Raw genomic sequence first — 144,179 nt, forward strand, 5'->3', positions numbered from 1 at the left:
AGACCTGAGCTGAGATCGAAAGTCAGATGCTTGACCAACTGAGCTACCCAGGTGTCCCTTTGCTTCTCAATCTTTAAGGTGCATACAAATCAGAAAGATCTTGTTAAAATGCAGATTTGGATTCAGAAGATCTGAAATGGGACCTGATATCCTGCATTTCTTTCTTTTTTTTTTTTTTTTTAGATTTTATTATTTATTTGACAGAGAGAGACATAGCTAGAGAGGGAACACAAGCTGGGGGGAGTGGGAGAGGGAGAAGCAGGCTTCCCTCTGAGCAGGAAGCCCGATGCGGGGCTGGATCCCAGGACCCTGAGACCATGACCTGAGCCGAAGGCAGACACTTAACAACTGAGCCACCCAGGCGCCCCTATCCTGCATTTCTAACAAGCTCTCAGGTGATGTTGATGCAGGACTCCCTTCAAGAACAGTCTTTCACCTCTTCATAACCTCTATCCCGTTGGCTTCTACCACTGACTCATTCTTCATCATTTCTTCCTGGTCCCATTTCCATTCTGGCCCAGCTTAGATCCTGTGGCTCACCTTGACAATCACTCTGTTTTAACCTGCTTCAACATCCTTGCCCTTTTCTCTTCTGTGGAATTTGTCCAGCAAAACTTCAGTGTAATGGCACTCTACCATCTCCAGGTGCTTGGACCCAACCACTTAAATGACATTGGAGAAAACGCCCCGATACATGCTCTTAATAGGCACTCTGCTTTATCTAGCAACCCTGCTCTGTTCTTTACAATGTTTATTTCTCCCTCTCCAAGAAGACTATGTCCTCCTCTTTCCTCTTCTCATCTCCTTTTCTCTCTGCTAATGACCTTGCCTTCTACTTCGCTGTGAAAATAAAAGCTGACAGACAGCAAGTGCTTCATCTTCCCAACACCACATCTACAAGCTTCCCTGTATCTGCTCCATCTTTTCTCATTATCCACTCCTATAAAAAATAAAAATCTGTCATCACCTATTCATTCATACACTTTGGATCCCATTCCCTCTCTCTCTTCCAGCTGGACTGCTCTGATAGTTTACATAATCTAGAGGCTTCTATTTTTTTTTTAAAGCAAATGTAAAATCAAGACAGTTCCCCTGACCCGTGTCTAAATACTGCCTGATTTCTGTTATCCCTTTCACAGTTTATCTTCATTCACTCCTTAACCCACTCCAATTTGGTCTCCATCCTCACCACTCCACCAAAATTGCTCTTGTCCAAGTCTGCAGCTACCTCCACATTTCCAAGTCAAACAGACTCTTTTCTGCTCCTTAATTTACTCAGTGTCTCAGAAAGATTTGACCCAGCTGATACCATGTTTGACTTTTTTCTGCCCTTCCTATTCCGGTTCTCCCTGCAAACATCCTGATCTAAACCTAGTCTTTCCACTTTAGGAAATAGTATCACCAACCTGGGAAGCTTCTTTAATATGTCCCTTTTCTTCAACTCCTATCAGATCCATAAGTAAGGCTTTTTTTTTTTTTTCCTACCTCTTAAGCATCTTTCTTATCTGTCCACTCCTGTTCCATTTCCACTGCAATTACATTAAACTAAATTGTCTCCTGTTTCCCAAACAAGCCACCTACTTCCTTGCCTCAGGGCCTTTGTACATGCTGTTGCCTTGCCTGGAACACTTAAACACATTCTGAGTTCCATATGGCCCAAATTTCATTCTAGGGTAACAATCTTAAAAGTCTTCCTAGACTCCAAGCTATTCCCAGATAATCCTGTGAGAAAAGGAGGCGACATTTCTATACCACATTCTAGATATGCTCCTGATCTGTGGCCAAAACAGATGCTTAGACTCCTACTTGTTCTAATCAGAACACAAAGTTTGATACACGACCAAGTTTAAGTTCATTTCCAACCATAGCGAAATTGGCTCCAAATTTCCTCCTGGCTTTCAATTCCTCCCATAGTAGAGGAAGACAGTATCCAGCTTATCATTTTGAATTCACGTTGTACACTGGAAACAAATGGAACCCAATATTTTATAGCTCCTCTGGTTAAGAGATCTATTTCTCTCCATCCATTGAATCTGGCCTTGACCATGTAATTTGTCTAGGCCCAATGGAACACTAGCAAACGTGAAACAAGTGGGTGTTTGTAAAGTGCTTGTGCATTGGGGGTTCCCCTTCTCTTGTTGTCATATGAAGAAGACTGGGCTAGCTCACTAGATATGGAGACACATGGCCCAGCCAATTTCTGTTGCCCCTGCCAATCAGCAGACGCGTGCATGAGATCATCTAGAATCAGCCACCAGCAGCCAGTGTGCCAGCTGATTAGCTACACGAGTGAACCCAGGCAAGAAGTACTATCCAGATGATCCCACCTGCAATTGCCAACTCATGGCATAAGGAGCTATAAATGAGTGTTGTTTTAAGCCACTGTATTTCAGTGTGGTTTGTAATGCAGCAAAAACTAACTGATACACCTCTTGAAGAAGGCTTTTCGTACTGCAGATCCAATTATGCTACTTCCCTACTTTAAATGCTTTAATGGTTTTTCATTGATCCTGGAATACAACCCAAGTCACTTTAGCAAGGCCTACAAGAGATCCACATAGTCTGGAGGGCCTCATCTCCTATCACGGTCCCACTCACACCGGGCTCAGCCTATCGGCGTCCTGTTGCTCCTCGGGTGGTCCCAGCTCTTCCCCACCTCAAGGCTCTCACACATGCTATTCCCTCGGTCTGGAATGTTCTTCCTGGCTCTTCACCTGCTTGACTTTCTGCTCCTCTCTCTCTCAGGTTACATCTTAAGTATTACATTGGCAGAGGGGACTCCTCTGACCAACTCTTCTTCTTTGTCCACCAACTGAAGTATGTCTCCAGTTACACATTCTCATGGCACCTACTATTCTTTTTAGCAAATGGTCCGATTTGAAATTATATATTGTCTTATGTGATGATGTTTAGTAGCTACCTTCTCCAATGAACTGTCAACTCCATGAGAACAGGATGTCTCTGTTTTATTCACAAATATAGCCCTGAACCTTGCATACTCCCTGTCACATAGTAATGTGGATGGATTTTTTTTTTTTTAAGATTCTACTTATTCATTTGAGAGAGAGAGACAGAGAAAGCATAAGCAGGGGGAGAGGCAGAGGAAGAGAGAGAAGCAAACTCCCCACTGAGCTGAGAGCTCGATGCAGGGCTTGATCCCAGGACCTGGAGATCATGATCTGAGCTGAAGGCAGACGCCCAACTGACTGAGCCACCCAGGTGCCCCTGGATTTTTTTTTTTTTTGAGGCAGTTTATCATAGTAGTTAACTGTGCAGGCTCTGGAGAAAAGCGGTCTGGGCTTGAATCCTAGCTCTATCACTTCCTAGTTGAGTGACCTAACTAACTGCTTTGTGCCTCAGTTTGCCCATCTCTAAATTGGGGATAAAAATAGCACCTGCTCATTGAGTCCTTGGGTGGATTGTGCACAATAATTGTTAATTATTTCTTGCTGAACAGGTATCAGCACACCTGGATAACAGTGAACCAGAAGCTTCTGACATACCCAACATCTCCTTCCTATGTAGTAAGTATGGACACTGCCATGATTAAATTTACATGTGTCTTCCCCATGGCTAGTTTCTCAGCCAGCTATCTGTCTCATTCTGCAAAGGTGCGGCCTCAAACTCTGAGCCAGCTCTCTGAGATGCGTAGAGCCCCTAATCCTTGAGTACTGACTGGATCTTGGCTCCTGCTTTAAGACCTGATTTCTCCCACAGAGCCAGACATTTGGGGTCAGAGAGCAATGTCTCCTGATTGCTATAAGTGCCCCTCCTATCACTTGATGATCCCCTAGCTGAGCGGGGATCAGGAGCCAACAAACGTCCACCCAAGAAACAGTTCTGATGGCCCCAATAAAAAGATCAGCCACCCTTTAAAACAGACGCGCGCACACACACACATATATATGGCAGGAACTGGGCCATATACATTGTATTGGTGAGAAAAACATTTTAGAAGGACAGTTAGTACATTTCCAATCACCAAGTCCTCAGAGGCTTGTCTTTCAGGTTCTGGACAGAAAGAATATAAGATCTAGGTGTCCAAAAAAAATTTTTTTTAAAGGCGAGGGGAGCAGACCCCCTAAGAAAAGCAGTGGGAGAGAGAAAGTGGGGGCAAATAAGAGGGGAAAATAGGAGTTGGAGAGGGAGAGGGCAGGTGAGAGAGAGACTCAGAGGAGCAAGACTGAGGGAGGAGATGGGAAAGAGGCAGGCTGGAGGGGGGAAGAGGGGGAAAAGGATGGAGGAGCTCTTTCCACCCCAGCACAACGTAACCAGCACAGCTCGGCTTCCCAGGAAGGCTGGGGAGGTTTGGCTGACAGACAGACGGACCACCAACTGGTGAGCTGCAGCTCCCCAGAGCCGGCAGGCACTTTCCTCCCAACGTGTCCAGTGCCCAGTGAGGGTACCCTGTGCATGCTAATGAGGCAGTCTAGGACAGCTTCGCAAATAATTGCTCAAAGTGTTCAGTAACTTACCAGGCTGGGAGTCAGTGGGCTCCAGAATGATGGGGCACAGCTCCTGGGGGACCACCAGCAGAGGGGGCCTGGTTCTCCAGGTACCCGGTGCTCACAGGTTAGCGCCTGCAAGATGACGGATTTTCCATTCAGTCAGGCACCAACCCAAAGGTAGGGAGAGCCAGACCAAAAGGCAAAAGAAAGGAGGGGAACCTGCTTGTGTTTTTGTATTTAAATTGTTTTTGAGCCCACGTAGCCCTGGGAGTCACATGCTGCCTCCAACATCACCGGAGTCATCACATGATACAGGTCCCCCATCATGTGATAAGACAATTCTGCCTAACTTCGGCCCCCCACCCCCACCCCCCAGACTGACGGATAAAGTGCTTCTGGGGGAGCACCCCCCTCCATGCAAAAATCCGTGGTTGAGGGAGGGATGCAGATGGAGAACGCTCAGAGCCCACGCAACGCTAAGATCTTGATGAATACTTAATACGCCTTTCTCTCTCCTCCTAAGCTACTGCGACTTGGAGCCGTGCCAGCCTCATTTGAATTCCAGCCTTTGTGAATAACTCAAGTGTCGCCACCGTTGCTCCAGCAATTGCAGGGCGTTTGAGCTCACACCATCCTGCCTCGTTCTGGAAAGCCCAGCTCGGCTGCCTCCCCGCCCCGCAGCTTCCATGCTGCCTCTCCGAGCAGTGGGAGTGGGGCGGAGGTGGGGAGACTGCGCCCGCTGAATCTTCTAGGCTTTTTTTTTTTTTCTCCCAGCTGCAGTAAGAGTCAGGTGGGGCCTGTCTGGCTCTCTGATTAGGCTGTCTCCTCTTTACTTGGTGATCGTAGCTCTGCTCTGTCTGCAGGAGCTCTCTCTCTCAATCGGCCTGTGTGCATGCATTTCTATGTTTCTCTCCTTAATCAGGATACAATTGAACACATTTGTCTTCAGGATCTATTGGGTTCGTTTCCTCCCATTGCAGTAACCTCCTTTTCTCATTTATTCATTCACTCTAACAACCTTTTATTAAACAAGCATTTTTGTAGAGCGTCTACTTTGTTTCAGGTCCTGTGCTGGGCGGGGCAGTGGAAAAGGGGAGGGGAGACAGGTTGAGGAGATACATAAAGTGAGGGGTCTCTGTTCTTGAGGTGATGCTGTGAGAGGGCAGCAGAAACACACACTGAGGTAGCAGATGCACATTTCAGAGTCACCCAAACTCGGGCATGGGTCTGTCTACACCTGAACCTCGCCTCTACCTCCAGCCTCCCTGCCCTCCATGCTGCCCAACAGAGGAAATTGACTCCATAGTCACTACCAAATAAACACCTCTGAGCCATTTTTCTCTGTTTCAGATTTAAAGCAAATGAAATTAAAGATTTTTCTCTTGTTGTCCACCCTGGGGTTGGTACTGAGCTCTGATACTCACTGTCCAATGAACTAGCAAACTGTGCGGACCACTTTCCTTAGAAGGAGATAGTGCTTCACTGTCACTTTGCAATTTGGGGGCGAGGTCCAGCAAAGGATCATGTTTTAAGGCCAGATGGGCAGCAGGTGTAAAATGCGTCTGAGAGGAAAGAGCCTGCTCCAAATAATGAAAGTTTTGTTCTATACTGTCCTATACAGTAAGGCAGAGAAGGTGTCTGTGGCACAAACAGATGACTGCCTACCCCTGATGGAGTTTACACGATGTGATACTTTGTTTCCTGCATGTGGCAGAATGGGGAGGTTTAGGCTGGAAATTAGATTTGGGGGTAGACTAATAGAGAATTTACATTTCTGTACACCTAAGTTTGTGTGACCATGAATTTTGCATTTGCTCTATCTGTGTTTCTGTTGTCTCCCCCAGGCAACACGGACCTCAAGGGCAGAGATCTTGCCTTGCACATTTCTACAACTCCTATTCCTTGTCAACAAAATCCCTTTATTGTTCCAACAGCAATGTTGCCAATCCCAGGAATGAGTTGAATGATTGTTCCAGGGGTGGGTATGTGACAGTTCTTCCCAGAGGGGTGCAAGGGTCAACTGCTCGGACCTTCTGGAAAGATTTTTCCTACTCCATAAGAGAGAGGCTCATGAGGAAAAAAGTCCTTTTCTTGCTTGCTACGTTTTGCTACTTGGATGTGGTCACGGGAGGCAGCCACCATGTGACAATGAGATAAAAAACATCACTGACATGCTAAAGATGACAAAGGAGGACAGAAAAAACATAGGTCCTTAATGGAATTGAGCTGCCCAACCAGCTGTTTTAGGAAAATTAAGCATCTTTATGGTTTAAGCTCCTTTTGGCCAGATATTTTATCACTTGTGGTTGGAATACATCCTAACTGAAACGGCATCCAGGGAATTTGGCAGCTGCTTCCTGGTCATCAATGGCCTTTGAAGAATAGCACCAGTGAAGTCGTGGAGGTGGAAGCCTGGTGATAGTGGGTTAAGAAGTAAATTGGAACAGTCTGTTCCTGACAATACAGAGGACCCAACAGTCATAGAGGAAGTTCTGAATAAAATATAGCAGACATTCCTTTAAGTCATAGCTGAGCTCTCTAAGAGGGAATAAGAAACAGAAAACCAGAGAGCTAAGCACATACGTTAATACTATGTCAATCCTGAAGGACTGGAGCTTGGTGGGGACATGGTAGCCTTAGAAGATTGCGTTGTAGCTCCAGGGTGCCTGGGTGGCTCAGTCGGTTGAGTGACTGCCTTCGGCTCGGGTCATGATCCCAGGGTCCTGGGATCGAGTCCTACGTCGGGCTCCCTGCTCTGCGGGGAGCCTGCTTCTCCCTCTCCCACTCCCCCTGCTTGTGTTCCCTCTCTTGCTGTGTCTCTCTCTGTCAAATAAATAAATAAAATCTTTAAAAAAAAAAAAGAAGAAGAAGATTGCGTTGTAGCTCCAAGCAGCTGTTGGTGAGAGTCTTGTGCCTGAGAGCTGGAACTGAAATTTCCACATCAACTTAGGGACCTTAAAAGCACTGTATTCTCAGTGAAAATGTGGAACAGAACAAAGTTTACCTTTATGTCTAACCAAACATGGAATCTTGTGGGATTTGACCTGAATTCTAGGTCATGGGAAAAAAATCGACTCCCCTGATAATTAAAAACCATGGCCTGTCCTCATGTGTCTTTAATGTTTGAATATACAGTTGACTCTTGAACAACACAGGGGTGAGTGGCACCGACCCCTGATGCATCAAAAATCCACACACAAGGGGCGCCTGGGTGGCTCAGTCAGTTAAGCATCTACCTTCCCCTCAGGTCATGATCCCAGCGTCCTGGGATCGAGCCCCACATCAAGCTCTCTGCTCAGCGGGAGCCTGCTTCTCCCTCTCTCTGCCTCTCCCCCTGCTTGTACACTCTGTCTAATAAATAAATAAAATCTTAAAAAAAAATCCACACACAACCTTCGACTCTTCAAAAACTTAACTACTAATATCTTACTGTTGACCAGAAGCCTTACTGATAACATAAATAGTCGATTAATATATATTTTGTATATGTAATATATATTGTATTCTTATAATATAAAATAAGCTAGAGAAAAGAAAATGTTTTTAAGAAAATTGTAACAAAGAGGGCGCCTGGGTGGCTCAGTTGGTTGGGCGACTGCCTTCGGCTCAGGTCATGATCCTGGAGTCCCAGGATCGAGTCCCGCACTGGGCTCCCTGCTCGGCGGGGAGTCTGCTTCTCCCTCTGACCCTCCCCCCTCTCATGTGCTCTCTCTCATTCTCTCTCTTTCAAATAAATAAATAAAAAATCTTAAAAAAAAAAAAAGAAAACTGTAACAAAGAGAAAATACATTTACAATAATGTAAAAAGAAAAAAAGTCCATGTATAAGAGGACCTACACAGGTCAAAACTGTGTTGTTCAAAGGTCAACTGTAAACTACTTTTATGACCCAGGAATATAAAAAATAAAAAATAACACATAAAGAGGGGAGCCCTTGGGGGCGCCTGGGTGGCTCAGTTGGTTAAGCGACTGCCTTCGGCTCAGGTCATGATCCTGGAGTCCCGGGATCGAGTCCTGCATCGGGCTCCCTGCTCAGCAGGGAGTCTGCTTCTCCCTCTGACCCTCACCCCTCTCATGCTCTCTCTCTCATTCTTTCTCTCAAATAAATAAATAAAATCTTTAAAAAAAAAAAAAGAGGGGAGCCTTGGATAGGCAAACATAAAACTGATCTAGAGGCAAATTTCTTAAGCCTAGGCCTCACAGAATTCCCACAGATTAAGTTCCCACTGCAGATGAGTTCATAATCCAAAATTATAAAACAGTTCTTTTTAACACATAAAGCGCTAGTGGACAGAACAAGGAGCAGGACAGACCCTATAAATTTCATAGACTAAAACAGGTGAGGGGTGCCTGGGTAGCTCAGTCAGTTAAGTATCTGACTTTTGATTTCAGCTCAGGTCATGATCTCAGGATCCTGCGATCGAGCCCCATACCCCTGCTCTGGGGGTTCCTTGCTCAGCAGGGCATCTGCTTTTCTCCCTCTCCCTCCGCCCCTCCCCCTGCTCACACTCTCTTTTTTTAAAGATTTTATTTATTTATTTGACAGAGAAAGAGACAGTGAGAGAGGGAACACAAGCAGGGGGAGTGGGAGAGGGAGAAGCAGGCTTCCCGCAGAGCAGGGAGCCTGAACACGGGACTCAATCCCAGGACCCTGGGACCATGATCTGAGCTGAAGGCAGATGCTTAACAACTGAGCCACCCAGGCACCCCACTCTCTCTCTCTCTTAAATAAATCCTTAAAAAAACAAAACAAAACAAAACAAAACAAAAACAGTTGAATGAAGTCTATTAAAAAAAACTTTATGCTTAACTTTTAAAAAAGAGGGAGTGCCTTTTGATTCTAAATAAGATGGAATAACAGAAATAAGATGTACCTGTCTGACTGAAATTGAAAAACAAAAAACAAAAACAACGGTTTTGAAGACATTGAACATCAAATAACAAAGGACCGTGATCTGCGGGACAAAGGAAACCTATGAGATCAGCCCTATTGTTGCCCCATTATACTGCCTAGAGAGAGGCTGCAGCCTCAGATTGAGGCTGGCAGTCTCCCCAAAGCAAAGAGAGAGAGCTGGGAGTCCAGGGAGGCCAAGCAGATGGCGTCTGCAGGGCAGGGTGCTGAATAGAGCTGCACAGAAAATGAACTCCAGAGACCTGCAAGGGTGTCTCCCAATCTTCAACTGAGGACATATCATCCTATGCCTGTGAGAAAATGACCTAGAACAATGGAAAAAACTACCCAAAAGGGTGTGAGAGACCAAGTTTTGGGGCAGACATATGGCCAGGAATCACTCCTGCTCACTACCCTAGGATGGAAAACTTCCTAATTCACAGGGTATCAGGTACAACTATCAGAAATGTTTTGCCTTAGTGGTGGCACTGAATTATCCCTAGACTAAACACAACTCTGGTTTAGACAAACTTTAAAAGCAAGCCTTGAAAGGATCAACAAGTAACTTAGATGTATCCCATATTAAAGTTCAACAATATTTAAAGAAACACAGAAATAGCAAGCACATGTCAAAGTAAACTTCATTGTCTACCATTCAATCTCAAATATTATCAGACATGTAAGGAAACAGAAAAACGTAACTCATAGAGAGGAGAAATAATCAATCAAAACTAACCTAGAAATGGCACCAAAAAATAGAATTAGTATATAAGGAAATTCAAGCAATTATGATTATTGTTCCATAGTTATTCCATACAAGAGGCTAGAGGAAAGATATGTTAAGTAGAAACATGGACAATATAACAAAGAACAAAATCAATCTTCTAGATGTGAAAACTATAATGTAACTGAGAAGAAAATTACACTGCATAAAATTAAAAGCAGATTATACTTGTAAGATAAGATAGTGAACCTGAAGACATAGCAATAGAAATAATCCAAGGGGCGCCTGGGTGGCTCAGTTGGTTGAGCGACTGCCTTCGGCTCAGGTCATGATCCCAGGGTCCTGGGATCGAGTCCCACATCGGGCTCCCGGCTCAGCAGGAAGCCTGCTTCTCCCTCTCCCACTCCCCTTGCTTGTGTTTCTGCTCTCGCTGTCTCTGTCTCTGTCAAATAAATAAATAAAGTCTTAAAAAAAAAAAAAAAAAAAGAAAGAATCCAAAATGAAACACACAGAGAAGAAACAATAGAAAGAAATGAACAGAGCATTAGTGAGCTAGGGGACAACTTCAAGTGGCCTAATATACACATAACTGGAGACCCTGAAAGGAGGGGGATTGAAAAAATATTTTAAGAAATCATGACTGAGGGGCACACCTGGGTGGCTCAGTTGGTTGGGTGTCTGCCTTCAGCACAGGTTGTGATCCCAGGACAGGATCAAGCCCCGTGTCAGGCTCCCTGCTTGGCAAGGAGTCTGCTTCTCCCTCTCCCTCTGACCTTCCTCCCCGCTTGTGCTCTCTGTCTCAAATAAATAAATAAATAAATATCTTAAAAAAAAAAAAAAGAAATCATGACTGAAATTTTTCCAAATAGATGAAAACTATAAACATGCAGATCCAACAAGCTAAACAAACACCAACCACAAGAAAGATAAGGAAAACTATACCAAATAATGTCACAATCAAATTGCTTAAAACCAATTATAAAGAGAAAATATTAAAAGTGGTCAGGGATCATTTGCTGGAATTGCTATAATTAAAAAAACATATGCATCGGGCTCCTTGCTCAATGGGGAGCCTGCTTCTCCCTCTGCCTGATGCTCCCCCTGCTTGTGCTTTCTCTCTCTCTAATAAATGAATAAAATCTAAAAAAAAAAGTATGTTTTTGTGTTGGCAAAGCTGTGGAGAAACTGTAATCTTCACGCAGTGCTGATGAGAATGTAACATGGTAAACAGTTTGGCAGTTCCTCAAAAAGTTAAACATACAATTACTATTTGATCCAACAGTTCTGACCCTGGGTATATACCCAAGAAACCTTAAAACATGTTTTCATAAAAACTAATACATAAGTATTCATAGCAACACTAACCACAATAGCCAAAACATGGAAACCCAAATGTCTGTCAACTGATGAAAGAGAAGCAAAATGTGGTATGTACTTACAATGTAATATTACTTGGCCATAAAAATAAATTAAATACTGATACAAGGTGCAACATGAATGAACATTAAAAACATTAATGTTAAGTGAAAGAAGGCATTAACCAAAAAACCCCACATATTATATGATTCCCTTCATATCAAATATCCAATATAGGCACATCTGTAAAGAAAAGTAGATCAGGGGTGCCTGGGTGGCTCAGTTGGTTGAGCGACTGCCTTCGGCTCAGGTCATGATCCTGGAGTCCCTGGATCGAGTCCCGCATCGGGCTCCCTGCTCGGCAGGGAGTCTGCTTCTCCCTCTGACCCTCCCCCCTCTCATGGGCTCTCTCTCATTCTCTCTCTCTCAAATAAATAAATAAAATCTTTAAAAAAAAAAAAGAAAAGAAAAGTAGATCAGGGCTGGGGAGGTAAGGATTTAGGGGAGGGGATGTGATAACAGCTAAAGGGTATGGGTTTCCTTTTGGGGTGATAATATGTTCTAAAGTTGATTGTAGTGATCACTAAACAACTCTGTGAATATACTAAAAACCAGTGAATTGTACACTTTAAATGTACATTACGTGAATTACATTTCAATAAAGTGGTTATAAAAAATAAAAAAGCAGTGAGGGGGGAAAGATATTTTACAGAGAAACAAAGGTAAGGATGACAACAGATTTTTGTTGGAAAAAATGCATATGAGAAGATAGTATAACATCTTTAGAGTACTAAAAGGGAAAAAAAGTCAAACTAGAATTCTATACCTAGCAATAAATCTTTCAAAAGTGAAAGCAGAATAAAAATACTTTTAGTCATATAAAAGCTGAAAGACTTCATCACCAGCAGACCCTCACTATATAGGAAATGTTCAAGGAAGTTCTTCAGGCAGAAGAAAATGATGCCAGATGGAAATCTGGATCTACATAAAGGAATAAAGAGCACAAGGAATGGTAACTATGTGATTAAATAGAAATACTTTGTTTCTTATTATTTAAATCTCTATAAAAATAATAACACTGCATTGTAGGTATACAAAATAAGTAGAAGTAAAGTATATGATAAAAATAGCACAAAAACCAAGGGCAGAAATAGAAGTATAATGTTGTAAGATTCTTATACTAACTACATGTGAAGTGGAATATCACTTGAAAGTGGGCTGCGATAAGTTTAAGATGTCTACTATAAACCCTAGAGCAAGCACTAAATTAACATAATGAAAAGTCATAGCTAGGGGCACCTGGGTGGCTCAGTCGTCAAGTGTCTGTCTTCAGCTCAGGTCATGATCCCAGGGTCCTGGGATCGAGCCCCGCATCGGGCTCCCTGCTCCGTGGGAAGCCTGCTTCTCCCTCTCCCACTCTCCTTGCTTGTGTTCCCTCTCTCGCTGGGTGTCTGTCTGTCAAATAAATAAAATCTTAAAAAAAAAAAAAGGAAAGTCGTAGCTAATAAGCTAACAGAGGAGATGAAATGGAATAACAAAAAAATTTATTTCATCTAAAAGCAGAAAAAAATGAAAAAGGAAACAAAGAACAGATGATCTCAACCCATTCATATCAACAATCGCATTGGGGAACCTGGGTGCTCAGTCAGTTAGGTGGCTGCCTTCGGCTCGGGTCATGATCCTGGGGTCTTGGAATCAAGCCCTGCGTCCGGCTCCCTGCTCAGCAGTGAGCCTGCTTCTCTCTTTCCCTCTGCTTGCCACTCTGCCTACTTGTGTTCTCTCTCTCTCTGTCAAATAAATAAATAAAATCTTTAAAACAAACAAACAAACAAACAAAACAATCACATTAAATGTAAATGATCCAAACACCCATTCAAAAGCAGAGATTGTCAGATTGAATAAAAAAGCAAGAACCACCTATACACTAAAATAAACCCATTTTAAATATAAAATACAAATAGGTTAAAAATACATGGATGGAAAAAGATTATACCATGCTAACTTTAACCAAAAGAAGGTTGGAGTGGTTCTATCAATATCGAACATAGAGAGATGTCTACATCTATTTCTAGATGTCTACAAGAGATAAAGAGGGTAATTTCATAATGACAATGGGGTTAATTCATCAAGAGGATATAACAAACTTAACATTTATTCACCAAGTAGGAGAGCTTCATAATAAATAAGGCACAACAGATAGAACAGTCAGGAAAAACAGGCAAAGCCACAATTATAGGCAGGTATTTCAACATCTGTCTTTCAATAATTAATAGAACTAGACAAAAAACAAGCATAGAAGACTTGAACATTTTTACAGACTCGCTCTAACTGACATTTATAGGACACTCCAAGCAAACAACAGCAGAATACACATTCCTTTCAAGTGCACATAGAATGTTTACCAGGTTAAACCACAGCCTCAGTCATAAGACAAATTTCAATAAACTCAAATAGATAAAAATCATACAAAGTATCTTCTCCTACCAAAATGGAATTAGAAATAATAACATAAATATATTTGAAAAATCTCTAAATATTTGGAAACTAAATAACATACTTCTAAATAACCCATGGGTAAAAGGAGAAATCAAAAAGGAAACTAGAATTTTGAACTGAATAAAAATTAAAATGGAACATATAAAAATGTGTTGGATGCATCTAACATGGTATTTAAATGGAAATCTGTGACACTAAAATGCCTATACTAGAAAAGAAAGACCTCAGCTCAATAACTTCAGCTACTACCTTAAGAAATTAGGAGGGAAAAAAGCAAATAAAACACACAGTAAGCAGAAGAAAGGAAATAAAAAATCAGAATTGATATTAACAAAACAGAAAACTGAAAGATAATACAGAAAAATGCATGAAACCAAACAAAAGCTGATGTTTTCAGATCAATAAAATTAATAAACTTCCAACTACGCTAATCAAGGAGAAAAAAGGAGAAGACACAAATTACCAATATCAAGAATGAGAAAGAAGGCATTGCTCCAGAGTCTATGAATATTAAAAAGGGTAATAATAAGACACTATGAGTAACTCTACGTCGATGAATTTGACAACTCTGATGAAATAGGCAAATGCCTGGAAAGACACAGACTGTCAAAGCTCACTCAAGAATAGATAGATAACTTGGATAAGTATTATATCTATTAGAGAAATTGAAATTGTACTTAAAATCTTTTCAATAAGGAAAACTCCAGAGCCAGATGACTTCATTGAGTAATTCTACCAAATTCTTAAGGAAGAAAAAATTCCAATTCTACACCAGCTTGTCCAGAAAACTGAAGGAGGAGGAATATTTCTCAATGAATTCTGCAAAGCCAGCAGTACTCAGATAGCAAATTCAGACAAACACAGTACAAGGAACACAACTAAAAACTAGTATCCCTCTTGAACATAGATGAAAAAATTCTTAACAAAATTCTATTAAATTGAATTTAATGTCATACGAAAAGGCTACCACATAATGATCCAGTGGGGTTTATTCCAACAATATAAGGTTAATTTAACATTTAATCAATGTAATTCACATAATAACTAGAAAAGAAAACCCATATAATTATTTCAATATATGGCCCCCCAAATATTTGACAAAACACAACACCCGTTTCTAATAACTCTCAGCAAACTAGGACTAGAAGGGAACTCCCCCAACCTGATAAAAGGCATCTATGAAGACAACCTACAGCTAACATCACACATAGTAGCAAAAGATCGAAAGCTTTTCCCTTAAGATCAGGAACAAGACAAGGATGTCTGTCCTCACTACCACTATTTAACACTGTATTACAGGTCTTGGCTAGGGCACTTAGGCAAGAAAATAAATAAATAAATCAAAGGCACCTAGATTGGAAAGAAAGAAGGAAAACTGTCTTTATTTGCAGGCAACAGGATAATTTATATAGAAAATAGTACAAAAAAAAGTTACCAGAATTAATATGTAAGTTTAATGAGATTCCAGGATACAAGACCAATTTCCAAAAATGTTGCTAGACACTAGCAACTATCAGAATGGAAATTTTAAGAAATACCATGAAAATATGAAAGGCTTAGGGATAAATGTGACAAAAAATTGTGTAAGTCCTGTACACTGAAAATTACAAAACCTGAGAGAAATAAAAGAATATCTAAATAAATGTAAAGGTACATAGGCTTATGGATTGGAAGACTCAGTATTTTTAAAATGTCAATTTTCCCCAAATTGATCTATTGCCTCAATGTAATCTTAATCAAAATTCCAGAAGGAGGGGCACCTGGCTGGCTCAACTGGTGGAGTATGCAACTCTTGATCTCGGGGTTGTGAGTTCAAGTCCCATGTTGGGTGTAGAGATTACTTAAAAATAAAATCTTGGGGTGCCTGGGTGGCTCAGTCGTTAGTGTCTGCCTTCAGCTCGGGTCATGATCCCAGGGTCCTGGGATCAAGCCCCGCATTGGGCTCCCTGCTCCGGAGGAAGCCTGCTTCTCCCTCTCCCTCTCCCCCTGCTTGTGTTCCTGCTCTCGCTGTGTCTCTCTCTGTCAAATAAATAAATAAAATCTTTAAAAAATAAATAAATAAAATCTTAAGAAAAAAATCCCAGAAGGCTTTTTAAAAATAAAAATTGATAAGTTGAGGGGCGCCTGGGTGGCTCAGTTGGTTAGGCGACTGCCTTCGGCTCAGGTCATGATCCTGGAGTCCCGGGATTGAGTCCCGCATCGGGCTCCCTGCTCAGTGGGGAGTCTGCTTCTCCCTCTGACCCTCCCCCATCTCGTGTGCTCTCTCTCTTTCTGTCATTCTCTCTCTCAAATAAATAAATAAATAGGATCTTTAAAAAAAAAAATTGATAAGTTGAGCACATACTAATAGTGTTCATAGTAGCACTATTCACAAAGGCCAAGAGGTGAAAATATTCCAAATTTCCGGACAGAAGAATGGATAAACAAAAATGTGGCATATACATACAATAGGATATTATTACACCTTAAAAAGAAGGAAATTCTGATGTGTACTATACCATGGATGAAACCTGAAGGAATTATACTCAGTGAAATAAATCAGACACAAAAGGACAAATGTAATATAATTCTACTTATGTGAGGTTAAATTCATAAAGACAAGGGGCATCTGGGTGGCTCAGATGGTTAAGCATCTGCCTTCGGCTCAGGTCATGATCTCCAGGTCCTGGTATCAAGCCCCATGTCGGGCTCCCAGCTCAATGGGAAGTTTGCTTTACCCTCTCCCTCTGCCCCTCCCCCTTCTTGTGCTCTCTCTGTCTCTCTCCCTCTCAAATAAATAAATAAAATCATAAAAAAAATAAATTCATAAAGACAGAAAATAGAATGGTTGTTTCCAGAGGCTGGGGGGAAGGAGAGATGGGGTGTTATTGTTTAATGGATACAGACTTTCATTTTGGGATGATGAAAAAGATGGATGGTTGCGATGATTGTACAACACTATGAAGGTTCTTAATGCCACTGAACCGTACATCCAAAAATGGCTAAAATGGTGTTAATAGTATATTTTACCACAACAAAAATGTTGTTGATTCCAAAATTCATGGTAATATGGAAGGTGTAGAACAGTGGGGGAAAACTTTGAATCAGACCAAAACTGGAATACAGAGCTACAGTAATCAAGACATTGTAGTATTGGTGTAAAGACAGATGCAAAAAACAATGGAACAGAACAGGAATTATAGAAGTAGACCCACACAAATCTGGCCAATTAATTTTTAACAAACTTGCAAAGGCAACTCAGTTGAGAAAGTTAGTCTTTTCAGCACATGGTGCTAACAAAATTTATATATATGCTAAAAAACAAACAAATACTTCAACCCCTACCTTGTACTATACAAAAATTAACTCAAAATGGATTATATGGACACCTCCCAATTCATTTTATGAGACCAGTGTTACCCTGATCCTAAAACCAAACAGATATCACAAGAAAAAACCATTATACCCAATATCCCTTATAGATGAAATATTCCTAAAAAAAATACTAGCAAACAGAATTCAGTATCATATAAAGGTAATTATACACCATGACCAATTGGGATCTCAGGAGTGCAAAGTTGGTTTAACCTATGAAATTAAATCGATATAATACACTATATTAAAAAAAACCCCAAAAACCACAGGATCATCTCAATAGACACAGAAAAAGCATTTGACCAAGTCCAACATCCTCGGACTCAGTGAACTAGGGACACTCAATAAACTAGCAATAGAAGGAAGCTCCCTTAGGGGGAGAAATAGGAGGGGGAGACAAACCATGAGAGACTATGGACTCTGAGAAACAAACTGAGGGTTCTAGAGGGGAGGGGGGTGGGGGGATGGGTTAGCCTGGTGATGGGTATTAAAGAGAGCACATATTGAATGGAGCACTGGGTGCTATACACAAACAATGAATCATGGAACACCACATCAAAAACTAATGATGTAATGTATAGTGATTAACATAACATAATAAAAAAATAAATAAAAAAAAGAAGGAAGGTCTTTCAACCTGGTACAAATTATTTATGAAAAACTTGGTGCTACTTAATCAGGAAAGCCTGAATGCTTTTCCCCTAACAGCAGAACTTGACAAGAATGTTTCCTCTTGCCACTTCTATTTAACATCACCAGAAAAATTAGGCATAGAAAAAAGAAAAAGGGATCCAAATTGGAAAGGAAGAACCACTATTTCCAGAGGACATGACCTCATATACAGGAAATCCCAAAGAATTCCACAAAAAACTGTTAGAGCTAATTGACAAGTTTAGCAAGGTTGCAGAATACAAGATCGATATATAAAAACCTATACACTATACACTAGTAATGAACAAGAAATCAAATTAAGAAAGCAATTTAATTTACAATAGCATTAAAAAGAATAAAGCACCTAAGAATAAATTTGTCTAAGAATGTACTTGTACGCTGAAAACTACAAAACATTGCTGAAAGAAATTAAGAAGATATAAATAAGGGGAAAGATTTCTTGTGTTTATGGACTAGAACACTTAATATTATTAACACGGCAATACTACCAAAAGAGATCATTGTAATCCCTATCAAAATCCCAAATGCCTTTTTTTGAGAAATGGACAATTTAACCCTAAAATTCATATGGAAATGCAAAGGACCTAGAAGAGCCAAAAAAAAAAAAAAAATTTTTAAAAGAAGCAAAGTTAGAAGACTCATACTTCCCAATTTCAAAACTTATATAAAGATGCAGTGTGGTACTGGCTTAAGGATGGGCATATATATCAATGGAACAGAATTAAAAATCCAGATATAAACCCTTACCATCATGGTCAAATGATTTTGAAGAAGGTGCCAAGATTCAGTGGGGAAACAGCAGTCTTCCAACAAATGGTGCTAGGACAAGTGAGTATCTGCATGCAAAAGAAAAAAGGTGGACCACTACCTCCTACCATATGCAAAAATTTACTCAAAATGTATTAAAGACCTAAATGTAAGAGCTAAAATAAAATGTTGTTCAAGAAAAACATTCTTGAAATGTAGAAAAGTAGATCTTCATGACCTTAAACTAGGCAATGTTTTCTTAGATGTGACATCAATCACAAGTAACAAAAGAAAAAAATAAGGTAAATTTGACATCAACAAGATTAAAACTTGTGCTTCAAAGGACACCAAAGAGGAAATGAAAAGACAATCTACAGAATGGGCGAAGAGGGGCGCCTGGGGTGGCTCAGTCGTTAAGCATCTGCCTTCGGCTCAGGTCATGATCCCAGGATCCTGGGATTGAGCCCCGCATCAGGCTCCCTGCTCCACGGGAAGCCTGCTTCTCCCTCTCCCACTCCCCCTGCTTGTGTTCCCTCTCTCACTGTGTCTCCCTCTGTCAAATAAATAAATAAAATCTTCAAAAAAAAAAAAAAAAGGATGGGAGAAGATACTTGCAAATCTTATATCTGATAAGGGACTTGTATCCAGACTATACAAGAACTCTCGCAACTCAACAATAAAGACAAACAGCCCAAGCAAAAAATGGGCCGAGGATCTGAATGGACATTTCTGGAAAAAAAAAAAAGATATGCAAATGACCATTAAGCACATGAAAAGATGCTTAACATCATCAGTCATTAGAGAAACAAAAATCCAAACCACAATGAAATATCACTTTATATCCTCTAGGATAGCTATAAACAAGATGAATAATAATAAGTGTTGGGGAGAATTGGAGAAACTCTTTGAACACGATTGGTGAGATTATAAAGTGGTAGAGCTGGGGCACCTGGCTGGCTCAGTCAAGAGGCATGTGATTCTTGATCTCGGGGTCTGTAAGTTCAAGCCCCACGTTGGGCATGGAGACTACTTAAAAAAAAAATGGCAGAACTGCTTTGGGAACCATTTGGCGTATGATCCAGCAATTCCACGTATAGGATTGAGAACTGAAAATACACATCCACAGAAAAACTTGTACATGAATATTCATAGCAGCATTATTCATAATAACCAAAAAGGACAAGTCAAATGCCCAATAAATGATGGATCAACAAAATGTGGATTATTCAGTCATAGGAAGAAATGAGGTACTGATACATACTACAATAGGGATTAACCCTGAAAACATTTTGTTGTTGTTGTTGTTGTTTAAAGATTTTATTTATTTATTTGAGAGACAGGGAGGGAGAGAGAGAGAGAAGCAGACTCCCCGCTGAGCAGGGAGCTATGGGGCTCTATCCCAGGACCCTGGGATCTTGACCTGAGCCAAAGGCAGAAGCTTCACCAACTGAGCCACCCAGGCACCCTGAACCCTGAAAACATTTAGGCTCAGTGAAAGAAGCCAGATACAGAAGGCCACATACTGTATGATTCAGTTTATAGGAAATGTCCATAATAGGCAAATCCACAGAGGCAGAAAGTCGATTAGTGGTTGCCAGGAGGTGAGGAGGGTATGGGGAATGACCAATGGATGTGGGGTTCCTCTTTGGGGCAACGAAAGTGTTCTAATTAGATGGTGGTATCAGTTGTACAACTGTGTGAATATACTTAAACCACTGAATCATATACGTGAAAGGGGTGAACTTTATGGTATGTGAAATATATCTCAGTAAAGCTGGTATTAAAAACTGGATCATCAATCTAAGTGTAGAACCAAAGTGATAAAGTTTTTAGAAAAAAACATGGGAGTAAGTGTTTTGAATTTGAGTTAGGCAAAGATTTCTTAGAAATGCCACCAAAAGCATGGCCTTTAAAACTGAACACATAAGCTGGGCTCCAACAAAATAAAAAACTCTGGGCTTCATAAAACAATGTTAAGTCAATGAAAAACTAGCCATAGAGTAGGAAAATATATTTGCATATCACATATTTGATGAAGGACTTTATATATTTGATGAATATATAAAGAACTCTCAAAATACTTAAATTTTAAAATGGGTGAAAGATTAGAACAGACACTTCACTAAAGAAGATATATGAATGGCAAACAGTACATGAAAAGGAACTCAACAGGAAATGTAACTTAAGAGTACAATGAGATCCTTCTTCTCAGAATGGCCAAAATTTTAAAAAGCCTGGCCACACCACATATTGGCAAGGATGTGCAGGAATTTGAACTCCCTTACACTGCTGACAGAAATGAAAAATGGTCAGCCACATTAGAAAACAGTTTGGAAATTTCTTAAAGTATTACATTGACACTTGCCACATGATCCAGAAACTTCATTCCTAGGTAATATCATGAGAAATGAGAGCATATAAGAGCACTAAATGAGAAAACAATGCAGCCAAGAATACTATATCCAGCTAGGCTGTCATTGAAAATAGAGGAGAGATAAAAAGCTTTCAGGACAAACAAAAACTAAAAGAATTTGTGAACACCGAACCAGCCCTACAAGAAATATTGAAAGGGGTCCTCTAAGCAAAGAAAGAGCCTGAAAATAACATAGACCAGAAAGGAACAGAGACAATATACAGTAACAATCACCTTACAGTCAATAAAATGGCACTAAATTCATATCTTTCAATAGTTACCCTGAATGTAAATGGGCTAAATGCCCCAATCAAAAGACACAGGCTATCAGATTAGATAAAAAAAACAAGACCCATCGATATGCCATCTGCAAGAGACTCATCTTAGACGCAAAGACACCTCCAGATTGAAAGTGAGGGAGTGGAAAACAATTTACCATGCTAATGGACATCAAAAGAAAGCTGGGGTGGCAATCCTCATATCAAACAAATTAGATTTTAAACCAAAGACTATAATAAGAGATGAGGAAGGATACTACATCATACTTAAAGGGTCTATCCAACAAGAAGATCTAATTATTTTAAATATCTATGCCCCTAACATGGGATCAGCCAATTATATAAGCCAGTTAATAACAAAACCAAAGAAACACATTGACAACAATACATTAATAGTAGAGGACTTTAACACCCCCCTCACTCAAATGGACAGATCATCTAAGCAAAAGATCAACAAGGAAATAAAGGCTTTAAATGACACACTGGACCAGATGGACTTCACAGATATATTCAGAACATTCCATCCAAAAGCAACAGAATACACATTCTTCTCTAGTGCACATGGAACATTCTCCAGAATAATCACATCCTGGGTCACAAATCAGGTCTCAACTGGTACCAAAAGATTGGGATCATTCCCTGCATATTTTCAGACCACAATGCTTTGAAACTAGAACTCAATCACAAGAGGAAAGTTGGAAAGAAATCAAATACATGGAGGCTAAAAGGCCTCCTTCTAAAGGATGAATGGGTCAACCAGGAAATTAAAGAATAATTAAAAAATTGCATAGAAATGAATGAAAATGAAAACACGACTGTCCTAAGAGGAGAGTATATAGCAGTCCTAAGAGGAAAGTATACAGCAATACAAGCCTTTCTCAAGAAACAAGAAAGGTCTCAAATACACAACCTAACCCTACACCTAAAGGAGCTGGAGAAAGAACAGCAAATAAAGCCTAAACCCAGCAGGAGAAGAGAAATAATAAAGATCAGAGCAGAAATCAATGAAATAGAAACCAAAAGAATGGTAGGACAGATCAACAAAACTAGAAGCTGGTTCTTTGAAAGAATTAATGAGATTGATAAACCCCTGGACAGACTTATCAAAAAGAAAAGAGAAAGGACCCAAATAAATGAAATCATGAATAAAAGAGGAGAGATCACAACCAACACCAAAGAAATACAAACAATTATAAGAACATATTATGAGCAACTATATGCCAGCAAATTAGATAATCTGGAAGAAATGGATGCATTCCTAGAGATGTACAAACTACCAACGCTGAACCAGGAAGAAATAGAAAACCTGAACAGACCCATAACCACTAAGGAAATTGAAGCAGTAATCAAAAACCTCCCAAAATACAAGAGCCCAGGGTCAATGGCTTCCCAGGGGAATTCTACCAAACATTTAAAGAAGAATTAATACCTTTTCTTCTGAAGCTGTATCAAAGAATAGAAATGGAAGGAAAACTTCCAAACTCATTTTATGAGGCCAGCATTACCTTGATCCCCAAACCAGACAAAGATCCCATCAAAAAGGAGAACTACAGACCAATATCCCTGATGAACATGGATACAAAAATTCTCACCAAAATACTAGCCAATAGGATCCAACTGTACATTAAAAGGATTATTCATCACTACCAAGTGGGATTTATTCCTGGGCTGCAAGGTTGGTTCAATATCCGCAAATCAATCAATGTGATATAATACATTAACAAAAGAGAACAAGAACCATATGATCCTCTCAATAGATGCAGAAAAAGCATTTGACAAAGTACAGCATCCTTTCTTGATTAAAACTCTTCACAGTGTAGGGATAGAGCCTATCATAAAAGCCATCTATGAAAAACCCACAGCGAATATCATACTCAATGGGGAAAAACGGAGAGCTTTTTCCCTAACGTCAGGAACATGGCAGGGATGTCCACTATCACCACTGCTGTTCAACATAGTACTAGAAGTCCTCAGCAATCAGACAACAAAAAGAAATAAAAGGCATCCAAATTGGCAAAGAAGAAGTCAAACTCTCACTTTTTGCAGATGATATGATACTTTATGTGGAAAGCCCAAAAGAATCCACCCCAAAATTGCTAGAACTCATACAGGAATTCAGTAAAGTGGCAGGATATAAAATCAATGCACAGAAATCAGTTGCATTTCTATACACCAACAACAAGACAGAAGAAAGAGAAATTAAGGAGTTGATCCCATTTACAACTGCACCCAAAAACCATAAGATACCTAGGAATAAATCTAACCAAAGAGGTAAAGGATCTATAGTCAGAAAATTATAGAACACTCATGAAAGAAATTGAGGAAGACACAAAGAAATGGAAAAACGTTCCATGCTCATGGATTGTAAGAACAAACACTGTGAAAATGTCTATGCTAGACAATCTAGCAATCTACCTAGAGCAATCTACACATTTAATGCAATCCCTATCAAAATAACATCAACTTTTTTCAAAGAAATGGAACAAATAATCCTAAAATTTGTATGGAACCAGAAAAGACTCCAAATAACCAGAGGAATGTTGAAAAAGAAAAGCAAAGCTGGTGCCATCACAATTCTGGACTTCAAGCTCTATTACAAAGCTGTAATCATCAAGACAGTATGGTACTGGCACAAAAACAGACATACGGATCAATGGAACAGAATAGAGAGCCCAAAAAATGAACCCTCAGCTCTATGATCAACTAATCTTCGACAAAGCAGAAAAGAATGTCCAATGGAAAAAAGACAGTCTCTTCAACAAATGGTGTTGGGAAAATTGGATAGCCACATGCAGAAGAATGAAACTGGACCATTTCCTTACACCACACACAAAAATAGACTCAAAATGGATGAAAGACCTAAATGTAAGACAGGAATCCATCAAAATATTTGAGGAGAACACAGGCAGCAACCTCCTTGACCTCAGCCGCAGCAACTTCTTCCTAGAAACATCACCAAAGGCAAGGGAAGCAAGGGCAAAAATGAACTACTGGGACTTAATCAAGATAAAAAGCTTTTGCACAGCAAAGGAAACACTCAACAAAACCAAAAGACAACTGACAGAATGGGAGAAGATATTTGCAAACAACATATCAGACAAAGCGCTAGTATCCAGAATCTATAAAGAACTTATCAAACTCAACACCCAAAGAACAAATAATCCAATCAAGAAATGGGCAAAAGACATGAACAGACATTTCTGCAAAGAAGACATCCAAATGGCCAACAGACACACGAAAAAGTGCTCAACATCACTTGGCATCAGGGAAATACAAATGAAAACCTCAATGAGATACCACCTCACACCAGTCAGAATGGCTAAAATTAACAAGTCAGGAAACAACAGATGTTGGCGAGGAGGCGGAGAAAGGGGAACCCTCTTACACTGTTGGTGGGAATGCAAGCTGGTGCAGCCATTCTGGAAAACAGTATGGAGGTTCCTCAAAAAGTTGAAAATAGAGCTACCCTATGACCCAGCAATTGCACTACTGGGTATTTACCCCGAAGATATAAATGTAGTGACCCGAAGGGGCACATGCACCCCAATGTTTATAGCAGCAATGTCCACAATAGGCAAACTATGGAAAGAGCCTAGATGTCCATCAACAGATGAATGGATAAAGAAGATGTGGTATATATACATACACACACACACACACACACACACAATGGAATATTATGCAGCCATCAAAAAAATGAAATCTTGCCATTTGCACTGACGTGGATAGAACTAGAGTGTATTATCCTAAGTGAAATAAGTCAATCAGAGAAAGACAAGTATCATATGATCTCACTGATATGAGGAATTTGAGGAACAAGACAGAGGATCCTGGGGAAGGGAGGGAAAAATGAAACAAGACGAAACCGGAGAGGGAGACAAACCATAAGAAACTCTTAATCTCAGGAAACAAACTGAGCATTGCTGGAGTGAAGGGGGTGGGAGGGATGGGGTTGCTGAATGATGGACATTGGGGAGGGTATGTGCTATGGTGAGCTCTGTGAATTGTGTAAGACTGATGAATCACAGACCTGTACCCCTGAAACAAATAATACATTATATGTTAATAAAAAAATTGCAAAAGATGCAAAATTAAAAAAAAGAGAGCATATATACATATAAAAGACTTGTACCTGAATGTTCATCACAGCTTTATTTGTAATATTCAAAAATTGGAAACAACCTGAATGTCCATCAGTAGGTGAACAGATAAACAAAGAAAAATAAACTTAAAAAAAAATCCCACTCAGCAAGAAAAGAAATGATACATACCATGGCAGGGATGAATCTCAAAATAATTATGCTGAGTGAAGGAAGCCAGACAAAAAAAAAAAAAAAAAAAAAAGAATACCAATTGTATGATTCTATGTATATGAAGGTTTAGAAAATTCAAATTAATTTACACTGTCAGGAAGCATATCAGTGGTTGCTTGGGGGATGAGGTTGGGGAAGGGTAAGAGGAGGCCTTACAAAAGGCACAGGAAAATATTTAGAGGTGACAGATATGCTCATTATCTTTTTTTAAGATTTTATTTATTTATTTATTTGTTTGTTTGTTTATTTGACAGAGAGAGAGAACACACAAGCAGGGGGAGCAGTGGCAGAGGCAGAAGCAGGCTTCCCGCTGAGCAGGGACCCCCCCGATGTGGGGCTCCACCCCAGGACCCTGGGACCCTGGGACCTGAGCCAAAGGCAGACGCTTAACTGCCTGAGCCACCCAGGTGCCGTTTACTGTGTGATAATTAAATCTCAGTAAAAACGCTTAAAATAAAAAGAAAAATAGCCTGTGATGTCTGAGTATTTGAAACAATAATTGGACTAAGAGAAAAGCACTACTGAATTCAGTATTAGTGTACTTAACACTGTATGTTAATAGCAGTAGCTGACAATATAAATTATCAATAGGTGGCCAGTTAAATGTTAAATTTATACACAATGTAATATTATGCAGCTATAGAAAAGAATAGGGACATTTTCTATGCATTGATAAAGAAAGATGTCCAAGTATACTGGTAAGTGAAAAATGCAAAGGGCAAAATGGCGTGCTCCGTACTATTTTGTTCTAAAGCTATTTGTATAAGTAAAAGTAATAAGACAGTGTGTATGTGTGCACGTATATATATTAAGAAGCTCTGAAAAAAAAAAAAAAAAGAAGCTCTGGAAGGATATACAAGTACCTAATAAGAGTGTTTACCTGGGGTGAGTGGGTAATTACTGAGGGAAGCTATACAAAAAGGTGTTGAAAGTTCTTCATATTCATATATTCACACACATAGACATATGCATACATAACACTAAAGGGCAAGTCACCGGCAGATATTTTAATTCTATTATTGATCACAGAGAGTAGGATTGAGGAATTCCAGTTAAACGTGGTGGACTGCATATATTTACCTCCTAAATATGCTCCTTCCTAAAAGTGCACCTTGATGATAATGAAGAGGGGAAAAGGCATGAAGGAACAAGAACAAGAATAGGAAATCACAAGTTTTAGAAGGTGAAATTCATATGGAAGTGGTAACTAACCTAGAGGACCAGAAAATCAGAGGTCTAAATCAGAAGCCCAAAGACAGATTGTTCATAACACAGAAGCCCAGAAGATCCAGAGTACATTGATAGCCAAGTACTACTGAAAGCAGCAATGCAGAGAGGGCCAAAAGGGGGAGTACAAAGCCGCTCACTCGGGCAGAAGGATGCAGGCTAACTCTCTGGAGGGTTGCAACCCAAGCAGTGGTTCCCAACTTTGGCTGTATGTTGGAATCACCTGGGAGATTCTAAGAAGCCTGATGTTCATTCAGGTCACACCCTGATGATTAAATCAGAAACTCTGGGGGTGGCATCCACCCAGTCTTCAGTATTTGCTAAAGGTCCCCAGGTAATTCCAGTACGCAGCCCTTAGGAGAACCGCTGAATGGGAGAGCCCCTGCATTCGAGGACATCAGGCATAATAGCTGTAAGCAGGGGTGCTGTAATCAAAATAGGGAGATCAAATGTAAGCCTTTATATTTAATGGAGACTACTTATCTCCAAAAAAGTTCCTGGTAGTCTGGATGGTAATTATACTGCTCCTCTAGCGCACACTGAAGAGTGGAGAATTCCTTCCTCGGGAAACTAGCCCAAGAAAAATGCTCGAGAGTACACTTACCATGATGAGCACTGAGTGATGTATGGACCTGCTGAATTACTATATTGTACACCTGAAACTAACTGAACACTGTACGTTAATGTACTGGAATTAAATTTTTAAATTATTTTTCAAAAAAGGAAAATGCTTGGAAGACATTTGCGGCTGGGGATCCCCTAGTGAGATGATCTAATCAGATCAGATCAATAGAACCCACTTGACAAAGCTTGCACACAGTTTCTAATGCAAGCAGCATAGGAAAACCTTAAAAACAACAACAACAACAACCTATCACATCTACCAACCCAGTTATACCCATGAAAAAAGAACAGGGTGTTTATAAGAAGGGAACAATAAGAAAACAAAAAAGAATTCTGAGAGATTATAAATATGCTAGCAGAAATAAAAACTGGAATATGTTGAGGAAACTTCACAAAAAACGGGGATGGAAAATAGGAGAAAAGAAGTAAGAAAATCAGAGAATCAGTCCAGGAAATTGAACATCTAAATAATATGTCCCAGGGGTGCCTGAGTAGCTCAGTGGGTTAAGCATCTGCCTTCGGCTCAGGTCATGATCCCGGGGTCCTGGGATCGAGTCCTGCATCGGGCTCCCTACTCGGCGTGGAACCTGCTTCTCCCTCGCCCTCTGACCCCCTTACCCCAGGGTCATGCACTCTCTCTCGCAAATAAACAAAATCTTTAAAAATAAATAAATAAATATGTCCCAGAAAAACATGGAGAATATTATCTCACAAGTAATAAAAGATGGTTTCTAGAACTGAAAGAGCTGAGTCTCCAGACTGAAAGGGCTCATAGAACACTCAGCAAGATAAATTTTAAAAGGCTCACATCAACACACATCATCAGATTTTTAACGTACTCAGGATAAAAGGAAGTTCCCGAAAGTATCCTGGGAGGGAAAAAAAGTCACAAAAATGGATAAGAGTCACAATGCCTTTGAAGTCCTTATCGGCAATGCTGGAAGCTGTATTATAAGCAATGTCTGCAAGTTTGAGTGAAAATAATTTCCAACTTAGGATTCTGTACCCAAACCATAAATCAAGTGTGGCAGTGGAGTAAAAACATTCTTGATATTGTAAGCTCTCAAAAAAATTTACCTCGGGGCGCCTGGGTGGCTCAGTCGTTAAGCGTCTGCCTTCGGCTCAGGTCATGGTCCCGGGGTGCAGGGATCGAGCCCCGCATCGGGCTCCCTGCTCGGCGGGAGGCCTGCTTCTCCCTCTCCCACTCCCCCTGCTTGTGTTCCTGCTCTCGCTATCTCTCTCTCTGTCAAATAAATAAATAAAAATTAAAAAAAAAAAAAAATTTACCTCTTCACGCAGCCCTTCTCAAGAATCTACATGTGCCCTTCACCCCAAGTGAGGCAGCCAACCTGGAAAGAGAAGGAAACAGGATGGAAGACACAGAGATCCATTGCATAGAGAGGGTGAGGAAAATCCCCAGGGTGGTAGTAAAGAAGCTTGCAGGGTCAGAGCTGTGTGGCTGGCTTAGAGGACAACCAATTTTTATAGAAGAGTTATCACAAGAAAAAAGATAAAACTGAAAGAGCACTTGATTCATTTGAATATACTGAGGAGAGATTTACATTTCTTGGTAATCTATAGGACAGGGAACACTTTAAAAAAATAAGTCAGTTATTAATTCCAGGGAAACCAAAATTTTACAGGAAAAAGAATCCTAATATACCAAATGACTTGATCTTGAACTACAGATGTAAAGACATAATAATGTCTCCCATCATCTTTTTTTTTTTAAGTAAGCTTTACACCAACATGGGACTTGAACTCATGACCCTGAGACCAAGAGTTGCATGCTTTACCTACTGAGCCAGCCAGGAGCCCCAAGACCTAATAATGTTCACACCATTTCAATGTAGTCCAAATGGGAACTTTTTTTGGAGGATGGGAAAAGATACATGTGTGGGGGTGGTGTGGGGAGGGAGATAAGCTAAAGTCAGTAGTAGCTAATACTTGAAACTGAAACATCAAGGTAAGAGTTCACTTTTTATATTCAACAACGTTTTTGTTTTGTTTTTAAAGAAAGAACTAGAAGAGTTGGAATTGATTGCATCTGAAGAGCTGGAGTCAGGGTGCAGTGCGGTTGGCGCAGGAGGCTCAAGTGTTTTATGTTCTGAAGGACTTTATGACTTTTTAATCATTGTAGGGCTTTGTTAGAAATAAAAGCAAAACACATTTTAAAAGCCTGCAAACTGAGGATGCATATTATGATCTGAGCAAACTTAGTGAAAAGCTAACCACCACAGACAAATGCTGATGGAAATGCCAAGGTGGTGGGAGGAGGGAGAATCGGGTTGGTTTTGGACTTGCAGGTAACTCTAAATGCCTGAAGGCGATGGAACTTTGTTTTACTGGCATTTTTATTGCCAGTGACATTTAACCTTTTCAAATGTCAATTGGCCATTTGTATTCTGTATAATAGTTGAGTTTGTAATTTTTAAAAATTGTAGAGGGAAGAAAAGAGTTGCTATTTTAAAGAACTGCCTGCAGCTTCTTCTGCTCTCTAATGGTATAATTCATCACAGGGCAATTGTTTCTTGGCTCAGAAAAATACCTTAAAAGATGGAGAGCCTATGGTGTAGGACAGAAAAGAAGAAGAGACGTTGAACACAGGGTAAGTGAGAGGATGTGATGTATTCTGAGGGAAATGTCATAAAACTTATGAAGACCAAGACTCTACCATAGTGAGATCTGAAGAGAACAATCAGCACCAGGAATAGATGTCAGGGAATCAGAAAGGAGCAGACCAAGATAAACCACATCTCACAAGCACTATCAGAAATACTGGGGAAGATCTTGGGTTTCCAGGTGACTGGCCAGTTTGAAAAAAAGACCTAAGCTATTAAAGAGAAGTTGATCCTAGAAAAAGGAAAACTGACCAACACTTGGGTTATGTAAAATAAAATTGTTGATAAAAAGATTTAATCCATCTAGAATTTTCAGGTGTGAAAAAATTTTTCTCTAAATGGTAATCCAGTTTTCTCAAAGCTACTTACTGTAAAATGGACCTTTTTCATATTTATTTATGCTGAAACTGTCATCAAATACTTTTTTATTTGGGCCAATTTCTGGAGTTTCATTCAATTCCATAATTTGTCTGTTCTAGTAGAGACACTATCATGATTAGAATATTGTGTTATCTCCCCCCCCCCCATAATAGCCAGGGGAACGAAGCCTCTGTGGTCTGACCTCCTTCCTGGCATTGAGACCACATACAGCACATCTATTTTTGGTTGGAACCTTCCCCTATCCCCATCAAAGTCGTAGCCTATGCTTCAGGTTTCCTTTGTGCAATTTCCATCATATTAAAATGACCACAAAGGGAGTATTCCTCATATGCTCCATAACCTACCATTGTCCCTCCAGATTATGAGGCGTTCATATTGCCCAAGATCTTCTATTTGCACTTCCCAAGAGGCCATCTGCTTTTTCAAGGAAGAGAGTTCTGGGCATCTTGTCTTTAGTTCTTAAAAAACAAAAACAAAAACACAACTTTTAAAATGTGGCATTGTGGCAAAATTCCACATCTCTGGCTGTCTGCCCCTCCCATCCTTTCCCTAGACTCTAGCACTGATAGAGTTTCCTCCTATGTTCGTTCACTTTTCATCCAACTTGTTTTTATTAGTTTTAAGTTTTAGGCCATGAAAAGGAATCGGTCTACCAGATCTACTTATAGGTCATTAAGCCAATGTTAAAACATATTTATAAATAATTACCAAAATTTTAAGGTGTCAATGTTTCTACAAAAACTACTTTGAATTCTAAAGGTATGTCCATTCTTTTACTAGTATCTCTTACTACTTTAGACTTTAAAAATGAAGAACTAAATTGAAAAAGATCCACACTGGCCAAGCTAGCTTCATAGCAAATTATTAAGTAGCCACATTTCTGGGTGGAAAAGCAAGATTCATTCCGATGTGGGTTCTAAAATGGGATCACTGTTCACCCATCAATTTTTTTTTTTTAAAGATTTTATTTATTTATTTATTTATGAGAGACAGAGAGAGAGAGGCAGAGGGAGAAGCAGGCTCCCAAGGAACAGAGAGCCCGATGCGGGCCTCGATCCCAGGACCCTGGGATCATGACCTGAGCCGAAGGCAGACGCCTAACCATCTGAGCCACCCAGGCGCCCCCCATCAATTTTTTTTTTAACTGTAAAAATTAGCAAGAGCTGGGCGCCTGGGTGGCTCAGTTGGTTAAGCGACTGCCTTCGGCTCAGGTCATGATCCTGGAGTCCCTGGATCGAGTCCCGCATCGGGCTCCCTGCTCGGCAGGGAGTCTGCTTCTCCCTCTGACCCTCCTGAGCCTCCCCCCTCTCATGTGCTCTCTCTCTCAAATAAATAAATAAAAATCTTAAAAAAAAAAAAAATTAGCAAGAGCTATTCTTTAAAAGTCCTTTTAACATGATCGTAAAAATAATGTCAGAAGCCCGTAACAAAGAGAAGCCTTGATCAAGTGTTTAGACTACATTACTGAAAAGAATTCTCATGAAATCTCTGAACATTCCTGTTAACCCCATTTTTCATATTAGTGTGCTGAACCATTATTCACACACAGCAGAGCCACATTACCCTTTAAGGATTTAAGTGGCTTACTTTATTCAATTCTTTCATGATCATTCGCAACAGAAAATTAATGAAAAATGTTAACGCCAAAAAGACCTGTTTATGATATATATAGAGAGAAAGCAGAGCACACTATATATACATGTATCTACGTATTAGTAAGGCTTTGTTGGCTTGCATAAATTGGCTTACATAAATAGCACTGGTATAAAAGGGCTCAGAGAAGAAAGAGCTTGCTCCAAACCAGGGGTTTTGTTCCATGTAGTTTTGTACAATAGGAATAACATTCATTAAAGGAGTTAAAGACAGGAAAAAGTGGACAAGACAGATGGGGACACTTGAACAAATTGGGATGAATAAACCATTCACTAGCTATCTAACTCTGAAATTCCAGGCTTAAAAATTTTGGAGGGGATTTAGCGCTCATTTGGCATGCTGAGACTAGCAAAGGAGTTATTCTTGGGCCCCTGATCGTAAGTAAGGCTTTGCAATACCCTTGGCACACTGAAGCAGCCGGTTATTGGAAGGATACTATCTTCCAAGTCTATAGTAGCTCAAAAATTATTTTCCTCCCTTAAAAATGTTGACGTATCGCTGGTTTCCAGGAAGTTAGCAAAATTTAACTTCAAGCTAAAAAAATTTATTTCATCTTATCAATTATTAACCTTGTAATGTGCAAGGTGTGTTTTGGCTTCTGGAATATAAACCCACATTCCTTTTGAGGCTCTCAGTCCATTGAGGAAGACAACCAGAGCCCACAGAAAACAACTGGCGTGTCCTCACAGCATCTTCAGTGATGCTATTCCATCCTGGTTGTGTGTGGGGGTGGGCAGGCAGGCACCGTGAGGGAATAGTTAAAAAAAAAAAAAAAAAAAGGCAAGCTAATTCTTGAACAGTGGGTAGGAAACTGTAAGACAGGCAGAGGAGGAAGAAAACTCCAGCCAGACGAAAACAGCCAAGTACAGAAGACATGGAAATAGAACATGGCCTTTCTGGGGTCCAGCAAAAATAGATGAGTCTTAACATGTTATGTCCCACTCCTCTCTACATGGCAGGGGTGAGTTGGGCTACTTAGGTGCCGAGGCTTGAGTACCCAAGGCTGGACTGAACCTTCAGAAGTAGTAGAATTTCCTCCTCAAAGTAGTATCAGACATCAAAAGCTAGAATTTTTAAGATCAAATAAATACAAGCACCTATCACAGTGCCTGGCAGTTACTTCTTACATTTCTTTCAAGCCTTTAAATTCATTAAGCAGCCCATTCAGCACCCTTATTTAGGCTTAGGAGTTAAGCTGTTTAGGTTCAGGAAGATGAAGGGGGAGCAGATGTGGGGAGTGTCGTGTGGTGCAAATGACGGGGTTCAGGCAATCATAGGATGGAAGAGTAAGGGAGGAGTTAAAACCTTAGGCCTATTTCCAAAGAAGACATCCAGATGGCCGACAGACACATGAAAAAGTGCTCAACATCGCTCGGCATCAGGGAAATCTCATACCTCAATGAGATATCACCTCACACCAGTCAGAATGGCTAAAATTAACAAGTCAGGAAACGACAGATGTTGGCGGGGATGCGCAGAAAGGGGAACCCTCCTACACTGTTGGTGGGAATGCAAGCTGGTGCAGCCACTCTGCAAAACAGTATGGAGGTTCCTCAAAAAGTTGAAAATAGAGCTACCATACGATCCAGCAATTGCACTACTGGGTATTTACCCCAAATATACCAATGTAGGGATCTGAAGGGGTACGTGCATCCCGATGTTTATAGCAGCAATGTCCAAAATAGCCAAACTGTGGAAAGAGCCAAGATGTCCATCGACAGATGAATGGATAAAGAAAATGTGCTATATATACAGTGGAATATTATGCAGCCATCAAAAAGAATGACATCTTGCCATTTGCAATGACGTGGACGGAACTGGAGGGTGTTATGATGAGTGAAATAAGTCAATCAGAGAAAGACATGTATCATATGACCTCACTGATATGAGGAATTCTTAATCGCAGGAAACAAACTGAGGGTTGCTGGAGTGGGGGGTGGGAGGGATGGGGTAGCTGGGTGATAAGACATTGGGGAGGGTATGTGCTATGGTGAGTGCTGTGAATTGTGCAAGACTGTTGAATCACAGATCTGTACCTCTGAAACAAATAATGCAATATATGTTAAGAAAAAAAAAAAAGATAGCAGGAGGGGAAGAATGAAGGGGGGGGAACCAGAGGGGGAGATGAACCATGAGAGACTATGGACTCTGAGAAACAAACTGAGGGTTCCAGAGGGGAGGGGGTTGGGAGGATGGGTTGGCCTGGTGATGGGTATTAAAGAGGGCACGTTCTGCATGGAGCACTGGATGTTATGCACAATGAATCGTGGGTCACTACATCAAAAACTAATGATGTAATGTATGGTGATTAACATAACATAATAAAAAAAGAAGAAGAAAAAAAAAGAACCTTAGGCCTAAGGCCAGTAGAGGATGCAGGAAAAGATTGGTTTAAACTTAAACCAATAGCCAAAGATGATGAATTCTGGAAAACTGTCCTAGGAGTGGATGGCTGTTAAAGGGAACGTCAGTTGAGATTAAAATGAAAGGCCAGGAGCCTACCTAGGTAAGGAAACTGACCTCACCTGATGAAGTTTATGATAAAGAGTCCCGGGTGCTAAAATCCTCAGTGAATGTGGGAGATACGATCTAGATCTGGGGTCCTGATTAGTACGAATGAAGAGGGTAGTCTAGCTGGAGTACCTCAGAGTAGAAGTGGTCGTTATGTGTTGTGTGGGGTGGGGTGTGGTTGGGCTTCAAGGGGGCACAACAGACACCTTCACCCCCAGTGACAGCCCTTTAAAGGAAAGTTGGTTTCACTTAACTTATTTTAACACACTTAACTTTTGACAAACATGTAACAAACTTAACTCAGTCCTGAATGGCTTACATGAGGTCAACAGCATTTGTGACACCCACATTAATCTCTTTAAATCATTTTTCTTTAAACATTAGAAGTTACATTGAAAACACACTCTGAAGTATTTTTGCACACTGTCCACACAGCCCAGCCTGGAAATCCTTTAAAAGGCACAGACACAGGAGGTTCATAGAAGCAAGTTGCTGCTAATTTAGTTCCTTTCCTCTCCCACTATTAACAGTCCTGGGGAACCCTAGGACCACCCTCAGACTGGAGCTGGTCTCTTTTCCTCCTTCCAGCCGCTGTCATCTTGATCCCTGTTCATACTGCCGTGTTTCTGAGGTACCATTCTTACCCTAACTCCCCAAACCCTTTCAATAGCTTTTCATTGCCTACGATAACTTCCTGAACCACAGCCCCAAAGAGCCCATTATAGTCTAACCCAGCGCTCCTGGACCTCCTCCTGCTTGCTCTTGTCAATGGGGCAGACCAGGCAGGCCACAGACGCTCATGACTGTGTGCTTTAGCTGGCACTTTATCGAGGAATTTAACACTCATCAGGGTTTCAAGAAAAAGAACCATAAACAAATCACAATTCCTCATCGCTAAAATTCAAGTCCAAACTTCGAATTACTGTAAGACCCTTTTAGATTTTTTTTCAACTAGCTCTCCAATTAATCCTGATTTCTTATTTCTGGCCACCTACTACCAGCCCACTGATGAAGTCTACCTACCATGTTTACTTCGTAATTTTGCATATTTGGTGCAGCTTATACTACAGGCTCAAAGGCTATTTTAAATGAGGAAATGGAAGGGGGAAGAGACATGACACACTTCCTTCAAATAACACAGATATTCGACATTTGAAAAGTTTACTGAAAACTTTTATTGTAATCAAAAAGTGACATAACGGGGTTGTAATGAATTCAGCAAATCATTCTGCTGATATTTTAGAACTGATACCAGCTTTTGCCAGGCAATTAAAAAAATTCAAATGTGAAAATTTCACAGTACAGTAAACTCCACCCCAACTAATTAATGGTGGTTAAAAATAATAGGCCCTAGCAAAACCTCTCATGTTACATGGTCACAACTCACAATTCTGTACAAAAGTTCGTGTTATAAAGCTCTGATGTAAAAATCAAATAATCAAGCAGCAATATTTTAAGTGCAGCACAGGGTCTTCCATATCATTATTTACAAGGCTTGAATCTCTTTACATTATAACAAAATTTAATACAGATGACTTAGTAATTAAGTCAATTTTTAAAAATCTGTCCTTTTATACCGGGACAGATTTCACTTTTTGGTCATCTTTCTCCTTCTCCTTTTCTTTATCTTTGCTCTTCTTGGACTTCTTTTTCTTGTGTTTGTGTTTTTGGCTTTTTTCCGATTCTACTTCAGCGCCTGCATGCTTCTTATGCTTCTTATGTTTTTTATGTTTCTTGTGCTTTTTCTTTTCCTTCTTCTTCTTCTTCTTCTTGCTGTCCTGACTCTCTGCAGAGCTGGCACTACTGCTGTGGCTTCGGGTCTGGCTTCCAGAAGGGCTATGACTTCTACTTGGACTAACACTAGGGCTGCTTTGACTCTGGCTCCTGGCTGTGCCTACCTGGCCGCCTGCTGCTGGGTCCAGGCTGTCTTTTGCTTTCTCCACGACTTTATCTTTCAGTTCCTTAGAAACTTTTCCTGAAGTTTCCTCCTCTTTTACAGACACATTGCTTTCACTGTCACTTTCATTATAGTCTGGTTCAAAAGCAGCTTCATCAGTTTCTCTAGTTAAGTCGGAGGAAAGTCGGGAGGAGTGACTTAACTGCGGTTTCGGCTTCACCGCATTCTTGTCAGTCTGCCCAGGAACTTGCTCTTTTTCAGTCTGTGGGTCTGGTGGGTTAAGCACATATGGTAATTTATTGCCACTTGACTCTTTATTGTTCCTTGCTTCTAACATGTGCTTCTCACGATCTTTACAAGGATTTTTATCTACAGGTTTTGTCTCTTCACTTGGGCGTTTAGTATCATAAGTGGCTTTGTGATCATGAGGTTTTTTGTCTCTTGAGGGACTGGAATTGCTCTTTTTGGAATCTCCTGTTCCCTTCTTGGGCAAATCTCTCTCCTCCCGTGGCTTAGTTTTCTGTCCAGATGCAGAATCTTTACTTCGAGAAGGAGAGTCTTTCCTTCTTGTTAATTCATTCCTTTCATCTCTACGTTTGGAACTTGAGTATTCTCTGTTGTCATAGTCAGTTTTTTTGTCTCTGTTGGGGGTAAAGTCTTTAGTTGAAGAACCTCGAACAGAATCATGCTTATCTGAAGTTCTCGTCTCTTTGGAAGATTGAGACAGACTTTTAAAATTTCCTTGTTCATTCAGACGGTCCAAGTTACTATCTTTCTCCGGCTGAGCGCTGTTCTTCCTCTTCTCAGGGTTTTCCTTCTCCAACACTGAATGATCTCGATCTTTGGTCTTCCCCTTTTCACTGGATGCAGAGTTCTTTGAACTTTTGATCTCATGTTGTGTAAGTTCATGGCTCACTTCCTTGGTGAGTTTCTGAATTTTCTCTGATGACTCGCTTTCTTTTTCAGTATACTTGACTGTATTTAAGGGTTTAGTGCTAACATTTTTAATAACACTGGCAGGTTTTCCTACACTTGATACAGGCTGTGTGGTCTTAACATCTTCTTCTTCAGATTCAAAGTCATCTTTATCCCATTTGGACTGAGGAACCTGAATCATAATAATAACATCTTCAGCAGGAGCTGTATTGTCATTATTATACTCTTCCATAGTTTTAATGACAGTTCGTTTTGTGTCTGTTTTTTCTTCAGATTTCCGCACAGGACTGCCTCCAGTTGAGCTCGTACTAAAAAAAAATTAAAATAGTTAATTTATGATGAATTTAATGAAGAATTTACTACTACTCAACACTGATAAATATAAAAAAGGCTAACTTAAACATAAACGTCCTTATAACTCTCAAAAGCCAATGGCCCTACTCTGAGATTAAATGATTTAAATGTAGGATTGTGTTAAAAAAAAAAAAGGCTCACCCACAAAATCTACTTGCAACCTTCAACTCCTTTCTTTAAAGATATGAATAAACCAGCCTAACCCCTTCTTAATTAACATACTACACTTTAGAATTACAAGCACTGATAAAATTAAAGGAATTCTTTCCCCAAACAAACATCCACACCCAACCACCCATAATCAGTTACCTGGTATAATCCACAAGCGTTGAGCTGGATCCTTCAGCTCCAGCTACTTTTCGTCTGACCTTTCCTTTGACTTTTTCTTGTTTAACTTTGCTAGATGTTGATTCCAATTTTTCAGTGGTTTCTTTTGTATTAGATACATTTTCTGTACTTCCAATTTTTTTACCCGTTTCTCTGTTGAGCTTGATTTTTTTGGCTGGGGCAGTTGATGATGAAGTTTTGTCTTTCTCAGGGGTCCTATCCATCTTTTCAATATCTGGTTCCATTTTCCGCTTTGGTGATGGTTTCACTATTTCGGTTACTTCTAGTTTAGAGATTTTCATTGAAGAGGATTCAAAATCTTTATCTACACCCTTTTCTTCAGTTTTTCTTTTTCTTTTTTCTCCCTTGCTGTCAGGTGGCTTACTTTTCTCACTAGGCTTCTTGGCCTTATCTTCCTTATTAGTTAGCTTTTCTGATTTGACATCTTTGGAGTAATCCTTCTTCACTTTTTCCTCTTTGACTGGTTTTGTCTCTTGATGTTCTTTTGCCGACTTAGAGTGAGCTTTCCTGGGGGTACCAATGATCTTTTCATCTTTTTGGGAGGAAGATGATGATTTAGCACTGTCAGTCTTTGGAGTCTCCTCTTTGGCTTTTTTAAGTGGAGGTTCAGATCGAGGAGATTTTTCACGCTCTCCATCTAGTTTTTCTTGAGGTCCCTTAGCAGGTTTTGCAACGTTTTCTTTTTTGGACACAGTAGAACCATCATTTTTCCGTTTGGTCTTATCACCTTTTGCTTTTGGTTTGTCTTTCTCCCTCTTGTCTTTTTCAGACACTGATTTAAAAGTGATAGATTCTGCATCCATTGGCTCATCTCTAACAGGTGTAGCATCATCTCGACTTGGGAGGACAAACAATGAATCTGTTTTATTTTCTTCACCACTTGTAGGTTCTCTCGATTTCCTAGAAGTTTCTAATAACTCAGGGTTTAGAAAGCCTTCACTTTCCTCCCCCTTTCTTCTTTTCCTATGTTTCTTATGTTTGTTTCCTTTACCATCTCCTGGAGCATTTTCACTCTCCTTCTCTTTCGACTTTGTGCTGTCCTTCTGATTGTGACTGTCTCTTGTTGAAAGCTTTTCTGGATAGTTGCCACCTAAATTTCGACTTCTATGGCTTTGTCCACCAGCATAATCTTCTCTGCGGCCTCTTGTGAAGGGAGAATTCCTGATATTAAGAGGTAAAAACCTCTCTGGAGAAAAGTTCTCTCTATTTGCTGATGGTCTAGGCTGTGTTCCAGTAGCATAACCTATTTTATAATACTTTTCATACCACTCTCTGTATTTTCTCTCCCATTCTCGGTAACGCTCTTTTTCAAATGGGTCTCTAAAGTCAACACTTCTCCCATAATAAGCTTTCATGTCATAAGGTGGCGGAACTTCTCTGTATCTATTAAAATATTCACGTTCTGTTTCCCCTTGAGGCACGTTACGTTTATTAGGAGACTGTCCCCTAAATGCTTGAGGAGATCTTGACCGTGAATGATATCGTCTATATGGGGGTGACCTTGACCTAGATCGATGATATCCATGAGATCTAGACCGTGAACGGTAATTTCGGCTCTTGCCTCTGCCTCTTCTGGGGTATGGAGGAGATCGTGAATAGGAACGAGAGTGTGAACGGCTAAATGATCGAGAATAAGAACGTGAACGTGTTGAACCAGATCTTGACTTAGAATAAGTATATGAACTTCTTGAATATGATGAACCACTATAGGGAGATTTAGACCTAAAAACAAAAACAAAACAATAGTTGATAGTTGAGAAATATATACAAAATAAAATACAGACTCAGATTCTAGCATGCTCTCCTCACGGTTCCATCTTTATATCAAATTTCATCTTAGATGATTAAAGAGGCACAGTGACCTCTACTGGAATGGAATAAAGTACACAAAGATCAGAGCAATCACTTGTTACAAAACAAAAGTGAAATCTTGACAATTAAGAGTGAAGCGCATTAATGTACCGTGAGTTATATGAGCTAATTAACATTAAACAAAATGCCAATTAAATTTAAATTTTACTTCCTATCTGGTTATTTAAGTAGGAGTAATTTCTTTGTCCTATGTTGGCCAATAGTCTAGCTTTGAAAGGAACCACATTTCAAAGGTAAGCTTAAAAAATAAGTCTTTTAAACAAACTTCCAGGGAATTTTTATAATTCACTTTTCTATCAATAAAGCAATCTGTATTCTACCACTACTTCATCAATTACACAGGTTAATGTTCCAGCAAGAAGCTGTAGCCTCAGGTAAAAGGGTCCTCAGAAATGTTCTTCGGCTATTTCTCTATTTCTTTCCTTCCACAAACATCTCCCAATTATTTCACGCTACAAATAACTTCGAGGGACAAGGGCAATTTCATCCCCATAACTGCTAGTTCTACACAATAGAATTTACATTGAGACATTATTTCAATAAACAGATATTGGGAAATAAGCTACATGTCCATTTCTATAAACCTAGACCGAATCAGAAAAATTCCATAAGTGCAATGTTATTTATATCCATAGCTAATCCCTGGATATTCAAAGTCCCATTTGTAATTCTGTTGTGAAGGCTTGCAAAACACTAACCTGGAAAATGAGCGCCTACGCTCCTTTTGAATCTTTTTGTATTCCATCAATTCCTTAGCAAAATCATTTGTAAACTCATCTAGCTTGGACTTTTTCTTTTCCCTAGTAAAATAAAGTTAAAGAGTGAAAGTTAACAAAAACCATTTAAGAAAACTAACAAGACAAATGTAATTAGATCATGAATGAAATGAATGAAATTGCCATTAGTTTTCCACTTTAAAACTATGAATAACTAAGAATCCCTGAGGAAGTTGCTTGTATGGCTTTGGTTTAATTTTTAGGTGATTTTTCTTGTACTAACTGGAAACACTAGAAAATGTTTCCAAAGATACCTGGTTTAATGTCACATCAGAAAATGAAAGTGTATGAGAATTTCAAATTAAAACACTCACTCTTCTTTTAGCCGTCGTTGCTCTCTATAGAATTCTTCCCTGGACAACGGGGGTGCTTGTGTTGTTGGGATGGTATTTGAGTGAGCTGTCTGCACTCCTGATGATACCCAAGTTGTCGATAAATTGGCCGGAGCTGGAGGAAAGCCTGGAGGAGGGACACTATAGCCAGCAGGTGGTGGCTGGCCAGGAGGAAACTGAGGAGAGAACTGTGGAGGAGGCACACCTGCAGAGAGAGGAAGTGTATGGGGTGGGGGCGGGTACAAAGGAGGGGGTGGCACAGGCACAAAAACTGGAGTTGCTGGTAGCGATGGGCCTTGAGTTCTCTGTGATCTTTCGCTGTGGTGTCGTCCGCGGTTTATACTTCTGGAGAAATAAATCCAAGATATTATTCCTTCAAACTAAAATCAACCAAAACAAGACAAGTAAGCTTGTCTTTTCTATCCATAATTATCTTCAAACTTACAAATGATGGAATAGAATCAAGTATTCAAATAAGAATAGAAACTTATTTATATGAAAATATAATTTTTAAGGCCACTTGGGGACCGAAATGATACAAGTTTATAGGGCCTTCTCTCTATGGAGACGCTATATTTAGAAGTTCTCTTTTGTGAAGTTCACATTTATTATCACTCCACAAAGATCTTTTTTTTTTTTTCACTCCACAAAGATCTTTTGTGACCTCCTAATCTGTCATTTAAAAGAACTGACAAGGTTAATGCCTCTCTGACCTAGGCCTCCCCAAAATGCCTTCCAGACCAAAACTTTCAATGAATAAAAACCACTTCCTGTAATCCTTTGAGGTAGGAAGTGTGGAAAGGATCCTTCTAAGTGGTACTTCAAAAATACCTAAGTACAAGGTATTATTTTCATAATTTTATATTTCACCTGACATTATGTATATCGTGAGCATTTCTTGATGTCATTAAAATGTCTTTAGAAACACAGTTTTAAATGGCGTCATAGCTTTTTGGTTTTGTTTTGTTTTTGCATTTAAAGTACTTTTTATTAATTGGTTACATTTTTTAAAAAACTGGAAGAGTTGACACAAGGTTACATTTGTTTCACGTGTGCAACACAGTGATTCACTAGAGGGTCTATACCTTATGTGAGGCTCAGAGTGTAACTACTGTCACCATACTACGCTATCACAATCCCATTGATTGTATATATGCCCTATGCTCTACCTTTCATCCTCAAGAAAGTAAGTACTACTCTTTTTTTTTTTTTTTTAAGATTTTATTTATTTATTTGACAGAGAGAGACACAGCGAGAGAGGGAACATAAGCAGGGGAGGTGGGAGAGGGAGAGGGAGAAGCAGGCTTCCCGCCAAGCAGGGAGCCCGATGCGGGGCTCGATCCCAGGACTCTGGGATCATGACCTGAGCCGAAGGCAGACGCTTAACAACTGAGCCACCCAGGCGCCCCTAAAGATGTGGTTTTTTTTTTTTAAGATTTTATTTATTTATTTGAGACCGAGAGAATGAGAGACAGCACGAGAGGGAAGAGGGCAGAGGGAGAAGCAGACCCCCTGCTGAGCAGGGAGCCCGATGTGGGACTCGATCCCGGGACTCCAGGATCATGACCTGAGCCGAAGGCAGTCGCTTAACCAACTGAGCCACCCAGGCACCCTAGTACTACTCTTAACATTTGTAATTAACAACTAAAAATCTCAATGTTTTATTTCTAAGCGTTGGGTGAAAATAACAGTGCTGGCCAAAGTTTCTGAATTGTCCCTCATCAAAGAAATAGTGGCTTCTTTAAAAGGTGGGCTTATTTCTGTTAAGCTAAAGGTTCTTTAAATTATGAATAACTGGTACACAGCAGCAGCAGCAGGGGCTTAGAGTTTAAGCCTCTTTTCAGAGTCTGAATTAGTAAATATTATCTTCTATTAACATGTGATCTAGTAACAAAGTTATTACTTAGCAATTCTCAATGCAGCACTAGAAGATAAACCTTAATATTCTTGTTATAGAGTTAATTTAGAGGCCCTTTACCCTGGTGGCGAGTGTGACCTAGATAATAAGACTTCGGGCTTCGAAGAGTAACATTGCTTTTGCCTGTCCAGGGCAAAAGCCCCGAACAATTTCTTTGTCTCTTCTTTTGGAAAAGAGAAGGTGGGAGAAGATTCAGACAATGGAGTCTAGAAGAGGAATAAATGCAAGTCTTCACACTTGGGAGGTGAGCAAGTTAACTTTCATCTTAAATTAAACTGTCACCTTAAATATTATCTGCACCTTAATGACTTCCTTCTACCCTCAAAAGAGCATGTGAGCTAATATTCTGCTGTGAGCTTGGAGAAAGTAGTCACTGGGAAGGAGTATTAAAGATATAGCCTAAAACCATCATTTAAAAGACTAAATGTAATCTATTTTTCTCTAGGCCTCAAGGGCAACTCCTGAGGACTTAAGTGAGATAAGCATAAACCAAATGACCTCCCTCCCCTGCCACTGCTGTGCTTTAATTTCTCTGTGTTATATTTTTCAGCATGTCATCAGATTACAGTTTTTCAAGATGTTTAACAAGCCTACCTGTAGCAGCTCCTCTCCCCCCTTCTAATTTGCTGCGGTGGAGAAACCAGATATCCAAGCTTATTGGAACTGTGAGGAAAGATAAAATGGGCTTGAGTATAACACAGGATCTCTTAGTGTGTGGACTTTAAGACATATATTTTAACTAGAAACTTTTTCTTCTCCCTGATCCCCATTCTGAAATTTGTTCCAGATAGAGGGGATATGAGCAAGTATTACATTTACTTAAACTACTTTTTCAGTTAACTACTGTGACAATAATTAAACCTCAACGTACAATATTTTTCACAATATGGTATTCCATTTAGCATTCTACAAGTGACTGTGAACTTGTTACAAGAGAAATAGAGCCCTTTTATCTGCTGGGCACTGTGCAGCTAAGGAACTAGCACTGTTCCAATTCTGCAGATGAGGCAATGGAGCTGAGGAGTAAAACTGCATGCCCAAGGGGCATGTAGCTGCTAAGTGCAGGGGCTGGGATTCCAACCCAAGCCTACTGGTCTCCAAATCCTGTATTCCTTCTCCCGACACAATCTGCTAAGTCTCTCACTTAGCATACTCTTGAAAATAAAAAATCTGACTTATCTTTCAAACAAACAAATCAAAATTTTAGAATATAAGCCAGTTTATATAAATATATAAGCCTGTTTATATATAGAAACAAATGATTGTATACATAAAGACCATTCATAAATAAATACACTAATTTTTAATGCCACAGACCATTATCAATATAAAGATCAAAATCCTATAGATTTTAATATGTAATAAAATTCTACTAACACAGACTATTCAAAATGAGAAACTGTTTGGTAGCCTTAATATGTGTTTACTCAAATCAAATTCTGAAAATCCACATTAAGGCTAGGAAAAAGTTCAATCTATTAGCACACTAAGTGATTCAACATTTAAAATACTCTTTCAAAAAAAACTACTACTTTCAATTACTACTTATCCATGAACTGAGATCCTGTCAAGATCACCATTTGGTAAGACAGGAAAGTAACAAGAATTGATAAGAATTTATATTTTACCATTTTAAGAAAAGAATTACTCGTTCTTCTAGAAAATAGTTCTTCACATAATCTTGAATTTATGACACTTTCCATGAAAACTATGTTAATGTGGCATACAAAAGAGTTTACAATAAAAAATATTCACCAACACATTAGATTCTAATTCCCATTATCTAGTTCAAAAGCGATCATCTGTAGATTTTTAAACATATACTTACTGTTCCCAACCTGGTCGACCACCACCTGGACGAGCAGTATTTATTCTTACTGGACCTTGGAAACAAAAACAATAGGTAAATATGAAATCGCATGTTAAGTAAAGTTACAACTATTTTCGAAAGGAGAAAATGTTCAAACCAGAATGATTTTACTTACCAGTTGTGGGGATCAACTGTCCATGCAATAGTGACTGTCCAAGCAAAGACGGGGTTCCAAGTACAGGCACCTGGTAACCCTGTAGGATAAAAACATGAATAAAAAGAAATAGTTAAAAAAAAAAAAAAAAAAGACAAAAGAGGGAGAGTTAAAAAACAAACAAAACCCGGAAGAAAACTGTAAGACAAATCTCCAAATTTAAAAGCCAATCAAACTTACCTTCTCCTCCATAAGAGCAGTGATTGCGATTGAAGAGGCACCCTTTGAGTGCTCGGGCGCAAGGGCTGCAGCCGGCAGTATTTTACTATCAGAGTCCCTACAAAACAACGTAGTTTGCAATACATTAAGAAGTCATCAGAAATGGAGGATCAGAGTAAAACATTTACATATTATTACTAAGTCTGTTCACCCACCACCTGCACTAAGGTGAGTTAAATCAAAGCTGAAGAAAACTCTGGAGGAAAGTGAGAAGCCTAGACCTTTGCACAGTTCCTCAAACACACAGTGTAAGTAAAAAGAAGGAATCTCCTTAAGGAGTCCCATCTGTGATAGCTATGACAGAAACCAGTTCAGTTCTCAGAATAAAGCTTAAAAAAAAAAAAAGTCAAAGTGTGGGACCTAAAGAAGACAGGATTAAGAGTGAATTCTACTTCCAGCTCCACCACTAAATCAAAGGGGTAATCTTAGAAAAGCCAATGAACCCTGAGACTCATTCCCACTGTTAATCACAGAAAATCAGTGAGACGTCTTCCATATACATCCCAGTCCTCAAGATTTTTGCTTCAGTAGGTCTGTACAGATCCCTGGCATCTATTTTTTTTTTTTTTTTAAAGTGGTTGATTCTTTAAGAATTTATGAGCCACTGGATGACACGGTCAAAGGTCCTTTTTGTGTCTGAAGTGGTAGGATTTAAGTGAGTTTTCACTGGTCGTCTTCTACCTAATTTTGCTCCAGAACAATTGTTTCTGACTTCTCTACTGCCACCAATGTTTTATCCCCTCTACTCCACCGATCCAAATTGTGCTTAGTTCTGCTCAGATCGACTCTTTCTAATACCACCATTACGACCACAAGTGAATTCTCTTTATGATTCGACATTTAACAAGGGTTCTTGGCAACTTGTATAGTCCTTGACCTTGGGATGCTTAATCATTTGCCGAGCGAATCTCCTTCATTTACCTGTTCCTCCAATTAAGAGTAAGTCATCTCTTACAAGGAAACCTTTAGAAGAGGGTTACTTTATTCCCCCACCTTACTGAGCACAATGATTCACAAGGATGATACATACTGCAGTCCACTACAACTGCTAGAGCAACATACAACAATAAAAAACTGTATTACTGATCTCACTTGTTTCTGAACAGTGAGAGCTGCACACAGACTTACCGGAAAGGTCCATCTGATTTTTCTGAGTGGACTGATATGGAGACTGTCGCAGTTATATCAGGTACAGGAGCTGGCGTAGAAGATGAATTTCCAGGCACAGGAGGGGCCAAGGAAGATGGGTTAGAAGTTAATGAAGACATAGAAGGAGCTGGGTGAGTTGATGAAGATGTCACTGGAATCATCAGAGGATCCTGTTGTCTTGATATTGGGGATCTCATCAGAGGTTGTAGGTTCCGCTGGATGAGTGGTCTCGGAGGTGGTACTGGGGGTGGTGGTGGGGGTAACTGTTTTCGTAGTCTTTTTGTATAACCAGTTTCATTTTTGAAGTTATTAACAGCCTATATATACCAAACAGAAAAATGCAGGAAAATGTAAGGCTGTATTTACTCAAGTACAGTTTAAATAATCAAAAAAATTTTTAAAAGATTTTACTTATTTGACAGAGAGACAGCGAGAGCAGGAACACAAGCAGGGGGAGTGGGAGAGGGAGAAGCAGGCTTCCCGCTGAGCAGGGAGCCCGATGCGGGGCTCGATCCCAGGACCCCTGGGATCATGACCTGAGTGGAAGGCAGACGCTTAATGACTGAGCCACCCAGGTGCCCCTGAACAATCAAAAAATTTAAAAAATTTTTCAGAAAAGGGATACAAAGATAGTTACCTGTCGTAAGAATTTATTGGCAATCAAAGCATCAGGAGAGACATCATTTTGATGGCATGTTGGACATGTATGATCATCTGATTCCAAGAGTGCTGTTCTTATACCTATGTCAAATATTTTAAATATTAATAAAAGCAGAGTACAAACTCAATGTTTAGAGAATGAATTACAAAGACCACTTATATCTAATCAGTTACATTACTGTTTCCAAGCACACATCACTAATCATTTCTAAGATTAAGATACTGAGAAGTAAAATCTCTCGCCTGATACCACTCCTCTGCTAACTTCTCTCTACCTTTAAAAACAGAAATCATGAATATAATTTCAACAAACATTTAAACTAAAAGAAAAAGCACTCTTTCCTAAATACTATTCTCTTTGTTTAGTAGTTGGAATATTATAGGGGAAAACAAAAGAAATAAGATATAGTCTAGAAAGATAAAACTTTACATGGCTAACAGGCTTTTTAAAAAAGTCTCCTAAGAAAAGTACAGGATAAAGACCAGAAGGGTGATTCAGGCAGGAAGGACAGTGACACCTCCAGCACAGTGCACAGGAGTAACGCTAAATCACAGATTCACTGATCATGCTTCAGTGCAGTAAAAAATCCAGTTAATAAGTGGTTTCTTAAATCTAAGACGTACTCTGAAACAAATCTTACGTGACCTCTTTGTGACTTTGGTCTTCACTAAAGAGACCCCAAAATAAAGATTTATATTCCAAAGCTCTGTTTAGAAATGAAAAAGGCCAGAGCAGGACTGAGCAGTGAAATTTTCAGTTGATGTCATTTTCATCTGGGTTAAGAAGGGGCAAATTTAGAATAAGTGGCAGAAAAAAACAAATGCTAATATAAATGAAAAAATGAAAAAAAGTCACAAGCCACCACATGTCAAATGCTGGGCAGTATCTTTACAGAGAGCAGTTCCCAATCAAACTTAGGAAGTTTAGAATAAGCGATTTTTCACAATCCAGGAAAGGGTAATTTAAGTACCATTTAAAAATATTTCAGAATACCTAAGGCCCAAAAACCTTTCAAAATTTTGCATCCCATTTAAAATGTATAGGCAACAAAAATCCTACATTTCATAAAACCTCAGTACAGCTACCCTGATGAAGGTATAAGAAGTGGTCCATTCTAATAATTAACAGGACAATGAGGTTGTTGTAAAAAAAAAAAAAAAAAAAAAAGCAGTGACAAAGACGGTCCTTGCTATTAAATGCTCACTGATGAACTGACCAATTATTGACATTTTATACTTCATTATTAAAACCTATAATGTTGCTTAGAGCCTTTCCAGGTAAATACACATATTCTAAGATCTATGTCTTTGAAGGTTCAATGTTTCTTACATTCATCACAATAACTGTTTCCACAGCAGGGAATGACAACGGCATCAGTCATAATATCTTTGCAGATGAGACACAACAATTCATCTGGGATAGGATCATCTTCTTCTGAAGAAGAAGATGGCTCCTCTGGTAAGAAAGGTGGTTTTTCTTTCTTCCCAATTGCATATGCTTCTCTGTAAAAGAAGGTTTTACTGTTTTAACACTGTTAAGAAGGCAAAGTTATTTCCAAGATACACACATGTTCTACTATGCCATAATGGGGACTTATAATTCAGTACGATGCTAAATTTGTTTACACAAGTGTAATACCTTCCAAAATAAGGGAAGTAATTATGAACATCCTCCCCCTAAACAACAAAAAGACATAAAACAAAACCCTAAACAAGTATAACAAAAAGAAACAGACACTATAAAACTGGCTAACAGGATCTTAAGAATCCACAACTCTAGAACTAAGGGCCGGAGAATAAAGGAACACACTCGGTGCCACAAAATTATGTTTAAGTGGCAGAGACAGGATTTGAACTTAGACCTGACAACACCTTAGCCACAATTTTCTCTATCCTACCATATTACTTGAAAAACAAACAAGCGAAATTTCCCCTCCACAGTCCAACAGTCCCAGAATGTGTGAAGGTACCAGAGTGAATGTCATACCACAGGAAACAGAAATTGGTGCTGACATTACACAATCAAGGGGGATATCTCAAGGGAAATAGGACACTACCAACCACACCAGTAGCTAGAAGTAGACTGCAAAACCAGTGGTCTACTTATAATCAGTATTTTAAAAGAGAGACTAATCTATTTATAGCCAACTAAAATATTAATGACTTAAGTGATCAGAGTATGTGTTACAAAAATATAAAGTAACACTTCCACCATGGGGTCCATTTTTTTGGTTGAAGTACATTTTGCAGAAATGTTGTATATTTAATATATTAAAAAGAAAAAAACACAATACACTATTCTCAGACTTGTCACCACTATTTTGAACACCCCCATCTTCTCTGTAATCAGGCAGATTTATGAAACACAGGAATTCCTAGATTCTTTCTACCTCATCTAGGAACAGAGTGTGTCAATCTCAACGCTGGAAATGAAAGAATCTCAGCTGTACGGAGTAGGGTACCTTAGGTGTGTTATTTGTGTTGCAGTTGCTCCATAGACATCACCACGATTCCAGAAATAAGTATCAATTTGCTTATGCCCCATTGTTCCCAATTTGTGAAAGAGGAGTCTCCCACTGCCCAAAAGAGAGAAAAGGAAAAAAAAAAAAAAAAAAAAAAAGAGGAGAACAGAGGATAGAAAAAGAAACAGAAGAAGAGTCTGAGTTGCTTATCAGTGGTGTTAGTGGAGAGGGTGAAAGTTTCATTTAAAATATTTGGGCTCCCATTTTCCCCAGTATTTGCTGTGTGTTTGGCACAAATGGGCTTTTGTATTTCAGCATTCAAAAGCAATGAAGTTAATTATTAGTTAGGGTTCACAAGGGTGGTGGTAATTTTTCCAACACAAATTTCTATTTAAATACTTTTACTTGTATATATTATATTAAGATGAAGCGGTCTGCTCTTAAATTGTGTCTGTAAAAATCAACCATTTCAACCTAAGTTGTTTGGAAGCATGTATGAAATGTCTGAATTAGAAACAGCGTAACAACAGACTAGTCTAAGATGAACCACAAAACACAGGATGGTGACGGATAAAAAACAGATGGGGGTGAAACTGAGCAAGGGAACAGGGTTGGGAGTTTGGAAGAACATTCATTCCTATCCGTGAACTAAAACAAGGTACGTATTACTCAAGTGCATATTTGGAACCACTCTGTTCCGTATCGTTTCCGTAGCATAGCCATCTTTCGCCACCACCCTCACCTGCTCACTAAGCTTCAACACAAGAGCACGAAGCTGAGGAAAACTGTTCTTCTGCACGTTTTCGCTGTGTCACTATGAACATTGCCAGCTATTCTCTAAATTGATGTTTCTCAAGGTATGTCCTGAGGACGTGCTCACTTCATAATCCCCTGGAGGACTGGTTAGAGAATGCAGTCCAAAGGGACAATTAATACTGTGCTCTCTATTACGTGAGTTCACAGCTGCCCAGGGCAACCGAAAATACTAGATGTATCAGTAAGAGCAGATAAAACGAGAAGTCACCTAGTTGAACTATACCACTAGGTCTTCACATCTATCCATTTCATTAAAATTGACTCATTAAGTAAAATCTGAAAACCCATTCAAAATAAGCACGAAGCTGTAGCATACAGCACTGTAGCTCTTCTAAGCTAATGGCTTATAAAATAAACCATATTTTAGAATCTTAACACTCACACAGTATATCTGAACTTATTCAAGAGGACTCAGTTTTTCATTTATTCTTGGCATTTATATTTGCCTTGAAATCTTGTAGAACGTTTACGCTTAAGCCTTTTGTTTCTCAAAAGGATTAAGATATTTGTCTTCTTCACTTAAAAAAAATGTAGATAGCATATAAGATTATATGGGAGTATGTATGTGAATGAGGAAGAAAGCAGGGTATGACAGAAAAAGGAAAAAATCAGAAGACTACAAGGGAAGTGGCACTCGGTGATAACAAAAAACCCCAAATCCATTTTAAATTTGCATTTAATGGAGCAGACTGCAGCCTCTCATTCTTCACATAGAAATGCAACACACGGAGACTAACAGTCTTGCTATACAATGCTCCGTACAAGAAATCCAAATAGCCACGTTACGAGCCTGAGACTACAGAGAGTACCGGTGCCTGGCCAGACGGCGGCCTCACAAATCATACCTAACTCGCATACTTACGCATCTATAGTCGGTATTGCATATTTTCCAGTGTTGGTAAGCATTGCACCTTTCATGTTAGGATCTTTCACCTCCATCATAAAACTTCTGGGAATACCAGTGCTCTTTTTAATCCTAGGACCAGATTCAAAGTTTTTATCCTATTCGGAGGGGAAAGGAGAAAGGAGGAAGAAAGAAAGCAGTTACCTTTATTTAATATGAACTAACACACAGTGCTCATTAACTGCTTCTATTATTTGTAGTGCTTTACACATATGATCTCATTTAATCCTCACAATAGCCATGTGAGGGAAATACTGCTATGAGCATCTCGGTCTCACAGAGAAGAAACGACAGACCTGAAGAATCAAATAGTTCGCTCAAGCTCACCCAGCTATTAAGTGGCAGAGCCAGGGTCTGAAGCCTGGCAATTTGGCTCCAGAGCCTCTACTCATTTGCCATTGTCATAGTGAAGGCAGTATTCACCAAGAAAAACACAATGACTAAGAAATAATTAAGAAAAATAAAGTGTACCAGGGTTTTTACTTTGGACTTACCCCATTTGTTGGGCAATTCTTAATATAATGGCCAGGTTTACCACAACGAAAACAGGTGTAAGATGGAGGTGGTGGACCTAGAGGTTTCTTCATGTAACTGAAAGGGAAAAAAAATTACATGTACACAAAAACTTGAAAAAACAATGCTTTTGATTGGGGGGGGGGAACCCACCCCAAAGTACCTATTAGTATGAAGCATTTATGGACTTACTTGATCGGGTCGTATTCATGGCCAGATTGCGACATCATTGCTTTAATTTTATCTTCTTCAGAAGCATTGGCTTCAGCCAGATTGGCAGTCTGTTTAACAGGTAATTATTTGACACACACATTAGAAACACATTTAAGACCACACAGCCAAAGACAACACCACTCATCCTGTAAAGAGCAGTATCTAATCTTGCATAAAACCTAAAACTGAAAACTATTCACATGTATAACCTAGAAGAGGCCCCGGGAGTTTCCTTAGGTCATTACATGATGTTTGGGTGTCTGCAGGGCTGAGGAAGGTCGTTCTGGGGGCACTCAAACCTTAGACCCTGTTTGTACCTTACATTAAGATTTGCATATGACTCCTCTAAGAGTTAAAAACAGATTAAGGAAACACTTGATATTTTAAATCTTAAAAATAATTCAAGTGTCACAACATAAAGACTTAATACTAACAACTTGGAGGTAGGGTTGTGGGTAGAACAACTGAACATATTATGCAGCTGGTATTAAGCCAGAAGGCTCTTTAAGTAGTAGCATCAGTTTCAAATTAAGTGCAAAGCACATGCAACTGAGCACTCATAAATTCAACTCTCCAAAGTTTTATGAACTTCATTCATCTTTAAGGTATTATATACAGAATAGTCTAGATATAAGCAGGGTCTAAGGGAGTGAGTCCTAATAACTTTAACCTTCAAGCATCTAGCACTCACATCAGCCATTCATTGGGTTTTATCTTTACATTCATCCACAAAACAAGCAACCAGTTTTAACATTTTATTGTAATTTTATATACAAAGAATGCTTAACATTAACAGAGCTTAGAACAACAGCAACATTTACAGAAAACTGGATTACAGATGTTGAACAACTAATTTGTTTGAACCCAAACATTAATTTACAAATAGTTAAAAAAAAAAAAAAATCCCCCAAACCTCCAAAATTCCCCAACTGCTTCCCACAAAGAAACAATGGTAGGAACAGACCAAAACTCAAATATGGTCCTTACAGCACATAAGAATTAAAACCATGAACTATAAACTGCTTAAGAGGTTAACTATGCTAGACCACTTTGCATTAGAAAATTGTAAGAGAGGATGGTTTCAGCCCACTTGTCTTAGAATCATCAATTTTAATGTTTAGTTTTCCCGGAACAAGAGCTTAAAAAGCTTATTTGTTACTAGGACATTTTTGGGGGATACATTCTAGGGGAAAAGGACACAACCTCTAACAAAGCCAAGGATAAGATAGGGACAGCACTAATGGAAAATCCATCCAACTCATTAGTCTTGGTTACTTAAGTTTGGTTTTACATTTCCGATAGTAGGGAAAAAAGGATTTTTGGAAAATTGGAAGACTTCCTTCTTGGTCCTCAAAAATCTGCCTATTCTGTAATATATGTCTTTTTTTTTAAGGCATGATTTGCAAGCTACATCTATTGTTTTAAATCCATCACTAGTGCTTTCCCAAACAAAAGTACACATTGTTGAGCAGAAAATGCAAGCAATTTTATCGCAAAACATGGCATATACAATTATTTCAGGAGGTAACAATTTGCCCCTCTGCCAAACATACACATTGGTATATTCCTGCAAACAGCTTTATACATTTACACAATTCATGTAGTCTGTGTTCAAACAAATTAGGTTGTTTAAAACTTTTTCTAATGCAGACAGACTACAAGTCTATAGCATAAAGAAACAATTGTAACACATTTAAAATGTTGACCTTCATGGGATCAATTCAAATATTCAAGAAATAACCATGCAATCGTCCATGTAAAGGAAAGCTTCTATTTTGGCTGCTTAAAGAAAGTCCACATAATTTACAGCCAAAACCAGGAAATTCCTCCAGAACTTTGTTAGTTTCCAATGTATAATTAAACAAAATGTATGAGGGGAAAAAAAAAACCAAGTAAGTGTAGCTTCATGTGTTTCTTCTGTCTTGAAGATGAACAACACTCCAACATTATGGTGAGGCTGCCAAAATACTCCCCCTATCTTCTCAAAACGGCAACTACTCTTTACAGGATAGTAATAATGTGTACAATGTTTTCGCAAAATACATCCTCCCCCAACCCCTCTTCAAACAATTGCGTTCCACATTAAAAAAATACGATGTTAGAAAAAGATTTATATTTTCAAGAATATATATATATATATATATACCTTTGTAAGCTGGGCCAGAGAAATAGACGCAGAAGAGTCATCAATCTGTTCACAAAAAATTAAACACACATTCAAGTTCCACACTGAAAACATCTGAAAGTGATCATTTAGTCCCTACTGCCACTTAATGTTCAAATATTGGGCATTTTCTTAGAAGTTTTCTAAAAAATGTTATTTCCAGTTTTAAAGCTGAAATTGTAGCTCACCCTGCTTTACCCTTCTCTACGTATTTCACACACAGTAAAAGGCTAAAGTTGAAAGGGACTCAATTACAATGAAAAAAAGAACAACAGGGTAAAGAAAAATATATCACAGAAAATGTGTTCAGAGCAGTGACTAAATATTAAAGAGTCCCGTGTCTATTGATGGTCTCTAAATCGGATAATGCTCAAGACAATGTATACTAGACGAGAGAGTAAGAAATCTAACTTTCCTGGAATGCCATTATATAACACTGTAAAACAAGCAGCTCTTTAAAGGCTCAGATAATTGCTTTAATAAACAGCTCCCACATAATTGCTACTTTTTTCTCTATTTTTGAGCATGTACTGTTCATTCTGAGTAAGTTTGTTTATTCTCCCATACAAAGAGTAAGAATGGCTTTTTGCCAAAGAAACCACAGCTTTATCAGGGCAAAGATGTTAAGCCAAAAAAAGGGAAACCAAAGGTAGCCTGGGGCAAAGGCAAACAGGGCTATCATAAGAGGATGGACTTTAATGTGTGAAGAAAGTTAATTTAATCAAATGGAGCGAGCAAGTATTATATATTGAAGGATGTAAGAAGGATTTTAAAAATGTATTTTCAAATGTGATATTAAAATTTTTTTCATTCTTTGATCCCTGAAATTATTTTAATCAGTTTTTTAAAGTGTATGTGTGTGTATATGTGTACATACACACCCCTTTAGCATATAACTCTAAAGATATGATTTCCCTGTAAGTGTTCCAAAATGAAAACATTATTAGCTTCCTAGGTAGTAACTGGGTTGCTTATTCAACAGATTATAAATTTCTCATGCATTATTGGTCAGAACTCTTGTTTAAAATGGAGACGATGTAACGAAATGTCTGGATCAAAGAAAAACAACAACAACAACAAAGTGAGTCTCCATCAGGTATTTTTCAAATATTCCAGAGAACTAAGAGTATTAAAATAAAAGCAGCATGACTGAGAGTCCCAAATAGAAATGTTACCAGTTTCAATATGAAGTTCTTAGCACAATGCCTACCACAGTAGGAGGTCAATAAATAAAAATAATGTTGGCTAAATTTAGAATACACCTTATAAATATCTTAGGGCTTTAAAAGTTAGTTTAATGGATATTATTACTGGGATGCTTATTTAAACAAAAGGTTCTTAGCTCCCCACTGAGGGGCGGCAGAGTTCATAATGCACTAACTCCACATTCCTAATACACAACCGTATAATCCACCAACGTGTTCTTATTCTCATCTAGCTTTTAAGTGCTCTTTCATTACAGAACTAATCTCAAAGGGAAGCCTAAAGAAAAAAAGTACACAAATACCTTATTTTTATCCAAATAAATTCTGATCATCTAGTTTGAAGAGGGTTACAGTTTACATTAGCTAGGAATTACCTGAATCTAAGTAACAAGAACTGAACAAATTACTGTCAAGCATCATCTATGTTTCTAACCAAAGAAACAAAAATAGCTCTTCAAAATAAATCCATTACTATCTAGAATATTAATACTGATCATTTAAAAGAAAGCAGCTATATTAACTTTCTTACAGCTGGAACTAAAATACTAACATTTTTTGTTCTTCCCATTCCTAAGATAGAGCTGTCTTTTGGTTCTTATGCCAGGCTTTCTTGCCCTTTTAGTTTTCTGCCAACTTGCTTTAGTATCCTATAAAGTTCAGATACTCGACAACTACATCACTTTTTTTTCCCACCAAACAATCACTTTAGCACCTTAAATACCTTAAAATCCACAAGGCAGTAAAATTTACCACAAATTGAGAAAGGCATCCAATTATTTTCTGCATATAGCAAGGTACTAGAAATTAGTGAAAACTGACAAGAAATGGTTTAAAAATGACTAGGAATTTACATGTCCTAAGCATCAATACATGTATTAACTCTCAGATACTAATGATTAAAAAAAATGCACCATGTAAAAAAAAAAAGTAGTCTTAAAAAAAAACTAATCAATGCATACTTTGGACATCATTAAAATTAACCCACTTCCCCACATCTAATTTGTGGTCTTGCTTCTGGGAGAAAGAATCTGAAATTTATGCTACCTACCCTTGCTTGAAATTAAAGGATCCTACAAAATGCAATTCTGGTATTTAGTAAGCAGGAAGAACATCCAGCTTTGCAGTACCAACATGGAAGGATGACTAAATAAAACAAAGCTCAGGAATATAGATAGAAATAGCCATCCTCGATCAAAATTGGCTTAGGTTACCAAAAATGTACACACATTTACTTTTATTAATCAGAATTTAGAAATTTGATTTGGTGGCTCTATCTTACTTGACTTTTGTGAATGTGTACAATAACAGGTGATTTGTAAAATGGGCATTAATTATGCTTGATGAATATATTCTCAACCTAAACGCCAGCAACTGTACCCCAAGCAAATAAATGATGGGGATATTAAATTATCTAATGTCTCCATTTTAGACATTCTACCTAAAAATTAAAGCCACTTTTAAAGTATCAAAAAAAAAAAAAAAGGAAAAAAGAAAAAAAAGAAAAAAGAAAAGAGAAACCTAAATAAGCATAAAATAAACTGCTTCTTGTAAGTGTAATACAGACATGCCAGGGAACACACAAGGCTAAAAGAATGTTAACTTTATTTATGAACATGTGATTTGTGTTTATACACATGCTAATAAACAAAAAGGAAATAACTTTTCAAGAAATAAAACTTCATCTGAATTAGTTTAAATACTATATAGAAGTACTTTATACAAAATGTGTTACATTAACTACTACAGTCACCAGGATAGTCACTCTAATTTGTGCTAGCATTTGGATACATAAAATCAGTTTTAAACCAATCACCAGCAAAACAGAAACTTGGACAGTTTTTTACAGCATTATGCTTTAAAAACCAAAAAACCAAATCAAAACAAAAAAACCAAAAAAACCAAAAAGCCCAAAAAAAAACAAAAAAAAACACAAAAAACCAAAAAACCAAAAAACCCCATATATCCCCGGCGGGGGGAACCCCAAAACACTAAGTTTTGATCTTTGAATCACCGTATTTAGTTCCATGAGAACTAAAGGCCATATACTTCAGAGAACAAGTCCAAAGTTCAGATATTCTATATTATCATGTTTAAGATGCAATGATCCAAGGTTAGTGAAATGCCTGATACACAATTAAAGATCAGTAGTATTTAAAAAGATAAAGTGAAACAGCAAGCAATACCCTTGAATTCTAAATCAAGATTTTAGAAGACATCTTGTATTGTGTACAGATCAAGCCTGAGCAGTAAAATGTTTCGAGAACCATCAAGTTTACAGAACCCAATTACTACAGCCCTACACTCTGAAACAGATGTGTCACCCCACAACTTAGGAATACTGCCGCCTTTTACTTAAGACCTCCAAGTCAACATGGTGTCATACTTAAGCTGTGATCATAAAAATTAAGATGTTATCCCGGGTTAAGGGGAGTTACCTTTGATGAGCTACAGCTTTCAATGAGCTTACAATTAATGCAGCATTTTAGTATCTTTATGAGAAAGAGGGAAATATTTGAATTTGGAGAACTAAGCAGGCTGGAAGTGAAAGACCTTGTATTAAAACTTAAAAACAATGTACTCAATTGTATAAATCATCAATGAGACATTCATATACTCATGGGGGCCCAATTTCAGGTCTCACTTTATAGTACAGATATAAACAAAGAATAAAAGCTTGAAATTGCCAAATAAGACAAAACTAAGTAATAAAGCTGCATCAAAAGTCTTTGGAAAGCTCTTTTCTGTATGTGTCTGAACTTGGAGAAAGCATCAAACTTTAACATTAGCTTTGCACATTGCTAATGCATTTTTTAAAGCCATCAATCAGGCAGAAAAAAAACTAACAAAAACTAAGTGATACAACGTGAAAATGGCAAAATATACACTCCAAACATTTTTTTATTGCAAGAAACAAAAAGCACACAACAGCCTGTACATACATACAAAATACTAACTATAGACAGACAGATGTAGAACATGTCATCATGTTCATTAGTGTAAAACCTACATGAGCTAAAAAGAATCATACATTAACTGTACAACACAGTGTCATACAGGGAGGATGCTATCATTTAATATGAAACAGTGTTTTTTGGGGGGCACAAATTACCCATTTCTACAAAGTAAGTGTGCAAATTATGCCACATATATCCATATTCAACTGAGCTGTCATCAAAATACATTTTATTTACAATATGTACTATGATCAGATGGATATTAAGTTCTAAATGATTTACTTCACTGCTACATTATCAAGGTAAAAGCAATGTGTAGAAAAAGTGTGAGATTGTGTTTTTACATACTGCTTTTGAAGTTCCCATCACTGGTTCAGTTCGACTTCTAAAAAATAAACAAAAATGAAAATAACATTAATTATGAGCAGCTATTTATGGATTTTTGTGCTAAAACATCTTAATACATATCTCTAATCACAAATCTTTATGAACACAAATTTCCTCTGGTATAAAGATGTAAAAACAACCAATTTCCTAAGTAATAATAAGTACACTACTTTGATTAATCTTTACCACCTTTAAATAGTTTAAGACCTATCTGTGGCAAATAAAATAAATAAAATAAAATAAAATAAAATTCCGTACTAAGGAATTCTAGAATAGGTGTAACCTGCCATTTACAATAGATGTTTTCTCACAGGTAGTATGAAGATCTTTTGTTAAGAAACATTGTAGCTATTTCTTGGGCACCTGGGTGGCTCGGTGGGTTAAGCCTCTGCCTTCGGCCCAGGGTCCTGGGATCCAGCCCTGCCATTAGGCTCCCTGCTCGGCGGGGAGTCTGCTTCTCCCTCTGCCCCTCCCCCTCCCCGTGTGTGCTCTCTCTCAAATACATAAATAAAATCTAAAAAAAAAAAAAGGAAAGAAAGGAAAAGAAACATTGTAGCTGTTTCTTAATAGACTTTACAACCAAATTACATTATTCCCCGTTTTTTTAACAGGTAACAAATGTAAATTTTCATACATCAGATTTTCTTAAATGAAGACCACTCACTGTTAACATTTATAATTTGGATCCCTGAGAAATGGCTGTGCTCCAAAAACTAAATTTCAAATCCAGAAAGACAGGTTGATAGTTACTTTAACTTCTTGTAAGTCTCAAAACAATGACCAAAGATTAAACAAGAATTCTAACTTCCAGAAAAACGCAATGTAGTCTGACAGCATATTAGTTCAAAGACCGAGTCTGATGGTTATGAAGAATTGAACAAATTGATTTTTTAAAGTACATACAAATAAAGGCCAAGAAGAAATTCTTTTAAAAGTCCTCACAGGAGAGGGGACAGGGGTTGAGTCGCTAAATACAGTGCTTAAATGCTTAGTTAAAGTTTATGCTATCCTGACTACAGAGAAAAGTTAGTGCGCATCTGAAAGGAGTTTCTAAGTTTACATGCGATTTGCAAGTCCTGGGATAAAAATGAAGCTTTTGTTTAATAGTACTTGCTCAATAAACTCAGAGGCATTTTACGAGGCAAGAGACAGATTACAAAGGAAATCTCACACATAGTGAATTAACACACAATTTTAAGAGGCAATTTATTTTCCCATGTACTTCAAGTAATTCTCTCCCTATGAGTTTCTTAGTATCAAAAAAAAAAAATCAACTGAAAACTGAATGTTTACTGTTTTTATTTTTATTTATTTATTTATTTTTAAAGATTTTTTATTTATTTATTTGACAGAGACACAGCGAGAGAGGGAACACAAGCAAGGGGGATGGGAGAGGGGAGAAGCAGGCTTCCCGCGGAGCAGAGAGCCCGATGCGGGGCTCGATCCCAGGACGCTGGGATCATGACCTGAGCCGAAGGCAGACGCTTAACGACTAAAGTCACCCAGGCGCCCGAATGTTTACTGTTTTTAAAAAGCAATCAGTAAAGTATAATTTCACACTAAATTCTAGGAATTAATTATTCCCTTATAATTTCTTACAATTACACAAAGTTAAAAGCACCTAATTCACTTGGTTTTTATAAGAAAAAGAAAGTATGCAGGTTTTTAAGTTGTTGCTATACAAGATATTACACAAAAGGATCTCCAAATGCTACGACATGGAATATAACTTTATAGCAAATTAATGACAATAATTTTAGAATGAATACTTGCCCATATGAGGTAAACCTCCAAGAAATGACTATTTTACCTCAATTCCAGGAACAGATTCCATTTCCTAGGACTGGCAAATTCCAGAATTTTTCATTAGCCAAAAGTAGAATTTGCCAAAATTTCAAATAAGGCTACCTAACTTCTAAGGGGAAATCACTACCTCTTTCACATTATTATAATTTTAACACCATTAAAATTGCAAGGAGGCAGGGAAAGTTAAAAGATATGTTTTAATCCTGGGTCTTTCATGAATTCCTTAAACTCTAGGCTGGTGCTAAAATACTGCTGTGTTCTTACTTCAGTAATGGGAGTCTACCATGGGCCAGGCACTGTTTAATTCCTCCAGCTCTCTTCTTGAGCTAAGTACTCATATCCCCATATTATTTTGAGAAATCTATTTTGGGGCTTTAGATAACTTATCCAAAGTCACACAACTGGTGTGAAGCAGCTACTGAAGTCAAACCTAAGCCTGATTCCATAAATCCTATAAACTCTATAGCTTCCCAACAAAAGCCCCTTATTGAGAAGCAAATGTTAGCATTACTGAACACTCTGGATGCCATCAAAATATTTAGGACAAATCTCTTAACACACTTATATAATATAGCAAAAAATTCTTCCTGATAGCTCGTACTAACTACAGATTAACTGGGGGAAGAAACCAGGAAAAAACAAACCCATTCTCACAGTTTTAAGGATTAAGAAGATACACTTATTAAGGTAATGACTTCAGTTCTAAAATACTTCTTTCTCACGAAACAAAAAAGTCTATTTTGAGGACTTAAATACATGAGATTTGATAAAAAAAACTTACATAACATACGTCTTGCTTGTAGATTTAACACCTCCAATAGGAATTCTTCTAACAATTACAGATGAATTCTTAGGAATTAGAGCATTATCATCGGTATATTCTGTAAAAAAGATAGAGAGTTGAATTTCTATTTGGCAATTTAGAGAAGTCAGTCCTCAAGAATTAGAAAACTTCAACCAAACATAAAATTTATGGAAAATGAACTTAAATTTAAAAGAGCATTAATCACTACATGTTCCTTGCATCTGGATTACTGATATTGTCAGAACAAATATCCAAAGTTAAAAGAAAGCAAGTCCTCATAGGAAGTTCTCTTCAAAAGACACCAAATATGGTCACCAGGTTCTTGGCTCTAGCGCTTCTACTTTTGTGGAACCCCAAATCTCAGTAAGACTAAGTCATTCTTTAGTTTATTCAGCTAGTAATGCTAAGCATCTAAACTATGAGAAAAAGCTGTTATTTAAAATGAAGTCATTCTGTCCCTCCTAGCCCCTCAACCTGAGTATTACTAAAAACGACAGACTAAAGAAATTATGACATGTTTTGAATAGAGAAAAGAGTTTTGTAAAAACAATTAGTACAAACAATTAGTGCAACTTTGGAGAGAACAATGATTTAAGGCTCTTCTAAGGAACACTTGGGACTTAAAGACTGAGAAACCAGCCAGATGTGCAAAAAAGCTGGACAAAGGGTGTTTCAGATAGAAAGAAAAGCATGTGGAAAAAAAAAATCATAAAAAGTCTAGAATAGCTGGAAGATAATGAAAGGAAGAATGACTTGAACTACAGAAAGATAGAGATCACACACTGATTTATATTTTGTTTCTAAGAACAACAGGAAGTCACTGAAGGATTTTAAACAAAAATGATGACAATTTGGTTTACATTAATAACAAACAAGATAATTCCCGTATCTATATAGACAATGAATCCAGAGGGGAACAAGAGCAGAAAGAGGGTGACCAAAAAGGAGGCTGCTGCGAAGTCACAGTAAGAGATGATGGTCTGTGCTGGGATGTGACAGATGAAGAAAGGAAGAGAATCAGAATGTTTGAGGTAGAACTGATAAGGCTATCAATGGATTTAATGGGGGGGGAGATGATGAAGGAAAAAGAGCAATTAGGCATAAAAAACTGGGTTCCTGGCTTAAGCCAACTGGAAGAACAGTGATGTCACTGAGAAGAAAACAGGGAGGATGAATGGATCCTATTTTTCTACTCTTCCTACTCTTTAAACTATTACTTGCAATACTTCTGGAAGAATGAAATTAAAAGAGAACCTGGACCAATTAACTTAACTATGGGTAAAAAGCTTTCCTGAGGGACGCCTGGGTGGCTCAGTCGGTTAAGCGCCTTCCTTCGGCTCAGGTCATGATCCCAGGGTCCTGGGATCGAGTCCCACATCGGGCTCCCTGCTCCGTGGGGAGCCTGCTTCTCCCTCTGCCTCTCTCTCTCATGAATAAATAAATTAAAAAAAAAAAAAAATCTTAAAAAAAAAAAAAAAGCTTTCCTGAGGAAAGAATTTGTAAAATTACTAAAAACAAAAATAGGGAGATAGACATGAGAATGTACCCATCTCCCCCATTCAGGTATTAGGGTTCACTCTTTAAGATTATGGGGTTTACCTGCTTCATTTAAGTTACTCAGCACCCAGTGGCTGACTACTTCTGTTCTTCCAGTTATTTCAATTTATCACACATGTGAGCATTTTAAGCTTATATATACTCTCTTAATTTTAATAACATTATTAGTTATTTCCTGTTACAAACTAAATTGTTCAAGAAAGGGTTCTTTGCAGTATATTTCAAGTAGTAGACTGTATCTCTCAGGTATCCAATCAGAGAGATGCAATTTCCTAGACCGTTAGAGACTATCATCATTATCTTGATAGTTCATGACAGTTCCAAATTTCAAGCAAGCTCTGAGTAAGAAAAACTGGAAGATGGGAGATGTTCAAAAAATAAATTCTATTTTATTTTTTAAAGATTTTATTTATTTATTTGACAGAGAGAGAGAGACACAGCGAGAGAGGGAACACAAGCAGGGGGAGTGGGAGAGGGAGAAGCAGGCCTCCTGCTGACCAGGGAGCCTGATTTGGGGCTGGATCCCAGGACCCTGGGATCATGACCTGAGCCGAAGGCAGACGCTTAACGACTGAGCCACCCAGGCGCCCCAAAAAATAAATTCTAGAAACAAAACTTGGGTGTCAAGCACTTGACAGACTTTCTGAATATGTTAACAACTCTCAAAAGCATTCACTGTAGCTTTCCAAGACAGCTTATTAATTTGATCAGCACAGTACTGTCAGACTAAAAGTCACGTGCCCCAACACCAGATGCTTGGATTGACCTTTTAAGTACCTGAGTTACATTGGTGACTTCCTACCCTTAAGATACCTTACTAAGTAGCCTGTTAGCTTCAAAAGACATTTTCCAGGTGCCAGTGTGATTTCTGATCCAAAAATACGAAGACCATAGATTTTGGAATGAAAAACAAGATGAATTTGAGAAATGGAAAAAGATAAGAGTCTTTTAAAAATACTTCATTCTCAGCTTTCAAATCTTTCACACTTAAGTTCAGAATGAAGGTATATTTTGTTGCATTTTGGGGGAGGAAGCTGAAAGGTAGGAAAACAAGTTTATATGGAAAAGCTATATTAAAAAATATAGGAAGATCATTTGGGATTTGTTTTGAAAGACAGTCTAGAAATAAAGGAGCAAGATTCTTAAATCTAAAACATGAGATTCTGAAAAAAAAAAAAAAAATGAAATTTTGATCCAAGCATTTTGGTCTAATCAAGATTTAAGGGTCCTAAACATGGACAGATTCCCAAAACTCTAAGGAATGTTTTACAGAAATGTGATATACTGGGTAATTTAAACATTAATTCAAACAAATTAAAGTGATCCAGTTCAGCATCTTCTCCTAAGCAATCTCCTAACTCTGAGGCTATAAACATTTATTTTGCACTCTCTAATTCACTGGATGGTGCTAAAACCCTGCCCATTCTTACTCAGCTGCCTGTGACATTGGACGCTATTTCCCGTAAAACTCATTAAGTGAATATCCTCTGTGCTACTATCAATGCTATTTTTTTCTCTCTTAATTTGAGGATTGCACAAAACGCACATTCTCTCCCCAGAAGCTCCTTCTCTTAATCTAACATCAAAGCTTTCTCCAATAAGGACAGTTGACACAAACATATAAAAGAAAATATGCTGCTGGGCAGAACATTTCCCTGGCTTTTAGGGTTTGTAAAAATAATACATCACAGAATTTCCTGGCTTAGAAAAAAAAAAAAACAAAAAAAACAGGGCGCCTGGGTGGCTCAGTCGTTAAGCGTCTGCCTTCGGCTCAGGTCATGATCCCAGGGTCCTGGCATCGAGTCCTGCATCGGGCTCCCTGCTCGGCAAGAAGCCTGCTTCTCCCTCTCCCATTCCCCCTGCTTGTGTTCCTGCTCTCGCTATTTCTCTCTCTGTCAAATAAATAAATAAAATCTTTAAAAGAAAAAAAATAACACAATGTCACAAAACTCTTAGATTTTTGGACAAGAATTCCACCAACTGTAACTTACTCCAATCTAACAAAACTGTATTCAATTATTAGGTGGAGAAAATGCACAAAGTCTATGATAAAATCATTTAATACTCCAGTAAAATGTAAAACCTGCCTGGTTATAGGACTAAAATTGTCTTAATATTCTTTACTTTCATTTGTATTTTCTTCCTCTCATTTGTTAAGTATCATTAACATATCATTATGTCCTGAAATTCTTATAAACCCATCTGTCCTGTGAAGTGTGGCTGCAATACTTAAGGGACACTTTTGGCGGCCTTAAAGACAAGAGTATTTCCTTTAAGGTATTTTTTTTTTTAATGTTTTATTTATTTATTCATTCATGAGAGTCACAGAGAGAGAGAAAGAGGCAGAGGCAGAGGGAGAAGCAGTCTCCCCACCTAGCAGGGAGCCCGATGCGGGACTCGATCCCAGGACCCTAGGATCATGACCTGAGCCGAAGGCAGACGCTTAACGATCTGAGCCACCCAGGCGCCCCTAAGGTATTTTTTTGAATGCTAGTTTAAAAAGCTGTTTTCAACTGTTCAAGATGACCAGCAATTTTTCCTTTCTGTAAGTATTCTACACATAATTACAATCACCAAAGCTTCACGTGAGGTATCCCTTAGGTATAACATTTTAAAAGGCGGTGGGGGCAGCAGAGAATATTCTTTCCCATGTTACCATGTGAGTAAAGTTCTTTCTTAATGAATATTTTTGAGTCATGCCAGTAGTGCCATTCCTTAACATAATACAATTATACTTATATCTGGATGTAAATGGGAAACAGCTCTTTTACATGACAAGATTTACTCTATTAAAAACTACAGACTAAGGGCGCTGGCTGGCTCAGTTGGTAGAGCTTGCGGCTCTTGGTCTTGAGGTTGTGAGTTCAAGCCCCACGTTGGGTGTAGAGATTACTTAAAAATAAAATCTTAAAAAAAAAAAACAAAAAACCCCCAAACCCCAAATAGGCTACAAGTGAGGGACTCCCCCAATTTCAACTAAAGAACCCAAGTCACACCTTAAGCCAAATTTAAGTGATCGATAAAATACCCTAAGCTAATGAGAACTTCTTAATGTCTTCTCATCCCAGACTGACCTACTGAAAACTACACATCAGCATTACAACACCGAGAAAAAGAAACCAAAACAAGTGCAGAACCAGAATCTGAAGAAACTGTTTATCACACTGTCACATCGAACGTTAAATTTTCAACATTATAAAATGCTTTTAAAAAGGAGAAAGAACTTAAAGATTCCTATCAGTGGCATCTTTCAAACTCATGTGGTAGCAGCCTACTCTTCTCAGTACCCTAGTTAACAACATAATCATGTAAAGTCTAGCAATTACTACTTTAAAAGAAAAGCCTTTACTTGTGATCTTTACTAAATTGCTACTAAATTTTAAGAGTAATATGATGAACTGAAAACTCAACCACTTAATTACTTTATTACTAATTCTGGAATTTACGCACAAAAGTGGTGACATCAGAACACATCAGGTTCCAAAAGCAATTCCAACATTAAAGACTGGCTGGATTAAATCCTTAAGAAATACTTAAGTGAGGATCCCTTCTCCAAAACACAGGCAACTCCAAAATAAAAATAAGTACACAAGGACAGGAAGAAAAGGAGTACATAAAACCTGCCAATGAACCGCACACCGTTGTCAGGTTAGAAAGTTGAGAGAGGGATCTCTACCGCTGCTTTAACACGTAAGAAGCCTCCATACGCTCTCCTCCCCGCCTTCTGATAAAAAGCAAGCTCGAAAACGCCACAAGGCAAGAACACCAAGAACCTGGATAACACCCCTCACCGTCTCCCACTGAAACCTTCATTTTAATTAACATTTGAGAAGAATAATCAGACTTGCACGTTTTCAGATTAGCCTGTTACCGATGATCCCACGTACGCAGACATCAAATAAACCAGTTAAGCTCCCAGGCCGACCGCTGCAACCCTGGGGTCTCAATAAAAGTTGTATCAGAAGTATTAGAATGAACAGTCCCACAAGAGACGTAATGGCGGTCAGCCTTCTGCCAGGCAACCAGTACCTAGCACAACTAGTATCCATCTCCAACCAGCAAATATCTGGAGCCCAGGTGGCCCTTACCTTCTTTCGTCTGCGCGTTGGTGATCTGCAGGTCGCAGTCGGCAGCTTTCAACTTTTCTCTCCCCATAATCTGCTTCTTTAAATCGCAGAGGGAGATGTGGAGCCCATCAAAGGTGACGGTATCATAGTTGAGTTTAGAGGAAAATTTATAATGCACACAGGACATGGTGCCAAAGGATTCCTAAGGTTCAGCGAGGAGACGTGGACACTCTCAATATATGTATATTTATAAACTCAAGAGCAAAATATGTACACACACAAAACACTCAAAAGACACCGAAGGACCCTAAGGCCTCAGATTAAATACCCCCCCAACCACAAGCAGGGGTTCGTAAAAACAATAATCCAGAACCCCCCCCGTCCCCCCCGATACTCAGAAGCACTTCATACGGGAGGAAGCGGACGAGGACGGGGAAAGGGGAAATCGAGAATCCGCCAACGGGCACAATGTCACCCGGCTGGGTCCCCCTCGCTCATGCTAAGGGCCGGCAGGAGACGGGGGGCAGGCGGTGCAGTCAGTAGCGGTCAGTCCACACGTTAGAGTCCGAATGACCCCGCGGGGTCAGGGGTCCATAGCGCGGCCGCACCTCCCGGTTGGTCTCTCTTTCCGTGGATTGGGGTGACCCAGGCCCCGGGAGAAGGTTGGGGGAGAGGGCCTAGGCCCGGAGTCCACGAGCGGCCTCTCGCCTCCTCCTGGCTTCCGGACGACCGGCGTCAGCTTCCCCAGGCCCAGGCCCAGGCCCCCCCACACACAAACCCCTGTCGCCTGCTCCCCGGAGGCCACGAGCGGCCCGCGGCCTAGGCCAAAAACGCGCGGTCGGCGGAGGAGAGGCCTTCCCGCAGGCCGCCCCCGGCTCCGCCTCCCCCCCGCCGCCGCCGCCGCCGCCGCCGCCTCAGACACAAAGCCGGTACTAGGCCTCAACTAGGCCTCGAAGCACTTCCTCACCACCCCGGGCCCCAGCCAGCGGCCGGGTGGCTTTGGCGGACCCTGGGGACGCCGCCGAGGCTCCCCGACGCTTCCTCTCGCCGTGTGCTCCGCGCTTCTCTCGCCTTTCGCTCCCGTCGCCTTTCGGCCCCGAACCGCGAGAGGAGGCCCGGAAACCGCCGGGCAACGGCAAGGGCTTCGGGGCTCTCTTTTTGTTTTGCCCCCCTGCCGCTCTCCGGCCCTCACCCAGCGCCGGCGACACCTCCAAGCCAGGCACTATGGCGGACGCGGCCTGGCTTCGGGCGAGCGCCCCACTCCGGGGTCTCTTAAGCAGGGATTGCACGGGCGGCGCGCGCGAGGCGGGGCTGGCGTGCGCGGATAGGCGGGCCTGGCGTGCGCGGATAGGCGGGCCGGGAGGCGGGGCCCGCGGCGTCACAAAGCGCACCGGCCCGCCCACGTGACCCCGCGCTTTGTGACTCGGAGCGCGGAACCTGAACCAGCCCGGAGAACGGAAGGAACCATCTGTCTCAAGAGGGAGGGGGCGCTGCACAGAAGGCCGGCTCACCCGGCGGCTCCGGAGAGGGGTGGGGGGGAGCTCGGATTTCAGCTGCTGCGGTGCTTGTTAGTCTCCGCGGCAAAGTGGGGTGCCTAGGGGTGGCCGGCTAACTCCCCTTCTCCGCAATCCCCACCAACTCCCGCAGTTCAAGTAAACATTATAGTTGCTATGCAGTGAACTATGGTTGCTATGCAAGCTCCCCCTAGCCTCCTCTTCCAACAAACCGGCTACCTCCAGCTCTTCCTAAGTGGAAATTCTGGAGCAGCCCCCTGGCGAGAACTGACAAAACCACCGCTATAAAGATTTATTGAGTCCTCACTATGTGCTAGGCACGGGGCTGAGCCCTTTGTAGCACTGCCAGTCTCTGGAGCCCAGTGGTCGTGGTTGGAACCCTAGCTGCGGGGGTCAAGATTTAACTCCTCCGTGCCTCAGTTTCCTTGGCTGTAAAGTGCAGTTTAAAATTGTACTCGGTCTACGGGGTTGTTATGGATTAAATGAATGAGTATTTTTCCATTGTTTAGGACTATGCCTGGCATATGGTTCAATGTGTCTCACATGTAGCTCAATAAATGTCTTTTTAACATCAAAAAACCCCACAAAAAACAAAACCCTAAGTGGTCAGCACGACCATTATCTCGGATTTATAGGTGAGGCAACGGAAGCTAGCAATCGAGAACTTTCTGAATTCGCAGAATCAGGGGAATGCCTGCTTTGTAGCGGGGTCCGAAATCCCATTCCTAATTGTAAACGAAGGGAACTGTGCCAAGACCCCCCCGCCCCCCAGTGGATTGGAGCTTATTTTTTCCTTGGGGCATGGGGAAGTTATTATAACATCCATGAAATTCATACTATACAAAATTGCATTCATGAAGTGTAATAATCACTGTAATTTACAGTGCATTTTCCTCATCCTCTCTGGATTTTTACTGGCTTGGGCTCAGAGAAGTTAGTCACTGACAACAAGATCACACAGCCATGATGGGGCAGTTTGCCAGGGGCTTCCTAAATACATACACCCAATCCTTGCAGAAGGTGGTTTAAATAGATCATCATCTTGTCAGGAACGTCTTCCTAGGGCGACTTTATCCAAACAGGATGGCCATCATTCTATCTCTTCCTCTTTTTTATTTTCTTCCAAGCATTTGTTACTATTTGACATGGTATATATTTACTTTTTTAATTTTTGTTTCCCCCCACAGCTGAGAACAGGGATTTTTCTCTTTTAGTCATGCCATATACCCAGCTCTTAGAACCCCAGCCTGGGCATAGTAAGCACTCAATAAATGTGTTGAATAAATACATTTTTGTGTGATCTATAGAAATACCATGGCAGTAAGATTTTGGCAAATCAAGGGCAGCCCTAGAGACACAAATACGATTTAACTCAACCACATCATTAGCATCAGTGCTTTTCACATATAACAAATTTCTCCCACCTTTATCTTTGGTAACTGACCAAAATTTTCTCACTCTTGGGTCCGCTTCAGAACGGCTGCTTTTCTTGAAAAACCTGTATGAACCAAAGGGGGAAAATTACATCTAACGAAAGAAAAGGTGGACAGGAAAATGAGGTATTGTATTGGTATTCATACCTCTAAAGTGGTAAATCTATATTCTTTCACTGGTTTTTGGCCTATCCCTTCACACTTAATTCAGTGCTAATTTAATCAACCTGATGGGACTCAAAGGAGGCCACATCTTCAGGATAGAGTGGATTAGAATCCTGCCGGAGATGAGTATGTCTCCTTGGAAAGAATACAGTCAGTGTTATGATTTGGTCCAATGGTTCTCCTCAGCCAAGAGCCCTTTACAATGCTTTTGGAGGCCTCACTCCATATCACATTGAACAGGTCAAAATTCACCCACAACCCGCATAAAATGTGCTTGTGATGGGATTTAATTCAGTTGCTTTCCTAATTGACACAATGTTACATTTGGTTCATTTCGTGAAATTCCTTAACAAATCTCAACTTTGTAAACTTCCGTTGGTAATATGGAGCTGCTCTCCCTGCCATTTCTCCCCTCACCCCCACCCCGATATTCGTGTAAGCCCTGGAAAAGCCTTTTGTACTGTATCTACCTTTCCAAACTTTTTGTATGTAGCAACTCTGGAGCTCCCACCTCCTAGAATTTTAACCTTTGTCACTCTCAAACTCATTGTAACCTCACATCCCCACCAAACACATACATCTAGTAGATCCCCTACCTTATTTTAGTATGCAGACATTTCAGTTTCAGAGAACAGAATTGGGAGACCCAAGAAAGTCTGCCAGTCCCCTACAGGGCACTTGTGTTACTATCCAGGCTCTGGAGGTTAACATGAGATCTACCAGGCTGCTATATACTCTTATAATCTAATCCCACCAAGTGCCCCAACAGCAGGCACGTCACCAGATTCTGAGTCTGGCCTCCGCGTTCTCAGCCCAAATTCACAAAAGATAGATAGATCCTTTATATCACTGATGTATCTCCCCCAGATGGTTGATTGCCTTTATATTTTCTTTATTTAACACTGAAACCTACAAAAAGTTTTGCATTTTTATGTAATAAAGTCCATCAATCTTTTTTCCTCATGGTTTTTACCTTTATTTGTATGTTGTAAAAAGTAGTTCCTAGCCACTCAGCACCCACCTTAGATTTTTATTTGCTTAAGTTTCCCTCCAGCTTATGTATGGGCATCATGATTTTAAATTAAAATCTGTAATCTATTTGAATTTGTTTGTGTATAGGGTATAATATAAAGCGAAGACCATTTTATCCCCTTTTAAATTGTGAAATATATTGTTAAAGGAAAAAAAGCATAAAATATGTATTTATGGTTTGATGCAAATTATACAAGTGTCTTATAAAAGGAGTTTCTATCTTTTGTTTTTTAATTATTTATATTTTATGGCAATTTATAACAGATTGAATGATTTTAGTTTTTATAAGATTTTTGCAACATTTTACTTGAAATGTTTCATTTTCTCTTCTTGGCAACATTTTATTTTTATTTATTTATTTATTTTAAAAGATTTTATTTATTTATTTGACAGAGAGAGACACAGCGAGATAGGGAACACAAGCAGGGGGAGTGGGAGAGGGAGAAGCAGGCTTCCCGCTGAGCAGGGAGCGGGATGGCGGGGCTCGATCTGCAAGACTGAGCTGAAGGCAGACGCTTAACGACTGAGCCACCCAGGTGCCTCTATTTTTATTTTTTTAAAGATTTATTTTTTTATCTGAGAGAGGGGCATGAACAAACAGGGGGAGGGATAGAGGGAGAGAGAGAATCCTGAAACAGACTCCCCACTGAGCAGGGAGCCCCACTTGGGGACTTGATCCCAGGACCTTGAGATCATGACCTGAACTGAAATCAAGAGTCAGCAGCTTAACCGACTGAGCCACCCAGGCACCCCTTGGCAACATTTTAAAGCACATTTAATTTGTTTAAAGCTAAAGGTCACTGATTGATCATATGAACTGATTTTTTGTGAACAATCTAGTTTCCCCATTATTGAGTCATTCATTCATCCAATAGTCATTCAACTGGCAAAATCAAAAATTTTGACAATACCATATATAGGAGATGGGGATCAATGGGATCCCTATGATCACTGGGGGGTTTGCAACAGTAATTTTGGAAAACGATCTGGCATCCTCTTGCAAATTTGAGCGTTCCTATACCCTATGAATCAGTCATTGCACTCCTGGTTATATATACCCAAGGCAAAATTTAACTCATGTACTTGCATGAGAATTTCACGGGAGCTCTCTTCTCAGGAGCAAAAGCTGAAACAACCCGAATGCCCTTGAGAGGGGAATGAGTGAATACATGATGGTCTATCCAGACGGTGGAGTATCATGCGATAGTGAAAATAAATAATATAACAGTAGGTGTAACGACATGGCAATGCGATCTTTTTAGCTGTTCTGGAGTCAGGAAAGCAAGTCTCAGAAGCTGACATACCCCTCCTATGAATTTCAAAAACAACTCAAAGCGAACAATGCATCATTTAGCGAGGCATACAAATGTTAACGCACCTGAAAACTGGCAATCGGGAGACACAACATTCAGGACAGTGGTTACCTCTGAGATGGAAGGATGAGACAGGTGAGGAGCCTAGAGGAGATAGGAGTTATCAGCAGTGACCTAGTTCTTGGGCGGGTTCACATGTAGTCATTAACGTACTGAAAATGGACAAATAAAGAATACTTAAACTAAAAGGGAATCATGTACAGAACAATAAGAGTTTGTGAGATCAGGAGTATGATTAATCCATTGATATGTCCCTGAGGTTTCATCTCTACTTTCTTTTCACCGCCAGCAAAGACTCTCACGGTCAGACAGAAAAAAATGAAATCCCTTTCAGAGCAACAAAACATACAGGCTAGTTCCCTAAACTCTTTTGCAGCACTGAATGCTGTAACTGTAAATAAAACTCGTGTTTAGCTTATACTTTTACAATTTGGTTCTAGTTTTCTTGTGTTGAGATCAGGGAGGGGACTTGGCCATCAGACTTTTGGGGACCTGAGACCAGAACATGCTACCAGTGACCTCTCTTTATCCAGCGACTTCTTTTTTTTTTTTTTAAGCTTTTATTTATTTATTTGACAGAGAGAGACACAGCGAGAGAGGGAACACAAGCAGGGGGAGTAGAAGAGGGAGAAGCAGGCTTCCTGCAGAGCAGGTAGCCCGATGTAGGGCTCAATCCCAGGACCCTGGGATCATGAACTGAGCCAAAGGCAGACGCTTAAGGACTGAACCACCCAGGCGCCCCTTCTTTTTTTTTTTTTTTTAAGATTTTATTTATTTATTTGAGAGAGAGACAGAGATAGCGACAGAGATAGAGAGAGAAAGCATGAGCAGGGAGGAGAGAGTAGAAGCCCCGATGTGGGACTCCATCCCAGGACTCTTGGGGCTTGATCCCAGCACCCTCAGGGCTTGATCCCAGGATCTCAGGATCACAACCTGAACCTAAGGCAGACACTTAGCAGACTGATCCACCCAGGCGCCCCTATCCAGTGACTTCTAATTCCATTCCACGGGTAAAGGTGGGACTTGAAACCAGGAATGTTTTGAAGAGGAGAGGACTCGTAAAAATGCCAGGGGACATTATATATAGAAAGACACACGCCACACTTGATTCTCCTAGAAATTCAAGGGCTCTAGGTAAACACAAAGGAGGAAGAGGGATGGGAATGCTCTTGAGCCAGAGCACAGATCCTTGGACAAAGCCCTTCTCTCTCAGGTGAATGTGACCAATTTATTCATTCCCCCAGATATGAACTATGTAATGAATGACCAGGGGCACCAGGCACTATGCTGGTTGCTGGCCACTCTGCGGTGAACAAATCAAAACCCCTGCCTGCAGGGAGTTTACGATAAGTAAAGGATTTTAGAGACTCCAAAACTTGCTGTGTGACTTTGGGAAAGTAACTTACCTTCTCTGGCCCCTGGTTTCCTCCAGGGCCTGTTTCATGAGTCCTGTGTGATTGTGTTTGATGTAGTGCTCTGCTGTGATCATCTTGACCATTCCTCATAATTTTCGTTTTCATTTTGCCCCGAGTCCCACAAACTATGTAGCTGATCTTGGTTTCTTGACTTGTGAAACAGAGTTAAAACAGTACCTTCCTAGAAACAGAAACCAAGGGTTACGGGAAGGGGAAGTGAGGAGATGATGTTCAATGGGTACAGAGTTTCATTTTTGCAAAAACAAAAAAAGAACAAAAATGTTCTAGAGATCTGTTGCATAACGGTGTGATTATACTTAACACTACTGAACTGTACACTTAAAAATGGTTAAGATGGTAAATTTTATGTTATGTATAAAAAAAAAGACCAAAAAATAGTACTTCCTTATAAGGTTGTTAAGACAGAGTCTGGCACGGAAGTACCATGTAAATGTTGTTTGGAAACTAAATTTAAGGGACACCTGGGTAGCTCCGTGGGTTAAGCCTTTGGCTCAGGTCATGATCTCAGGGTCCTGGGATGGAGCCCTGCATTGGGCTCCCTGCTCAGAGGGGAGTCTGCTTTTCCCTCTCCCTCTACAGCTCCCCCGCTTGTGCTCATGCTCACTCGATTGTGTTCTCTCTCCCTCTGTCAAATAATAAAATCTTTTAAAAAATTAAAAAAAAAAAGAAAAAGGAAATTTAAGCAGCAACTGCTGGAGAAGTTTCTTTGAAGTTGAGATACTTCCATCTTGGATAAACATAACAACAAAGCAAGAACTGTGGCTATACATTTCCTATTTACCACCCTGTGCCAAGGACTTTTAGGACTCCTCTCAAGAACCCTGTGAATAGGTCCCAATATTATCCCTATTTCATAAATGAGGAATGAGGTTCAGAGAGGTGATGTCATGTGCTTGAGGTCACAGAGGAAACACAATTTAAAAAGGGGTGTGCCTGAATGGGAAGGGCATTCTCTTAACCACTGACTCTATTTTACTGCCGAGGCATCTTTTGGAGGGGCCCGTGGAAGGGTGCCCTCCCTTCAGGTACCAGGAGCAAAGCTGGTCTGCTGCCAACAGACTATCCCCTGGCCCTCCTCCCTTTGTCTTCCGCTTAACCTCTACTGTATTTGGTCTTGTGTTTTTGTCTTGTCTCTGCTCCTAGATTAAGTCCCCAGACCTCATCATCTGTCTCCTCCATGTCTTTCCTAAGGCATCTGGCAGGTGCTTGGTAATTATTTGGGGAGCCCAAAACTGACTCTTGATAAGTGGTTCTGCTTGGCTTCTCCAGCAGCAACAAGCTGGGTAGATTAAAGCAGGGCAGTGGCCTTGAATGTCCCCTCATCCCCCCCAACCTCCCTTGAGGAAGTACAAATGGGGACGCCTTTCAGGCTTTGTGCGTGCCCCTCCCCGGCTCTGCATCCAGGATTGTGGGTCTGAGAGACTGGGCTACGTGCTTCACGTGTACTATCTCATTTCACCTTACCATGACCCTTTGTGGTAGGTCTGATGCTTTGCCTGATTTTACACAAGAAGAAAACAGGCTCACAGCCGGGAGCCCGAGGTCACACAGCCCAGAGGTGAGGCCAGGGTCATGGTGGGCAGGGATAGAGCCAGGATTCGAACCCGGTTGGTGAGCTTACTCTCCCTGTCAGGTGTTCCCAGTGGCATCTGTCACACCTGTGCCCATCTCAGGGGGCACACTCTACCTTCAGGTTGCTGGCTTTGCTCCTGGAGGACCCTGGTTGGGAGGAGTGGGGCGGGGATGAGAGAAAACACTGATGGCAAAGGCTCTCATTCATGTCCTAGATACTTATGGAGTGTTCTAGGCACCGTTTCTGGCAGGCTCCTGGCACTCAGGACACAGCAGTGACCATGGCAGGCAAAGCTTTTGCTATCCTGGGGTTTCCATTCTAGTGTTAGAGACAATAAGCACCCAGACAAGCAAAGGAGAGATAGCTATGGGATGTCGTAAGTATTTTTTTATACAAATGGAATTATTTTATTTTTATTTTTATTATTTATTTGTCAGAGAGAGAGAGAGAGAGCACAAGCAGAGGGAGTGGCAGAGGGAGAGGGAAAGGGAGAAGCAGGCTCCTTGCTGAGCAGGAAGCCCAATGCGGGGCTCGATCCCAGGACCCTGGGATCATGACCTGAGCTGAAGACAGACACTTGACGACTGAGCCACCCAGGCATCCTGGGTATATATCCTGCCAGTGTTATGAAGAAAATAAAACAACGTTAGCAAGACAGAGAGTGATGGGGGAGGGCAGAGGAGGGGGATTTACATCGGATGGCCTCTGTGAGGAGGTGACACTGGAGTTGGCATTTGAATGATAAGAATGAGCTAGCCGTGTGAAGTTCTAGGGGAAGAATGTTCTAGGTAGGATGAATGGCAAGTGTGAGAGTCTTCAGGTGTGAGCCATCACAGTTGAAAGGCCGGTGTGGCTTGAGTGTGGACCATGATGGGGAGTGACTGGGCTCAGGTCAGAGAGATGAGCAGGGGCCAGATCACGTAAGACCATAATACCCATTTAAACAAATTTTGATTTGAGAGAAGAATGTCCTAGAGGGGTATGAGAACTCAGGGCCATCTTATTTGAACGTTCAGGGCAATTCGACTATGGTTGGTACCATGGGTTCCTACGGCCCAAGTTACAGCTGAACTATACTTTCCGAAACATCCCGGGAGTTTCTAGTATCCTGAAGGGGCTCAGGATAACATGGGGTTGTCAGATGTGGTTTATTTAAAAGACAGAGGTTGGATGACACACCCGCCATGGCTCACAGCATCTTTCCCAGTAGTCGCCTGACCAGGGTTGTGGCTTCAGACAAGAGGAGAAGGATAATCCCAGGGACAGCCGTCTCTTCCTGCAGCTCCTAGGACCTGTTCCACCTGTCGCGCAGGCTGGTGACATGGCTCTGTCAGGAATGGGTCAAAGGTAACCCTAATTATCTAGTCCTATGACTTGGTAAAGAGCCAGTGAGTCAGGAAAAGGAAGACAGGGAGGGGAAGGGAATGCCTATATTTGGGCACCAAGGCCTGGAGCTTGTACCCAGCACAGGGGCCGGAGAGTCTGATTCAGCAAGCAGGTCTTTGCAGGTCGTGCAGGTGATTCTGAGGCATAGCCAGCATGAAACACGCACCGCATCCTAGGGTGTACAGGGCTGAGTGCACAGAGGCAGGCACCAGACAGCCTCTGTGCCAAGCCCAGCTCCGCCACACACTGCCGTGAGGGGCACTGAGCAAGTGGCGTAAGCTCGCTGTGCCCCAGTCTGCTCCCTGTCCAAAGGAGCTGAGAATAATAGTGCCTCATTCCTAGGCTGCTGCAAGGAATAAAGCACCCGAGGGCAGCTCCTGCTTGAGTAAGCACCACGTAAACACTGGCCTCTGTGGTGCTACCTCACTGCCCTTCAGAACCACCTTTTGAGGAAAGTATCATGATTATTCAGATAGACAAATGAGAACTGAGGTGAAGCGACCTTTCCAAGGTCATACTGAAAGTGTTTGACTTCAGAACAAAGGAGAAAAGAAAAAACAAAACAAGGCGCCTGGGTGGCTCAGTAGGTTAAAGGTCCAACTCTTGATTTCGGCTCAGGTTAGGATCCAGGGTCGTGAGATCGAGCCCTGAGTCGGGCTCCGCGCTGGGCGTGGTGCCTGCTTGAGACTCTCTCTCTCTCTCTCTCCCCTCCCCTGCCACCTGCAGGCGCGTACCCTCTCTCTCTCTCTCTCAAATAAATAAATCTTAAACAAAACAAAACACCAAAATACAGTCCATTCCCAAATGCTCAAATGATCTGGGGTCCAATGGGTCCATGGTACCCATTGCTCTGCAGACAGGGGGCAGAATACTACCTTTCTCGCAGGGTTGTCTGGAAGGTGAAATGTAGTAGCTCAAGAGTGAGGCAAAATTCCTCTCCCAGTCTTGGCCGAGTAACTCCTTGCAGATGGGTCCTGCACAAATAACAACTATAAACTCTGGACAAAATGCAAAAAACAAAAAGCAAAAACACCCCCCCACACACACACACACAAAATCAAACTACCTGTAGACACTGGGGAATGATCAAAAAACAGACAGGCGCTAGAGGGCTGTCATCACTTGGAAGAAAGGGACAGTACAGGCTGAGTGTCCTGTTTTCAAAGGCAGGGCAAATCTGTGCCAAAGGAGGATGGCCAAAACTCTGCCAGGATACCTGGTTTTACCGGTCTGAAGAACCAGAGGACAGGGTACACACAAACACAGCCTCTGGATGTTGAGTAGGGAATCCTGGAAAAGGAAGATCCAGGGAAGGGGAGCCCCAAATTCTACGTATGAGCTCTGCCTGCATCTGAGCTGGGCACTTGAATACAGGGTTAACACTAGGCAAAGTGAACTGATGGCTTCAGCTGCCACTCACCCCCGCGGAGCAGTTCTGCAATTCAAGTTTAGCCAAATTAACTGCCTGCTTTAAAAAAAGAAAAAAAAAGGATGAGACAGGCTGTTATATACTGATGTGGAAGGGTATTCAAAATTTACAGTTAGGTGCAAAGCAAAGACCAGTGTATAATATGCTTCCAAAACTATTTTTACATATGTGTGCATGTGTGTGTGTATACACACACACATTTGTATATGTAAATGTATATACACGTAAATGTATATACATGTAAATATATATACACGTAAATGTATATACACGTAAACATACACACACGTAAATGTATATACATGTAAATGTATTGCATATACATGTATCCATACATACTTGTATATATCTAGAATATTTCTGAGAAGCTGAAAGGATCTACAAACCAGTAAGAGTGATTGTCTTCTGGGAAGGGAAAATAGAATTGAGCAATTGGCCCAGCGATGTAGAGGAAGACCCACTTTTCCCCTCTTCGTTTTTTTTTAAAGTCAGATTCACTGAAGTATAATTTACATTCAAAAAAATTCATTCCTTTTTAGTTTACACTTGTCTGATTTCTGGCAAACACATCCGATCATGAAGCAACCACTGCAGTCAAGATATAGAACGTTTTCATCAGCCTCCAAAATTCCTGTGTACTCCTTTGTGGTCAACCACTCTCTACCCCCAGCCCCTGACACTCATTGACCTGTTTTCTGTTCCTACAAATGGGCCTTTTCCAGCTTATCTTATAAAATAGAATTATATAGTAAGTTGCCTTTTGAGGCTGGCTTCTTTCACTTAGCATATTGCATTTGAAAAGCATCCATCTTGCTATAATACCAGTAGTTCATTCCCTCCTATTGCTGACTAATCTTCCATTGTATGGATGCACCATGGTTGGTTGACTCATCAGTTGAATATTTGGGTTATCTCCTGTTCTGGCAATTACCAATAACACTGCTACAAAATTAATTGTAGGTTTTTCCATGAACATAAGTTTTCTTTTTTTCTTTTTTCTTTCTTTATTTTTAAAGATTTTATTTATTTATTTGACAGAGAAAGAGATAGCGAGAGAGGGAACACAAGCAGGGGGAGTGGGAGAGGGAGAAGCAGGCTCCCTGCTGAGCAGGGAGTCTGACATGGGGCTTGATCCCAGGACCCTGGGATCATGACCTGAGCCGAAGGCAGACGCTTAACGACCGAGCCACCCAGGCGCCCCAAGTTTTCTTTTTTAAAATTTAAATTCAATTAATTAACATATAGTGTATTATTAAATTCAGAGGTAGAGTTTAGTGATTCATCAGTTGCATATAACACCCAGTGTTCATTACATCAAGTGCCCTCCTTAATGCCCATCACCCACTTACACCATCCACCAACCCCCTCCAGCAACCCTCAGTTTGTTTCCTAGAGTCTCTTATGGGTTAGATGGTTTGTCTCCCTCTCTTATTTTGTCTTATTTTTCCCTCCCATATCCTATGTTCATCTGTTTTGTTTCTTTAATTCCACATATGAGTGAAATCATATGATAATTGTCTTTCTCTGACTTATTTCGCTTAGCAGAATACCCTCTAGTTCCATCCACATTGTTGCAAATGGTAAGATTTCATTTTTTTTGATAGCTGAGTAGTAGTCCATTGTATATGTATACACCACATCTTCTTTATCCATTCCTCTGTTGATGGACATCTGGACTCTTTCCATATATTGGCTATTGTGGACATTGCTGCTATAAACATTGGGATGCAGGTGCCCCTTCGGATCACCACGTTTGTATCCTTTGGGTAAATACTTAGTAGTGCAATTGCTGGGTCGTAGAGTAGCTCTATTTTTAACTTTTTGAGGAACCTCCATACCTCATGAACATGTTTTCATTTCTCTTTGGTAAATACCTAAGAATGGGTTATCAGACCAGATGGTAAATGTATGTTTAACATTACCAAAAAAACCCAAAAAAACAAAAAACCACCAAGCTGTTTTCCAAAGTGGCTTCATTTTGCATTCCCACTGGCAATGGATGAGAGGTCCGGTGAGTTTTGTCAGCACATGGCATTGTCAGTCCTTTCTCCTTTCTTTAGCCATTCTAACAGATATGTAGAAGTATCTCACTATGTTTTTTTTTTTTAATTATTTTTTTTAAGTAAACTCTACCCCCAACGTGGGGCTCAAACTCACAACCCAGAGATCAGGAGTCACTTGCTCATCGACTGAGCCAGCCAGGCTCAGTGGTTTTAATATAAATTTCCCTAAAAGTCGATGTTGTGGAGCAACTTTTCATGTGCTTATCTGCCATCCATGTATCTTCTTTCCTTATTGAAGGAAATATATCCTCCAATATATCCTTATTGAGATATAATTCCTATACCATAAAAGTTACCTTTTAAACATACACAATTCAGTGGCTTAAATATATCCATAGAGTTATGCAGTCATCACCACTATCAATTTCAGAACATTTTTTATCACCCCCAAAAAGAAGCCCTGAAGCCATTGGCTGACATTCCCCATTCATACCGACCTGACTTCTCTCTCTGCCCCAGTCCCACCCCAACCAATAATTTACTTTTCTCTATTGATTTGCCTATTCTGAACCTTCATATAGATGGTATCATACACTGTGTGGTCTTGGGCATCTAACATCCTTCACTTAGCGTAACGTTTTCAAGGCTCATCCATGTTTTCAAATGTATTAGTACCTCATGCTGAATAATTACCCAGCTTTTTAATGGCAGAGTAATAAACCATTCTATAGAGTTTTGTTTCTCCATCCATCAGTTGATGAGTATTTGGATTGTTTCCACTTTGCGGCTGTTATGAATAAAGCTGTATGAACGTTTGAGTACAAATGTTTGCATGGATGTTATCTTTCAGTTCTCTTGTTCAGGAATGGGATTGCATGCTTATGTGGTAATTCTATGTTTAGCTTCTTGAGGAACCACCAGACTATTTTTCCACAACTATACCATTTTACATTTGCATCAGCAATGTATGGGGGTTCCTGTTTCTCCACATCCTCACAAACCCTTGTTATTGTCCTCCTTTTTGATTATAGCCATCTAGTGGGTGGGTATAAAGTCCTATCGTATTGTGGTTTTGATTTTCATTTCCTTAGTGGCTGATGATGTTGAGCATCTTTTCATGTACTTATCGGCCATTTGTATATTTCCTTTATATATATATTCAAATCCTTTGAACATTTTTAAATTGGGTTATTTGCCTTTTTGTTATTGAATTATAAGAGTTTTTTATATAGTCTGGATACAGATTCCTTATCAGATATGTAATTTGCAAATATTTTCTCCCATGATGTGATTTGTCTTTTTAGACAAATGATGTCTAAAAAGATGTCCTTTGAAGGACAAAAGTTTTCAATTTTGATATAAAACTTCTATTTTTTCTTTTGATATCATATCTAAGAAACCAGTGCCTGATCTATAGTCACACAGATATATTCATATATTTTCTTCTAGGGGTTTTATATTTATATTTATATTTAGGCCTATAATTCATCTTCAGTTAAGACTATTCTTTCCTCATTGGGTAGCCTTGGCACCCTTGTTGAAAATCAGTCAGCCATAAATATAAGAGTTTATTTCTGAACTCACATCTATTCTATTGATCTATAATTCTATCCTTAAACCAGTACTATACTTTCTTGATTACTGTAGATTTATAGTAAATTTTGAAACAAATAAGTGTGAGTCCTTCAACTCTGTTTTTCTTTTTCAAAATTGTTTTGGATATTCAAGATATGAATTTTATGATTAGGTTATCAATTTCTGCAAAAAAATTCAGGTTTGCATGGAATTTTGATACAGATTGCATTGAATTTGTCAATCAGGGGTATTGCCATCTTAGTATCAAGACTTCTGATCTGTGAAGACAGCGTGTCTTTCTGTTTATTTAGGTCTTCTTTAATTATTTTCAATAATGTTTTTAATAGTCACTGTACAAATCTTGTTCTACTATTGTTGAATTTATTCCTAAGTATTTTATTCTTTTTGATGCTATTGTAAATGGAATTGTTTTCTTAACTGCATTTTCACATTGTTCATTGATAGTCTGTATCTTCTTCAGTGTCTATTCAAATATTTTGCCCATTTTTAAACCGTGTTGCTCATTTTCTTATTATGGAGTTTCAGGAGTTCTTTGTATTTTTCCTGTATACATAGAATGTGTTTTGCAAATATTCTTTCCTAGTCTGTGGTTTGTCTTTTCATTTCCTTAGTTAATTTCATTTTCAGATTGTTCATTGACAGTCTATGTATTTTTTTAGTGAACTGTCTATTCAAATATTTTGCCTATTTTTATTATTTTTTAAAGATCTATTTATTTATGTGAGAGAGTGCACAAGTGGGGTGAGGGGAAGAGGGAGAGAGAATCTCAAGCAGACTCCCCACAGAGTGCAGAGCCAGAGATGGGGCTCGATTCCACGACCCTGAGATCACGACCCTGAGATCATGACTTGAGCTGAAACCAAGAGTTGGACGCTTTTTTAATTGACTGAGCCAACCAGGCACCCCAGAAGTTTTAAAATTTTGATGAAGTTCAATACATCAAATTTTTCTTTTGTGGCTTGTGCTTTTTCTGTCTTATCTAAGAAATTTTTGCATTTGCATGACTCAAGATAACAAAGGTTTTCTCTTATGTTTTCTTCTGGGTGTTTTGTGTTTAAGATTTGACATTTAAGCCTGTCCTCATTTTGAGTAAATTTTTTTTTTAAAGATTGATTTATTTATTTTAGAGAGAGAGAACGAGAGTGTAGGATGAGGAGACGCAGAGGGAGAGAGAGAGAATCTCAAGTAGACACCCAGTGAGTGTGGAACCTGACGTGTGGCTCAGTCCCATGACCCTGAGATCACAACCCTGAAATCATGACCCGAGCCGAAATCAAGAGTCAGATGTTTAACCAACTGAGCCACCTAGGTGCCCCCATTTTGAGTTAATTTTTGATTATGGGTCAAGGCTTATTTTTGTTTTATTATTTTAGGTTTCCTGGTGTTAAAGTACTGTTTGCTCAATAGACTGTCCTTTTTCCCCTGAATGCTTTTTGACTTTTTGTTGAGAGCAATCCATTATATATATGTATTTTCCTTTGTTATATATATATATACATATATAAGTGTATATATACATATATATGTAGAAAGTACATAAAATATGTTCAGTTTAAAGAGTAATTATATACAGGTGCACCTGGCTGGCTCAGTTGGTGGAGCATGTGACTCTTGATCTCAGGGTTGTGGGTTTGAGCCCCACACTGGTGTAGAGATTGCTTAAAAATTAAAAAAAAAATCTTTTTTATAAAAAGGGTAATTATATACAGTACTACTTAGGTCAGTCTCCAAATACAACCCCATTCTTCTCTCCAAGAGTACTGACCATCTTGATTTTATAATAATTCCCTTGTTCTTAAAGATTTACCATGCATGTATGTGTCCTTAAATAATTTAGTATAGTTTTGACTGTTTTGAAATGTTATTACATGAATGTAATCTTACTGAGTGTATTCTTTTAAAATTTTTAATTGTGGTAAAATACATGTAACATAAGATTCACCATATTAACTCTTTGTGAGTGTACATTTCACTGGTATTAAGACATTTCACTGATATTAAGTGCTTCCCAGTGTTAGGCAACCATCACCACGGTCCATCTCTAGAACTCTTTTCATCTTGCAAAACTGAAACTCTGTACCCACTAAGCAGTAACTCCCCATCCTCCCTCCCCCCGAATGTATTCTTTTGTATCTTGCTTCTTTTGTTCAATAGGATGTTTGTGAGAGCTCTCTGTAACATCCCACATAATGATGTAGCTCACTTATTTTCATTGCTATATTGTGGTGCTTCTCAAAATCAGACTATCCAGGAAGTCAGAACTATTTTTATACTACCGACTACACAAACATAGTCTATAAATACTAAGATGTTATTTACCCTTTTTTAAATTTTTTTTTTTTTTAAAGATTTTATTTATTTATTTGACAGAGAGAGACACAGCGAGAGAGGGAACACAAGCAGAGGGAGTGGGAGTGGGAGAAGCAGGCTTCCCGCCGAGCGGGGAGCCCGATGCGGGACTCGATCCCAGGACCCCGGGATCACGACCTGAGCCAAAGGCAGACGCTTAATGACTGAGCCACCCAGGCGCCCCTTATTTGCCCTTTTTTATCTTCATTCTCTCATGAGGTTACTGTGGAACTTTTGAGAAACTACATGGTGTGTAATATTGCAACAGACTGAATGCAGAAGCAGATAAAAGAACTCACCTGTCTTCTATTAAGGAAGACATTAAAGAGATTTGCAAAAATGTAATGCTGCCATTCTTGCTAGTTTAAAAAAAAGTTATTTTTCATACCAATATGATTTATGTCATATATTTATTATTTTAAAAGTGAATAAACAAATAGATATATTAAAAGTTTCTCAGTTTAGGGGTACCTGGCTGGCTTAGTTGGTAAAACATGCAACTCTTGATCTCAGGGTTGTGAATTTGAGCTTCATGTTGGGTGTAGAGATTGTTTAAAAATAAAACCTTAAGAAGAAAAGTTTCTCACTTTAAATTTCTCATTTGGTAAATACATATAGATATAACCCATGTAAACAAAAGCTCTTTGGGAGTAGTTGGTAGTTTTTAAGAAATGAATAAGTCCTGAGATTTTATCTTTAAAATCTTTTTAAAGATTGACAGGGGCGCCTGGGTAGCTCAGTGAGTTAAGCATCTGATTCGGCTCAGGTTATGATCCCAGGGTCCTGGGATCAAGCCCCCTGTTGGGTTCCCTGCTCAGTGGAGAGTCTGCTTCTCTCTCTCCCTCTGTGCTTTCTCTCAAAAATAAATAAATAAGAATTTTTAAGAGAGATTTTATTTATTTATTTGACAGAGAGACACAGTGAGAGAGGGAACACAAGCTGGGGGAGTGGGAAAGAGAGAAGCAGGCTCCCTGCTGAACCAGGGGCCCGATGAGGGACTCGATCCCAGGACCCCGGGATCATGATCTGAGCTGAGGGCAGACGCTTAACCGACTGAGCCACCCAGGTGCCCCAAATAAGAATCTTTTAAAAATTTGACAATTGGTGCTGTATCATATTCATTATATGAATATGCCACAATTTATTTACACATTCTACTGCAGACAGACATATGGGATGTTTCCAATAGCATTAAGAATAATACTCCTATGAATAAGCTTCAACATGTCTCTTCTTCACACACATCTGCATGAGGAAAAGAATTGTACATCTTCAACTTGAAGAATGTCATACTGTTTTCCAGAGTGGTCGTACCCACTTTTGCTCCCACCAGCTCTACATTTGCCCCAACATATAGAATGACAATCCTTTTAATTTTTTTTTTGGCCAACTTTACAGATGTATGATAGAGATCTATTTTCTGTTGTGTATTCTTTTGTGTATTTGGAGATTTTTCCATGTGCATGTGCAATTATGAAACTTACACTGTGTGTGTGTGTTCGAGAGAGAAAGTAAGAGAGAATGCGATCCGGGAGAGGGGCCGAGGGACAGAGGGAATCTTAAGCAGGCTCCATGCCTAGCCCAGAGCCTGACGCCGGGCTCGATCTCATGACCCATGAGATCATGACCTGAGCTGAAATCAAGAGTGGGATGCTTAACCAACTGAGCCACCCAGGTGTCCCATGAAACTTACACTATATGTTTTTATTTTTATTTTTTTAAAGATTTTATTTATTTATTTGACAGAGAAAGAGAGACACACAGTGAGAGAGGGAACACAAGCAGGGGCAGAGGGAGAGGGAGAAGCAGGCTCCTCGCTGAGCAGGGAGCCCTATGCGGGGCTCGATCCCAGGACCCTGGGATCCTGACCTGAGTCGAAGGCAGAGGCTTACCGACTGAGCCACCCAGGCGCCCCACACTATGTGTTTTTTAAAGAGAAAATTTGTCTTCATAAAGCCACTTTAAAATAACTTTCCATACAAATATGTTGACAGTGCTTCCATATATTTTTCCCTGAAAAAATTTCCTTGGGAAAAATAGGATGTGTTGCCCGCCTGCGTGTCCTTCTTTGGCAAATATGGGTGAATGGCAGAGCTGGAATTTTAACCAACGCGTCTCTCTTACTCCAGGCTCCTTTGCTTCTCTTTAGGATAGCATGGTGACAGGCAGCAGATCTTTTCTTGTTTTATTTTATCTTTTGATTTAATTTTAAGCCACCTTCACAGGAGGAGGCTGCTGATGGCTGCCCCCTTGTGGACTCCTGCAAGACTGCTTCTACTGGATTGTAAGAAACCCATTCTGCGCGCTGAGCTCTTTCCTGCCAGGAGGGCCAGGCCTCCGCTCTGTATTAGCATCTGCTTCCAGTAGACAACAAACACAGTGATAATCCTCAGTAAAGAAACGACATGCTTACCTTGACAGCGTAACTATACTCTTGGGAACTGATCAAGGTCAGCCTGTACCATCCCAGCTTTGGTTACACGTTTGGGTTGGCTATCAGATTTAAAAGGCACGACAGGCTTGAATCCAATACAGTTTCTCAACCTAAGCACTATTGACATTTTGAGCTGCATCATCTTTTGTGATGGGTGCACTGTAGGATGTTTAAGAGCATTCTTGGCCTCTACTCGTCAGATGTCAGTGGCATCCTTCCCCTAGTTGTGACAGCCAAAAAAGTCCCCAGACATTGACAAATATCTTGTTTTGGGGGGGCGGGGTGCACAACAGCCCTCAGCTGAGAAGCACTGTAATAGACGGATACAAAGCGGGAGGGGCAGCTTACGCAGTTTCTTTATCTCATCGGAAAAGCCAGCAGTACCCACATGCGTAGCTTCTCTTGCCCCCGCACGCACACGGCTGCAATGACAAGAGCCAAGGCATGCATAAACCACCCTTACACAGAGAGGCCTCTGCCTTGATTTCTCACCCATCTTTGGGGCCACGTTAGCCATGTGGGGCCAAAGTCTTGCATGCAGACCCCGAGAGCCTCTGATAACAAGTGCATTCCCACAGAGTAGAAGCAACTGCCACAACATTCCACGTTTATCTTAAATCTTTGTTTTCCAAAGAAACTGCGCTGGGAGAACTCAGAGAGCTGACATTATCCCCAGGCAGGCCTGTCTTAGCCCAGGCCTGAAGCTAACCAACACTTTACTTATCTACATAAACCATAAACCATACCCGGCAAATTAGAGTTTGTTTATTAAATGCTTCCCCTCCCTGCAGAGACACTATTCATGCCCCACCCCATCCCCAAAACCACAAAAAAAAAAAAGGAACCAGGCTTCTGTGTCTGCCAGGACCCACGCAGCCTCAAAGCAGCTTGCTTTCAGCTCCCCTGATCCCTACATCCCGGATGAATTTCATGGAGCCGTCGGAAATCTAGGCTTCTGGGATGGCTGGCAATGGCTTACTTCGCTCCTTCACTTAAAACACTCTGCTGTGTATCATGTATATTGTCCTGGGTATGGGGTTATGGTACATTGACTATATCTAGAAACATTCGTCAGCATGCTAGAGACATCCTGAAATGTTCCCCTAAAAGAAGAGTCTGGGGAGGATTTCACAGGCCGCGATTCCACTCCAAGGACACCAAGATTCTGTCAAGACACGGGTGGCTTCTTACATGGCAAAGTCGTCTAGGGAACGTTGGCAGCTGCTGGAAATGTATGGGGGCCAAGGATATTCTGGAAATCTCAAAGAGTTGCCTTTTCTACTTGGAAATCCCTCGGAGATCCTTACTTTATCTTCCTCCCAGGACCCTAAAGTAATTCAGGAGAAACACTCTGTCTCTTCCCCACGGTTTAGGTTGCTGAAAAGGTAAGTCGCAAACTTGAATTTACTGATGGCCATTGGGGAGATCCCGCAGCAAGGTTGTGAGTACAACCAGTTCACCTGGCAATTGATCGCAGGAAGCACCAGTAGGGGAATAGAGTCATGAGACACAGGAGGGAAGGAAGCCAGCCAATTAGGGGTGTTTTATGGAACAGGTTATTGCTGTGGGCAACTGGGGTGTGAACCCCGCTGGGGACTCTGGGAGATCGTGTAGAACATGCATCATAGAGTTATCCTGACCACAAGTATTGGTCCATCCACTCTTTAAAAAAAGATTTATTTATTTATTTATTTATTTATTTATTTGAGGGGGGGAGGGGCAGAAGGAGAGGGAGAAAGAGAATCTCAAGCAGACTCCCCGCTGAGTGTGGAGCCCCACGTGGGGCTCGATCTCACAACCCTGAGATCATGACCTGAGCCAAGCTCAAGAGTCAGATGCTCAACCAACTGAGCCACCCAGGTGCCCGGTACATCCATTTTTATCAGCATTTGAAGGCACGCGCAGCCTGCCCCGCAGGTGGACCAGGTGACTTTAGTGGCCAGAGTTCCAGGCAAAGAATTGTAGCTGCTTGCACTGGAGGCTGACACGAGAGCTGGGCACCTCGATTCCCTCATGCTTCATATTAATTCATTCTTCACTCTGTCCCTTGTCACCTGTCCCTCTGGGTGGTGGCCCATTATCATCGTTTCTTAAAAAAAAATGACACCAAAAGGAGTGTTGGTGGGATAAACTCCCTCTCCGCTGTTTCAGTTGGTCCTGAGGCTGTAATTTACCTTCAATATCCATTCTCAAGTCTCCTCAACTTTTGGCCAGCAATTTTTTTTCTCATAGACTTCCTTTAATTGAGCTATAACTCACAAATGATAAAATTTGTTCACTCACAGTGTATAGTGTCATGGTTTTTCGTGTACTCACAAAGTTGGGCAACCATTATGGCTAAGTTCAGAACACTTGCCTCACCCCTAAAAGACACCACTAGTGGTCCCTCCCCCATTCGCTTCCCCTTTTGCCCCCCCACCTCCCACCCAACCCCTGGCAGCTACTCATCTACTTTCTTGTCTCTGTTGGCCTTGCCTCTTCTGGACATTTCCCGTACACGGAATCAGACAACGTGTGGTTTTTGTGTCCGGCTTCCTTCAACTGGCATGATATTTTCAAGGTTCATCCACGTGGTAGCATGGATTGGTACCTCGTTCCTTCATGGCCAGGTGATTCTACTGCATGAATACACTATTTTGTTGGCCCACCTAAGATGGACATTTGGGTTGTTTTCACTTTTTGGCTATGATGAACGGTGCTGCCGGGAATATTCGTGTACGAGTTTTCGTGTGGACAGGTGTTTTCATTTCTCTCAGGTCTGTACCTAGGAGGGGAATTGCTTAGTTATATGGTAACTCATCGTTGAACTTTTTTGAGAACCTGCCAAACTGCTTTCCAAACCAGCTGTACTATTTTGCATTCCCACCAGCAATGTATGAAGGTTCCGATTTTTTTCACTTTCTCACCAACACTTGTTCTTCTTTTTGATTATGGCCATCCTGGTGGGAGTGAAGTGATATCTCATTTTGGTTTGGATTTGCATTTCCCTGAAGACTGATGATGCGAAGCATCTTTTCATGTGCTTATTTTGGCCACCAATTTGGTTGTCTGGTGGTTTAGCCCAGATCTTCATCCCTCGGGCTCTGAGCCCCTGGTTTCCATGCCTGGAGGAGGCTGGGGTTGCTGTAATTGCCTCCTCATAGTTAAAATTGAGCACGGGAGCACCAAGGGGCACCCCAGCAAATCCTCTGAGTTTCAGAATCCTCTTCTTTGTCCTCATTATGTAGCAGCCATCCTATGTCCTAGTGATAATGAGTCAATTACCTCAGCTAATACAGTAACTGCCTTTTCTGCCTGCTGGGCTACTGGCATAAGGAGCCCAAAATGACCGGGTAGCAGCTTAGCTTTAGGCAAGTGGAATGGTTAGTGTGTCACCTGGTAGGAGCCTCCCTCCCCCTAGGAATGGGGGTCTTTAGTTCAGCAGAGCTTTAAGTTTCAGGGAGAGGAAACACAGATTCCCTAAGTGGGTCACTGGGAGTGAAGGTGGAGGGGTAGTGATGCTATTCTTGGCTCCCAGACCCATGCATTATAACTTTATTATTAGGGACACATTACCATATAACGGCTATTGGGGCAAAGTACATCCTGCATCTCAAGGGACAGCCCCCTAACCACTGCCCCCCTTCATGGTGTCATCCCCAAGCTGGTGTCTTAGCTGTGCTTTTAAAAAGCCATTTCAGCGTGTTTTTAGATAGTCATGTTCTGAGCGACATGGAATATCATGTCCGTGGTCACCTCTCTCATCATAAAGTAGGAGTTCCTTGACTTAAGACTTTGTTACCCAAGATCCAGTGATGGAAAACCAGGCACTCTGGGAAACTTCAGTTACTGGTGCTAGCCACCAGGGGCAGGAAAGGTAGATTAACATGTACTTGGAATCCCCATGAATCCTAGTAGGGAGACATCACTGCCTGCTACAGGATAGAAATGGCCCAATGCGATCAACTTGCCACCAATTGGCTAATTGGGTTTTTACAGGGACAGCACCATACTGAGGGTTTAGTGTCAATGAATGCACAGGACAATTGTCCAGCAGCAGCAGTGGCTAGATCAGCCTTGGTGGGATGGAGTGTGTGCTGTTGAGACCTTGCTGAGCCTTCAACTCCGCCACATTGTCATTCAATTAAAAGGCTCGCTGTGATGGCACAATTATAGCTGAATAAAGAGGATGGCTGATCTCCAGGACAAGTTGCCCTGTCCACCCCCATTGCCCAGTTGCTTTCTTTTGATGGATGCTCTGTTATGGTTATGGACCTGAGGCACAAGGATCCACATACTTTGTGTCTCTTCCACAGATCCATCTACAGAATTCTGCCTCAAGATCTCTGATCTTATGATCTTGCTCCTTCAGGGCTCCTGACCAATCATTTAAGTCATTCACCACTGCCAAGAAGTCAGCATATATCCTTAACACAGGCTACTTCTTACTTCTCACAAAGTTGATGACCAAGTCTGTTGCCTAGGGCTCTGTCCAGTCTTTCAAACCTGCCCCCATGTGGGGATGTAGTGCAGGAGAAATACATTTTCAGCTCACACCAGTATATTGAGCCAACTTATCCATGACCTTGGCTTGATTTTCTCTTTCTCTAGCAGGTACATAGGAAACTCTTCCTCAGGACATAGGCATGAGCTAAGGAAGAGTATCAGAGCAATAGAGGTAGATACAGGGTGGTCGGGGCCACATGTTTGTAAAACCTAATTGAGTCCTCTGGACCTGCTCAGGACTGATCCCAAATGTATCATTTCCACTGTACCATGAATTTCTGCCTTGCTTGCCCAATTTTATGACCTGGGGGGTCTAACAGGAATCAGCTCATGATGGGTGTCCCCTGGTGAGCTACTCAGTCTCTGCTAGAGCCCAGTAGCATGCTAGGAGCTGCTTTTTCAAATAGTGAAGAGTTCTCTGCTGCACATGGCATGGCCTTTGTCCAGAACCTTAGGGGTCTGTGCTACAACTCTCCTATTGGGGCTTGCTGGAGATTCGGCACAGTCTCACTTTCTATCATGGGTACCTCTATGCCATGGGATCTGCCGTGTTCTATGGCTCAAATTGCAAATCCACTTGTACTGTGCAAAACCTAATGCAAAGCCCTATTTTTCTCCGGGTGATATGAAGTGCAAGGTGCAGTATCCTTTCCTTTATCTTGGAGGGGATAGCAAGGACTATGCAAGGGCTATGCCCCAGCATAGTCCTTGGGGACTAAAATCAAGCCAAGCAAGGACTATGCAAGGGCTATGCCCCAGACCACCCGGCTGGAGGAAAAACTTCACCAATGCAGCAGGCTCCTGAATCTTTGTAGAGTTCATCTCTCGTCCAGTGGCACGTCAGAATGTCCAGAGATTTTGCACTTCCTGCTCACCAGGCCTGATGAGCATGGTGTCATTAGTATAGCGGGCCACCTGTGGGATGCGCAGAAGGTCAAGGTCCCTTGGGACTACATTGTGACAAAGAGCAGGGGAGTTGGTATAGCTCTGGACCAGTGAATTGAACTGCTCAGGATCCTCCTTTCTGATGGGGATTGAAAATAACTCATCTGCCAGGTCAACAGATGTACTCAGTGGAGAGGGGGGTGTTTGTCTGTGCTGGTGAAGACTTCCAAAGAGTAAGGGGCAGCCACTGAGGGGGTTTGATCAGGGGCGTGGTATCATTACATTTGCATTGTAAAAGGTCACTTGGGATTCTGTGTGGGGGATAGATTGGAGGAGAGGTCAAGAGTAGATACCTTAAAAGCTCATATGTTGGGGCGCCTGGGTGGCTCAGTTGGTTAAGCATCTGCCTTCGGCTCAGGTCATGATCCCAGGGTCCTGGGATCGAGCCCCACGTTGGGCTCCCTGCTCAGCGGGGAGTCTGCTTCTCCCTCTGCCCCTCCCCCTGCTCATGCTCTGGCTCTCTCTCAAATAAATAAAATCTTAAAAAAAGAAAAAAAAGCTCATATGTTGTGTCCTTCATGTATTTGGAGTTGCTGCCCAGTAGGCTTGGCTGTATTCACAGAATGGCTAAATGAATTAGCAAAAGTCCAGCCCCACCTCTGGACCCTAGGTGCTGTCCTTATTGTTGAGCCAGTTTTTCTGTTACTAGCAGCCCAAAGCATCCTAACTAGTATAGGTACTAGTAGGATGTAGATTGGGAGGTGTTTGGGGTCCCCTGTGTCACTACACAGAGAGAGCCCACCTTCAGAAGAAGCCAACACTGGAAAACTGAGCCACGAGGTTTAGAAAGACAAGTTCCCAAGGCTATTTTCTGAATGCCCGCTGCAGCAGTGCTGGAGTATCCAGGGACGTGAGCCTAGAACTCTCCTTACCTTTTATTTTGAAGCCAATTTGAACTGAGGTTCTGCCATTTGCAATCGGAGCCCTGCCTCTTACAAGGCTGCATCAGAAGATGTGGAAGTGAAATTGCTCATGCTGTGGGATGGGGAGAGCAGCAAGCCCTGGAAACCGAGCTGGTTCGGAGGAAGCGCTCTGATTTACGTTGTCCCTTGTTAACATACGCATATGTAGAAAGAGCGCTTTACCATCGCTGTTGAAACTGACTAGGGTTGACCTGGAGCCAGGTGCTCTAACGTAAGAATCCGATGGACTCAGGAGTAGCTGGGGGTGGTGGCGGAGACATAGCTGACAGCAGACCCCCTATACCCTTGGCATTCACCATTCTATTCCATGGTGACTGTATCCTGCTCTGAGTGGCTGCATCTCAGCCCCATCTTTCCTCCTGAACAAGGCGGGCTGGGGAGTTAATGCTCTGGGACAGCCATTAGCTTGCTACCTGGATGGGATAACTCTGAGAGGGTTTTACACCATCTCCCACATGTCCTCAGTGGGGCCAGAGCCCAGCTTGCCCACAGCAGTAACCTAATCAGTAAAGCACCCCTCATCTGCTTCTTTCCTTCTCACCTGTCTTACTCCCTGTGATGGATTGAGTTGTCCCCTCTGGAGACCCAATGACTATGTTGAAACCCTACCCCCTAGGACCTCAGAATGTGACTGTTTGGGGGATATAGGGTCTTTAAAGAGGTGATTAAGTTAAAATGAGGCCATTAGGATGGGTCCTCATCCAATCTGACTGGTGTCCTTAAAGAAGAGGAGATTAGGACACACAGACACAGGGGGATGTACACAGAGAAAAGACCACTTGAGGACATGCCAGAAGGTGGCCATTTGCAAGCCAAGGAGAGAGACCTTAGAGAAATCAACCCTGCTGGCTCCTCGATCTGGGACTTCCAGCCTCCAGGACTGTGAAAAAATAAATTGTTGTGTAAGCCCACCCAGGGTGGGGGGATTTTGTTATGGCAGCTCTAGCCGACTAATACACGTCCCCAATCTTCTCCCAGTGCCTTCTGAGATCACTCCCCAAATAAACTATCTGCACTCACATCCCCTCAGGCCAACAATGAGTAGGAAACGGGGTATGTGGAGTTCTACGGATCAAGCTCTGACACCCAGAAGTCAGGCCAGAGGTGGTAGAGGACACTGTGGTGTGGGATTCAGTGTGGGATTCAGAGTCAGGCAGAACTGGATTCAAGTCCTGGCTCTACCATCTCTTGGACGAGCTGCTTAGTCACTTTGAAGCCTCAGTTTTGTCTTCTGTAAAATGGCAATACAATGGAACCTGCCTCGTGCGAGCGCCGTGAGAACCGACTGAGAATGCACATGAACTGCTTAGCGCCGGGCAGGTCATAGTCAACAAATTGTGGGTAACCCCAGTGGTGCTAACATGCAGCAAACCCAAGTCCCTCCAACCCTGGGTAACAGAAGGGGCGCCCGAGCTCCCGGCTGAATGCAAGAAGCTCCCAGCTGACTGACTCCTCCTCCCTGAGGAGGCTCTGTGGGTGGAGAAAGGGGTCAGAACGTAGCATCCCTGTCTTTGCTGAGTTTCTCATCCAGGTGGGAAGCCCAGTGCCCTGAGATGAGCTGTTTCCGTAGCAGTGGTTCTCATGCCCTAGAGAGAAGAGCATTTGAATAGGGAGCAGGAGACCTCCGTTCTGGAACTCACTCCTTAGTCCTCCAGGTTCCTGCGGGCAGGGATCTCGTGTTTTGCTTTCCATCGATTGCCAGAGCCTAGGGTACTGCCCAACGCAGATGGATAAATATGCTTTGAATGGAGGACCAAGTTTGACTTTGGGGGCGGGCCCTTTAGAATGGCAGCTTCTAGGTGTGAAAAGTAGGCGTAAAAACCTTTGTTAGGATGTTTGTGTCGTTGCAGTTATGTAAGCAATGGGCTTTGTAGGCGGGATTATCTGTCTGAATACAAATGATGGTTCTTTCCAGCCAGGCACGGTGCCTTGCGGGCAAAGAAGCTTCCGGAGCCAGAGAGGATTGGAGCCAGACCCAGCCCTGCCACATTTAAATGAGTGGACTTCACCACAAGGTGTAACTTCCCTGTGCGTTAGCACAATTCAGCATTTGGTGAGCTCTCCATAAAGGCTGCCCAGTAAAGCCCCTCGCTGGGGCCCAGCCTTAGCCTTTCTGCATATGAGGGGCAGCTACCAGCCTTCTGTTGTTTTCTGCTTGACCACTAGAGGTCAGGCTAACCCCAAAGTTCAAAGCCCCTAACCCAGCCTCTAGAGGCAAAAACAGACGTGTGCTTGGAAACTGGACAAACCCCTTCCAAGGTGTGTCTCTGTCCCTGTTAACCAACGCCTGGATTTTATCACTTAGGCTGAGAGGATGGGGAGTTCCCACTGAGGGCAAATGCAGTTGAGTTACTTCCGAGAACTCATCAGGGAAAAAAAGGGGACAGAAGATACAGAAACGGGAAGTCATAAAAACAGCTTCTGAGAGTTAACTATGTGTTGGGAACTTTTAAAAGAGTTTTATGCCTATCAACTGATTCAGGGCTTTAAAGCTGGATGGGGTGGGTATCACTAGTTTAGAGATGAGAAGCTGGCATAGGGACATAGGCGACCAAGATTTGCCTGGGCCCAGGCCTGAAGCTAAGGAGAGAAGCAGCTGATTCATTTCTGACCTGGGATCTGTGAATTGCTACAGGCTCCCAGCTCTTCCCCGGCTGATTCTTTCCGTCTTTGGGCTGCATCCTCTTGGTGCGTTGGACCAGGGCAGGCACCTGACCCCTCTCTCCTTCCTTTCTGTCTATGGCTCTTTGGGGGTTCACACAGACATTGGTTCAAATCCTGGCACGGCCACTTGCCAGCCGTGTGGTCTGGGCAAGTACACCCTTCACTGAGCTTCAGTTTCCCCCTCTGAAAGACCTAGAACCGTGTTCACAGGTCACTTTCCAACCTCTCTGACTCTTCTTCTCTCTCCTCTGATATGTGAGTTTCTGGAGGGAAGAGTCCTTCTTATTTAGTGCATTCTTTCTGATGGCTAGGACAGGGCCTGGCACACGGTAAGTGCTCAGGAAATATTTATGGGTGGTTGCCTGACTCTCTTCCCTGGATGTCCCTTAAAGTGGAAGTCCCTCTCCTTCTATAATCTCATAGAGAGTGCATGATTTCAGCCATTTCCTAATGACTGTTAAGTCATTCATTCACTCATTCATTCATTCACTCATTTTTTCATTCATTCATTCATTCCAGAGCACTGTTGTGCTTCTATTCTGTTAAGTTCTGGGTCCATAAAGAGGTGGAAGATGTCTGCTCTTGAGAATTTCAAGTCTACGACGAAACCCACTGGTGACAATGAGCTCAGATCTCAACAGTCTCCTCCCCTGCTGCCTCTAATGTCCATGGATATTTCCTGTGTACTTGACCCTTGTCCCCTTAGAAGCAGAACTCTCTATGGCTTCTTCTGCTAAGGGGAGAGTACCCCAGGGGCTAGACAGTCTCAGCAGGTAGGATGTGAGTGGCAAGAACTGGAAGATGATGCCCTGGAGAGATGGCCATGCACAGATTGGCTGGAGTCTGGGCTCCTATTTGAATGGAGAGGTAAAGAGGAGCCAGGCTTCTGGAGCTAATGCTCCTAGAATTGTTGCCTCAAAAGCCAACCACACTTGGACATTTTGTACACAGCTTTAGATCCTAAATGCGAATATAACCCTAACACATTATAACCCAGTCACAGCCTGTTTGTTTTAAGGCCTGCAGGCTTCTGCAAATTAGGGGACTGCAGGGAGAAAGTCTCATTACAAAGGGGTGTAGCACAGGCCCTGGAGAAAATTGCCCCAGGGGACCCCTACTACTAGGAATCCAGAGCTAGACTATTCTTTGAAAGCCGTCTGAATGTTCTGGTTCATTGAAAGGTGGGACGTTTGACATCACGGGATTGATCAGACGGACCTTGAGCATTGACTGGGGTACATACGGGCATTGCTCCTAGTGATAATCAATCATCAACATGGCATCTACTGTTGTCCTTACTGGACCAGGTATGTGGCTTTTCAGCCACGACATTGAGCAAGGGCTCACTCACAGGTAAGAGCAGATGCTTTGGCCACACTTGTTAGGGGTCAGTCAGTGTTCCGAGTCCTTGTATAAATTAACCCCCACAGCAGCTTTGCGAGGTGGGCACTGTTACCAGCCCCAGTTCCAGGAGAAGAAAACAAGTTGCACAAGTCTAAGTCATTGGTTGCATCCCTCTTGGATGTTGTAAAGAGATGAAGCTGATGGTGGCTGTATTTAGTCTGGAGTATGACTTTTTCTTCGGCCTTTGATCTTACAAAGTCAGACATTGTTTCCATTGTTCTCTGGTTTGCTGCTGACAACTTACTCCCTAAGGCAATGGGTCGGTGAGTCATGTTCAATTGCTTGGGGGATGGGGTGGGGAACTGCGTCAGAGTAACAGGAAACTGAATATATCACATCTGTCTCTGTGTGTCCTGCTCCTTCACTCATTCTACTTCCCATCAGCCTCAAGTCGTGGTGATGGGGTTTAAGACTCTGGGGCCAGGGCGCCTGAGTGGCTCAGTTGGTTAAGCGACTGCCTTCGGCTCAGGTCATGATCCTGGAGTCCCTGGATCGAGTCCCGCATCGGGCTCCCTGCTCGGCGGGGAGCCTGCTTCTGCCTCTGACCTTCCCCCTTCTCATGTGCTCTCTCTCTCTCATTCTCTCTGTCTCAAATGAATAAATAAAATCTTTAAAAAAAAAAAAAAAGACTCTGGGGCCAGCCTGGAACTGCCCTTTTGGGTGGGATGCCCTCTCCCTCCACAGCTAATGGAAATATAACGTGAGCCACACATGTTGTTTGAAACTTTCTAGTAACCACCTTAAAAAGGTAAAAAGACACCAGTGAAATGAATTTTAATAATGTTTTATTTAAGCCAGTATGTCTAAACTATCACTGCTTCTACATATTCTCAGCCGACAAATTCATTACATTCTTTCCTTCATACTAGATCTTGGAAAATGCTGGTGTATTTCATACTTACAATCACGTCTTCATTTAGACTAACTGCATTTCATGTGCTTGACAGCCACACGTGTCCAGTGGCAGCTCATTGGATGCAGCAGCTTTAGAGCCTGGGGAATCTCTGTTCTGGAGGGACCACACTAGGGTGGCTGGGGTCACGGATGTCAGCAGGTGGCTCTAAGTCCCAGCACGATGTTGATCTCCAACTTAATCTCTCCTGGAGAAATAAACTTTGTTCTCTTTTAGTGGAGAATCTGCCTGTGGTTTGCACATTGTGGGATGTTTTCCGGAAGGCAAAAGCTAGGCCCTGACCCAGGTTTGCTTAACACATGGAGAGCAGGGCAATATTTATTCATGCAACAACTACTTATGGAAAACTTCATTGGTTCAAGAGCCCATTCAAGAGCTGTTCAAGGTCCTGGTGGAAGGGGAGCAGATTCTCTCAACAGAGAGAAGACGCAGGGGGTCTGCAGAGAGTTCCCTTCGAATCTGCAGCTGAGGGTTGATCATGCATTCCTGTGAGGACACTACCAGAGGCCAAGGAAAGACCACCCATTAGAATCGGGTGGAGCTTACACAGGGTAGGGCGTTATTTGTGTCTTCATCAACCAGAAAGGGAAGAACAGCTAACACGTAGAGCAGAATCCTGAGAAAGATATCGCCTCAGTAGTCACCAAATTAGCCCTAGACTAAAGACTGTTCTGGACCTGCTCAGCAATCTTAAAAGCAGGCCTCAAAAGATCCAAATTGTTTCCAGTAATGTAACTGCACTCTCCTAAAACAAAACCCCCAAATATTTAAAGGGAAACAAAAAATTTCAGCGCTCAGCAATGTGAAATTCACAATGTCTGGCATCCAGTAAAAAATTACCTGGCACGCAAAGCAGGAGAATATGAGCTATAATGAGGAGAAAAATCGATCAATGGAAACAGATCCAGAAATGTCACAGATGATGGAATTAGTAGACAAGGACGTAAAATCAGCCATTAGAGATACACAGCATAGGCCCAAGAAGGGACAGGGAAGCATGAGCATGTTAACAGGAGGCATGGGAGATAGAAAACAGACCCAAATCAAACTTCAAGATCCGAGAATCGCAAGGAAACCCAAGCAAATCTTGGCTCTAACACTTGCTGTGTAACCATGGGCAAGTTAATACATCTGTCTGAGCCAGATTTCCTCATCTGATGCACAGTAGCTAATGTATATTGAGCATGTGTTCTCTATCAGGCACTGTTCTAAGACCTTTCCATGACAGAACTATGTAGGTGCTGTTATTCCTGCCTCCGTTTTACGGATGAGGATAACGGAAGTATGAGGCACAGAAAACTTATGTAACTTGCTGAAGCTTACATAGCACAGAACTGGTGAGTCCAGGATTCAAACCAGAGCCCAAGCTCTTGGCATCCATATGCTTCTGCCTCTCTCAATGCCATAAGACTGGGGAAATGATTGCATTTGCTGCAGAGGCTTTAAAAAAACTTTTTAAATTTCAGGGTTTTATTTTTTTTTTTAAGATTTTATTTTTAAGCAATATCTACACCCAACGTGGGGCTCAAACTCACAACCCCAAGATCAAGAGTCGCACGCTCTACCAACTGAGCCAGCCAGGTGCCTGTAAATTTTCATTTGAGGGCGTAATTGAGAAATAAAATTATAAAATATAATAAGAATAATAAAATTATAAAAGTGTACATGATGATCTGATATTTGTATACATTGTGAAAGGACTTCCCCCACCTACTTACTGAACTCATCCATCACCTCACATATTTATCATTTGGGGAGCAGTGGTGAGAACATTTAGGATCTACTCTCTTAGCAAATTTCAATTATGCAATAATAACAGTGCTGTATCAACTACAGTCGCCATGCTTTACATTAGATCCCCAGACCTTACTCATCTTATAGCTGAAAATTCATAAGCCTTTTGTGACGGTCAAACCAGACAGTTCATGTGAATGGGTTCACTTAGCACAGAGGGTTTGTTCAAAGCAAAAAATAAGTGAAAACCTCAGGTAGATTCAGAATGGCTGGTGTAGGGAGAGGTAAGGTCTGTCAGGCCTGGAATGAGCATTAACACCGCTACTTACCAACCGTGGGATAGAAGGTTCAGGAGGCCACAGCCTACTCCTGGCTGCCTGAAGGAACTTTGCTTCCTTCAGGTCCCTTGGATATCTTCCCACATTTCCTGCTCTTTCCCTGGACAGGAGGAAGTGAGCAAAGAGGTACAGCTTCCTTCTCTTTTCTGTTTTACATGGAATGTGCCAGTTACGGTCAGGGAAACTGAGCAAAGAGAAGTTCTTCATGTTCTTTGCTCTTTTTTTGAGTCACCAAAATGGCATATTTTTATTTTGCCTAAGGATATTGTCAAATCTCAGAAGAAGTACACACAGGCATGTTGAGTAGTAAATGGCCCAGTGTAAGTGGGCTTCTAAAGTGTTCTTTGTTGCATTCTGAGAGATTGACTTGGTTCTGGATTAGGCCGATGGAACTTTAGTTTGGGCTCTGATCGGATATGCTATTTCCTGTCCAGACTGATCCCCGGGACCAAGTATTAGAAAAAGAGCAAATCTCCAGTTCACTAGGGCTATAGACATCAGTTAATGGGGTTGGGATTATCTTCTTTTATGTATCTATTTGTCTGAGTAGCTTCCCCCCCCAAATTAGGTTAATACCAATGTTACATTTATTCCTTAAAAGTTCCTTTTACTGTTTCTTATGACAAAAATAATATGTTCCTTGTAGAACATTTACAAAATACAAGGAGATATAAAGAAGGAACCACATTGCAGGGAATCCAGCATGCTTTAAATTTGATGTCTATTTTTCCAGCATTTAAAAAATGTCTATTGGAAGAAAATGAGGTCACACTTCTTAAAATTGATATATCATGGATGTCTTCCTCAGCCATGGCTTATTCTTCTGTAACATAAATTTCTGTGTGGCTCCATAATAAATATACAGGCAGATTACATTTAATGCAAATTTGAATTACACAGTTTGAAATAGTAGGATATAAAATATTAATTAAACTTTGCTTTATGGGAAAAATCTGAAATAATGTGAATCCTGCTTTGCATTTCATTTTTGTAGGAAATTTAATCTTGCATAATGTGAGTTTTGCATTCTGTGAGATCCTCAGCAATACAACCCCTTGCGTAAAATATGACTGTCCTCTAGTGCCATTGATTTAGCCCAGCGCCCTATTGATGGTCACTTATTATTACCGCAGTGAGCTTCTTTGAAGATAAATCTTTGCACACATCCATGATGATCTCTTTAGGAAAAATTCTTAAACGTAGAATTGCTGGCTCAGGGCTTTCGATGCACAGTATCAAAATCCTGTCCCGAAAGGTGGTATCCACGTTTAACTAACAGATATTTACATCATGCTTACTATGTGCCAGGCGCTACTCTGAGACCTGGGAATCCTCATCGTGATGATATGTGATAGGTACATTATTATTATCATCCCCATTTTACAAATGAGGAAGCTGAGTCACATGCAGGTGCCCAGACCATGGTGCTAGTAAGTGGTAGAGCTGGCCTCTGAGTCCTAGCTCCTGACCACCGTGCTTCTCCAACATTCTGAGCAGTAGATGACAAGGGGGTGATTTCTCTGTGTGCTTTTCCACAACGGGTAATGTGTATCTGCTCAAAGGGATTGTGAATCTACTGTTTAGACTAGGGAAATTGATTCAGCGAAAGGTGGTTTCTGAGCAGTGCTACTATGAGAGAGAGAGAGACAAAAGAAGTTCTAGTTCTTGGTTACCGATGAACTGTTGCCCTGTTTGATTTCTTTTCTAAGAAACCCCATCACAGTAATGTTTTGGAAGCTTCCCCTAGGCAGAAGAGCCCTCTCATCTTCTGTCTTTGGTCTTCATGTAACAAATGTTCCTGGGGTCCACCTGTTGTCCCCAAGGCTCTGCTCACAGCACCAGCACTTTAGGAAATGCTCCTAAGCCACGTGACCCTCTTCATCCACCATCTGCTGCAGATGCCGGCTCCATGCTTTAAGGACTCTGAAGCCTGCCACCGTTCCCGCCCCACGCTTGCCTTATTCACATACTGCGGTGAGTGTTCGTGCCGAGAAACTAACAAAGAGACATAAAACTCTAGCTGTCAACCTGAGGTAGACAGCTGAGTTTATTTACTTACCCTGAGCTCACCTGCAGGATGACTAATTCTTTTCCAAGACCTCTAGACCCTTGTCTTAGGTACAAATGCTAAGCTGCTATAACAAAAATATCCAACAAAACATGGCTTAGAGACTAGTTTATCCTCTCTCATGTTAACAGCTCCAAGGTAAGCCATTCCGATCGCTGGGGTGGGTGACCCTAACCTGTGCAGTCTTTCAGGGACCCAGGTTCCTTCCATCATGTTGCCTTGCCATGCTAGGGCATTAAACTTGTAAGCATGGTCTGGGTTGTCAGCCGGAAAGGGAAAGGACATGGAGGAGCCATGCCCACTGCTTAAGGCTTAGGCACACAGTATCTCCACCAGAATTCCATTGGCAGGAAGGAATCATGTGATAACACCTAACTGTAAGGGAAGCTGGGAAATGTAGTTCAGCTCCATACCCAGAAAGAAAGAGAGAGTGCATTTGTGGGAGAGCGCCATAGGAATGACTCCTATGGACCCTCCAAGCGGGAGACAAACACAGTTGGGTGTCTGTCATTGCATAATGAGGTTATCAGGATACTTACCTTTCTTGTTTGTCTTCCTATACCATATCAGTGGGTGAATTCAAGAATAAAATATGGGGTGCCTGGGTGGCTCAGTCAGTTGAGTGTCTGACTCTTGGTTTCTGCTCAGGTCATGATCTTTTTTTTTTTTTAAAGATTTTATTTATTTATTTGACAGAGAGACACAGCGAGAGAGAGGACACAGCAGGGGGAGTGGGAGAGGGAGAAGCAGGCTTCCCGCCAAGCAGGGAGCCCGATGCGGGGCTCGAACCCAGGACCCTGGGATCATGACCTGAGCTGAAGGCAGACGCTTAACGACTGAGCCACCCAGGCGCCCCTCAGGTCATGATCTTATGGGTCCTGGGGTCGAGCCCTGCCTGGGGCTGCCTGCTCAGCGGGGAGTCTACCTGAAGATTCTTTCCCTCTCCCCCCAGCCCCATGCATGCATACACCTCTCTCTCTCTCTCTCTCAAATAAATAAATCTAAAAAAAAAAAAAAAAGAATAAAATTATAAGGCATCTGGAATTTATTTAGTCTCAGTGCACCAGCCTCATGGGATCTGGAGACTTACTCTTAAAAGCATGTGCTAATTAAAAAAATAAAATAAAATAAAAAGCATGTGTTAACCTTCTTGTTTGCCCTGACTCAAACATTAGCTCATAGCTTAAAGTTAGAGCTAAGTACACAGGCTTTGGAGACAAGAAATTGTGAATGAGAAACCCAGTCCATTTACCTACCTTCTGTGTCACTTTGGGTGTGTTACTTATAAACTCTTGAGTTTTAGTTTGTTGTGAGGCTTATAGAAGCATGCGGAGAGAACTGGGTAGAAATCCTGGCTTCTGGGACACTAGACAGTTCTAATTTATCTGAATCCCGGGTTTCCTGGAGAATGAGGTTGTTCCCTCTGATTGGGTTGTGTAATGATATCTGTCCTAAGCATGTAAGTCCACAGTGGCTCACAGTACTGAGAAGTTTGGGATGTGATCTACATTCAGGCTCAAACAGTGTGCCCATCCTGACTCTCCGTCTTTCTCTGTAGGTCAGCTTCAGCCTCAGGCCACCTCGACATGGAGGCAAGATGGCTGTGACAGATTCAGAGGAAGAGTGAAATCTGCTGCTCCCCCAGACACCAAGTCCCCATTGGCTCTGATAGGTTCTGTGCCTGTCTCTGAACTTCAGTTTGGGGGATGAGGTTAGCTGCTTGGCTTAATCCATTTGGGACCCAGTCCCGGAGCTAGGGATGGGGTCACCCCCAAATAACTATAAGGCAGTCATAAAGTTCATCTGAAGGGAAACTGGGTTGTAGTTACCAGAAAGGCAGCCAAAACAGCAGATGTCCACCACAAAGAATGTGTTTGAAGGATGAGTTAATTGGGCCTAATTACGGCCCAATTTTGATTTGTTTTTTGAAATTACGAACTGACTTCTTCCGATGATGGATGAACTAATCATGGGTCTGGCCGTTTTCCTTCATATTCTCCAAAGCTGACTTCTCAAGCTTCCTTTTCTTGCTTTGCCTGTAAAACAGCGAATGCTTTGCTCCCCCATGGCATCGTGGGTGTCTTTCTGACCCACAGGATCATCAGATACCCTCACACCAATGGATTGAAGAGCAAACCATGGGGATCCATGTATTTTTGAACTTGTAATATTTATCTTTTTTTATTATTTTTAAAAGATTTTATTTATTTATTTGCGCGCGCGAGAGAGTACAAGCCATGAGGCCGGTGGGAGGGGGGAGGGGCGGAGGGAGAAGCAGACTCCCTGCAGAGCAGGGAGCCCGATGCGGGACTCGATCCTGGGACACCAGGATCATGACTTGAGCCAAAAGCAGTTGCTTAACCAACTGAGCCACCCAGGCGCCCCAGGGGTAACATTTTTAAAATACCCATACCAGTGAATACTGTTTTGGAGACAGACGTGTTCTTCTTCTTTCAGTAATCTGGGTCATTTCCCCTATTAAGGGAAACTGTTGTCTCTACGAGGCTAGCTCATGAGATTTGTTTTCCCAGGCAGGAGGAGGAGTAAAAACACCTGGCAGCATAGGATAGGGAAGAAGGGGGTAGGAGGCATGGGGGGTGTTCTGAACCCCCATGATAGGGAGGGAAGCAGAACAAGCATATGCTTTTCGGTCGGGGGGGTTGGATGTAAGAGGCAGAGAGGGAAGACTAGGAATCAGAAAAGTGTGTTTTTCTTCCTCCCTCTGGACCTGAACTCTTGCTGGGTCGGTGGAGGGTGTGGATTAGAAATAGCTAGAGGCATTTGGAGGAAATGCTAGAGCAGTGGCCTTTGGGCCCTAATCCCCATTTGGGGATCCCCCATCTGTGGGATGACAGTGAGTCATAAGGAGCTTTGCACCAACCTGGGGGGGCTGCATTACCGTTGGTGGTGTCATGCGTTCATGCAGAGAGGGTTTGTGCCCGTATCTTGAGTCTCTGTCAATTCCCCGGTGCCCAGGAACATGGACTCCAGCATCCTCATCCACCATCACCAAAAGGACAAAGAAAGCAATTGAATGTGTTAGCTGTCCTTTTATTACAAGGTCAAAATGACCCCGTAGCCAGGAGCTGCAGGAGGGATTACCGAGGCCAGGGAGACTGAAGCCACAACCAAGTCCCAGAGGGACCCGCAGAGCCAGCGGGAAACGAAGGTGGGGCATGCCTAGGCACCCAGGCGTATAACCCAAGTAGGACGACCGACCGTGAGTTCTGCTAACTTGGTCATCAGCAGTAGAGACCCAAAGAAGTGTGAAATGATGCAGGACAAGGGACATCTCTGTGGAGGGCAGTGAAGATTCCAGAGACAGTATTAGGAGCATGTGGACCTCCTTCCTCCCCAAACCCCCTCATCAGAAGGAAGTGTAAGACTTCCCATGCACCTAGATGGCGTCCCGACGGGGAGTAGGAGGAACCAATCCTGGAGAAGAGAGAGAGAGCCCGGGAGCCAATCTGACCCTTAAGTTGGATTACATATTTACCCCAAAGAAATTGAGCCTTGAGACTGTTCCAAACAGTGACCAAGTTACCTTAATCGGAAGTTAAGATTTCCCCACCTTTGCCATTGGTGGGATGGGCACTCACGAGAAATGAGAAAGCTCATGTTTTGCACGCAGAGTGGTGGTGTGTAGCTCATGCTGTTGGCCATCTGGATTTTAGGGGTCCTCTTTCTTTCTGTACAGTCATTTGTTCAGGGAAAAGTGGGCATCTCCCCCAGGACTCAGGAGCAAACACTGATTAATCCCAACTGGTCGCTGTGCCCCATTCCCTTGTCAGTGCTGGGTTTACACATGGATGTGTGCAACCCTTTTGGCCATGAAACCTTGGGACATTCACTGGGGGGCATCTAGGAAGATTTTCCTTGTTGAAAAGGAGAGACACACGGGAGACAAAGTCTCCATTCTGGTGCAGGTAACGACTATAACTGCAGCAGGCAACTGGGGACCAGGGCGGAGGGTGAGCAGGGTGGGGGTGGGTGGGGTGAGAGATGGTGAGCTGAGGACTAGCAGACACACTATGGGGAGAGGATAAGAAACTAGAAGGAACCTGGGTCCTTGATGATCTGTTGGGCTCCTGAAATGACCACCTACCTTGGGAAGGGGGCCCACAAGGGACTTTTGGGGTACCTCCGGACAATGTGAGAGAATAAATCCCCCAAGTTAAAGCTATTTGAGATGGGTATGTTATTTGCAGCCTAAAGGCTCCTCAATGAGGCAGAGTGGGTAGATTTTCCACCTTGCTCCTCTTGCTTCATAAATGTATCCATATGATTGTGAAAAGCAAAATGGTGCCAACAGTCATGAACTAACATTGAGAACCACTCGGATGACTTCCTTCGGACAAGCCTTATTACCAGACTCTCGAATCCTCTGGAAATGCATCTCCTCTTCAACTTCTTTCCTCAAGGAACAGATGAAGCCACACTTGCTAATTCTGCTTGAACATGAACAAAGGGATCCTTTCTGCCCTTTAAAAATGTATTATTAAAATGTAAAAAATATGTTCCTTCTAGAGTTGCCTGGAAAGTGAACTGGGAGCAGTTAAACATCAAACTCACTGCTGTTTTTTGGCTCTGACTGGAATCACCTTTGCCTTTTCCTATGGAATAAAGGAAGTCTTAGAACATAAAAGCATTTCAAGAAGAACTGGATTTTAACTGCTGAGCTGACCAGAGATAGAAGGCTCACACCGACTAGAGCTCTCTTTTTAACATTCAGACTTCTCTCTGACTTTGCAAAATTGTATCTACTTTGGTTGAGCTTATTTGTTCCCCCCAATCAAATAACATTTCTTTTTTTTTTAAAGATTTTATTTATTTATTTGTGAGAGAGAATGAGACAGAGAGAGAGCACGAGATGGGGGAGGATCAGAGGGAGAAGCAGACTCCCTGCTGAGCAGGGAACCTGATGCGGGACTCGATCCCGGGACTCCAGGATCATGACCTGAGCCGAAGGCAGTCGCTTAACCAACTGAGCCACCCATGCGCCCTCAAATAACATTTCTTGTAGTTCAGCATCACACATGCCTAGTTACTTTGGGCAAATTAATTTCAGGGTAATTTACTAGCTAGAAAGAAAGAGGGAGGGGAGAGAGAGAGAGAGAGAGACTCATCCTTCCAAGGACCGTTTCCATTACAAAATGTCCCAGAATTTCATATTCAATGGATCTGCAATCCTTGAGCCCCGTCTTTCCTTTTGGAAACTCTGTGATGTTCTACCGGAACTGCAAGGGGGTGAGTTGGAGGCTGGGAGGGGTATAAAATTACCACTACTTCAGCCCTGCTTCAAGCGCAAGTATTATGTGTTTTCAACCGGAGGCTTTGAAAAAGGGCTTTTTGGAAAAAAGTATTTCCATTATGAAATAAAATTTGAAAACAACAGTGTTGGGGGCGCCTGGGTGGCTCAGTCGTTAAGCGTCTGCCTTCGGCTCTGGTCATCATCCCGGGGTCCTGGGATCAAGCCCCACATCGGGCTCCCTGCTCTGCAGGAAGCCTGCTTCTCCCTCTCCCACTCCTCCTGCTTGTGTTCCCTCTCTCGCTGTGTCTCTCTGTCAAATAAATAAATAAAATCTTAAAAAAAAAAAGAAAACAACAGTGTTATATAAGAATAAGCAAGCCCACACAACTCAAATATTATTATGTCCTGACCTTTTAGTGTCATGTGGGTCTCTCATACAAAGTGCTTTATAAAACAGGTGGTAGATAGGATTTGGCTCAAGGGCCGCGAGTTTTCTGAGCCTTGCTCTGCGTCATGGACAGAAAGGGCACAGATACAAGCAACAACATGGATATATCCTTTTTTTTTTTTTTTTTAAGATTTATTTATTTATTTTAGAGAGAGAGCGCGTTCAGGAGGGGCAGAGGGAGAGAGAGAATCCTCAATCAGACTCCCCGCTGAGCACGGAGCCTGACTAGGGGCTCCATTTCAGGACCCTGAGATCATGACCTGAGCCGAAACCAAGAGATGGACACTTAACCACTGAGCCACCCAGGCACCCCAGAATTGATCATTTAAAAGGCCAGGATTGCGGGGCACCTGGGTGGCTCAATCGGTTAAGTGTCTCTTTCGGCTCAGGTCATGATCCCAGGGTTCTGGGATCAAGCTCCACGTCGGTCTCCCTGCTCAGCGGGGGGTCTGCTTCTCCTTCTCCCTCTGCCTCTCTCCCTGCTTGTGCTCTCTCTGTCTCTCTCTCTCAGAGGAATAAATAAAATCTTTAAAAAAATAAAATAAAATAAAAGGCCAGGATTGGTGTTGCCTCTGGAATGTAGGGAGGGGGGTGGAACTGGGAAGGGGGCCCAGAAGGGACTTCTGGGGTGCGGGTGATTTTCTTATTTCTGGATCTATTGTGGTTTCGTTGGGTATTCATTACAAAATTTGTTAAGTTGTACATATGTGTGTTATGCACAAAGAGTGCATCCTACTTCTCAATAAAATGTTGAATAAAATGACTATTAAGAACCATGCACTATGCTATTATGCTCCATTAACTGATTGCAAGCCCTTTTCTTTGGTTGACAAACATCAACCTTTATTTCTATATCATTCTTATTAGTCAACTCATTGGTATTCAGCCCTGGCTGTGCACCAGAATCTCCAGTGGAGTATTTCTTTCCCCCAAACACGGATGCCTGAGCCCATCCTCTTTGAGATTTTGATTGAGCAGATCCAGGCCTTGGGGGGGGCGCGGGGGGGGGGGTCCTGCAGGCCATTCCCCAAGCGATGGCAACACGCCCGTGCCATTGAGAACCTCCCGTTTAAACCACGCTGTCGGGGCGCCTGGGTGGCTCAGTCGTTAGGCGTCTGCCTTCAGCTCAGGTCATGATCCCAGGGTGCTGGGATCAAGCCCCACATCAGGCTCCCTGCTCTGCGGGAAGCCTGCTTCTCCCTCTCCCACTCCCCCTGCTTGTGTTCCCTCTCTCACTGTGTCTCTCTCTGTCAAATAAATAAATAAAATCTTAAAAAAAAAACAAAAAAACCACGCTCTCCTGCTGCAGTTTCTGCCGTGTTCCCCTCGGTCACACACTTTGCCCCAAATATTCATCCAAACTGACAAGCTGAGCATTTTATTCTTAATTGCACTTGCCTTGAAATGAGTTTCCCTTTGAGTAAAAAAGTCCAGTCCTATTCAAGATGGTATCTTATCTGGCGTTTATTCTAGCTTCTTCTTCACCCAACTCCTAAACTGCAGCACCTTGAAACTGCCTTTTTTTTTTTTTTTAATGCACTCATTTCCTTATTTTAAGCCAAGCACACTCTTGGCTCTTTAGGGCCAACCCCTCAGTCCTTTCTCCCTGGAGCTGCAGTGGCTCGCCACCCACCCCGGGAGATAAGTGCCTGTTTATCCCTAGTCTTTGTTTCTGGGCTCTAAGTCAGTTTCCTATCGCAAGGAAACATTCCTTCCACCCCTCTGCTGACTCATCTTTATCAGCGTTTACTGGAGAATCTTATCAACAGCCTTTTGAACAACTACATAAATTAAATTTATCCCTCTGATCCTTGCTTTTTAAATTTACCCTTCCAAACATCTCTGGCAACTGTAAAACAGATTGAGTTCCTCTTGGACTGCACTTCCTTCCCCATAGGTTTGGAATAAACATTGAATTGTTTGTTCATTGGAAGGCAGTCTCCACTTCTGCTAAAGCCCGGGTAACCGTTAAGTCCCTATTCGCCTTGGATGGTCCTGCTTTATGCTTGGTGATTGTTAACAGTGCCCCTTTTTACATAAAAAAAAAACAACAACCTCGGTTTGGATGATAAATTTTACGGTTACCTTATTAAAATCCGTGCAGTCTTGTTGAAAGAGAACCAGAGGAAGAGTCAGGAGACCTGCAGCCTCGTCCCTGCGAGGCCACTAACTAGGCGTGTGGGTTTGATCATTATAAATCCTGACTCTCAAAGTGTGGTCCCCAGACCAGCCGCATCAGCATCAAACTGGTAGCTTGTTAGATATGTGGAATCTTCCGTCCCACCCCAGACCCACTGAACCAGAATTTGCATTTTAACGACTCCCTGGTGATTTGGATGCACATTCGGGATTTTTTTTTTTTTTAAAGATTTTATTTATTTGACAGAGAGAGACACAGCAAGAGGGAACACAAGCAGGGGGAGTAGGAGCGGGAGAAGTAGCCCTCCCACTGAGCAGGGAGCCCGACGTGGGGCTCGATCCCAGGACCCTGGGATCATGACCTGAGCCAAAGGCAGACGCTTAACGACTGAGCCACCCAGGCGCCCCCACATTCTGGTTTTTGAATCACTGTCTTAAACCTCACTGGGTTTTAGCTTATTAGTAAAATAAAAACTGTCTAGCTTCCACACGGCATTAAAAATAATATACATGCGTTCAATTCACGGCATTTTAATAACAAACCCACAGGAACAACAGAGAAGTACATTAAAAACATGTACTTACATGTAGCATGATTTGCTTTAAAAAATAAGTGAATGAATGGAATCTACTGTAGAGTCAAAGTGCTAGAGGCATCATTTGGTTGTTATCAATGAGAAATGTACCTGGTTAAGATGGCTGTCCTTGGGGGCGCCTGGGTGGCTCAGTTGGTTAAGCGACTGCCTTCGGCTCAGGTCATGATCCTGGAGTCCCAGGATCGAGTCCCGCATCGGGCTCCCTGCTCGGCAGGGAGTCTGCTTCTCCCTCTGACCCTCCTCCCTCTCATGCTCTCTGTCTCTCATTCTCTCTCTTGCAAATAAATAAAATCTTTAAAAAAAAAAAAAAGATGGCTGTCCTTGGAAGGGGAGGGTTGTCACAGGAGGGGACAGCCAGTACTTCTAAGACCTGGGTGTACTGTTCCTTGTCCAAGAGGACCTGGGTAGGTCATGAGTAGCAGCTAATATATATTTTACTAAATTTGATGCGTTGTTTTCTGGTCTCTCTGATCAGTATTAGAAGTATTACTCTTTATAATGGTAACTCTTAAAATCCGTGCTGAACACAGAGCCCGATGCAGGGCTCGATCTCACGACCCTGAGATCATGACCTGAGCAGAAACCAAGAGTCGGATGCTTAACTGACTGAGCCACCCAGGCGCCCCTAGAATCCCATATGAATGTTTTTTAGACATTTTCATGGCTGCGTCTCTAATATTTCGAGAGTGGGAGTGGATACTGTGAAGCTGGCCAACTGCTCTCTGAAAGTCTGGCATTTCTTTGAAATCATAGGTTTTATCTTTAAATTCCAAATAAATTCCATCCTTCTCCTGTGAAAGAGAGAGGGAGAGAGGAAAGAAAGAGAGAAAGGTAACTGTCTTGCAAATCCAAATGCTGGCCTGAACTAGAAAATACCTAACTGGTTTATTTATGATTATAATAGAATTATCCACTAAACATTTTGACCTTGCTTGAAAGCTTTATATTCCTGTTTTGCATTAACAATTCCCACACAAATGAAAATAGAAAGAAGAGAAAAAAAGCGTCAGTATCTGTTTTTTGTCTCTTATTTTTTGATTCTCCATCTTAGGATAAGATGGCTTTTATCCACTCAGAAAAAAAAATTGTATTACATTCAGATTTCCAGGAACAGCCAAAAAGGAAAAGGTATCTGTACTGACCTGAGAAGGAAATGTTTCTCATCTTACTGGAACTTAAGGAACACATACAACACATTCTCTGGATGTTTGGGGACGTGTGGCTAACTGCTGGAGTCTGTGGATCTGTGTCCCTTCAAAATTCGTATGTTGAAACTCTCCCAGTGTGATGGTACGAGGAGGTGGGGCCTTGCGGGGTTATTAGGTCATGCGTGTAGGGTCCCTGTGAAAGTGATTAGTGCCCTGATGAAAGAGGTCCAGGGGCACCTGGGTGGCTCAGTCGTTAAGCATCTGCCTTCGGCTCAGGTCATGATCCCAGGGTCCTGGGATCAAGCCCTGCGTCAGGCTCCCTGCTCCGCGGGAAGCCTGCTTCTCCCTCCCCCACTCCCCCTGCTTGTGTTCCCTCTCTTGCTGCATCTCTCTCTGTCAAATAAATAAATAAAATCTTTAAAAAGAAAAAAAATAAATTTATATATAAAAAAAAAGGAAGGAGACAAAAGAAAAGAAAAGGGAGACCGCTGTCTATAACCAGGGAGCATGCCCTCACCAGACACTGAATGTGCAGGTACCTTGATCTTGGACTTCCCAGCTTCCAGAACCATGAGAAATAAATAAGAAGCCACCAGTCTATGGTATTGTGTTGTAGCAGCCCAAACCACCTAAGAATGCTGCTCATTCAGCGTGGGTGGCAGCAGGTCGGTATCATCACACAGGTAAGCCAGGTAGGCGTCCCTTGCCTCCTGCAAAGCATCCATGCTAATGTTCTGGAAGTCCATATCTGGAGTGAAGTCCAGGGCAGTTGCTTGCACCAGATGCAGGAAGGAGAGTTGATGAGTTCTGTGGATCTTTGATGGTGTCTATTTTCATGGAACACCACCCCAGCAAGCTCGTGGCAACAAGGTTTCATTAACATTTTTATTTATTTTGGGGGCGCCTGGGTGGCTCAGTCGTTAAGCGTCTGCCTTCGGCTCAGGTCATGATCCCGGGGTCCTGGGATCGAGCCCCGCATCGGGCTCCCTGCTCGGCGGGAAGCCTGCTTCTCCCTCCCACACTCCCGTGCTTATGTTCCCTCTCTCACTATCTCTCTCTCTGTCAAATAAATTAAAAAAAATTTTTTAAAACATTTTTATTTATTTTTTATTTTTAAGGATTTTATTTATTTGTCAGAGAGCGTGCGCACACACTGGGGGAGGGGCAGAGGGAGAGGGAGAAGCAGGCTCACTGCTGAGCAGGGAGCCCGATGCGGGGCTCGATCCCGGGACCCTGGGATCATGACCTGAGCCAAAGGCAGGTACTTAACCGACCGAGCCACCCAGGTGCCCCTTCATTAACATTTTTAAAAAGCGTGTGCTCTTATTACAAGTGATTTCTGTAAGGAGTTGTTCCTTGCGTGTTTTTTCCTCTGGGTGATTGGCTGGCAATCTCTTGTCACCCAAGGTGGAAGGAAAGCCGCTATTCCCCGCTCTGCGGTGGGAGTTGTGTGAGCACGGGGTGGCTGAACACCGTTTTTTTTTTTTTTTTTAAGATTTTATTTACTTATTTGACAGAGAGAGACACAGCAAGAGAGGGAACACAAGCAGGGGGAGTAGGAGAGGGAGAAGCAGGCCTCCTGCCGAGCGGGGAGCCCGAAGCGGGACTCGATCCCAGGACCCTGGGATCATGACCTGAGCCGAAGGCAGATGCTTAACGACTGAGCCACCCAGGCGACCTGAACACCGTTTTTATAGATTCCCCACAGCATAGCTTCATAAAGATGAAGATTTAATTTTGTGGCCCCAAGGCTGGTCAACGTACCCATCCTGTTGGGCCTCGAAATGTCTTCTATCCCATTGCCAGTCACCCACCTCCTGTGTACAGACATTTCATAATGAGCTGTAATAGGATAGAATTTGTGCATATATCCTACAAACACTCATTGTGCACCACGCTTGGGGATGCAGATGCTCTGGGAACTCACAGTCCAGTGAGGGAGACAATCTCCAAGCTTACAGAACGGTTTAGTAAGAGAGGAAGGAAAGAGGTCGCACCCTGTTCATGGGAATGTGATGTATCTTGCTTATCTGGGAAGGTCAGGGACTAATGTTAGGCAGACGTAAGGCTTGACCCGAGTCTCAGAGGGTAAGTGGGATCCTTATCCTTAGGGGCAAGGCCATGGGAGGGCAATGGTTCTCAGTGCAGGGTTACCACCCCCTTCCTCATTAGGCAATGTCTGGAGACATTTTTAGGTTTTGCCATTTGGTTTGGCATGGGGTGGGGAAAGCAGGGGTAGGTTTGCTATTGGCATGAGTGGGTCGAGGCCAGGGATGCCGCTAAACATCCTACGAGGCACAGGACAGCCCCTGTAACAGCTGTGTGGCCCCTAATGTCAATAGAAGCCCCACAGAAGAGGGAAAGACAAGCTTCTTTAAAGGACTTGAAGCATCTGGAAGCATAAATAGGGCCGAAGACTGATGCAGAGGTTATCTGGTAGTGAGAAGTAGGAAGGAAACGCCAATGTGTATTTCTCCCAAGCAATTCTCCAACCCTTGGGGGACACTGATAGGGTACCTACAAATGTAATCCAATTCAATTCTGACACTATCTACCTGGAGATAGCATCATATCCTCCAAGTTAAGGGCTTAGCCCCTTAAGACTGCCCCCCTTCACATGCCAATCACAAGTCCATGTTGTTAACTGTGCTTCTGACCCACTGGCTCTAAACTGGAGGTTCCTAGACCCCTTCTTTAGGCTTGCTTAGTTTTCTAGCGCAACCCACAGAACTCAGGAAACGTTTATGTACATTTGCCCATTTATGAGAAAGGATATTATAAATGATACAAATGCACAGCCAGATGCACATAGGGCAAAGGAGCTTCTGTCCCCGAGGAGCTGGGGTGCACCATGTCTCTGAGGAGAGGTGCCTGTGTTCACTGACTTTGGAAGCTCTGCAGATCTCATTGTTGAGGAGTTTTTAATCGAGCTGATTCTGCAACACCCCCACTCCTTCCTTGTCCCAGAGGTGAGTGGGTGGGGCTGAAAGTTTTTTTTTTTTAAACATTTTTTTTTTTAATTTGTTTGAGAAAGAGAGAGAACATGAGCAGGGGGGAGGGACAGAGGGAGAAGCGGACTCCCCGCTGAGCAGGGAGCCCACACGCTGGGCTCTCTCCACCCCAGGACCCTGTGATCGTGACCTGAGCCGAACGCAGAAGCTTAACCAACCGAGCCATGCAGGTGCCCAGGGCTGAAAGTTCTAATCCTCTAATCTCTTGGTCTTTCTGGTGACCAGCCCCATCCTGAGGCTATCTAGGGGCGCTACCCTGTCACCTCATTAGGATAAACTCAGGTGTGTTCAAAAAGGTTTTTTCTGAGGTACTCCTATCACTCAGGAAATTCCAAGGGTTTTAGGAGTTCTGGGCCAGGAATTGGGGACAAAGACCAAATATATTTCTCATTATATAATAGGACCAAATTTAAGAAGGGCTTTGTATATCAAAATAAAAATATTAAACTAGCCTGGAGGCATTAAGGAGCCCTAAAAGAATTATTAAAAAATTAATATATGCTCTTTAATAGATAATGCTAAAGGAGTGTTTAAATCTTATTATTGGGATCATATACCATTTAAATTCTTCTTTATTTACTAAAATATCTTTTCTAAATATTACACAACAGATACATATTTTGTCACAAATATATTTTCTTAATGAAATGTTATTAGCTCTAATTCATTCAAGAAAGGTTAATCATAAGCATGAAACCCTTAAAGAACTGTGAAAAACTTATTTTGTGAGATCCTAGGGAGGAGGAAAGGCTTTTTGCGCTTAACAGCAAAAACAAAACAAAACAAAAACCCATGAAGAGGAATACCATTGGGTTTTATTCCAGAAACTCAAAACAGTGCTTAGGAAAATTACAAGGAAACAAGGAGAACCCTGCAAAACGTAAAAATAATGGAAGAAGTCTTTTTTTTTGTCAGAAAACTTTATTTTTTAAATTTTTTTTGGTTTGGTAAGTTTTTTTAAATTTTTTATTGTTATGTTAATCACCATACATTACATCATTAGTTTTTTTTTTTAAAGATTTTTTATTTATTTATCTGAGAGAGAGAATGGGAGACAGAGAGCATGAGAGGGGGAGGATCAGAGGGAGAAGCAGACTCCCCACTGAGCAGGGAGTCCGATGCGGGACTCGATCCCGGGACTCCAGGATCATGACCCGAGCCCAAGGCAGTTGCTTAACCAACTGAGCCACCCAGGCGCCCCACATCATTAGTTTTTGATGTAGTGTTCCATGATTCATTGTTTGTGCATAACACCCAGTGCTCCATGCAGAATGTGCCCTCCTCAATACCCATCACCAGGCTAACCCATCCTCCCATCCCCCTCCCCTCTAGAACCCTCAGTTTGTTTTTCAGAGTCCATAGTCTCTCATGATTCATCTCCCCCTCCGATTTCCCCCCTTCATTCTTCCCCTCTTGCTATCTTCTTCTTCTTTTTTTTTTTCTTAACATATATTGCATTATTTGTTTCAGAGGTACAGATCTGTAATTCAACAGTCTTGCACAATTCACAGCACTCACCATAGCACATACTCTCCCCAGTGTTTATCACCCAGCCATCCCATCCCTCCCCCCCCCACTCCAGCAACCCTCAGTTTGTTTCCTGAGATTAAGAATTCCTCATATCAGTGAGGTCATATGATACATGTCTTTCTCTGATTGACTTATTTCGCTCAGCATAACACCCCCCAGGGCTGAAAGTTCTAATCCTCTAATCTCTTGGTCTTTCTGGTGACCAGCCCCATATTTACTTATTTGACAGAGAGAGACACAGCAAGAGAGGGAATACAAGCAGTGGGAGTGGGAGAGGGAGAAGCAGGCTTCCTGCAGAGCAGGGAGCCCGATGCGGGGCTCGATCCCAGGACCTGGAATCGTGACATGAGCTGAAGGCAGACGCTTAACGACTGAGCCACCCAGGCGCCCCGAGAAACAGACGTATTAAAAGAGATTACGTATAACTGTCCATCAAGGATGCTCTAGTAAGAGCAAAAATAAGGCACAACCTACATGCCCAACAAAAAGGGAAAAAATACATATGGTACACGCACACAGTGCAACAAGATGAATTTTTGGATGAATATTTAATGACAAAGAAGAAGTGCTTGTGGCATATTATTAAGGAAATAAAATAAGGCACAAACATTTTTAAACTTATATTTGGTCTCAAACATCATGTAAATTTTGTACATACAGGAACCTCAAACGTGTGTGTGTGTGTGTGTGTGTGTGTGTAGCAGGGTATTTCTGATTATTTCTGATGCAGGCAAGCCAGGTCCGAGGACCCAGAGGAGTCCCGCAGGACCAGTCAAAAGGGTCCTGGGCTTTACGAAGGATGGAAATCAAATGCCAGACAGCAGAGAGTGAGAGCAGAGTTTATTGAAGATGTAGAGAGAGCAGAGACAGATGGAGCATCAGGGAGGGTCAGAAAGGAAATGGAAGATGAAGCTCATCTTTGCTTGGGGGGCTGGAGTTTTCACTGAAGATGGTGGTCTGGTATGGGTGTGCTCTCAGGCATGCAGGAACTGGTTGAACAAGGACACGTGCTCAGGCGTCTTCCATGTCACGCACGTCCTGGAACCAGGGGGTCTTGGTGTCAAGGTGTTTGGAGTCAGTTGTCTCAGAGAACCTCCATGACCACCTGGCCACTCCTTAGATATCATCTATCATGTTGGAAGACTGCAAAGAAATCTTTAGCTCCTTGACCTTTACAAGGAGAACATACATTAAGGCATGCAGGGGGCAAGGGTGCAGGTCCTAGCAAGAATAAGGGCAGGAAAAGGAACAAATTAAAAAGCAGCTTTTTTTCATGGGGTCCCTTTAGTTTCCCTGTCTCATTTTGACTATGCTGTTCTGTGCAGTTAGATAGTAGTGCTTCGGAGGTCTTTCTGTAAATTTTGGGCGACAGAGATGTCTTAACTGCACAAAATGCTTGTGGACACCTAAGAAGTATCTGATTCATTCTCTCAAGCCAGAAGCTTACCTGCCCAGGGCCCAGGAGGAAAGATAAGGTTGCAGTTTGGGTCCAGACACATTCAGACATGTCTAAGGAATGTGGAGTGTATCTGATGGAAACCTGCTTGGGAGGAGGGGCAACAGAGACCCCTAAACAATGAAGAGGTTCAGGACAAGTCTCTCCAAAATGTGCCACTTTGGCATGTGGACTATTTTGAACTGAAAGCAATTGAGACTCTGCAGGCTCAAGAGAAACTTTTGCCCTTCCCTTAACTACCTAGGAGAATCCAAATTGGAGTCTTTCCCAGAGTAAGAGTTATTACCGGAGATAAATTTTATTTGAGTGACCCATCTGTATGACAGGGCAAACATCTAATTACCAAACACCAGCTCTTCTTATTGCCCTGTGAATTACCCTCCTCCCCTTTGAAGTCCCAGGCTCAGGATAGAGTACATACCTCATTTTACCTCTCTGTCTTTGAACCCCTTGTGGACGTGAGGTTCCTGTATGTACAAAATTAAATTTGATTTTCTCCTGTTAATTTACTCTCATGTCAGTTTAATTTGTAGACCGGCCAGAAGAGTTTTTGAAGGGTAGAAAAAAATTTTTCCTCCCCAACGTTCATCCCCAGATTCAGGGAGGAACAGTTTCTTGGAGTCTGGGCTCTGTTGAGGGAGGGAGTCGGGAAGTTGAGGGAGCAGGGATTCTGGGTCTAGGTCAGGCTTGAGGGTTCATGCTCCCCGAAAAGGAAAAGGCTGGTGGAATGAGAAGAACTGCCTCACCTGTGGCCTGAGTCACCATGTTGGGGGACCTCCCAGAGGCCATCAGGCAGTAAGATGGAATAAGGATGCCATCAAGAGCCTGAAACTCTTAGTGAAGATGACGCATCGTGGAAAAGTCTGAATGTTGGAGGGACGGGCATTTTCCTACCAGCCAGCGAGAGATACAGGTAATGGAGAACCACAGAGACCATATGAGTAGCCAGAAACTTAAGTGGTCAGGCACCAAAGAGAGTGGCATGGTGATGAAGAGTGGACAGGTCACTGCACGAGACACCTGTGAAGGTGGACCCCTGCCTGGCCAATTATATTTTAGAGATTTTGCCTACCAGTATTCAAATTCTAATTCAGTGACTAACCACTACCTCTAGAACAGAGCCTGGAGTCCTCTTCTCATTATGGTTGGTAAATCAAAAGCTGAATGGTACCACGATGGCCTGATGACTCCACTGGCCCTTGGGGTACCCCCAAAGAAGGAGATAATGTTGGAAACCCCTGGGATTTTATCCCCATTTATCTCCAAGATGAGACAATGGATATGGGGGGGCACTGTTGAGGCAGGGAAGTGTATCCCGAAAACATTTTCGGGAAGAGGCAGCAGAGGGTGGGTAAATTTATGACCTTTCCTATTGCAACAGGTAGAAACCAAGCAAACTGGCTTTAAGGCAAGATACGGGCTCATGGAATGGAAGAATTCAGGAGTATCTGGCTCTGGCGACTCACATGGGGCATTATCAAGTTTCCATCTCACACTCTCCATCTCTTGGCTCTGCTTTCTTCCATGTAATTCCATTCTTGGCTTCGAGGCCAGGCATGAAGAGGGTTTCTAGCAGCTGTGGGTAGGCAGGTGGCCGTTCCTGACTGCTTAATGGCTATTTGGTTCATTTTTGGCATCCCAAATATGCCAAAAATATAATTTCAATTCATTTTACAAAAAGACAGCTCTATTACATCACCCTTTGAACCTTTGAGTCTGTCTTCCAATAAGGGAACAGGGATGACAGCAAAACGAAAGGCTAGGTCCTCTCCCCACCCCAACCCCAGGGGAGGACACGTGAGTCTTCCTCTCCTTAATATTGGAAAAGCCCTTTGAGTGAAAGCTGAACTTCTCCTTCTTCTTTTTTGAAAGCTGAACTTCAATCCTAGCATCAAGGGACTCAGCTGATCCTACTATACACTTTTGGGGTGGAAGTGACAGCCTCTCTCTGAAAAGCTCTGCTCCTTGGAAACTTTGAAGGTGTACAACCAAAAATGTCCCGTGAGGACAGTGAACAAGTTACACAAAATGTAATCCCCATACCAAGCCTAGCATGATGAAAAAAATCCCCGGAGGGAGAGGACATCAGTTCAGTACAAACCCTCTACATTCTTGCTGTATGCTGGTGGAGAAATCTTCAAACCACATTCTACTCCTTTACAAAAGGAGAGCATTGATCTTATGTGAGTGGTTTCTAATGCTCCTTATGTGTGTTCAGTTCTCCTAACTGTTCCATGTGGTAGGTTCTTACTTCCCTCACTGTACAAACATGGAAGCGCAGAGAGGTCGTTTGCCTGGGATTTCAACTCACTCTGCTTTGCCCCAGGGAGGGCGAAGTGTGTGCTCCCCCTGAGAGCTAAGACTGCAAAACACAGAACTGCATCTCCTCTGGCTTGGGCTCCCCCAGCTCAGCTCCCTTTTTCGTTGTTGTTGATTTGCGTTTTTGTTGACTTAAGGAGCCACGTCCTGTGCTCACGAGCAGCAGGTGCTCGACAAGTCAACAGTGGACAGAATTTGGAGCCAAAGGGAGTATGAGGTGGGGGTGGAAGGGGCTGAGGGTGTTTTGGACAAAGTAATTCTGACAGCAGACTGGTCATGAGGGAAGCCGACAAAACGCACGTCAACAAAGCTGCAACCCTTAGCTGCTTTTAACACTTTTTTTTTTTTAGATTTTATTTATTTATTTATTTGAGAGAGAGAGAGAGCACATGAGAGGGGGGAGGGTCGGGGGAGAAGCAGACTCCCCGCCGAGCAGGGAGCCCGATGCGGGACTCAATCCCGGGACTCCAGGATCATGACCTGAGCCGAAGGCAGACGCTTAACCGACTGAGCCACCCAGGCGCCCCCTTAGCTGCTTTTAACAATTTCTTCCTTGGCCTTCTGCTCTGCCTCTCACCTTTGGTCTTTGGTTTTTAAATTTTCTCCTACACATTGTTTTTTTCTTTCTTTCTTTCTTTTTTTTTTTTAAAGATTTTTTTTTTTAATTTATTTATTTGACAGAGAGAGAGATAGCGAGAGAGGGAACACAAGCAGGGGGAGTGGGAGAGGGAGAAGCAGGCTTCCTGCGGAGCAGGGAGCCCGATGCGGGGCTCGATCCCAGGACCCCGGGATCATGACCTGAGCCGAAGGCAGACACTTAACGACTGAGCCACCCAGGCGCCCTACACATTGTTTTTTTTCAATATTGATTATATTGCCTTCCTCATTGTGACATCTTTTAATTTTTTTGTAGGGACTCCTTTTTTTAACTTTGTATGTGTAATTGTTATAGTTTCTTCACATTGATTTTCATTCTTTTATTTCAAACCCCATCTACCTTTGTCTTTCTCTGCCTTGTTTTATTGGAATCTTAATAAAAGAAGCATTGTATCTTAAGTATGGAGTCTTTTCTTTCCATTGTCTTGCTCATCCCATTTTAGCATTTTATTATTCACAGGCAACTTTTTTTTTATTCTTATGTTAATCCCCATACATTACATCATTAGTTTTTGATGTAGTGTTCCATGATTCATTGTTTGTGCACAACACCCAGTGCTCCATGCAGAATGTGCCCTCCTCAGTACCCACCACCAGGCTAACCCATCCTCCCACCCCCCTCCCCTCTAGAACCCTGTTTGTTTTTCAGAGTCCATCGTCTCTCATGGTTCGTCTCAACTTTCTTTTTTTTTTTTTAAAGATTGTATTTATTTATTTGACAGAGAGACAGAGAGCACAAGTAGGCAGAGCGGCAGGCAGAGGGAGAGGGAGAAGCAGGCTCTCCGCTGAGCAGGAAGCCCGACGTAGGGCTCGATCCCAGGACCCTGGGAACATGACCCGAGCCGAAGGCAGCCGCTCAACTAACTGAGCCACACAGGCGCCCTTCACATGCAACTTTTAATAGGCTTATTTAAATGCAGATGTGTATAAAATAAAAAGTAAAAATCTTCCCTCCCTAATGACATTCCCTAGAGGTACCCACTGTGAACAGCTGGGTGTCTGCCTCATTCAGGGTTTTTTCCCCCCTTTAAACCCATAAATCATGTAAACGTATTACCACACACATATTCATTTATTTTAATAAAAACGAGGTCACACCATCCTCGATGCTCTGCAGATTGTTTTTGCTTTTACGTATCATGATTATTCTCATTTTAAATCGTTTTCTTTATTTTCCCCCTAACTTACATGAGATAAAAATCATCACTCGCGCTGCTTATTCTGTGTTTTATACAGTGATTATTTATATAGAGGGGTACTCTTCTGTTCTGATGTGTCCTCCCCCCCAACTTGTGATTCTCCCTTACCCTCATCCACTTGGACAACCAGAAACGAAGCATCTTTGCCTTGAGGGACAGGGTCACAGCTCCCTTCTGGCATTTGAGCTGCTTGGGCTGAGATCCCGGTTTCTACCATAGTTTAGAAGATGATTTGCTTAGTTAATTTTTCCTGCTGTAAAGAAAAGAAAACTGCCTTGGCCCTGGGGCCGTGGTGAAGGGAAGAAGAGAACAGGAGAATGAGGCAGAGGTGTGGGCTTTTGAGAAGGAACAGGGAAATTAATAGGATTCTGTTAGAGACTGAATGCTCGTGTCCTCCTTGAAATTCACATGTTGGAGCCCTAATCCCAGTGTAGCTACATTTGGAGTAAGGAAGTCCTTAAGGTTAAATGAGAAGAAGAAAGAAAGAAAGAAAAAGAGAAAGAGAAAAGAAGTAAAAAATGGGGGAAAAAATTAAAAAAATAAATAAAAACAAAATAAAATAAGGTGAAATGAGATCATCAGGGCAGGGCTCTAATCCAGTAAGATGAGTGTCATGAGAAGAGACACCGGAGAGCTTGTGTGCACAAACCCAGGAAAAGCCATGTGAGGACACAGCAAGAAGGTGGCTGTCTTCACGCTGGGAAGTCCCCTCCCCAGAAACAGCTTGCTGAACCTTGATCTTGGGCTTCCTAGCCTCCAAAACTGTGGGAAAAGAAATTTCTATGGTTTGAGCCATGCAATCTGTCATATATATATATTTTTAAAGATTTCATTTATTTATTAGAGAGAGAGAGAGACAATGAGAGAGAGAGCATGAGAGGGGGGAGGGTCAGAGGGAGAAGCCAACTCCCTGCCAAGCAGGGAGCCCGATGCGGGACTCGATCCCTAGACTCCAGGATCATGACCCGAGCTGAAGGCAGACGCTTAACCGATGGAGCCACCCAGGCACCTCTATCATATTTTGTTATAGCAGCCCAGGCAGGCTAATACAGACTCCAAGACAGGTCTGGGAATTTCTCTGTAGAACCCGGGGGGCCTTGGGGAGGCAGGCCTCATTATCATCCACTCAGCAAATACTTCCTGGGGCCAGCCAGATGCCAGGCAGTCATAGGAGCCAAGGGTAGAGACACCAACTAGCAGATGTGGCTCCTGCTTGCATTCTCTATCTATCGGGTGCAGGCATGCTGTGACAGCCCGAGTGCAGGAAGGCTGGTTCGGTGGCAGTGACGCAGGAAGGGCATGAGGCTCTCCACATGCTTTCTGCTGCCCCCGGAGTGGCGTGGGAGGGCCTCTGTAATGAGAGTAGAAGATGATGGTAAGCAAAAATGGAAGAGAGAGGGGCGCGAGCGTGGCTCAGTCGTTGGGTGTCTGCCTTTGGCTCAGGTCATGATCCCAGGGTCCTGGGATTGAGCCCTGCATTGGACTCCCTGTTCAGCGGGAAGCCTGCTTCTCCCTCTCCCACTCCCCCTGCTTGTGTTCCCTCTCTCGCTGTCTCTCTCTGTCAAAAAATAAATAAAATCTTTAAAAAAAATGGAAGAGAGAGAGAGAAAAAGGGAGAATGATTGGCAATGATGGACCCTTCCTTATCGGTTTCTCTTTCTTTTTTTTAAAATTTATTTTTATTTTTTAAAAATATTTTATTTATTTATTTGACACAGAGAGAACAAGTGAGAGAGAGAGAGAGCACAAGCAGGGGAAGTGGGAGAGGGAGAAGCAGACTCTCCACTGATCCCCGAGCCTGATGCGGGGCTTGATCCCAGGACTCCGGGATCATGACCTGAGCCGAAGGCAGGCAATCAACCGATGGAGCCACCCAGGCGCCCCTCCTTATCTGTTTCTCCTGATTTTCTTTATAAAGTGGTTGACGAATGCATAGATTCAGAAACCGGCTCATCCAGTGCTTCCCAAATTTCAGTGAGCATCAGACTTGGAGGATTCACCACAGCATACAATTTCTGGTCCCCCTCCCTGAGAAATTCTGATAGAGAAGGTCTGGGTAGGGCCTAAGTATCTGCATCTCTATCAGACTTCTAGATGATGCTGATGCTGCCCTGGTCACAGGGTGAGTAGCTCTAAACGAATTTAACATTTATAAACTGACCCTCACAGAGGTAAGTGTCTCCCAGCAAAGTCTCATAGCAAGTTGGTAAAGCAGGTGGCCTCAGGGATCTCTATGGGCTCTTTTAGGCTCTTTTAGGCCATCCCGGGGACCAATCCCACAGATCCCTCTGGGATTGGGGAAACGGTAGTTTCTGATTGGCCCGGACTGAGTCACAGGCCACCTCTAGAACTGAGGCTAGAGTCAGCTCCATTGAACCAGATGTTCTTCAAGTGAGAGAAGTTTGTTCTCCAATAAAAGCGAACAGAAGTGAGGTCAATATTGGCGTACAGCCCTAAACAATACCTTCCATAGAACCTAAACTCCTGGGGAGGGTAGATGGGCTGCTCAGATAGAACCCCATCTTGGGTAAGGACCCAGGCTCTGAAGGGAGCTTGCCCAGGTTCAGAATCCCACCTGCCATGCAGGGGGTGTGGGGAGAGAGGCAGGCTAATCCTTGGCCCCAGTGCCAACCCACCTAACATCTTCGTGGCACCTGCCGTGCAGCCCACCTTCAGAATGGAGTGTAAACTTTATGTTCAAAACCCTTCTTGCATTGAATGGAAAAGACATAGTTTGTGAAACTCTTTTGGTTGGGTTCATGGCTCAGTCAGGGATTATCTGTCCTTTTTTTTTTTTTCCTGAAGCCGTCAATTCTGGGAAGAGGGTCACAGAAAGGGGGGGGGGCTTTCAGGGGATGGGTCTGAAGAGATATATTTGACTTTCAGCCAAGCCTCATCCTGGGGAAGAGGTATGGGAGTTGGCCGCAGGAACTAGGAAGCGTAGGCTGGTTATTGACCCTGGGGCCAGGACCCAGGTGCCCATTTGACAAGGAATGAGCTGGGTCCAAGGCAGCCCCCACCTGCCTTCCTCACTCTGTTTAGTGGCAGACACCATAGCCCCCACCCACTGTGCTTTCTGGGCAGCAAGGGCTGGGGGTGGGGAGCCCAGGGAGTCACAAGGACCTTCTGCAGGGATGTTCCCATTTGGGTTAGGGGGGTGGTGAGACTAAAAATACCACCTACATGACATATTTACTCTGTTCTTGTTAATACCCCAGGGAGATTGCCAAGAGTCACTACCACCAAGCCTGTGATTAAACCATAATAACCACTTTCATGTTTATAAATTTTGTCCTTGATATCAGAGAGGAGTATTTTTAGGCTAGAACTTGGAGCGAACAAATCCCAATGCATGAGTGTGGATTTAAGCAAGTATCTCTCCTTAAGATTTACTTCCCAGGACACAGCAACAAGGCCAGGAGCTATCTGTTCCCAGGAGTCAAATGGGAGACTCCACGCACACCAGGGCATACACCCCTTCATTCCGAGGTACCTCACCAAATGGGAGAGCTTTGTGGACATCTGTGCTCTTCTGTCTTCTCGACTTCATAGGGCTGCCATTCATTCATCCATTCATCTGTTCATTAACTAACTGATTTCGCATGTATTTATTGAGTGCTTACTATGTGCCAGGCACTGGGGAAAAAGCAGTGAATAAATAGACAAGCTACCTACTTTCATGGAGTTTACATTCTAATGGAGATGGTATCTGCTGATTAGGGAGCCAGATCATTCATTCATTCACTCATTCATTCAATATTAAGTAATAGAAAGGAAATATACAGGGAGAAATGCTATATAGTAGCTGGGGAGGCAGGGCTACTTGAGGTAGCAAGGTCAAGGAGGTAATTTGTGAACTGAGAAAGAGCCAACCATGTGAAAAGCCAGCTCTCTGCTTCTGCTTTGCTGACCCAAATTCCCTACTACTCCCTTCCATCCTAACTCTTCACTCTGTGTTCAGTACCAAGGAAAACCTCTTCCACCCTTCCATGAACCTGTTTTAACTGCCAATTGATTCTCTTTCCAGGACATCACTTCCCCTTGTGGCTCTTGTAAATAGTGGTTGCTTATTTGGCATACCCCATTAATTCTGGGTCAGAAGGGTGTGGGATGTTGGAGCCCTTTTCCTAGTGCTCTCTCCAAGGTGCTTGAATGTCCCCGCTCCTGCCATCTGATTATACCACACCCTCCCTCTCACTGCTGTCACTCACTTGCCTCCTAGACCCTCCACTCTGTTCACTGAAGACTTTGGGACCTGCCCCACCAACTTCATGTTCAACTCAAATATTGAGTCACCTGCATTGTTTTTCTGGTATTCTAGTTTAAAAGTTCTTTGACCTCAATTCTTTTTATTTTCACCTCCAACACCTACTACAGCCATTTTCCACAGCTCCAGCCTGGGCCCACTTGGGTTCCACGTTAAAAATCTTAAAGCTCTCTATCTCACCCTAAACAGAGGAACCATGGTTTTCTCAAGCCTATTTCTCAGCCTGGTATCACAAATAAAAGAAACACTACTCCTCTCCAAAGAGCCATGAAAAATATTCTGAATCTTTAGTGAAGGGGTCTTGAAACAGTGTCACAGGGGCAGGACATATCACATGATGTATGGGAAGACTTCTTAACAAGGGCCTTTACTCATCTCTCTCCCCATTGCCCCAATCTTTGGACAGTTCCTTATCTCTGTTCCTTCTATCCTGCTCAAAACTCCCAGCCTACTTAATTCTATCTCCTTTGCCCCTTCCCCTTCCCCTTTGCCTCCTCCTCGCATCATCTTTTTCTTCTTTGCCTCAAGTTGGATCTCTGTCTTTCTAAAATGCCCTTGTGGACCTGTCTTTCTAAAATGCCCTTGTGGATGACATCTTCAGCCATTGTCTTATCCCAGCAGATTAGACATTCAAAAAGAATCCTTGAAAAGTGAGGGTGGGGATGGGTGGGAGATTGTACATATTTATCATATGATTTGCCCTTAGCACACTTCTTAGTGTTCATCATCACTATCCTTCCAGAGCTCTTTTTCCCGATCTTCTTAGAACACCCGTCCTTCTGCCCTGTAGTGACATCCCGTGCCCCATTCTCTGCTGGTCCACTGGCCCCTGTCTGATGTCTCTTTGCTCCCTTCTCTACTCAGACCCATTTCAGGGATGGTCTTCTGAATGCTCATGTCCTTTGTATTTCTTGACTCTATCTATTTACTGTCCCTGCTGAGCCCAGTGCTGTCCAGACCCTTTACTCGGTCATTTCTGCATCTACAACTGGAGAAAAATCACACACCTTGAGAAGTCATACCTTGCAAATCCGTGACAACAAATGCAGGGTCCGCAGTTTTGATCATTAAATCTTTCACTTGTCTGAGACCAAGTCCTTCTCCTGTTCCCCCTCAACCTGTATCCCATGTACCTGAAGGCAAATCATGTTTGGACTTTCCAGGTAAAAGAACAAATAATTCCCCAACTTGCCTTTCTTTATGTATTTATTTCATTTGAATTGGGTTTCTTCCACTTGCAATCAAAAGACTACTGGCAGATGGAATTAATGCTCAGAGAAGGCGCTGGAGGAAAGGGGGGGGAAGCCCCTTCTGGATGAATAATAAGTTGGGAGTAGCTATTGATTCACCTTTGGGGGCCAGTCTTTGCAAATTCTGAGGGCAAGTATGATCATCTGGGAAGCACAGGCAGAGCTCATAGAGAATATTCTGGAAGACAATTGATGAGCGCAGCTCTGTCCTCTTCCTGTCTTTGCTCCAAATCCTCCTTAGAAAAGCAGAGCTGCCTGCAGTTTGAAATGGACAATCAGACACTGCTAACAGCTGCAAGCCCCAAAACTTCGATTCTTGGCAGAAGGATCCTGACACAAAAGTATTTCTTTGTGGAAAATTATGCATTCATCGGGCTCATTTGAAACAAAATATGATTTGCATCTTAACTTCCTGTAACAAGCTCCAGTTCTTCTGTGGATTTCATAATGTCTGATTTCGTTGGACCAGATTGGTGGGGCACATGCTTTACCAAACAGTTTAAATTCAAGCCCAGGTTTTTCTTATTTTAAATGGCAACAGCTGCTAAGCATGATAATTATTGTATCATCAAAATAAACTCACCAAGTTGCTTCTGAGTGTTCCTTGGAGCTACTCTGCTTGGGGACGCTGGGGGGTCCTCAGGACTGTCAAAGAAGATGCAAAGTTTGGATCTGAAAAACAGGAGATGCGTCTCTGGGTCTGGAAGGGGGATAAATGGACAACTCCAAGAACAGAGGAAGGAGAAAAAGTTACTAGCTGGAGGCAGATTCACTAAGATACTTCCCTCTCGGTATCTGGTTGGGCTCTCTCTCTCTGCAGTGTTCAGCAATTCCCAATTTCTGAATGACTGAAAGGAGGGAAGGAAGAAAACATCAAGTATTAACTATGTACAGGACACTGTTGTGGGAGCATCATGAATTTAGGTGGTAGTCAGAGTGTCTCTCGTAAAGAAAATTGAGATCATGTCATCTCCTGCTTAAAAGCCTCCTCTAGTGGCTTCTCAACCTTGGCTGGCCGTTAGAGTCATTGGAGGGCTTTAAAAAAAATCCCTGGGGTGCCTGGATGGCTCAGTAGTTAAGTGTCCACCTCTTGTTTTTGGCTCAGGTCATGATCTCAGGGTCTTGAGATTGAGCCCCACATCAGGCTCCACGCTAGGCATGGAGCCTACTTAAGATTCTCTCTCTCCCTCTGCCCTGCCCCTAGCTTGCTCTCTCTCTCTCAAAAAAAAAAAAAAAAAAAAATCCCCAAATGCCAGAGTTCACCCCAGAATTGGTGAAGGTGGGGCCCAGACATCAGTATTTGTTTAAAGCTTCCTGGGTGATTCCAGTGTGTAGTCCATGTTAAGAACTACTGCATTAGCAGGAGCCTGGCTGTCTCAGTTGGTATAGGTGAGCAACTCTGTAGGTTCGAGCCCCACGCTGAGTGTAGAGATTACTTTAATAAATAAAATCTTAAAAAAAAAAAAAGAACCACTGAGTTAGAACCCGAATTAAATCCAAACTTCTGACCCCAGCCAGGGAGGCTCTGCCTGATCTCAGACCCCATCTTCAAACACCCACTCTCTGTCTTAACTTAGGTTCAGTTATTGGTGTTGTAGTTCTTTGATCTGTGCGGACCAAAAGAACTTTCCATGCTTTCCATTGAGTTCTGGAAGACCCTATGTGAACTAGCCTTTGCCCACCTCTCCAGTCTCACCTAGATCCCTCTCCTCTTCTGCCCTTCTGTTCTTTCCTGTTCCTTAAATACATCTCTCTTTTCAGAGCCTCTGCACGGCGGTTTCCTTTGCCCTCTTCTGGTAACATGTTCTTTCCCCAGGTCCTCGCATGTCCCAACTCTGAGAACCCTGCTGTGACATGCCACGTCTCACCTGCCCCTTGTTAGTTTCCACCTCCTTCCTGCGTTTGTTCCTGTTCAGCAGGTCCCCATCTGAAGTTATCTTGCTGATATGTCCACTTGTTCTTTGTCTCCTTCCCAGAAGGTAAGCTCTCGGGGAGCTGAGACCTCCTAGATATTATTCACTGCTGTGAATCAGTCCCCATGGGGCTGATATGTAGCAAATGTTCAGTAAATGTTTGTAGAGTGAAAGAATTGAATGTAGAGTAGGTCACTCAATAAATATTGGTTGAATGAATGAATGAATGATCTCATTTGATCCTTCAGACAACAAGTGTTGTTAGCACCATCCTATAGGTAATCCATCAGGGTCAGAGGTTAAGTAACTTTTCCAAGGTTACAGATAATGTCAGAGGTTCCTAAGGTCTCTGCCATTGAAGAAAGAGTGGGTTGTTGGGGGTGAAGGGGAGAGCAAACATCCTTTTTTCAGACTATGGATTTTTGAGGACTCTGCCATCCCGAGAAAGGGCAACTCCTTCACTAATTGGCCAGGATGTGCAATTAGGCTTTAATTGTGGGCTTCTGAAGGGACTATTTTAAAACCACATCTGTGGCAGCGTTTGGTGGAATCTGACCTTCTGACCTTCAAAAGGGGCATTTGCAAACCAAGAGAGAGCCTCATTATTTTGGGTGACATGCTCTCAGCATACCCAAATGAGTGAGGGGCTGGGGAATGAAGCAGGTCTTCGAATCTCAGGGACTTCTCTGCTGTTGACTCATAGCAACTGTCAGCTGGCCTCTACAGAGATCTGCGCCCCGCACTGACCCCAGAAACCACGTGAGTCATAAGATGAGGGTCTCTGCAGCGGCTTGGCCAATGCGGCAGGGCTGAAAGGGAATGTGGACAGCTGGTTTGGGAGACTTTGTCAGTATGGAAAACCAAGGGCAACGTAGTCCTCAGCTTTGCATCTGGATTAAAAAAAACAAAACATAACGATAGGGGATGTATTTGTTTGCTAGGGTCACCTTAACAAAACACCACAGGTTGGGGACTTAAACGATAGAGACTTATTTTCTGGAGGCTAGAAGTCCAAGGTCAGGGCATCTCTCCTGCGGCCTCTCTCCTTGACTTGCTGATGGTAGCCTTCTTGCTGTGTCCTTACACGGCCTTTTCTCTGTGTGCATGCATCCTGTTGTTGATGTGTCCAAATTTCCTCTTCTTATAAGAACACCAGTTAGGTTGGATTTGGGCCCACCCCAACAGTCTCATTTTAACTTAATCACCCCCTTAAAGACCCTATCCCCCAATCACGTTCTGAGATACATACAATTCGATGTATGAATTTTGCAGGGGGTGGGGGGACACAATTCAGCCCATAACAGGTGACATTTATTGAGTGCTTATTACATATTCGCCTCCTACAAATTATCTTACGAACATCACCTCATGTAATTTTCCCAACTACCCTAAAAGTCTATTCTATTAGTATTACTCGCTTTATGAAACCAGAACACTGAAACAGAGAGGTTAAGGAAATTGTCCAAGTTTACACAGTGATAAGCACCTGTGCTCAGATTCAAGCCTGGGTATCTCAGATTCAGATGTCTGTTCTCATAAAATCGATGCTAAATTGCTGAATGCTACACTTCTGGCTTTTCTCTTCTCTCTTTCTGAAACAGCTATTATATATTTTTTTGGATAGCAAATACCACCTTTTATGTCTCTTATCTGTTTTCTAAGAATTTTTATCTCTTTGTTCTTGAAAAAAATAAAGAGATCCTGGGAGATTTTGTTGAGCTTGGTTTTTAACTCACTTATTTATTTTTCTGCCACCACCAGCCTGCTCTTTCTTGCTTCTACTCACATAAAAAATTCACAAATGAGGTTTTCTCTTTTCCAGGTCATTTTCCTAAGCATGGTGTTCCTTCTCCATAGTTGCCCCTTCTTGCTTTTGTTCAGACAATAAGGAAGGGAGCCTCAGTTGGGCACCATATGAAGTAAACACAACAATTGTGTAGCCATGCCTTCTGAGAGGAAGGTATGGTAATCTGCTTTAGAAATCACCTCATGTAAACAAGCAAGCAAACAAACAAACAAAGAGCTACCCAGGGGAGCTGCCTGCGTGCCCAAAGCAACCTCACCCAATAGTCTGGACAAGGAAATGTTGGTCAGTAAAGCCATGCTCGCTCCACTATGTTCTCTGCACTATTCATCAGTCCCCTCATTTATTCCAATCTCTGGTTTCAGTCTCCTGATGTAAGACCAGAAAGCGCACCCAATGTGTGACTCTCCAACTACAGAAAGCCTGAAGGGCAGTGGGTTAGGGACACTAGTAAGAAGCCGTGGTGTTTGGCAGCATGAAGTTGGCAGAGAAGCTGAACATCAGTCTAAGGTTTATGCCTCAAGCTCTGAATTACCTTGAGCTTGAAGCACCAGTTTCAACTGAAACTGTAGACCACTAACATTTCACTTCCTCTAACTGATCTCATATCCTTCCTGGTCTGCTGCAGAAGAAGGGGCTGAATCGTGCTATTCTGTGTCAAGCTTTCTTTGGCCTTCTCTGGGGTCTAGAAAGAAAAAAAGAGAGAGAGAGGATTTATTTCTCTGCTGGAGAAGCAGGCTGGTGAAGGTCTTTGAGCTAAGAGCTCCCACTCTTGCCAGGATCCCTCTTCATCTCTGGTCCAGATGTCCTCTGTCAACCAAGATGTCTGCCCCCTGCCCCAACCAGATGTCCCCCACCTCCCCCAGCATTTCCACTATCTCTGGCTTTCCCTGTCCCTGTGTGCTTGCTTAGATTCTAAAAAGAGATGTATTTCAGCAGCCTCTGGGCACACATTCAAACACCCAAACTACAAGGAAAAATGTGCCCAAACTCACATTGTACCCATGGGCTCAACTCTACCGAGGGGGACTTTTCACAGCAGCCTGGAAGTCAGTGCAGTTGTCCTTTGCCAAATCTGAGCAGTTCAGACCTCGAATTGCTTTCAGGATACTCCGTGAGATGGGCTCAGAGGAACCAGCTTGGAGGGTACGCATATGGGTGATGCTCAGACCAGGATGAGCCCTCCAGTTGCTGTCTCCTCTCCAGGAAGGGACCCCACCAACACTCCTGACATTGCTCATGTTGGCCCTTTGGTTTTCCTCCCAGTCCCCCTTCTCTGCGGCCAAAACTTGACAACTCATTCTCAGTCTACATTTGAGAAATCCTCTGTTTTCATGAAGCTTTCTGCTGTTCTCAGAATTAACTTCCTTCTCATCGGCGCTCTGTTAGCATTGTGTAAACACCTTTCACTCCTACACTCGGTAAATATTTATCCACCAGTTACTGTGTGCTCGTCTTTTGCTAGGCAGAGAAGGCACAGTGACAGTGATGAGTGACTGAGCTCTCGTGGAGCTTCCTTTCTAGGTTGTAGAGACAGACCAAAAACACTCTGGTCAAAGTTTTTATCTCCCCCACTAGGTTGTGAGCTGCATTACCATCACAGTGGTCCTCCTCCTCCTCCTCCTCCCAAATCCCTACATACCACCACCTGGGCTCTTCACACGCTCCACGTTACTCATATAAGGCGGGCACCATGCCTTGTGCACCTGGGGTACCCCCCTGTCCCCCATGGCCCACAGTACTTAGCATCATGCCTGCCATGTGGTAGCCCTCAATTCATCTGTACATTGTCATATTGGTTAATTCTTTTTTTAAAGATATTTATTTATTTATTTATTTATTTGACAGAGAGATACAGAGAGAGAGAGCACAAGCAATCCGAATGGCAGGAAGAGGGAAAGGGAGAAGCAGGCTCCCCACTGAGTAGGGAGCCTGACTCGGGGCTCGATCCCAGGACCCTGAGACCAGGGACCCGAGCTGAGGGCAGACACTTGACCAACTGAGCACCCCAGACGCCCCATATTGGTTAATTCTAAAAGAGCCTGGGCAGGTGACATTTATAACAGAAACATTTGAATCCAAAGGGACCCTGTTAGAAACAGATTTTTCCTGTTTTCCTTAACCCCTATCTCCCAAACACATTCAAACATACACAGGATCTAACTAGGAAACAGTAATGACTTCCAGTACTTATCACAGAGGAAATTTATGCTGGGACTTGGTTATACAGATGTTGGAGAAGATCATGGTAAGGCATGGCTGCAAATTTTTCCTCTTGCATCAAGAAATGGAGTCTATTTCTTTACCCTTGAATCCGGGTGGGTCTTGTGACTTCGGGAGGAAGCCATGTTGTGCAAGTTCCAAACTTGGGCCTCAAGAGGCTTTTCCTGTTTCCCTACTCTTTCTTGGAACCAGCTGCCATCTGAATATGCCTGGGCTAGACTGTTGGATGTTGAGAGACACATGAACCCACCACCACCCCAGAGGATGGCCTGCCAGCTCCCAGCGTAGAGCCCCCTGCTGACTTGGCAGTTGAGTGTAGACGCTTGAGCATGCCCAGCCAAGACCAGCAGAATTGCCCAGCTGATCCCAGTCTAAATTGCTACCTCATGAATTGTGAGCTACACATAAATGGTGGGTTGTTTAAATCATTACATTTGGGGTAGTTTGTTTCGCAACAAAAGCCAACTGGCACTCGAAGTAACCCAGGGATTAGCAACAGCAGGGAGCCATTACTCTCTTAGGCTGTAAAGACAAAGGGAGGAGGTGGTGTAACCGGGGCCCTGTGGAACCAGGACACCCAAAAGGAAAGGCATCAGGGCAGGGGTGTTGGAAGCAGAGAGGGAGACAGATACCCTGGACTTCTCCCCTCTAACTCCTACCTCCAATCTTCCCACCAGAGCCTGCCATCAATCAGCTGAGCTCAGACGGCAGCCAGTGGGGACAAGAGCCTGGAGATGCAGACTTTGAGAGTCAGTGCAACACAGAGCAGAGCAAGAGAAGGGTCTCGATGGAGCTGCGCACACCCAGACCCAGGACTGAAAGTACACAGCTTCTGGGGCAGAGAAAAGGAAGTGGGTTACTGATTGAACTTTCAAAACAGCACAACTGCATTCTCTTATTCACATGTTATTCCCTATTCAGGCATTGAGCCCCAGCTAACAATGAGTTCTAGCTCTTAGAAAACTATAATCTCAGGTGTCTCAACCTTTGACAGAATATTTGATTAAACTGTATTAGCCTATTTAGAAAATGTTGCACCCATATTGGCCCCTCAAAAGCCTCAACCATCAAAATGCAGCCTGAATGATCTCAGGGTCATGGGATAGAGCCCCATATTGGGCTCTGCACTCACTGGGGAGTCTGCTGGAGATTCTTTCTCTCCCTCTCCCTCTGCCCCTCCCCCCACTCAGGCCCAAGCACACATACTCTCCTTCTCTCTAAATAAATAAACAAAATCTTTAAAAAAAGAGTCATGATTTCTGCCCTCTCTATCCTGGGAGTAACCACTTAGTGATGGAGAGGGTATCTGGCTTAGTGATGGAAAGGGTATCTGGACACACTTTTTTCTTATGCAAGGTTGGTTGGTTGGTTGATTTGATCTGACTTGAATTGAGAAAATGGTGTAAAAATGGTACCATATTATCATGCCTCTGCAACTTGCTTCTTTCCCCTTCACAATATAGGGACATCTTTCTAGATAAATTAGGTTGAACCCTTTCATTTATCCCACTATTCTCTTATTGATGGACATTCAAGTTGTCTGTTTTTAGCAGTTACACAAATATTGTGGTAATGTCTCCTTGAGGATGAATCTGGGTATACCGAGGCTTTCACTTTAGAAAATAGGTTTAGAAAATAGGATATCTGGATCAATGGATGTTTGCATTTTTTATTTTTATTTTTTAGAGTGGGGGAGAGGCAGAGGGAGAGAGAGTGTCTCAAGCAGGCTCCACACCCAGCAAGGAGCCTGACTTAGGGCTTGATCTAACAACCCTGAGATCACGACCTGAGCTGAAATCAAAGAGTCAGACACTTAACTGACTGAGCCACCCAGGTGCCCCTTTAATTTTTAAAAATTTTTTTATTTCTTTTAAGTAGTCTCTACACCCAACATGGAGCTGGAACTCACGACCCTGAGATCAAGAGTCGCTTGCTCTACGGACTGAGCCAGCCAGGCGCCCCTGCATTTTTAATCTTAATGGATGTGTCCAGATTGCTTTCTAACCGGTTGTAGCAATTCTTATTTCTCAACATTGTCAGGCAGACCTGGACAGTATCACTCTTCCAATGATAGATTTTGGCAAATACACTGGGTATAAAAAGGCTGTATTGATTTAATTTGCATTTCCTTGACTCGTACAGATACTGAGCATCTTACCATATACTTACTGACAATTTGCCTCTTCCCTTCTGTGAATACCTGACTCATTTTTCCGTTCAGTTGTCTTTTTCTTGTCAGTTGGTAGGAACCCTTTGAATATTAGTATATTAGTTTATATTAGTTTTTCTTTCTTTCTTTTTTTTAGAGAGAGAGAGCACGAGAGAACACATGCAAGTGGGGGTGGGTGGGATAGTGGGGAGGGAGGGGCAGAGGGAGAGAGAGAATCTCAAGCAGGCTCTATGGAGCCTGACGTAGGGCTCAATCCCGCGACTCTGAGATCACAACCTGAGCCAAAATCAAGAGTTGGATGCTTAATTGACTGAGCCACTCAGGTGCCTCCATTTGTGTTTTTTTAAAATAGAACTTTTTACTTGAAAATTATTACACACTAACATTTAGTTGTGAAAATAGTACAGAGTCCCATGTTCCCTTCATACAGCTCCTCCCAAGGGTAGCATCTTTCAAAATTATAGTACAATATCAAAACCTCATTTCTCTTTTGATGTAGTGTATGGTCCTATTTTTATTTCAAACACTTTATTGTAAATTTTACTATCTGGTAAGGTAAGTCCTACCACTCCCTACTTTTTCCTTATTTTTCTGACTATTCTCGGATTCTTGTTTTTTTAAATTTGAAATTTAGAATAATTTTAGCTACTTGTTCCCTTTGTCTTTCCCCTAACATGCCCTCTTGAAATTCAGACTGCAACTCACTTAAAATTATATATTAGTCTGTGAAGGATTGGCATTTTAAGGTATCAGGTTTTCCCACCCAGGAAGGTAGTATTTGTCTCCAGCTATTCAGTTCTTATATTATGCCCTTCAGTAAGAGTTTAGTTTTCTTCATACAGATCATGTACCTTCTATGAATAATTTATTCATACGCATTTTGTGGCTGTTATCACTAGTATAAATGATGTATTAATTTCCTATGGCCACTATAACAACTTACCATAAATTTAGTGGCTTAAAAATAGCACAGATTTATTATCTTATAATTTAGGAGGTCAGAAATCATAAAATCAGGGGTACCTGTGTGGCTTAGTTGGTTAAACGTCTGCCTTCAGCTTCATGATCCCAGGGTCCTGGGATTGAGCCCTATGTAGGGCTCCCTGCTCAGCCGGGAGTCTGCTTCTTCCTCTGCCTCTCCCCCTGCTCAAGCTCTCTGTCTAATAAATACAATCTTTTAAAAAAAGAAAAAAAGGAAATAAAATCGAGGGCTACAGTCAGCAGGGCTGTGTTCCTTCTGGAGGCTTTAGGAGTGAATCCGTTTCCTTGCCTTTTCTTGCTTTAGAGGCCACCTGCATTCCTTGGATCTTGGCACCTTACTTGACTCACTCCTACCTTTGTCTGAATTACCACATCTTTGACTCTGCCTCTCTCTTATAAGGGATTGTGATGACTTTATTTATTTTTGTATATTTAACTACTATCATTCACCTTTCAAAAGTAATTATTTCAGGGGCGCTTGGGTGGCTCACTTGGTTAAGCAACTGCCTTCGGCTCAGGTCATGATTCCGGAGTCCTGGGATCGAGTCCCACATTGGGCTCCCGGCTCAGCGGGGAGCCTGCTTCTCCCTCTGACCCTCTCCCCTCTCATGCTGTTTCTCTCTCTCTCAAATAAATAAAATAAAGTCTTTAAAAAAAAAGTAATTATTTCAAATAGTTCTTGGTAGAGTTTTTCTGGATTTTCTAAATAGACAATTATATTGGGTAAAAATAATGTAGGGATGCCTGGGTGGCTCAGTCGTTAAGCATCTGCCTTTGGCTTAGGTCATGATCCCAGGGTTCTGGGATCGAGCCCCACATCGAGCTCCCTGCTCGGCAGGGTGTCTGCTTCTCTCTCCCACTCCCCCTGCTTGTGTTGCCTCTCTCGCTGGGTCTCTCTCTGTCAAATAAATAAATAAATAAATAAATAAATAAATAAAATCTTAAAAAAAAAAAGAAAATAATGTAGTTTTTGCCTCTTCTTTTTCCAATATTTATATGGAGTATTAAATTAATAACAATAAATAACAATTAATGTATTGCATTAGTTAAGGTCTCTAAAGTAATGCCAAGAATGGTGATTTTGATAGAAATGACTTCAGCTTAATGTTGAAGTTGCTACTGGTTTTTGGTAAATAACCTTTATCATTTTGAAATGATTCCTTTATGTATGTGGGTTTTTTTGTGTGTGTTGGTAGGAAATGAGCCCATAAATGCTCTCACCTCCATTGGGGGTTGTGGAGGAGGTGGCTATACTCTCCTACATCAGGGTCCAAGAAGGGAATAGATGGTTTTCTTTCAATCACTCAAACAGATCAAATCAGCCCAAATTATACTTCCATTCCAGGTCTGCTGGTATCGGCAAGATAGGGCAATCCCCACCAAGGACATCCAAAGGAACCCCATGTCCACTATTCATCTCTTCTCAAGGAGTCATAAAATCTTTGCCTTGGTTCAAGAAAGGAAGTCCTATACCCATCCCTCCTCTGGAGCTCTCAGAACAACCCCTGGTCTCACACACCTAGTTTCCATCAGAACTCTTATTTTGGTGTTTATGTTACTCCAAGAACAGATTGCAAATGGGAGGGTTTGGGGATGTTTACCTAGTTTGCCACCTCCCTAGAATCTCCTTATTCACATCACACTGAAGCTTTGAAGTAGAATAATAACAGCATATTTCTGTTTTATAAAGTATTCTGGAAGAAGCTTAAGTGATTCATTTAAGCAGGATCCCACTTAAAAGACTACATGATGGGATCCCACTTAAAAGAGTATATATGAACTGTTATGTAAAATATGGTATATCCATATCATGTCTATTAGTTAGTTATTGCTATATAATATATTACCCCAAAACGTACCAGCTTTAAACACATACATTTATCATCTTCCAGTGTTTGTGGGTGAGGATTGTGGGCACAGGCTAACCTTGTACTCTGCTTCATGATTTCCCACAAGCTGCAGTCAAGGTGTTAGCCAGTGCTAGGATTTCATCGGAAGACCCAGCTGGGGAAGGATCCATTCCTAAACTAATTTACATGATCACTGGCAGGATTCAGGTCCTTGATGCCTATTCTTACCTATGTGGGTTTCTCCAACATGGCAAATTACTTCATCAAAGCCATCAAGAGAGAGAGTCACCTAGCAAGATGGAAGTTATAATCTCTTATAACATAATCTCAGAAGTGACATTGCTTCAATATTGCCATGTGCTGTTGGACAGAAAATAGTTACTCAAAGTGAGAGTATGATTCTGACACCAACTCTGATGTGTGGGTTTTCCAACACCACCAAGGAATTCCCCATTACTAGTTGGCTGTCCTACCATTCAACTCAATTGGATTCTGACACAATCTACCTGGAGGTAGCATCAGATCCCACAGGTTAAGGGCTCAGTCCTACAACATTGACCCCAACCTCACACCTTCAGAAACCAACCACAAGTCCGGCAAGTCACCTATGCTTCTGACTGACTGGCTATAGACCAGAGGTTTCTCACCAGTCCCTGCCTGGGTTTGATTAATTTGCTAGAGTAGCTCACAGAGCTCAGAAACATTTTACATATTAGATCACCAGTTTATTATAAAAGGATATAACTCAGCAACAGCCAGATGGAAGAGAGGCACAGGGCAAGGTATGTGTGGGAAGGAATGAAGAGCTCCCATGACCTCTCTGGGTGTGCCACCCTCTCAGCTCCTCCATGCGGTCACCAACCCAGAAGCTCTCTGGACCCTGCCCTTTTGAGTTTTTTTTGTTTTTGTTTTTTTAGATTTTATTTATTTGAGAGGGAGAGAGCGAGAGAGCCCGAGCAAGGGGAAGCCCAGAGGGAGAAGCAGACTCCCTGCTGAACAGGGAGCCCAACGTTCAGGACCATGATCTCAGGACCCTGAGATCATGACCTGAGCTGAAGGCAGCGTCTTAACTGCCTGAGCCACCCAGGTGCCTCTCCTTTTGAGTTTTGTGGAAGCTTCATTACATAGCCATGGTTGAGTAAATCATTGGCCATTGGTGATTAATACAACCTCCAGCCCCTCTTCCCTCTCAGGAGGCCAGGGGTGGAAGGTAAGGGGCTGGGGGCTGGGGGGGTGGTGGGGTGGAATCTTCTAACTCTCTAATCATGTGGTTGGCTCCTCTGGCAACCAGCCACCATCCTTGAGTCCTTTCCAAAAGTCACCTCATTAAGATAACAAAAGACACCTTGATTGTTGTCATCACAGGAAATTCCAAGGATTTTAGGAGCTTTGTGCCAGAAATTAGGACAAAGGCCAGATATATATTTCTTACTATTAATCACAGTGATCACCAAGGGGATTACACAAGGCTGTGAAACCAGGAAAGGAGTCATCTTAGGGAAAGCCTGTCCCACCACAGAATACTATGTAGCAGCCCAAATTAGGTAGTTCTGTATATACTGACATGGAAAATCTCCAAGACATATTGTTAAGTGAAAAAAGGAAGTAGCAAAACCATTTATGGCACCATTCATGTTAAAAAAAAAAAAAACAACATACAAAAAATAGTAAAATTTTTTTCTGTGTAGATACGCATAGAAAATACACAAAACACTCCCAACTGATTACCATGGTTACATCTTGAATTATCGATTATCTGTATTGTTTGAATTTTTAAAGAATGATAGTATATTCATATTTTATGCAGTTAACACTAATTCTCAAAGATTAAATAAAAAAGACTGTTGTGGGTGTGGAAAAGAGATGATGGGGACGCCTGGGTGGCTCAGTCGGTTAAGCATCTGCCTTTGGCTCAGGTCATGATCCCAGGGTCCTGGGATGGAGCCCCGCATTGGGCTCCCTGCTCAGCGGGAAGCCTACTTCTCCCTCTCCTCCCCTCTTGTGTTCTTGCTCTCACTATCTCTCTCTCTGTCAAATAAATAAATAAATAAAATCTTAAAAAAAAATAAATTAAAAAAAAAAGGAAAAGAGATGATGGTAGCCAAAAGTGATATGACAGTAAGGGATAAAAGGGAGCAGTGTTTTGTGATTTTTTGTTTTGTTTTGTTTGTTTGTTTTAAGAGAGAGGTGTCTAAGAGTCAAAATCAAGAGATCTTAAAGTACCTGGTAGAAAGGAAGTTGTCTATGATGACTTAAGATTTTGAGCTTAGGTGATGGGGTAGATGAAGGTTTCCTTCATTTAATTAGGGAACACAGTAGGAACAACAGATTTCGGGGGGCCTGGGGGAGGAGTGTAAATGTCCAGACTCTTAGTTTCCTTAACAACCCCCTCCAAGCTAAGGCATACAAGACCACTGATACCTGTCCTGTATCTGGGGAGATGATTAAGAGAAAGCTGAAAAATGAACCTCTACCCAAATCCTGACTATCCTTGATTAGCCTTCCTACTCCCTGCAGACATAGATGAAAATTCCCCAGGGAATTATTTATTATTACAATGAGAGTTTTGGCCAAAGACTCCAATGTCATCCCTTTGTTGAGTTAGACTGACAGGCGTGTGAGCCTAGAGCACTCCACTTGCCTAAATAACCTACTTCCCACTCTAGACCCCCCTTGGTCCTTTACTTAGGAGAAGGCTTGGACCCTTTCCTATCCCACTAGTAACCTGGGATTAGAGAGCAATGAACCAAGATTGGTATCCATAAATAAGCCAAAGAGAAGAGACAAACACCAAGTAAGTGGATGCTAGAGCTTCTTGCCCCTCTCTTCTTCATGCCCAAACACCAGCTCCAACACCCTGGGGCTTGTACTACCCAGTTCTTAGTGCATAAAATCCATCCTCTTGAGACGTGTGTGCATGTCAGTGTGTTGGAGTTGGGCCTGTGGTGAGGCTTATGGTTGATGGCGCTTAGAATTCAAATATCCCCTCCAGGGGTGCCTGGGTGGCTCAGTTGTTAAGCGTCTGCCTTGGGCTCAGGTCATGATCCCAGGGTCCTGGGATCAAGCCCTGCATCGGGCTCCCTGCTCAGCGGGAAGCCTGCTTCTCCCTCTCTCACTCCCCCTGCTTGTGTTCCCTCTCTCGCTGTGTCTCTCTCTGTCAAATAAATAAATAAAACCTTTAAACAAACAAACAAACAAAAAACAAATATCCCTTCCATACTTTAACTCCTTTAAACTGGAGTTAGCTTGACAACCAGACCTGGGACAACCAAGGGTGGTGTTGCTTTGGTCACCCATCAGAGGAGATAAAATCCAACCCATGACCTCAGTCACTGCAATCTCTCCATGCTGTTTATCTGGGACCAATGAAAAGTGACCACCAGATTTAACAAGAGCCCTTTAAAAATGTCTCTTTGGCATTGGCCCCAGAAGCTGCTGAAAAAGGTCAGGAAAGAAGTTAATAAATTAACCACAAGGCCATACTCTTCACTGGACCTAGGAGCCTCAGTGGGTTAATTATCATCTCAATGGAGCTCAGTTGTAGTGTCCAGGTAGACCCTCCAGAGAATGTTTAATATAATAAACAGGGGCCAAATCATGGAACACCCGTGACATGAAATTCCCTAGACATGCCACTATTCCACAATTTTCACACTGCAAATCTTCTTTTATCAACTTAATCCCTTATTCCCACAGAGTAATTAGAGCTCCTTTTCTACTTTTTCTGTGTAAATATGGCCAGCGGGATCTCCCCAAGATTTATTCACTGGCTGGAACTTGGACTCTTCTGCACTCAAAGCAGAGAGTCTCGGCCCAGGTTATACATTAGAATCACCTACCAGCTTGAAAAGGCCCCATCGCCAAGCCCTATCCCTAGATATTCAGAATTCACTGGCCTGCGGCAGGGCCAGGCACCAGGAGATTTAAAGCTCACCAGATGATTCCGATGGACAGCCGGGGTCAAGAACCACTCACTTATGTCCTGGACATGTTCATGGGCTAAACTCTAGCTCTTCCAAATGGATTTTCTCCAATTCCAGCTTTCTCTTGGTTCTAACTTTCTAAAATTCTAATCTGATAGAACATTCCGTGATGATGGAAATGTTCCTACAGGGACTAGAAATAGGATAAAGCACCTGAGGCAGGTAGGGGGCAAAATTTAAGGAGGCTCTTCCTTTCAGATGCTGACTCTCCACTTGCACCATTCTGGGAGTGAGTGCCTCCTTAAATTAAAAAGAAATATATATGTGTGTGTATATATATGTGTGTGTGTGTGTGTGTGTGTATTTTATTTTTTTTAGATTTTATTTATTTATTTATTTGAGAGAGAGAGAGAACGAGCAGGGGAGAGGGGCAGAGGAAGAGAGAGAAGCAGACTCCCTGCTGAGCAGGGAGCCTGACGTGGGGCTCAATCCCAGGACGCTGGGATCATGACCTGAGCCGAAGGCAGACATTTAACCAACTGAGCCACCCAGGTGCCCCTATGTGTGTATATCTTAACGATTTATTTATTCAATTTGAGAGAGAGCATGTAGGGGGGAGGGGCAGCATGAGAGGGAGAGAGAGCCTTAAGCAGACTTTGTGCTAAGTGTGGAGCCTGACACAGGGCTCGATCTCATGACCTTGAGATCATGACCTGTGCTGAAACCAAGAGTTGGATGCTCAACTGACTGCACCACCCAGGCACCCCTTAATATATATGTGTGTATATATATATATATATAAATTTTTAAAAAGATTTTATTTTTAAGTAATCTCTACACCCAGTGGGGGCTCAAACTCACAACCCTGAGTGAAGTCACATGCTCCACTGGCTGAGCCAGCCAGGAGCCCTGCCTCCTTAAATTTTGAACCTTAGGTGCCTCACCCTAATCTTGCATTCACTCTCTATGGGGGCCATACTGCCTCCCAGGGGGGAAAGAGTGGTTCCTAGTTAGAGGTGGGGTGGGAAATCTTTCTGGTTTTATGTTTGAAGCACAGATATACATATAGTACATCTGTGTTATTAAAATTTCATGGGATTGGCAACCATGGGAAAAAGTGTCTAAAAAGTCATCTTGAAGAAGCAATAGTGAAAAAAAGGGTGGAGAAACACTAATACAGAACATTGAGCATAGGTACCATTGAGCCTGCAAAGTGCAGTTAAGTGGGACCAAGAAACTGAATTTTAAATTACATTTAATTTTAATTTCAATTTAAATACCTACTATGGCTGCTGATTACCGTGTTACACAAGCACAGATTGAGAGGATGGACAAGACAAATAAGATTATCACAGGGGCGCCTGGGTGGCTCAGTCGGTTAAGAGCCTGCCTTTGGCTCAGGTCATGATCCCAGGGTCCTGGGATGGAGTCCCGCATCAGGTTCCCTGCTCAGCGGGGAGTCTGCTTCTCCCTCTCCCTCTGCCCCTCCCCCCTGCTTGTGCTCTCTCAAATAAATAAATAAAATCTTTAAAAAAAAAAAAAAAGATTATCACAGTTCCTGCCCTGGTCCAAAGCACAGAGAGATCCTGGAAATGGATGGCTCTCCCTGGCAGTTCACAAGGTAAGCACTGCTCCACTCACTCACACAATCTCTCAGAACCTGACCCATGCTACTGTTACTGAACCCCAAGCTCTGTGGCCTCTTACTCAAAGGCCAGCACTTAAGAGTTGAATTTTGATTGGAAAGGAAGATGACCTTTATTTATTCAGGAGGCTGGCCACCTGAGGAGAAGGTGGACTA

General features: G+C 42.1%; 1 protein-coding gene and 2 long non-coding RNA genes across 4 annotated transcripts; all 3 read right to left on the reverse strand.

Annotated features, from left to right (window-relative positions):
- Positions 1 to 4,049: 4,049 nt before the first annotated feature.
- On the reverse strand, positions 4,050 to 31,001 carry LOC117999119. The gene is made up of 3 exons (XR_004676217.1): positions 30,889 to 31,001; positions 28,830 to 28,891; positions 4,050 to 4,580 (listed from the first exon to the last, which is right to left on the reverse strand). It is a non-coding gene; the product is annotated as an uncharacterized LOC117999119 (long non-coding RNA).
- Positions 31,002 to 35,664: 4,663 nt separating this feature from the next.
- RBBP6 (RB binding protein 6, ubiquitin ligase) lies at positions 35,665 to 67,233 on the reverse strand. 2 transcript variants are annotated; one of them, XM_034988036.1, is made up of 18 exons: positions 67,068 to 67,233; positions 61,399 to 61,498; positions 58,773 to 58,809; positions 54,248 to 54,292; positions 52,081 to 52,169; positions 51,870 to 51,966; positions 51,334 to 51,473; positions 48,524 to 48,696; positions 47,171 to 47,274; positions 46,513 to 46,850; positions 45,346 to 45,442; positions 45,127 to 45,205; positions 44,970 to 45,024; positions 43,736 to 43,804; positions 41,206 to 41,568; positions 40,814 to 40,915; positions 38,205 to 39,965; positions 35,665 to 37,849 (listed from the first exon to the last, which is right to left on the reverse strand). In XM_034988036.1, exons 1-18 carry the CDS (start codon positions 67,231 to 67,233, stop codon positions 36,280 to 36,282), a joined length of 5,385 nt encoding a protein of 1,794 aa, XP_034843927.1. In that variant the 3' UTR covers positions 35,665 to 36,279. The 2 variants fall into 2 exon arrangements, with proteins under 2 accessions (XP_034843927.1, XP_034843928.1); XM_034988037.1 differs by lacking the exon at positions 40,814 to 40,915 and having other exon boundaries at positions 36,280 to 37,849.
- A 40-nt stretch (positions 67,234 to 67,273) lies between these two features.
- On the reverse strand, positions 67,274 to 74,127 carry LOC117999121. The gene is made up of 3 exons (XR_004676218.1): positions 73,970 to 74,127; positions 72,569 to 72,647; positions 67,274 to 70,058 (listed from the first exon to the last, which is right to left on the reverse strand). It is a non-coding gene; the product is annotated as an uncharacterized LOC117999121 (long non-coding RNA).
- Positions 74,128 to 144,179: the final 70,052 nt, after the last annotated feature.

This window comes from Mirounga leonina, unplaced genomic scaffold (genome assembly GCF_011800145.1).
Source record: "Mirounga leonina isolate KUSES-001 unplaced genomic scaffold, KU_Mleo_1.0 Mir_448, whole genome shotgun sequence".
Lineage (NCBI taxonomy): Eukaryota > Metazoa > Chordata > Mammalia > Carnivora > Phocidae > Mirounga > Mirounga leonina.

What these genes read in the sequence shown, in the direction of transcription:
- RBBP6 (XM_034988036.1), bottom strand. Translation starts at nt 67,233, where the DNA reads ATGTCCTGTGTGCATTATAAATTTTCCTCTAAACTCAACTATGATACC. An exon ending in CTCTGGCCCAGCTTACAAAG is followed by an intron (nt 52,170 to 54,247) that starts GTATATATATAT and finishes CCTGTTAAACAG; the next exon opens with ACTGCCAATCTGGCTGAAGC. An exon ending in CATGAATACGACCCGATCAA is followed by an intron (nt 51,967 to 52,080) that starts GTAAGTCCATAA and finishes TTTCCCTTTCAG; the next exon opens with TTACATGAAGAAACCTCTAG.